Source organism: Monodelphis domestica, chromosome 1, assembly GCF_027887165.1.
Source record: "Monodelphis domestica isolate mMonDom1 chromosome 1, mMonDom1.pri, whole genome shotgun sequence".
Lineage (NCBI taxonomy): Eukaryota > Metazoa > Chordata > Mammalia > Didelphimorphia > Didelphidae > Monodelphis > Monodelphis domestica.
In genome coordinates, this window is record NC_077227.1 from 98,067,402 (window position 1) to 98,211,580 (window position 144,179).

At 35.4% G+C, this 144,179-nt stretch overlaps 2 protein-coding genes across 7 annotated transcripts in view; one reads left to right on the forward strand and one right to left on the reverse strand.

Moving 5' to 3' along the window:
* Positions 1–12,701: 12,701 nt before the first annotated feature.
* CCDC172 (coiled-coil domain containing 172) lies at positions 12,702–72,971 on the reverse strand. The gene is made up of 9 exons (XM_007478939.2): positions 72,791–72,971; positions 71,995–72,158; positions 71,671–71,756; positions 43,735–43,851; positions 37,424–37,589; positions 30,756–30,857; positions 30,002–30,104; positions 21,234–21,321; positions 12,702–13,673 (listed from the first exon to the last, which is right to left on the reverse strand). The coding sequence occupies exons 2-9, from the start codon at positions 72,071–72,073 to the stop codon at positions 13,641–13,643; spliced, it is 774 nt and encodes a 257-aa protein (XP_007479001.1). The 5' UTR covers positions 72,074–72,158; positions 72,791–72,971; the 3' UTR covers positions 12,702–13,640.
* Positions 72,972–131,514: 58,543 nt separating this feature from the next.
* Positions 131,515–144,179, forward strand: part of GFRA1 (GDNF family receptor alpha 1) — a 301,901-nt gene continuing 289,236 nt past the window's right edge. The window contains exons 1-5 of one of the 6 annotated variants that reach the window (XM_056803691.1): positions 131,515–131,575; positions 133,192–133,351; positions 133,534–133,829; positions 135,080–135,373; positions 136,801–136,884. In XM_056803691.1, coding sequence (XP_056659669.1) covers positions 133,790–133,829; positions 135,080–135,373; positions 136,801–136,884 — 418 coding nt within the window. In that variant the 5' untranslated portion in view covers positions 131,515–131,575; positions 133,192–133,351; positions 133,534–133,789. Of the gene's footprint in view, positions 131,576–132,303; positions 132,324–132,682; positions 132,753–133,191; positions 133,352–133,533; positions 133,830–135,079; positions 135,374–135,523; positions 135,663–136,800; positions 136,885–144,179 lie in introns of those variants that run through there. The other 5 variants (XM_056803694.1, XM_056803693.1, XM_001377468.4 and 2 more) reach the window with 5 other exon arrangements.

The window sequence follows — 144,179 nt, forward strand, 5'->3', positions numbered from 1 at the left end:
CTTTCTGGCTTTATACAATATTTTTTCCATGATCTGAGAGCTCTAGAATTTGCATATTTTGAATTTAACAGAGAATTTGGGAGAGTTCAAGTGAATTCCTGTTACTCTTCCATGTTGACTACACCTTCTCCACCAAAGAAATTTTCTTAAAATGTAGGTCCCAATGTGTCACCTCCACCCCCACTCAGCAAATTCCAGCAGCTTCCTTTACCCCTATGATCAAATAAAAACTCCTGTTTGATATTCAAAACTTTTTAATAATCTACTTTTCCCCAACCTTTCCAATCTTCTTACATTTTTATTCCTTTGTATGCTCTTCTATCCAAAGACACTGGTTTCCTTGCTGTCCTTTGAATAAGGTATTCTACCTCTCAACTGTAAACATTTTATTTTTCTTTTAAACCCTTACTTTCTGTTTTATAATTGATAGTAAGTATTGATTCAAACAGAAAAGTGGTAAGGGATAAACAATTGGAGTTAAGTGACTAACGCAAGATCAAACAGCTAAGAAATATCTGAGGGAAGATTTTAATCCAAGACTTCCCATCTCCAGGCTTGACTCTCTATCCACTGAGCCACCCAGGTGTCCCAACTGTAGACACTTTCCCTGACTTCCCCCTAGCTTGAAATTCTCTCTTTCCTTGTCCCTGCCTACTGACTTCCCTCTTTTCCTACAAGTCCCCAGCTGAAAGCCCACTTCTCCTCAATCCCTCTTAATTCTAGTGCCTTCCCCCCATTATTCACTATTTATCCTATATGTAAATTGTACATATTTGTTTATATGTTATCTCCCCCATTAGATTGTGGACTTCTCAAGAGAAGGGATAGTCTTTTGTCTTTCTCTGTATCAACAATGCCTGACACAAAGTAGGTTCTTAATAAATAATTATTTACTGACTGACAATAAGGCATTATCCCTGCCCTCAAATAGTTAAAGGAACTGGACCTGTTTTGCCTAGAGACAAGAGAAGAAAAATGGTAACAATCTTTAATTATCACATTTATGTGGTAGTAGTAGACTAGCTCAGCTGACAGTAGGAGGTAAGGGTAACAGACAATGATAAAAGTTGCTCTCAGAACCCCCAAATAATCTATTAGGGGAAAATGTCTCCATAATTGTTATTTAGTTATTTTTTATTACACTTGACCCTTCATGGTCTCATTTGGGGTTTTCTTGGCCAAGAAACTGGAGTGTATGTATTTCCTTATCCAACTCTTTTGATCAGAAAGGAAACTGAGGCATAAAGGGTTAAGTAATTTGTTCATAGTTACACAATAAGTAAGTTTCTACAACAAGATATGAACTCAGTTCTTCCTGACTCCAAGCACTGTACTCTGTCCACTACAACACCTAACTGTTCCATATCAATAATTAAGACTATCTAAAAGAGGATTGAACAGCTTTCAGAAGTAAGAGAATCCTTCCCAAATTCCCTCACTGGACATTTTTAAGGAAAAGCTGGATGACCACTTGTTAATTATGTTATAGAAGAGGTTGTTGTTTAAATATGACAACCAGGGTAGTATTGTGGATTAAGTCCTAGACTCTGAATGAAGACTTGAATTCAAATTTTACCATAGTCACTAGTTGTATAACCACTTATTTCCTCATGTGTAAAATGGGGCTGATAATAATAGCATGTACTTTATAGGATATGAACATTAAATGATATACTATAAATGAAGTATTGGGTAAAATTTAAATTTACTACATTAATGTCCTCTATTATTATTATTTTTGTGGGTTAAAACCAAAGATTTTGAAGGGTCTAAATCTTCTGAAATTTTGTAATTAGCATGTTTTAATGAAAAACATTATTTCTATATTTTTCCTGATTACAAAAACATTGATTTATTTTTCCTATGATTCATTTTTAATACAAACTATTACACAAACTGTTGTTATGGCCAGAGTTATAGACAAGTTTTCAAACCTAAACCTTCTAGGCAGAAAAACATCATCAGAAAGAAATTCTTAGGGGACATGATTTTTGATGAGAAAGGCTTAATCGAATTTCTCTGCAAGGAGCAAACAAGAAGAGACAGTTTACTCTGGCAACTCTGTCCAAATAATTCTGAAATTGTGAAGTTAGTTTTGATTTATATTTGATGAGTTCTTGGTCCTCTACAACACTAGATCACTGGATTTCGACAAATCAAATAAACTTGTTTTGTTGGTTGATTGGGGAGCAAGGAGAGAACATCATTTTTTAAAGTTCTGTTATTCTGGAGTTTATTCCAAGTTCACTTCTAAGTCTGTGAATCCCTTTTTTCCTGTTTCTTGACCATCATTAGGAAGAAAAGAATTAGCCTTTGGCTGCCTACTTTTTCTTTGCCACTAAATAAAAAAGTATGGATCATTAAGGTGAATCTGGGAGCTATCTGGTACAGTTGCCATTTAGAACTTGGAGAAGAGATAAGTTCTGAGCTGTCATCCTTCCGTAACTCAATTTTCTTACTTGTGAAAGAAAATACTGATTAAACTCAATAAGAGCTTTTAAGTTAAACACAGATTGTAAAATCCTTGTATTCTACTGGGAATTTGATGAAACCTATTAGTATTTCAGTATATCATAATAAAAGCAAAACATCACAACAGTGTTCCTTGGGCTTTCTGTTTTCTCAGTACAGAATGTTAATATTCACTTCAAAAGTTCCAGATGCAACTTTATAAAGACCAGCACCTAGTAGTTTCCATTATATAACCATATCCCAAGTTTGCTTCCTCAGGTACATCCCATCATAGCTTCCTTTAGCCATCTTGTTTAATTTTGCATAAGAGGAGTCCAGCAGATGGCACTCAAGCATTTTTTATAAATCCTTTGCTGAAGGAAAACAGAAGTGCTTACATTTTTTTTTATTTTGAAAAGGAAGAATAAATAAGCCAGATTCAGAAACAAACTCTCTTCATTATTTATTTCTATTATGGGGTGGGGATACTTTTGAGTTATTCTGATACATATACATACATTCTGATACATAAGCTCGCTAGCTTATCATTCTTCCCATTCAAACAACAGGTTGAAAGTAACCATTCAAACTATTACCTGTCAATCAGGGATATGAAAAAAAGAAAATTGTAAATTTGTTCATTAAGTAGCCCCAAACTGCTTACATGCTTCTTATATCTGCTGATGGGATGATTTTTGCTTCAAACTTCTTTTTAATGTTTTGATTAAACAATATGCAGAAGTAGATTCTGAAATAAGTTTTATTACTACTTACTAGGCTGCTAGGTGGTTTGGTGCATAGGGCGATGGATTTGGAGTCAGAAGTCCTGAGTTTGAATTCTGCCCAAGACACTTATTAGTTAGATTGACTCAGTGTAAGTCATCTAACTACTGTCTGCCTTAGGTTCCTCAAAAGTTAAAAAGGGGATAATTGCCCCTTCCTCCCAAGACTGTTGGGAGGATCAAATGAGATAACAAATGCAAAGAGCTTTGCAAGCCTTAAAGAGCTATATAAATATTAGTTATCATTATTATTATTATTACTAATATTGCTACCATTTTTATTTTGTAAGGAAGGTAACATAGCAAAGGATAAGAGTCAGTCATATTATCCCCATTGCTTGACATTCACAATGAATATGGTATGCTAAAATTTAATTAATTAACAAAAACTCCTTTTTCTTTTTTTTAAACTAGTTGAAAATTATCCTATGGTTTTTATTCCAGTCTGAATACAGTGTAATGAACACAATTAAATCTTTATTTCATGACTGAGGTTTTTGAAATGCCTTTATGATGCTGAATATCACTAACCATTTGAAAGTACCACAGAAAGTCATAAAAGGCAATTAGCCTGAATGAATACTAACAAAAACAAAACAAAAGATAAAATAAAAAACAATGTATGCTAGAAATTGCTTTGTTTTACTTCTTTACATGAATTTTTTGTGAAATTTCCTTTGTTCTCCTAAACAAAAGTGAAGCAATATTACCAGTTAATTAAGAGTTTTATTCAGTTGGTTTGTGGTTAATCAATGTTTTATTATACTTCAAATTACTGAGAAAGGCAACTCGTACATTATTTTTTCTTCTATATTTCAATTATTTTTCTAAAGTATAAAGATTTGTTGCAAAGAAAGTACCCAGGAACTTTTTTAGTGCTTGACATACACTAGGGCATTTAACAAATGCCTAATAATTGTTCATTGATTTTTCTCTTACAGGTAGGATGGATATGATGAATAAAGAACAAGAATGGGAAGCAGGAATCTGATTGCTCACCCTGGGATCTTGAGCAAGTTATTTTTAGAGGTCATCTGTTTCACCCATTTAAAAACTAAGATATTAACTGTTTCATCCTTACCAAAGATCTAGGAACCTCAGTGAGAAAAAAAAGTTACTTTTATTTAATAGAAGGGGGTGTTCTAAAGATATACATTAGGCTTTCAAGTATTTTATGAATATTTAAATATGGGGCTAGTACTTTGCACATAGTAGGAACTTAATAAATGTTGACTTCCATTCTCAGATTGGATGTTCCATTTTTATACTGGACCTCTCATTTCATTAAGCTCCTGGGGAAGAATTTTCTTTACCAATGTAAATGGATACATTTTCTGCAACTTATAGAATTTCCTAAAGATTGAAGGGTTAAGGGTCTTGCCAGAATCACAACAGTCAGTAAATATCATCAGAAGGACACAGATCTCCCTGACTTGCAGGCTAATTCAACTCTTTATCTACTACACCCTGCTGTCTTTCATTCTAAAGTACAAGATAAATTCTATAATTTCATCACCTAAATATATGCCTTAGTAGTAATCCATTTAACCATGATTTGATTAACTTTATTCATGGTGAGTAGGAAAGCATATCTGCTTTTTCTATATGTCTCCAAGCTATAGTACCAAGCCAGATCTGTAAAAAGCATGTACACTGATTCTTGCTTGGCTCCAGTCATTTCCTCTGACCTAATATTTGGAACACTCTACTCTATCTCTGCCTAGTGACCCTCCCCAGCTCCTTTTTAGTACCAAATAAAATCTCATCTTTTACTGGAAGCCTTCTGCAGCTTCTCTTAATTCTAATGCCTTCCCTTTGTTAATTATTTGCTATTTATCCTGTATCCAGTTTGCTTTGTATATATTTATTTACATGTTGGGTCCTCCATTAGATAGTAAACTTCTTGAGATCAGAGACTATCATTTGCCTCTTTTTATATTCCCACAGTTCAGCACATAAGGAACAATCAAAAAATATTTGTTAATTGATTCAAATGATTGTCTTCTAGTTTAGTTCCTTCAGTTAATATCAACTAAGATGAAATATAAGGTTAAAATGGAAATGATGGATGGGGAAGGGACTAGAGTTCAAATCATATGACTATAAGTAAAGAAACTAGGGATTTTTAGTCTAGAGAAAATAAGATTAATAGAAGGCATGCATGAGTTATTTTCAAGGATCCAAAGGGGTTGGATTCTGTGGAAAAGATACTAGACTTATTCTTCTTTGTCCCAGAAGGCAGAGATAGGATTAACAACTGGAAATTTCACTTAAAGATCACCCTAGTACAAATATCAATAAAATGGAAATAGGTCTTGATCAATGACACATGTGAAACCCAGAGGAATTGCGTGTCGGCTACCAGAGGGGAATAGGGGGAAGGGGAGGGAAAGAACATGAATCTTGTAACCATGGAAAAATATTCTAAATTAATTAATTAATTAAAATTTTCCAAATTAAAAAAAATTAATGGAAGTTTTAGGAGGTTAGATTTTAACTCAATATAAGGAAAAATTTCTTAACAATTAGATTTGTCAAATATGATCTATAAAATGGATATAGCAATACATCACAAGGTTATTATGAGGATTTAATGAGAAATCTATCTCTATATAAAGTGCTTTACAAACCTTAAACTTTTATAGGAATGCTAGATAACAAAAATAATGGGATATAATGAGTTCTTTACTGGAAGTATTCAAGCAGAAAGTAGATGATCATATTCATAGAGGATTTTATTGCAGTTCAGTCATATCGTCCCTGTCTGACTCTTTGTGACCCCATTTGGAGTTTTCTTGACAAAGATTCTAGAGTTCTTTTGTCCTTTCTTTCCTAAGCTAATCTTATAGGGGAAGAACTGGGGCAAATAGGTTTAATTAAGTGACTTGCCCAGGGTCACTAAGTGTAGGAGGCCAGATTTGAACTCAGGAAGATGAGTCTTTCTGATGTAAGGGCTAGCACTCTACCCACTGTGTGTGTGTGTGTATGTGTGTGTGTGCCACCTAGCAGCCCAGAGGACACTGCGGAGGTGCTCTATTCATTAGATAAGGATCCAAACTGATGACTTCTGAGATCCATCCTACTCTGAAAGGCTATGATTTCCTTAATCTGTCTTTACTGCTGATCTAGTCCATAAATTCATGAATGGATGGGGATGCTCCCACTTGTATACTTCCTCTTATCTCATCCAGATCCAATAATCTATTTCTTTTTCCCAAGGCTATGAGAACTGTCACCAAAAATAAAAAGCCATACCATTGAAGAAGTACTTGAATTGGCAAACATTTCCCCCCAGCAGCTACAAAGCAATATGCAGAGATGTTCATTAATAATGGTGGTTGTAACTATTAAACATGGGTTAAGGGAACTTTTAACAAGATGTTATTTGTCAACTAAGCAAAACACAAATTTATTCTAATTGTAAAAATAACAATTAACTTTGAATACACAATAGAGAATGTTTTTTCTCAATTATAAAAATAATTGTAATTTTTCTCTTCCTCTGTGTAGATGGTTTGGTACTACTTATGCCCCTTACTCATATTAATTTAGTAGTTTTACTTACTCTTCATTTGGGTAGACATCTGAATTCTTGGGTCGTCTCCTCCATAAAGGTCTTTCAGAGATAAATTAGCTATGTATCAAAAGCAGTTGTTTAAGTAAGCATTCGATTCTGACAGCCTGGCTCTTCATACTCTACACAGCAGCAGCTGGGGGAAGCTCCTTACCATCAGGCATGGGTTTCCTTTGCCATGATTTCCTTTCATTCTTCAATCAAATAAGCCTGCCTTGCTACCAACCAGGATTTGCCCTGGAAAATCTACCCACTGTATAATTATAGTTGTGATTCTGATAACAAAGACTGAGAAAAAATTCCTAATCCACTCTTATGAGAAGGGAGAAAGTAATAAAATAATTATGTTGTTAGTATAGAGGTCAATATAGCCTTCTCAGTGCTATATGGTCGGTACAATAAGTCCTGGAGGTTTCTTAGCTGGTACAAAATGTCAAACAGGAAATCTCATTAGGGGACTAAATCAAAACCCGTCTAACTTGAAAATATCAATGTTAAGAAGGCAGAGCTGCTACTAACTTTATTTTCCTCCCCCAAACACTTTCAGAGATAAAACCATCTTTGTGGATCCTCTTCTTCACTGTGTATTTACAAGAAGGAAAAAGAATTCCACTGATGACTCAAGATAAAAGGGGCACAAAACTTTAAGTCTTAATCCCTGCTTTCAGGCTAATAGCAAAAATATTTTCTTCATATCTAGTACACTTCTATTGCAAGGTTCCCTTGGAAAAAAAAACCTCTTTAGAACCATATTTTACAGATGAGAAAAGTCCTTGCTTCCATTTTTTGTTCATGTGTGTTTTTAGGATACAGATTCAAAAAAAGGAGACCTGGGTATAAATTGAACCTAAAATATAGATGTCTCAAGAGTGGTGATATTTTTATATACTGGAACAATTCAGTTTAGATTTGTACTTTATACCAATACAGGAATCATATGGAATATTATAGGGATTAATTCAATATAAGAATATCTTTAGATTCATTTTTAATCACAGTACTGAAGAGCTACTGTCGTTTGGACTTGAAATAAGTGATTTATTCATACAAATGGCATATTTCTATTTCAGAATGATTTAAAGATCATTGTCGTAGGCTGAAAATTTAATAACAGCTAACATATGGGCAGCTAGGTGGTACACTGGGTGCAGTAAAGGGCTTGAAGTCAGGAAGACTCATCTTCCTGAGTTCAAATCTGGCCTCAGACATTTATTAGCTGTGTGCCCCTAGGCAAGTCACTTAACCCTGTTTGCTTCAGTTTTTCATCTGTAAAATGAACTGGAAAAGGAAATGGAAAACTGTTTAAATATATTAAGAAGAAAACCCCAAATGCAGTCACAAAGAATTGGACACAACTGAAACAAGTGAACAACAAAACATTTATATGGTACTTTGAGATGTACAGTTATATATACATACATATTTATGAATATTTCATCATCATCCTCATGGAGTGCCTTGACTTCTCCATTACTGGAAGTGTCCAAATAAGGGGTGGATGACTAACATACAGAGAGGACTTTGTAGAAGTGATCTGTTAATTAGATAGGGATGGAGGCAGATAACTCCTGAGATACCTTCTATTCTGAAAGGCAACTATTTTATTAATTTGATATTACTTCTGATCTAGTCCATAAGTTGATATATATATTTGGTTGCTTATTATTAAGGTATTTCCTCCTCTTTCATTCAGCTTCAATAAACTATATCTTTTCCCCACGGTTATGAGAACTGTTTGCAAAAATAAAAGCCATATCATTTAAGACGTATTTGAATTTGCAAACATTTCTCTGCAGAAATTACAAAGCAATATGCATAAACATTGATTAATAGTGGTGGTCTGAATAATAATAATAATAACATATACATATATATTCTAGCATTCAGTTTGGACTTCACAACAACTTTGTGAGTTAGGTGTTATTATCTCCTTTTTTGCAGAAGAAAAAACTGATATTAAGAGGGTTTAAGTGACTTGCCCAGAATCATTCAGTTAGTGTCTGAAACAGAATTCAAATTCAGATCTTCCTGATTCCATTTCTGCCACATGATCCATAATGCTTGTTCTGATCACAATCTATCTCTTCTGATGAACTAAGAAAGAAGTAGAACTATGCCCAAGAAAAAAGGGTAATCCAAAAGTTTTCTAAATCTCCACTTTCCATCAAGATTTATTTTCTTTTTGTTTTTGTTTCTGATCTGACTATAAAACTAAAGAAGAAAAATTTTTTTTAGTTCAGCAGTCATTGCCCTTCAAATTTCTTCTTTTCTGTTTTTTTTCCTACCATCTTATCTTTTAGAAATGAGCCCTATTTGTGGTTCTTCTTAGTTTCCATTCATGTAAATCTTTCTGTAATGCTTCATCATTAGTAGAAGTGAAGCTGGGTTCTCAAAGACTATGCCAGAATATAAACTGATGTATCCTGGAAGAATTTAAATAGAATTCTAATGAATAACTTAGGTTTATTATCTAAGGATCATCCTAGCTGTGTTCAGAAAAGCTCACCACCAGAGCACTGGACACAAAAAAGAGGAATAGATGGTGGTAGAGATCAGGAGAGGCAGAAAACTCATAAAACTATCTAGCACATTATTCTTCTGAAGAAGAAGCTACTGGATGGCACAATGGATACTCTGGTCTAGGAGTCAGTAGGAAGTGAGTTCAACTCCTGCATTAGTCACCTACTAGCTATGACTATAGGCAAATCTCTTATCTTCACTTCAGCCTCAGTTTCTTTGCCTCAAAAATTAAGTCCATAATAACCTCAGGAATGTTAGCATTGCTAGGTGGAATGGTGGATAGAGAGCCAGACTGAACTCAGAGAGACTCCTCTTCCTAAGTTCAAATCTGGCTTCAGGCACTTAGAATATGTGTGACTTTGGGAAAGTCACTTAACCTTGTCTGCCACAATTTTTTCACCTGTAAAATGAGCTCTAGAAGAAAATGGAAGTCCACTTCAGTCATCTTTGCCAAGAAAACCCCAAATGAGTTATGAAGAATTGGACACAACTGAAAAATAGCTGAACAACAATAGAATTGCTATGAGGATCAAATGAGTTATGATAGGTAAAGTGCTTTGCAAAACTTAAAGTGTTCTATAAACATTATTACTATTATTATTATTATCCAAATTCCATTCATCAGCTGGGAAAACATCCAATAAGCTACATATCTATTCAACATTATACAATTCGTTACCAGGGACTTGGAAACTGTAAAGTGCTTCTGAGTAAGAATTTTGTTAGCTTATGATAAAACTTAAACTCTAATAGAAGGTCAATATTGGAATCATCTTTGGGTTAAAATATAGCATTTTACAATAGCATAGTAGTATAAAGATATTTTATTCAAATTAGTTCAAGGATTGGTTGTTACTAATTTAATCCTTTTCTATCATTTAAGACTCATTTTTACTGAAAATAAAGTAAGTGCTGAGATGAGTTTTATAGGTAATTTCAGTGACTATTTTCTATTTCAAGTGGGCATTATAAATTCATAAATCTGACAACTGATTTAATCTGCTACTGGTACTTTATATTGAGGCTGCTATATGATTTCAGTATAATATAATTTATATTGATTGTTGTGTTTCCATTTGCTTTGGTGAACTTTTTGCTCATTTGATTACATTGATCCTAACAGCCCAAGCCATTCTGATTGGCATGGCTAGTGGTGCTTTATATTCTACCATGAAACTGGTAAAATAATCATTCATTTGATGAGTTGTTAGAAAATTAATCTAAATCTCAAGATGTGTAATCAGTCTTGAGCATTTTGAAATACTGATTTTAAATAATGGTAATGAAAATACTGACCCTCAGGTCTTTTCTTAGGTTTAATTAGCATGGCTCATCAGAACCCTCCAATTCAATTACTGAATATTTAGTCTAGATACGAAAGATATGACATGCACATGTTTCATTAAAAAGCACCTAGACTGGTATGTTTTATTTATGTGGCCACAGGGTGGTGAGGTGGATAGGGTGCTGGGCTTGGAGTCAGGAAGACTTGCTTTTGGGTCCTGCCCCAGATATTCCCAACTGTGTGACACTGAGCGAGTCACAGCAACCTGGTATATCTGGAAAGACCTCAAAAACAGGTCTAGGAAAGGACTTAAGCCTATCATATATGGACCAGTCTAACTGAGCTCTAAGGGACTCGTCACTACAGCACCAAGCACCAAGGGATGATTTGGGGATAAGGCGAATAGTGGCAAAAAACTTACAAAATTATCCACTGAATTACCACTCTTCTCCCAGACTCAGTTTCCTCATGGTTAATGGGAATAATAATAGCACCAACCTTACAGGTTGTTGTAAAGATAAAAAGCCCTTTGCAAACATTTAAATGCTATAAATTTTGTTGTTGCTATTGTTGTTATCATAATATATTTATATCTGTTATAGATATCCATTTCGTAGAAATATTTTAGATCTAGAACTATCAGAAATATAAAAAGGAATATGGCTGGGGGAAAACAGGCTTTACATACATATGAATAGATGGAAAATAAATAATGACCTGAAACATGATGAACCATATGGATGAGTTGCCTCGTATTGTGTGGCATAATAGAAAGGAGACCAGCGTTATGATCAGGAATATCTGATTTACTACTTTTGACACATGTTTATTGCAGTCATGAGCAAGAAACTTCACCCATTAGTGTTCCATTAAAGTACAAGTGAGGTCCATATATTTATTGATGGCATTTCTACACTAGGAACTTCCTACATTAATAAAAGACATATAAATATAAATAATATATAGGTAAATAAAAATAAGATAATTTTTAAAAAGATGTCATACTAGAAGAAAAAAGTAGAAATAGATGAATATAATATGGTGGAATAGGAATCATTGTTATTTCCATTTTTTTTTCTCAAAGAGGACCCCTGATATCACAAGAGCAATATTTTGACTTGCCTGTGAGTCGGATTTAAGTGAGACATAGTTGTGCAAAGTCTTACACATCCCTCTCTCTTCCAGCATCAATGAAGTCCAATGGCAGGACAAAAGATGACTGGCGATGGCTCAGGATGCAATGGATGGCCTTGGCATCTTTGATATGTGATCAAGCTCTAAGCTCTCCACAGCATCTGCTTTGTTGGAACAAATTGTTCTCATCTTCCCATTCTTGCAGGGAAAGTCTACCCATGTTTCAAGCAGACACTCCTCTAACTCACCAGCAGAGTTAAGGCTTATCAGTTATCCTCAATTTGCTTTAGCCCATCAATTGAGACAATTTTACTGACGTGTGGTCACTGAACATGCCACAGTTTTTTAGAGCCACAAATGAAAATTGGATGAGAAGTGGGCACCAAAGGTGAATGAGCAGCCCCGAAAAGGGCTCAGCCAGCCCTCACACCAAAGATACTAGTCCTCCCTGTGAACCCTATACACGCCAGAACTGGAATTATGACTAATCCCAAAAACCATTCACTAACACATATTTAAATATCTGACATTTTATTTTTGCCTCCTGACACTGTTTATTTTTGCCTCAAATCCACTAATATATTATTAATTTAAACATAAAGATTTATAAGGATTACCATAAAATAAGAATGTCAATCACTTAGACTATAAATATGCATGTATGTGTATACATATATATATATATATATTTCATACTACAAAACATATTATTTATTTCTGGTTCATATATATCCAACAGTATACTATCTTGATCAGTCTTATTCTTCCCTCCATATGGATAAGGAAAAAACATTCCAAAAAAGTTTTTTTCAAACTAAAGTTTATAATTAAACTATTTATTTCACATTAATATGACAACTTAGATTTGTAAATAATTTTGTATTTTTGTAAGTCTGTAAATTTTGTAGTTTTATAAATAAAAAATAAAATCTAATGACAATCAAGAAATTCCCCCTTTGACGAGAAAGCAAAACATGACTTGAAAATAGAATCCTGAATGCAATCATTTCCAAAAGTAAATTATGTGTTCATCCAAATTGGTTTTCTGGCAGGATATTTGATACTTCTGTCCATTTTCAGAAATCAATGAATAATCTTCCTTTATAGAAATGTATTACCTAACCAAATATAATATTGGTAAAAACAGAAACCAAAATTTCACTCACAGCTAAAGTGAATTGATGGACAATGCTGACTCTGCCAAATGAAAATTCATTGTGTAAACGGCTCGCTTTTGAAATGTATTAAGTCATCATAGTATATGAATCCTTGAGTTTACACATCTTCCCCAAGTAAACAATTTCCCTTTCTAGTCCATAGGATTAGAAATAAGTAAAAAAATATATGCCAGTCAAAAAATATTAGATGGAACACTGCTTTAGGCATGAAGCCTTCACTCATTGTTATAGGAAGGGGAAGAAAATTGGCTTTTGAAGTTCAGCGGCCTCAGAGGCACTCTCTCAATAGACATCTTTATTAGAGAAAGATTGAAATGAAAGTGAGCAACTTGTATGAAAATGGCAGCGGAAAAATTAGGTCAATAATCAAAGTGTTTCTTCCTATATATGTTTCTGAAAAACTCCAAGATCAGTTGTGGTAAAGAATGGAAAGTGCTCATCTACATATGCTATAGAGAGTGTAGAAAGGACAGACCAACAGTTGGCTGAGAAGGGCCTATGGGTGCCATGTCTACCTCAAATAAACCTCGCTAATAAATTCGTCATAAATAACTACAAATAAATGCCTTTTATTTTAAATTGTCAAGAAAACAGCTCTTAGTATCACCAGTAATAGAGATCAATATTTTTCAAGAAGAATCAGCTCTGACAGGTATCATCTATATTGGCATTAAAAGTATTTAATTTAGGAATGTTTATCACTTGATCATAAACTATTATTTTGCTTGAAGACTTTTCTGTGACAGCGTCTAAAGAATAAAAGTAATAGTAATTAGAAACAAAGATTTTAAAATTGATAAGACATTAGCTGATTACTTCTGGATTTTGTATTAGTAGATTTTTATGTACAAACACAAACCATATCTTATGTGACCATTAAAATAGTTTTAAAAAGAAAAAATACAGAAAATCCACTTACAGAAGGAATGTTATGAATCAAATTAAATTTGTTCAAAGGAATCAAAGGTAAATGGCATAAAAAATTCTAGGATGGCAAAAACTTCATTTCACGTATGGCGAAAGTCAGAGATTAAAAGTCATCCAAATACATCCCCACCAGAAGCTAAGGATTTTTATTTAAAAAAAAAAGGATATGCAACTTTCTGTTATAACAAAAAGAAATTTTGCATAAAGTTTCAAGTTCAGATATCATAAAAGTATAATTTATGCCTATCAGAAACAAAAAGCTTTTAAGCATTATGATAGTTAAATGGTTTCAGCACATTAATCTCCTAATAACAGATTTTCAGTCAAAAATGTTGTGAGGTGAAATTTGAAATTCAAAAAAAATAGTTTTTAAGTGGGCTCTCTTCTCTTGTAATGGTGCCTTGATTTACACAGCACCTACATTCCGCAGAGCTCAAAACATTTCATAGATTTACTTTGCCTATAAATTATTTTTTTTCTGTTAGAAATAGATCCAGATGTTTTAGTTAAATTTTCAACTGACATAATTCCTGTTCTTTTGGTGAGGTTTAAAAAAATCTAGCATATCAAGACCCCAATTCATTTATCTATTTATATCACCCCAAAAGACTTATTTTCATCTCTAATGTAAATCCATTTGAGAAGGAACATTCTAAAGCAGTGGGGTACATTAGGTAGAATTCTGACCTCTCAAATTGCTTTTACCTCCTAAAAACATCATTAGTTACTCAAAGGGAAGGCCTCTGAGAATTTATAATGGGGGGTTGAGAATAAAGTCCTCTACTACCCTCTATGACAGGAGTAACCAATAAAGACTACTTTCTTTCCCACTGCAGCTTTTCAGAATATTTTTATACTCCCTTGAATGTTTGAAATTTTATAGAGAAAATGTCCATATTCTTTCATTTTGATCTTGAATATATTTCATATACCTTGTAAAGAAATTCTGTAGTAGCCCTAAATAGTCTGGTTTAGTTTAAAAGAAAGGATGTATTAAAAATAAATGATGCTGACCTAAAAACTCATGCCAAAAATTCCTATATAATAGCAGGCATTTACAAAGATTTTAAGGTGTACATAGCTTTTAGTAAACATTCTCTTATTCAATCCCCATAACAGCCCTTTCAGGCATGGACTACAAGGGTTATTGTTTCCTTTTTAAATAATAATAACTAGTATTATATAGCATGTACTCTGTGCTAGGGGTCATGTTAAGCACTTTACAATTATTATCTCATTTATTCTCAAAACAATCCTGGGGCATAGGTAATATTATATCATCCCCATTTTACAGAGGAGGAAACTGAAGCAGGTGTTCAGTGATACAATTCAGAATGCTTTAGAGATATTATTCAAACCCAAGTATTTCTAAGTTTCATATTCTTTCAACTATACAATAAGCCTCCATTGTTTTGCTATTAATTATATTATATATATACATATATAAAAGTGAAAGTTACATGAAGCAGCAAAGTTTGTTAAATTACATATAGAAAGGGACTCATTACATGGGGATCCCAGGTCATGGATACTAAAGACAGTATTTATTATTGTTGCTCAGTCATTTCAGTGGTATCCAATTCTGTGAATCCATCTGGAGTTTTCTTTTTTTTTTTAACATTTTATTTGGTCATTTTCATACATTGTTCATTGGAAACAGATCATTTTCTTTTCCTCCCCCCCAAGTCCCTCCCCCCTTCCCTAGCTGACGCGTGGTCCGTCTGGGTATCACATGTGTCCTTGCTCTGAACCCATTTCCTTGTTGTTGGTATTTGCATTAGGGTGCTCATTTAGTCTCTCCTCAGTCATATCCCCTCAACTCTGTAGTCAAGCAGTTGCTTTTCCTCGGTGTTTTTACTCCCTCAGTTTGTCCTCTGCTTGAGGATAGTTTTTTTTGTTTGTTTGTTTGTTTTTTCTCGTAGATCGCTGCAGGTTGTTCAGGGACATTGTAAAGCCATTACTGGAGACGTCCATTACGTTCTCTTGTACCACAATGTGTCAGTCTCTGTGTACAATGTTTTCCTGGTTCTGCTCCTCTCGCTCTGCATCACTTCCTGGAGGTTGTTCCAGTCTCCATGGAATTCCTCCACTTTATTATTCCTTTTTGCACAATAGTATTCCATTACCAACATATACCACAATTTGTTCAGCCATTCCCCAATTGAAGGGCATCCCCTCATTTTCCAATTTTTGGCCACCACAAAGAGTGCAGCTATGAATATTCTTGTACAAGTCTTTTTCCTTATTATCTCTTTGGGATACAAACCCAGCAGTGCTATAGCTGGATCAAAGGGCAGATAGTCTTTTATCGCCCTTTGAGCATAGTTCCAAATTGCCCTCATCTGGAGTTTTCTTGCCAAAGATACTGAAGTGGTTTGCCATTTCTTTTTAGATCTCATTTTATACATGAGGAAACTGAGGTCAACAGGATTAAGTGACTCGCCCAGGGTCCCATAGCTAGTATTTTAGACCATATTTGAACTCAAGACGAGGAATCTTCCCGACTCCATGCCTAGAGTTTTATCTATCTACTAAAATACCCAGCTGCCCTCAAATTAAATATTTCTTCTTGCCTCAATGCACTCTCACAAGTCAAACCTGTTCTAAAAATCCACTCCTTCCTCATTTCTGCTTTTCAAAATCTTTGTCTTCTTTCGAGGTTTATTTTAGTTTCCACTTCATGAAACTTTCCCTTTTTCTCCTCCTGTTACTAGTCATTGCACCTTTCTTATATTATTTAATATTGCATTTATCTCTTTACATTTTATATTTGCCCTATAGGAGAATGTAAACTCCTTGTAACTTGGACCCATGTCATTTTTAATCTTTATATCTTCAGAGTCTGACAAAATGCATATTAAATGTGTAATCAAAGTCTATTAAATTTAAGTGAATTGAAAGAAACTAATGTGGTTCAAAATGAGTTCTCTTTCTGAGTATAACCCTTGCGATCATAGGAGTTGGATGTAGAAGAGAATTTATTTTTTTTCAGACCTTGCCCCTTTATTTGATTTTTCCCCCACAATTACATATAAAAACAATTTCCAACATTTTTCAAAGAGTATCAAGTCTCACATTTTCTCCCTCTTTCCCTCCTCTCTAACTCCCCAATTTCATGAGATGGTAAGCAATCTCATGTAGATTTTACATGTGCAATCAGGTAAAACTTATTTTCCATATTAATACTTTTGTGGAAGGAAACAAATAGAAAAAACTAAGAAAGTGAAAAAAGTTTACTTTGGACTGGATTTCAGTTCTTTTTCTCTGGAAAGTGGATGACACTTTTTATCATGAGTCCTTTGGGATAGTTTTGGATCATTATATGGCTGAAAATAGCTGTTATTGTTCATTGTAAAGTATTCCTGTCACTGTACAATGTTTTCCTGCTTCTGCTTATTTGACTGCTTCATTTCATGTAAGTCTTCCCAGGTTTTTCTGAGCTTCTCCTGCTTGTCATTTCTTAAAACACAATAATGTTCCATTATAATCATTCACTATAACTTACTCAGCCATTCCCCAATTGGTAAGTATCCCCTCACTTTCCAAATGCCTCCCTAAAAAGAGCTGCTTTAAATATTTTTGTACATATAGGTCCTTCCTCTCTTTTTTTGTTAATCTCCTTGGGATACAAACCTAGTAATGATATTGCTGAGTCAAAGAGCATGTATTGTTTTCTAACCCTTTGGACATAGATCTAAATTGCTCTTCTGAATTAATGAATCAGTTCACAATTTCCCCAAATTGCATTCATGTCCCAGCTTTATCATATCCCCTCAAGGTTTTGTCATCTTCCCTTTCTGTCATAATAACCAATCTGATTAGTGTAGGGTAGCACCTCAGAGTTGTTTTAATTTGCATTTCTCTAAATAACAATGACATAGCATTTTTTGCATGGCTTGAGAGAGCTTTAATTGCTTTTACTGAGAACTTCCTATTCATATACTTTGACTAATAACAATTGGTGAATTACTTGTATTCTTATATATTCAAGTCACTTCTCTATAGATTCTCTCTCTATTAACTGCTGTGTATTACTTTCCATCCTACATGTTTTTGTTGGTGAGTTTTTTTCACCACTATTGAGTTTCTGACCTCCAGCTCCTCTAATTTGTCCTCTTTTCTCTAGAATCCACTCCCCTTATCTTATCTCCTCCTCCCATTTTCTTTTAGGGGAATACAGTTCTCCACAGTCAATTGATAGTGTATCTTCTTCCCTTCTTCCCTCATTGAGCTAATTCTGAATAGAGGAAGGTTCACAAGCTTTCCTCCCCACTTCTTCTATCATCCCCTCCACTGGAAATGTTCTTCCATGCCTCTTTTATCTGTAATAACTTACCCCATTCTATTTTTCCCTTTTCCCTCCTTCGACTGCATTCCTTTTTCTCATGCCTTAATTTAATTAAAAATTTTATATCATCCTATCATAACTCACACCCTCATCCTCTGTCTATGTACTTCTTCTAAATGCCCTCATAATGATATAGTTCTCTGAATCATCTCCCCATGGTGGGATGTATATAGTTTAATTTTTTTTAATGTCCTTTGATTTCTCTTCTCTGTTTACCTATTTATGATTCTCTTGAACCTTGCATTTGAGGGTCAAATTTTCCATTCAGATCTGTTCTTTTCATCAGGAATTTTGAAAGTCCTCTATTTCATTGAAAACCCACTTTTACCCCTAAAGGATTATGCTTGACTTTTCTGGATAAATTATTGATTCCTGCTTGAAATCCTAGTGCCTTTGCCCTCAAGGAATATCATATTCCAGGCACTCAGATCCTTTAATGTAGAAGCTGCTATGTCTTATGTTATCCTGATTGTAGCTGCACAATATTTGAACTGTTTCTTTTTGTCTGTTTGTAATATTTTCTCCTTGACCTGTGAGTTTCAGTATTTGGCTATAACATTGCTGGGGGTTATCCTTTTGGGATGTATTTTAGGAGGTGATGGGTAGATTCTTTCCATTTCTATTTTGTCATCTGGTTCTAGAGCATAAGCTCAGTATTCCTTAATGATTTCTTAAAATATGATGTCTGAGCTCAATTTTTGATGATAGTTTTCATCTAGTCCAACAATTCTTAAATTATCTTTCAGATTCATATTCCAGGTCAATTGTTTTCCCCATTAGATATGTCGTGTTTTCTTCTTTTTTTTTTCTTCTTTTGACTTTGTTTGATTGTTTCTTGATGTCTCATGGAATCATTCACTTCTACTTGTCCAATTCTAATTTTTAAGAAATGATTTTCTTAAATGAGCTTTTGTACCTCCTTTTCCATTTGGTTAATCCTATTTGGTAAAGAATTCTTTCCCTCAGGGTATTTTCCTAATTTTTTTTCCCAAATGGTCAATTCTGTCGTTCAAGAAGTTTTCCTTTTTGGTATATTTTTGTATGTCCTTTTCCATTTGGCCAATTCTGGTTTTTAAGACCTTATTCTCTTCATTGGAATTTGCACCTCTTTTGACAATTGACCTATTCTGTTTTTTAAGATATTGTTTCAGTATTTTTTGTGCCTCTCTTACCAAGCTATTGACTCCTTTTTTCCTATATTACTCTCATTTCTTTTCTCAATTTTTCTTCTACCTGTCTTATTTGATTTTTAAAATCCTTTTTGACCTCCTCTATTAATTATTTTTGAACTCAGAAGCAATTCCTTTTTCTTGGTGGTTTTTTTCTAAAGTAGTATTGATTTTAAACTTCTTCTGAGTTTAAATCTACCCTGTCACCAAAATAAATTTCTTTGTTGGGTTTCTTTTTTGTTGTTATTTGTTCATTTTCCTGATTTTTCTCTTTAAGTTGAAAAAAATAATTACTATATTATATGTTATATATTACATATTATACCTACATAATTAATATAAAAATTAAAGAAACTATTAAAGTTGGGCTCCATGCCTGTACCAACCTCTTTCTAAGTAGTTTGGTTTAAAATATGCCAATGTCTATATATTAACAAGAATTAAAAAAAAATAAAATTGAACAAACAAAGAAAAAATGGAAGACTATTCCTAGCATCAGGTTATTTGTGTAGCTGCCTTCAGAGCTGGCACTGGGAATCTATCTGCTTTCAGTTCTTTCAAGGTGGTATGATGTAAGGTGAAACATGTTTAGAGTATTCTCTGAAATATGTTAGAGTATTCTCTCCCAGCCTGTGCTTTGGTCTGTGAGAAACCCCAAGCACTCCTTTACCCCTTGGAACTCTGACCAAGGTCCCCTACACTTCTCTGGCTGCAAGGGCTGGTATATGTTGGTGTTCCTCTTGCCATTGGGCTGTGACCTGATTCCCCATATGGGCAATGTGACAAGAGTCTTGCACTCAGAACCAGGAAAGGGACCCCTTATAATCTCCTTCTGAGCAGTTGTTCAAACCCCACCACCACTACCACCACTTACCATTTTTGGCTGAGAGTTACAGAAGTCTGGGCTACTGCTTCAGATGCCCCCAAAATCTGAAGCCTCTGTGAAGCCTGCCCTAGCCCAATGGGCTACTCCACTCTGGTGCACTAGATCCCTATGCCAGCCTTTTAAATTGTTTTGGAATGAAATATTACTTCACCTTGTCTTTATGTGGGTTATGCCGTTCCAGAATTAATTTTAAGGTGTTATTTTGATGCTTTTTGGAGGGTAATTTGTTAGAAATGAGATAGAGCTCTGTACCTTCTCCACCATCTTGGCTCTGTCTCCCTCCTAGAAGGGACTTTAGAGATCATCTAGTCCAACTGCCTAATTTTATATTACTCACTTGGTAATTAACTATATGTTACCTTGTGACAATTTTCATATTATTATTTAACTCTTGTGCTGATGTTGTAACTTGCTGGACACTTCTGTTGATTCTATTCTTTTTCTGAACCAATTAGAACATAAGCTCTCAGAAGCCAGCAATCATGTCTTTATACTCTGCTCATTTTCTTTCTCCCTACTACATATAATATAAATAATGACTGAGAGATCATAGATAATGAGAGTATTCATGATCAATGGCTTTCAGGATTTACCTTTCAGGCTGCTCAAAGCTTAAAAATAAGGAGAAAGTCTAAGAAATACCATATTTTAAAATATCACAGTAGCATATGGAAAGTAGCATGTACAATATGATATGCAGAGCTTATAAGAAAAAAGTTAGATTTCCATAAATTTATATAAAAATGTTTCTTAAATTAAGAAAAAAACTTTTTGTTCTACCTCCTCTAATATCTAACTTTTTCACTGATGCTCAGCTCCTGTCTCCTGTCCATAATTTCTTTTGCATCATGATAATAAACCAGGTTATCCCAAAATCTTTTTAGCTTGGAACAGATGTTATAGATAGATTACATATGCAGTCATATGATTAGGTCAAATAACATTGAAAACATATTAACACATTAGTAAAATGGTTTACCAATTTCAAAAATTCTATTTCTGATCGGAGAGCTTCATACACACTTTCTATGTCTTCTTCCTTATAAAGTTCTAATTCTTTTTTAAGTCTGTTATAAAAGAAAAAAGAAATCATATCAGTATGGCATTCTACATTCTGTTTTATATAACTATTTCCTAAATTGAGATGGATAGACTTGTAGTTCCTATAATCAGAACTGAGAAGCCAAGACTAGATGATTTGGGAAGAATATTAAGTGTTCAAAGCTCTGGAAGAAATAGATGATATTTCAATAACATTTCTGTCTTAAGGAAAAAAGAGTGGTTAAATAATGTATGCTTAATAATCTAGAGTTATAAAGGGTAAGCATGATTCAGTGTATTACATCTCTGAGATGAGATCTGCATAGTGTTGCTACTAACACCTCAGGTTTATATATAATGATTTCAGATTCACAATAAGCCTACAAAGGTGAAGATATATATCCCCATTTTAAGGATAAGAATACTGAGGCTAAGAGATGAAATGAACTCTGTTACTGTCACAATGGTGATGTCAACTGATATTTATATAATGTTGTAAAAGTCACACAAATCTCTTTCAGCCTCAATGTCTTCCTCTGTAAGGAAAATAGGACATATAAGGCAACCTCTCCATCTCTCAATTTTTTTTGAAGTTGCCCATCAGTTTTCAATTTCTACAACTCAACTTAATTTCTGAGACAGTATTGCATAACTGGAAACATACTAGACAATAATGACAGATTCATTTCAATGAGATCAATTCATCTTTATCACATCTCTTGACCCTGATTAAACCTCTCTTCTTTGATTTCAGCATTATTTTCTTATTTTCTCTATTAAAAAGTATGTTTTGTGTAATTTTAGCCCTGAAAAATAATGACAAGAAACATCAGATTTACAGTGGGAAAGGGTTTAGAAAATTACCCTCATATATTTGAAATGTATTGTGGTCTGATCCTGAAGAACTCTTAAAAAATAAATAGGAATCCTGAAGTACAGCTCATAAGGAAAAGAAATAAGAAGTTATTAATTTCATACAATGGAAAGTTGTAAGCAATCAGGACTATGGGATATATTTTTAATAAGTAAATGGGAAAACAAAATCAAAGGCAACCAAGCTTTACAAGTATGTTGGCAGATTCAGAAGGGAATAGAAAGTAAATATAGTTTTTATAATTTTGTCAAAATGTAAGTTGTAATATTTTTCTATTAAATGAAAATGCAAATACTTCAAATTTTAATGTTTTGGTGAGAGGTTTATCCCAAATTAGGTCTAATTATTTGTTTATTAGTATTTTGTATGAATGTTAAGCTTAAAATGATAAAATTAAAAAATAAAAACTTTTTTTCAAGTGCCCAAGAAGGTCAATTAAATAAGGCTACATAAAGTAGGCCTCAATTTCATGCTGCTGTACTTAGATACTTTAATTGTGCTTTATTTTTATTTTTTTGAATAAAATGAAACCAATCCTCCATTTATTGTACCATTCAACACAAATAGGTTTTCCTGTGATTTTTCTTCTCCCTCATAACAGCAATGTTGATGGACTCTCTTCCCTTTCCCCCACCCAACTCCTTTTTTAAAGTTGGCTAATAATAACAAAACAAGAGGGCACCAAAATTAAGGAGGAGGACATTTAGAGACAATTAAAGGAATTTTTTAAACAGCATACAATCAAGCTATAGAATTCATTCATTCCCTGGAAGGTCTCTTGTTAGATTTAAAAGAGGAAGCAATGATAATGTAATGAATATTAATAACATTTTCAGCTAGGGAAAGCAGTATAATGGTAAGCAAACCTCATGCTTCAATGCATGGACTGATTGCCTGCAATAGTCACCTCCTCCTTTCATTTCACAAATAACTAAATGTAGTTACCTACTGTGTGTAAGGCACCACGGTGGACGCTGAGCACAGAGATTAAAAACAAAAACAAAAAACAACAATTTAAGAAAAGACAGTTCTAATAGAACAGGTTACTAGAAAGAAGGGAATAGCCCCATTGGAGCAACAGGGTGGTACAGTGGCCAGAGTGCCAAGCCTGGAGTCAGCCAAATTTGGCCTCAGATATTTACTAGATTTGTGACTCTGGGCAAATCATTTCACCCTGTTTGCCTCAGTTTCCTCATCAATAAAATGGACTGGAGAAGGAAAATGACAAACCACTCCAGTGTCTTTGCCAAGAAAATCCCAAATGGGGCCATGAAGAGTCAGACAAAAGTAAAAATAACTGAATAACAGTAAAATACATTGGCTAGTCTAACCTTTTGAATAATCAGCTAGTGATCAGTGCCCTATTTTACCTGGTCAATATTCATAATTAATCTAGTAATTCCATGTGTTTTTTTTTCCTTGTGACTTTCTTAATGATCATTCAAAAATAGTATCAGAGACCTTTCTATGTCATAAGAAAGTTTCACTAAAAAGAGATCTTCTCTTGAAATAAAGTTGAGCAAAATGAATATTCTTAAAAGTTTTATACTATCCAACATGCACAATTTTTTTAGAAAATTCTTTGAAATACCAAATATAGTTTTCATAGTTTTCTAAAAGCTGGGCAAATTAATTTCTGAGTTCAGGGGACGGTCTGTCAAAATCCCTTATTTTCATTATATTTGTTACAGGCAGAACTTTTTCAGTAATCAATTGATTCTACTATCAAATTTTCCCTTTGTACTTATTTAGAAGCTCAGTAATTACAGTATGTGCCAAGAATATTACACTCACAAAACAGGGGATGTCTGTTAGCTTAGAGGCTACACAATCAATGCTGTAAAGACGCCTCTGTTAGTGAATAAATGATGAACTTTTACCAGAAAGGATGCAGAGTCAACAGAAACATTCAACAAAATTCTGTAGCAAAGAAGGGAACTGGAGTTAGAGAAGGAACTTTGTATCTTATATATTTCAAAACAGGAAGAACTATCTACTTTGTATAAAATCATATGACCAAAGATGTTGGAAACACTATTTTGCAGAAAAACTGAAATACTTTCTCGTTAGATGAGTGTACCTTTGATTTTACTTCCCATAATCTCTTAACATAAAAAATGTAGATAGACTTTCCTAAAAGTAATTTGCTTTAACAATATCCATTCTTTTTTTGGATAATGACAAAAGTCCATATTAAGATGTGGATTCCAAAATAATTAAATATTCAAACATAAAAAATAGAAACATATTTAAAGAGATCCTAGAGAGTTTGAAAGAATTTTGGTGTTATACTATATTATGTTATATCATATTATATTGTATAATATTATATCATATCATTTTGCATCATTTCATATAGCATTTCTTTCATGTATATTTAATGGTTGCCAATATGACCTCTACAACTACTTTAGATATATTTTTCACCAAAAATATGAAAGCCATAATTTACCACATTGTATAAATCCATTAACAGTCTGTCACTAGAAAGCAGAGGATGTGCTGATCTAAAATAGTAAAGTTCCCTCATCTTAGAGCTCTCTGAACTAGTGAAACTACAGGTCCTGTCTTTATACTCCACTAAATTTAAAACTTTGTTCATTGAAAATATGCTATTCATTAAAACCCACTGTTTTCAAATGAGATCTTCTTCCTTTTAAAGCTTTTGCAGAATCTTGTCTAGGCTTTTCCTCTGTCTTTATAAGTCTACCTTATTTTTTCTCTTTCTCTCATATCTCTAGCTGTGTCTCTCTCCCCTCTTTTCTTCTCTCATCTCTTCTTTCTCTCTCCTCTCTCCTCTTCCTCTTCTTCTTTATTTACCTCCTCTCTTTCTTCCCTCCCTTTCCTCCTCCTCCCCCTGCTCTCTCATAAAATCTAATCTCCCCCATTCCCATCTCATTAAATTAAATTAAAAATATCATCATCATCATCATCATTAGAATATTTTTGTCTTGGCCCTAATTGTTACTGTGTTACTTGATCATAGGCAAGTAAGTATCTTTGGCCCTCTAAACCTCACTTTTCTCAGCTATGTAATGGAAATAATATTATTTATATTGCCTACCACACAGGTTTGTTATGGGGGGGGGGGAAGCTCTCTAAGTCTTAAAGGGAACCTATGTGAATTATTATTAAATGCTGTCCAAAGACAAAGATTGTGTTGTTTTCTGTCCTTTTTTGATTCTTATTACCTATCAAAGACTGCATTGTGAGCTAAAATCTGAAGCCTTGCAGCTAGAATGAGCTCCTTCTCACATTGGAAAAAAGTACACCAAGATTATATTCAGAAATTGAAAATAATTATATCAAGAAAGCTTGGTTGGTGGGAAAAAGAACAGAATTATTAAAGTTGTCTGCTATGCTGAATACCTATTACTTTATTGTTTGCCACAACTAATTTTTTTTCTAAAAGACCATAACCCAGAACACTTAAAATAAAGGGACTACCACAGTGAAAGATAAGTAGAATATGGTTTTTCAAAGAGTTCAGATGTTTTAAAAATCTATTTTTTCATGGAAGACTCAAATAGGTACATCATTTACTTTCATGCAATTATCTGAAGAGGCATGAAGTCCACAAGAACAAGATAAACAAAAATAAAGAAATAATTGGGATGGGAGAATACAAATTAATATATCACCCTCTCATAGAGATTAAAGATCTACAAAATGCTTACTTTCCAATGAGTAGTTGTTTTCACTATTTTCACTCTTTTAGTCAAAAAACACAACTCAACTGCTGCTCTCATAGAAAATAATGGCTCAATCCTGGCTCAGCCTAAGGGACTGGAAATTGACCCAAATCCCTTTTGGGACAAGAAAAAACTCATTTATCTATTGGACCTTATCTATGGGTTAGGCAACATTTTAGAGGCCTTACTTCTCTAGCATAGAGGATATAGTGCTGGAACTGGAGTCAGAATGACTCATCTTCCTGAGTTTCAAGCCAACCTCCGACACTAACGGTGTCACTGCAGGCAAGTCACTTAACCCTTTTGCCTCATTTTCCTTATCTTTCAAATGAGCTGCCCAAGGAAATGGCGAGACACTCCAGTATCTTTGTCAAGAAAACCCCAAATGGCATCACAAAGAGTCTGATATGACTAAAATGACCAAAGACAACAGCGGCAACAATAAATTGACTCACCAAATGATAAATAGCTACTACTCCGGGGTGGAGACTAATGGTTGTCTTGGTTCTCTCCCTGATAAATCTACTATTTCATTGGGTTTAATATAAAAATATTTTAGAAACAAAAAGTTTTAAAATACCTTTGTGAGTTTTCTAAAAACAGGGAGGGATAAAGAAAACTGTTAAAGAGGTCTCCATCGTGTCTTTTTTTTCTCCCCACACTTGTGATTTCCTCAAGAACCCCTGGTACCATCCTTGCAGATAAATGCCATAGAGAAAGTCCTGGGACATTGAGAAAGTTCAAGTGATTTGCCCAGGGTCACTTAACCCAATTAAATACAGAGTTCTAATTTGAAGTCAAGCCTTCTAGACTCAATAGCCAATAATACCAATTACTGGCTATATAAATGCACAGATGACATAAAGATAAGTTTCAATAACAAACTTGAATCACAATGAAAAACACAGAAAAGCTACTAACTATATAAGAGAATTTCAGTGTCAGAAATAGAGCAATTATAAATCAGTGTGCTCTGATTATTACACACATCAGCTCAAAAAGAGAAATACTATTGCAAATGTTCTTTTACAATAGATATTTAAGTTCTTCTGGTCAAGATTTAATAAGAATAATGATATCAGTAATCATAAAAAGAATACATTATAATTTTATTTTTTATAATTCTCACTACCAAAATTGAATGAACACAACAAAATCCTTAGAGAACACACTCTGATATTTTAACACATCATAAGAAGACATTCCTTCTAAAATGCTTAAATTAAATTAAATGTTTAAGTTAAATTTATTCTGGCCTTCATGGTTTCAGTTTATTAAATACAGTGACATATGCTAGTCTGCCATCAGCCTCTAGTTACTGCACGAGCTATAAGATTGATGGTCCTTTCCCCTATATCTTCACACTCAGTAAGTTAGCTCTTCACACTTGGGACATTTTTTTGGTGAAACTGACAAGGGAACTAAGTAAAGTTACACATATCAGAGAATTTAAAGTGGCAATAGATAAGTTCAGAGCATTCGATTTGTAGCTTCCAAAATGCAATGAATGGAGCAGGGTGCATGGACCAATGATCCTTTCCATCCAAATTTCCTATGCTGCCATTTGTTAGAAAACAAGTGCTCCCTAACAGACTATGTATGTTTAATTTTCGCCTAGAGCATATTTTTATAACTGAGTTATAAACCTTTGAAACTGGGGTTCATAATGGAAATCCTTACAATACTGACTGTAATGATGCTAGTGGGCACTGCCATAAAAAAAGTCTAAAACAATCAATGAGCAGATTGTCATTACAGAAACTCATTTTGCATCACACAGATCACTCAAGAGATTGATATTTTCTGCTTATAAAACTTAACATAAAATTAAATTGCAAATATTTTCTCAAAACCACTAGAATGATGGCCTAAGGCAATACACTGTTAATATGAAGCATTTGTTCAGCTCTAGTGGACATATTTCCTGTATGATTTATGTGAAAGAAGGCTTCATTTGCTTCTTCATGGTTTTGGTAATGAGGTTTCTCTTTCTCATAATATGAAACCTAAGAAGCAAAGCTGTTTTTTAAAATTAATCCAGCAAATAAAAACTGAATTATTAAATAATGTAAGTCAAATTAATACATTTGGGATTTTTCCTAGAGCATATGACCATAAGAAATTTCAAACACATGCTATTCTTGTGTTATAGGATTGGGCAAAAACACATAAAAACCCTAAGCAGCAGAAACATTTTCATTCTTCATGCACATAACAAAAATAATCAATTTTTGATAAAGTGGTGGATTTGGGGTTTTTTCTGATTTTCTTCTAAAGTGCAAGCATGAATGAAAAATCTTAGATTTCTGGATAATTTTTTTAAACCAGAGGTTAAAAATAGCAGAATATAGAATGATTAACAATGCAAATTTTATCATCTCTCATTGTATATTAGGTGAGAACATAGAGATCATTTAGTCTGACATGACACCTTTTTGTTTTAGATAAATAACTTATAGTAGAACTCAGTTCTGATTCTTAGATCTCTTACCACTATTCAACTGCTTCTCAAATGAACAGCACTGAGTACACAATGATTTTTAAAGAGGAAAACATTGCATATAAACTCAAAAGGGTTTTAAATATTAATAACATATTTAGGCAGCTGAAGAACTATGCTTTCAATGCTGTAAGGAACTCTAGGTGTGGAAATTCCTCCCACCAATGCAATTTATCTTTTAAAAATTTTAGTATTAAAAAGTGGCCTGGGAAATGAGTTTAAGTAATTTTCCCATTATCAGAAATGATGAGTGTTCAAAGAACTGAATAGCAGGTCTTTCTGTCTCAAAGGTTAGCTGTATCTAATAATTCACACTACCTCTCAACAACATAATACCCTATCAAATTTACAAGTAATAATTTTCAATTGGTTAAATATTAGAATAATATTCTACTTCATAATTATCTTCTGAAGTTTAACTCAGAACTACACTGAACTATATTAGACAAAATAAATATTTTATTTAAAAGTGATGATAACATTCCACTTATAAGCTGCACAAAGGTGAAGAGGAGATGATCCAAATGATGCTATGCTAAGAATCCAAACAGTGGGAGCCATTTTGGATCTGGGACTCCTGGGAGTATTTTTGAGAAGATTTCTGGGAGTAAAACACTGGGGAAAAAAGGTGTTTAAATCTGGAGTTTGGAGTTCATTCTCTGACTTGAAGCCATATGGACATTCTGGATTAAGTATTGTCGGTTTGTGCTCTCCTGCCATTTTCCTTACCTAGAAAGACTGAGATGGGAGCATCCCTGTGCCAGTGGGGATAATGGTTGGTGAGATAAGACATCTAACACCTCAAAGACAATTCCCTTCTCTCTAAGTTGGGAAAGAAAACAACTCCTATAAACTGAGCAACTCTCTTGAATTTTGGTCTCCTCCTCCTCCTCCCCAAGAGTGGAAAGAGACTCAAGAAATAAAAGCTTACTCTTTCTGAACTTAACAGTGAATTCTAGAACTGAATGCTGTTAGATCCCTGAGAGTCCCTACCCTTAATTTTCCCCTTACTCTATTTTTTTAAAACCCTTACATTCTGTCTTAAAATCAATATTGCATATTGGTTCCAAGGCAAAAGAATGGTAAGGGCTAGGCAACGGGAATAGGTTTCTTGCCCAAGGTCACCGCAAGGAAGTATCTGAAGTCAGATTTGAACCTGTCTCTCTAGGCTGGCCTCTGTTCTTTACTGAAGGCTTATTTTCATGGTTTATGTGAGTAGCTATGATGGAGATTTGGGGAAATGTTTGAATCTGTGTTGGAAGCAAAGGATGTCTCCAACTTCAGCCTCTGCAAAAGGTAGCAGTTTCCTATCAAGGAAATAAAAACACATATTTTGGAGATACTTTTTGAAATCTGGGCCACATGCCTTGCTGGAGGAGGAAAGCAGGAAAACAAAAATCTGGTCTAGTGCTTTACCCTAGAATATTCAAATGGCCCCACTGATGCAGGATGAAATTGTGACTCCAACTTTTAACTGCTCTCTTTCCAGCATCTTTCCCCAAAAAAATTGTCACAAAGAATTTCTTAGCAGTCCCGGTTCTGAAACATGGACTGTCCAACTGATGGACTCTAGAGATGATGACTGCCATGGTACCACATTGCTATGGCAGTGCAGAATATATAATTAGAATAGGGCTTACCTTTTACATTCAGGATCATTCTGGGGTTTTTCGCTGATTCTGACTTTTTCTTCCTCTAAAAGTTTAGTGGTATGCCTGGCTTCGTTTATATTATTTTCAATAACTAAAAGATAAAAATGAAATGGTCATTCCTAAGACTGGCTTCTTGCTTTGACTGTCAGCTATGTGACCTTGGAAGTTGTTTTTCTACTTTCTGGACTAGGAGATGAATGGATTGATGTATTTTCCCTTACAAATCTAAGATTTTATGATTCTGTTAACTATCCCCTGTATTCTCCTCCACATAGACTATTTCAGTACCTTTTCAGTTCTGTTGTACAAAATCAAAATTATACAGTTGATTTAAGCTCTATGTCAAGGTATTAACACAAGATTTAATATAATAAAATAATTTAACACCTTCCAACTTCCAACATAGCAAAACACACACACACACACACACACACACACACACACACACACACACACACAACCCCCCAACAACCAACAACAACATCAAACACCATATTATAAAACAGTCTCTAGGTATTACAAAAAGCCACTATGTCCCAGGTGGTCAGTATAGTGTTTTGTTGTTGTTTTCAAAGAGTCCACAGATTCCCTTTCAATGTGACATTGCCAAAAAACCTCTAATGGAAAGGCACTGCAATAAAATTGGTTTATATGCTTTTATCATTCCTTTGTAAACATATAGATATGCAACTATTCCCATTAGTATTTTGAGACCTAAAATTATTAAATTATAAAGTAATACCTTTAAGTTTTTCCTGAAGAGTAAATAATTCCTGTATCAATTCATTCTTTTGATGCTGAAGTTCATTTAACTGAACATCCTTATGTTCCATTGTCTTCATTTCTGAGAAAACATTTATTTAATATAGTATATTAGCATTACAGAACTCTGTTATAGTCAATATTGGATTATCAGTGTGCTAAAATTTTAGGCTTAAGCTGATTTTCTCCAGTCATCCAATGCATTCCTAGTCCACTTTAATCAATTTGTCACATGCAAATACTACCAGGTGTTTCACAATTTCTAAAGTGGGAATTTACATTTTTATTGATCCTTTAAGATTTGCAAAATGCTTTACATATATTATCTCATTAGATTTTCACAAAAATGCTGTAAAATAGTTATTTATTATAATAGTTATATTCATATTAATGATATATTTTACATTATTAAATATAAATATTATTATCTATTTATTAATTTATTATTCTCCCCATTTTACAGATGTGAAACAATTTTAGAGAAAGTTATTTGCTAATAGTATAATGTGCAAATAACCAGAGGAATTTTTGTCTCTGCTTTCCCAGACCTACCCCCTATCATGTGATGATGGTTCTCTCTCTCTCTTTCTCTTTTTTAGTTATGATATCCAGTGCTTTTATTTTTTTAATATTTTTTAAATTTTTTTTAAATTTTTATTTAACTAATTAATTTAGAACATTTTTCCATGATTACATGATTCATGTTATTCCCTTCCCCTCCTCCCACCCCCCTTCTGTAGCCAGTGCTCAATTCCATTGGGTTTTACATGTGTAATTGATCCATACCTATTTCCATATTATTGATAATTGCACTACGGTGATTGTTTAGAGTCTACATCCCCAATCTTGTCCCCATCGACTCGTGATCAAGCAGTTGTTTTTCTTCTCAGTTTCTACTCCCTCAGTTCTTTCTCTGGGTGTGGATAGCGTTCTTTCTCATAAGTCCCTCAGAATTGTCCTGGGGACATGATGGTTCTCTTAACACATAACTGTTCCTAGTTCTAAGAAGAAATGGACGCTGAAACACTTTTACCAGTTTGCTGATGTTGCACAATTATAATTTCAATTTTCCCACATTCTGAGGTCTTCTGAGTTCCATGCCCACTCTCCTGCAGTTAGAATAGTCTTTCAAGGTTAATATTTAGAGAATTCTTTTGCTATTGGTCCATGTCCTTTTATCTGATTATTCCAATGGCAGCAAGGCAAGTCCTTTGTCTAAAAACCCAAGTAAATGTTAATCCCCAGACATCGAACATACATGTGGCTGCCCTTCCAGCTCCCAACCCTATGGACTGCCCCATGGCTGATGGGGATGATGGATGTTTCCCACAATTCTATCTCTAACTAAATCATTGTCCATGTGGCAATATCTCCAAATGGGTCAACCATTTTGACCCATCCTCTTCTTGATGCATGCTTTTCATCCAAATTCCACTCCAAATTTTATCACACTATCTTAGTTTTCCGATTAGTTTATGCATGGAAGAATTACAAATAATTTTAAATGAAAACCACAGGGAAATACACCATAATGATTAATCGCATAATGGATTTTAAAAGATTTCTGGATTAGCTATTCTCTGATTTCTACCAACGTTGGAGATACCTTAAATCTTAACTGTAAAATATAAGTATAATTAAATATTAATTTCCAAAGGATGGGGGCAGCTAGGTGGCATGTGGATAGAATGCCAGGCCTGAAACCAGGAAGACTCATTATCTTGAATTCAAAACTGGCCTTAGATATGTGTGACCCTGGGAAAGTCACTTAACTCTTTTGATCTCAGTTCCTCATCTGTAAAATGAGCTGGAAAAGGAAATAGCAAAACACTCTTTGCCAAGAAAAACCCAAATGGAGTCATAAAGAATCAGACACAACTGAAACAATTGAAAAATAACAACAGTTAACAATCACAGAAAGTTTAGACCCAGGATAACCTTATAAACTTATAAAGGAAAAAAAAAAGATAACAGAACAACGTCAACAGGGTTCTTTGATTCAGGATATGTATAGACAAATGATCTATAGAAATTAAACATGACAGTGATAGAAAGGCATTTGGATTTCCGAGGCATGGTTTCATTCTCTAGATTAAAGTCAAACATCATCAGAAATCCACGTTAGATTCTTAAACACTCCCAGAACAAAAATATACATTTCATCACTTCATTTTCTTGTTCCTACTTATAAAAGATTTAAGGGGAAAATTCTATCCCTAAAATGGAACGTATGAAAATGGGAGCAAGAGAGAGAGAGACAGAGAGACAGAGAGAGACAGAGAGAGACAGAGACAGAGACAGAGAGAAAGAGAGAGAGAGAGACAGAGAGAAAGAGAAAGAGACAGAGACAGAGAGAGAGAGAAAGAAAGAGAGAGAGAGACAGAGACAGAGACAGAGAGAAAGAAAGAGAGAGAGAGACAGAGAGAGAAAGAGAGAGACAGAGAGAGACAGAGAGAGACAGAGAGAGACAGAGACAGAGAGAAAGAGAGAGAGAGAGACAGAGAGAAAGAGACAGAGACAGAGACAGAGTCAGAGAGACAGACAAACAGACAGAGGCAGACAGACACAGACAGAGGGAGAGACAGAGACAAAGAAACAGGGAGAAAGAGAAAAACAGAAACAGAGAATGACAGACAGACAGACAGAGATAGAGAGACAAAGGCAGAGGGAAAGAGAGAGACATAGAGACAGAGGGAGATAGAAAGGCATACAGAGACAGAGACAAAGAGACAGAGAAAGCAAAATTGAGAGATCAAAAGATGTATGAGACTTTGTCCTCCATGAACTTAGAATCTAGCCATGAATATAAGTATATAAAAACAAAAGTAGTATACGATAAGCACACAATAGCAATAGAGTACTTAGTAGGGAATAATAGAAGATTATTGATTTCAACTCTCTTACATTAGAGTTGAGGAGAGTAGGGGGTTGAGGCATCAACTCCAAGGGATTAAAAGGGGATTAAGGTTAATGTCTAAGAAGGAATAAACATTTATGTAGCACTTACTGTGTGCCAGGCACTGTGCTACACATATTACAAATATTATCTTCTCTGATTATCACAGCAGACATGGGGAAGGGGGGGGGTAGCTGCTGTAATTATCCCCATTTTACAGTTGAGGAAACTGAGGCAAATTATGGATAAGTAACTTGCCCAGGGAAACAGCTAAAAGTTTCTGAGGTCAGATTTGAACTCAGGCCTTCTAGATTCCAGGTCCTGAGCTCTAGTTGCCCCCAGGATTGCCCAGACATTAAATAGTCCCACTAGGATTTGGCCTCGACTCTTTCCATTGTGCCCTATTTCTCCCCTCTCTAGATTATGATCTTTACTGCTGGAAGGAAGGGGTACCCACATTGATGAGATTACATTCTTTTTACTTGTTATATTTCATTTTCTCCAGATGGCCTTGCACTCCTTGAAAAGTGTTTACTCTGAGCTGGATTTCCTTTGGCAGTGTGAAATAAATTTTTTCCTTCTGGTTGTAATGTTGGACTTAAACTACAATTTGTCTTTTTCAATTGTGTCCAACTCTTTCGTGTGACCCCATCTGAAGTTTTCTTGGCAAAGATACTGGAGCGATTTATCATTTTATTCTCCAGTTTATTTTACAGATGAGGAATCTGAGACAAACAAAGTTAAGTGACTTGCATAGGGTCACACAGCTAGTAAGTGTCTGATGCCAGATTTGAGCTCAGGTCCTCCTGACTACTGGATGGGTATTCTAACCACTGTGCAACCTACCTGTCCCATAATTAATATAGGCATATTGAAATTTGAAGTCTTGTTTATTGAAGTCATACAATTTTTTTTCTATTTTTTGCAGTTTATTTTTTCTAATCTTGGGAGCTTTTCTTTGATGATTTCCTAAAATATATTTTTGAAACTTCCACTGCAAAGTTTTTTCTAGCATGTCAGAAATTCTTTTTTTTTTAAACCCTTAGCTTCTGTATTAAAATCAATATTGTGTATTGGTTCTAAGGCAGAAGAGTAGTAAGGGCTAGGCAATGGGGGTAAGTGACTTTCCCAGGGTCACACAGCCGGGAAGTGTCTGAGGTCAGATTTGAATCTAGGACGTCCCATCCCTAGGTCTGGCTCTCAATCCACTGAGCAACCCAGCTGCCCCTACATGTCAGAAATTCTGAGTAAAGTTGCTGCATCATGATGTATCCTCTAAGTTTGTCATTTCAATCTACATAGTTTTTCAGTATTTAGATAATTATTGTTTTTTATTCTGTGATTTTATAATTTCATATTTGTAGCAGTTTTGCACTATGTTATTCAATTTTCTGTTAAATGTCCAATTAATTAAACATGTATATAGCATTTTACTGAAATCATACTGATTCAAGTTTGGAGTGAAAATATCAAAAATTTCAGAACTAGAATAGATCAGAGAGATTATATATTTTTTCTTATATCTATAGATGTTAATTTTTTCTAGAGTTTCAATATTAGTCATTTTCTTCATCATTTCATTCCAAAGATTCCCAGCATCTTTTAATTCTAGCTTGAGTTCTCATGATTTCTTACTTTCTTTAAAAGGTTTTCTTTTATTTGGTCTTGTAATTGTCTTTCCAATGTTAATTCTCGCTTAATTTCATTATCCATATGAGGATGTCTCTCAGGAGATCTTGCATGGTTTTTCTTTCCACTTGCATTGCTTCTGGTAATTTAGCTGATTCAGTTTCTCTATAGCATTTTTTTAATTATATCAACCCTTTTTTCATTTTGCTCATTTTCACTTGTAATTGATTTAAAATTTTTTCCTGAGTGATTCTCCAGCCTGTTTTCTTCTCTCTAGTGTTTCCATTTATTGTTTTAGCTCCCTTAAATCCTCTCATGCTACCATCTTGACTAGAATATTAATAATTTTAGAAAAAATATTGGCAGAAGATAAAAGCATAAATCTTTGAATATACAATGAGGAATCCTAAAGATGTACAAAATGTCCCCAAAGTCTTTCTACAGTTTTAAATTATTATAACTTAAAACTACATTAAGCATTTTAGGATATCTGTGTGCAAATTCCCAGAATCATTTAAAAATTCATGTATAAGGACCAATCTAGCTGAGTGTCCTTGCCTGTCAAGTCCTAGGTGTTGGAGGAATGGGAGTGATAGGATACTACAGAAGAGGCATTCACCAACTTTCAGGTTTTTCTCATGATGCTATCAACCAGTCAGCCAACTAGCTCACCAGTTTCTCAGGAAAGGTTCAAATGGATCTTATCTTTCTCTGTATAGACTTATGCATATATTTATTTCCCCAGTTATTCAAAGAGAGGAAAGAAAAGGAAAACGTCTTCAATACTCAGTAACCACAATCCTTTGGGCTGTTTTGGTGCAGAAAAAAAAAAACAGACTTAGATTTGGAATGGATTTTAGAGGTTATATAATCATAGGATCCGAAAAAACCTAGTTTTAGGGCTTGAAAAGGTCCCAGAAGACAGTTTCTCTCTCATTTTTGAATGAGAAAACTGAGGACTAGATAGTTTGTTTCCTACCCAATTTTAAATAGGTAACACTGCAGAGGTAGTAGCAGAGCTTAGATTCAAAACCTAGATCCTCCAACACCAAATGCATCATTCTTTTAGATGCTTTGAGTGGAGCTAACATCCTCAAAGGAGGATGAGAAGGGAGGGAGAGGAGGAGGAGATGGAAAAGGAGGAGGAGAAGAAAAAGGAAGAGGAGGAAGAAAAGGAGAAGATTGAGGAGGAGAAGGAGGAAGAGGAGAAAAGGAGGATGAGAAGGAGAAAATGGAGAAGGAGGAGAAGGAGAAAAAGGAGGAGGAGGAAAAAAAGTAGAAGATGGAGGAGGAGAAGGAGGAAGAGGAGAAAAGGAGGATGAGAAGGAGAAGATGGAGAAGGAGGAGAAGGAGGAGAAGGAGGAGGACGAGGATGAGGACGAGTAGAAATAACTAGAATAGTGCTTTCAAGTTTTAGCTCAACAACAATCCCAGGGAGTAGATGCTATTTTTATTTTCATTTACAGGTGAAGAAACTGAGCCATATGAAGGTTATATGATCTGTCTAGGGGAACACAACTAATATCTGAGGCCACAATGGAACAGAGGCCTTCCTGACTTCTACCAGCAAGCTATATCCACTGCCCCACCTCATTATCTTCTCTAATAACAGTGAAGAGGATTTGACAGCAATTCACCTGAGACAGGGATGTCTTAGCCTTTGATTCAATAACAAATTTTTTAGGGAAAAAAACATATTACAATGTCCTGGAGAGCTGTGCATTCTTTATGAGAAAGAAAGAAATACCTCCAAAGGAACTTCATATGATGGATTTTTTTCTCCAAGAAATTAAGTTCAGGGTCAGCACCCATTCGTGAGATCACATTCATATTATAGTCCTGAGTCTTTAAGATAAGTAAAACAAAAACTATCCAAAAGTCCTGCTCTCTCTTGCCATTCATTTTCTTGTCATTGTTTCTTAGGTGCTTCTAGCTCAAATCATTCCTGAAACAGTTGGCTTATTAAAGTAAAGGAATACAGAATACTTTTTTAAAGACTACATTAAAAACAAATTACAATAAAGGTTGTGGCATGTAAAAGGTTAAATCTGAGCCCTCTAGACATTTTATTGATCGGAAACATCTAATTTCCTAATGATGCCCAGAAGTCAAGATATACCTACCACTTTTCAAAATATTTTCCTGTTTCTCTAAATCAGATATTTCAAGCTTGACTTTTTCTTTGATCAAAAGTTCTCTTTTATTTATTAATCCATATTCATTATTGAAGTCTGTAATCTCCTTAGTAAATCTTTCTTCCTCTTCTTTTATTTTTTTCTTCATGGTCTCCTAAAATGTAGAAATGAAAGCTCAGACATAGGAGCCAGTAGCAATTGGTTTTTTCCTTTAAAAATATTAAGTGCTGTAAGAATTACAATGAGAATTTTAAAAGCATGTTCTCTGCCTTAAATAATTTTTAAAAGCTTTGTATCTAAATTTATATAATTCCCTATTAATGAAAAGATGATGTCAAGATGCTCTTGACTGATCATTTTAAATGATATTTTTATGCTTAAAATTCTAGAAAATTTCTTGTTTGCCATCATTCTGCTACTAAAGGATGACATTTATTTGTGGTTTAAAAACCACAAATAGTGGATAGAGGAGTCTAATGTTCTAAATTCTAGCGCTGTCTCTGCTACTATCTGGCTGCATAAGCCTGGGAAAGATCCTTAACTTCTATGGGAATAGAAAAAATTAGAAAGTTCTATTTTTTGTTGAGTTGTTTCAGTCATGCCTGACACTTCATGACCCCACTGAGTTTCTTGACAAAGATATTGGAGTAGTTCGCTCATTTTACAGAGGAGAAAACTGAGGCAAATAGAGTTTAAAGTGATTTTCTCAGGGTCCCACAGCTAGCGTCTGATGCCATAACTGAACTCAGGAAGATGAGACTTCCTGACTTTAAACATAGCACTCTATCCACTATGCCACCTAGCTATATCCTGACCAAAACCCCGAATTTCTCTGGGAATTAAAAAAAATTGGTAAGTTCTATGACATGATCTCTAAGGTATCTTCTGATTCTAAAATTCTGATATGCCATTTTGTCACTATTCTAAAAATCGTACTAAAATAATTGAAAATTATCAACAAGAGGCATTTCTATCATATTAGTCCAACTATAGCCTGCTTGTGAATAGGTCACCCCATTATAATAAGCTCTTTTTATGAGGAAAAACATATATATATGTATAAAAAGAAAATATAGTTAACTACCATATTCAAAATATGTGTATATGAAAGTTTTCCATATTTCTTTTTTTTAAGCCACTTTCTGTCCTAGTAACAATTCTAGGATAGTAGGAAAAGCACTAGGCAAACAGTGTTCAGTGATTTGCCCAGGGTCAAGCAGCTAGGAACTCTCCTGAAGCCAGATTTGAACCTAGGCCCTCCTGACTCCAGGTCTGGCTCTCTAATCATCTAGCTGTTCCATGTTATTTTCAAATCTAATAAAGATTTAAAATTATTTTTTATCACCAGTATCCCCTTCATTTTCATCATTTTCCTTTTTGTTCTTTAAGAATTTAGTTGCTATGACCTACAGAGTACCTCCTGGTGTTTCCAGGAAATTTTTAATTTTAATTTTCCAGGAAATTTAAAAAGTTTTATTTTTAAAAAGGAAAATAAAAAGACTCCTAAACAACTAAATAAAACCACGATAATTTAGGCTTTTTTTTTTCATTTGTAGAAGAGGAGGTTTGGTTGAGTGGATCTCTAATGACCATATATCATGGAGAGGGATTTGGAGTTTGAAGACAAGTCCAGATCCTATTTGCGTCCCTTATTATCTATTTGATCTTGGGCAAGTCCCTAACACTCATAACTTCAATTTTCTTATCTGTGGGTTTTAGATTAGGTGATCTCTGTGGTCATTTCTAGTTCTAAATCCTTTGAAACTAAAATCATCTTGATGTAATTGAACAAACTCATCCCATGCCTATTCTTGCAGAGCACTGTGTTGGGTGCTGAGAATGAAGACAACATCAATTTTTAAAAAGTTCCTTCCTTTAAGAGTTTTTAAGTCTTTCATTTCAAACTCAGTTTCAAAGAACAGAGTTTAAATTCTATGAAATATCAATACCTGATTTGGAGTGGAAATTTGAATTTTAATAAAATATTAATCATGCTGGAACCTAAACATTAATGTATTTTTTAATGTATTTTAAAAGTAATAAAATATGGCCCACTTGCAGAAACTTGCACATTTCTCTTATTGATTTAAAATAAATAAGGCTATTGTTAAACCTTGTTAACAAGAGGTAATTCAATTCAACCAACTATTCCTGAAGAATGTGCAAGGCACATTTCAAAAAAGGGAAATACTAGAATGGGAAACAATGTTGTTCTTGCCCTCAAAAAGGTTACAATCTAGTAAGAGTGCTACACAAATGCTTAAATAAGCATAATATGAAGAAGAATATAGCAAATGTAAGAAGAGATAAAGGAAAGTTTCCTGTCTCTGATGTATTCAAGTCAATTAAACAACTGAATTTTCTACTGAGTGCAAGGCATAAAGCTGATTTTAAGAGAAACAAAAAGATGAATAATAACCTTAATTTTTCTACTTGCTTATTACTTCCAGGAGGAGAAATCTGTGGGGTTTTTTTGGCATGACTCTCCCTGCTACCAATTCAGATGAAAAACATTCTAAAAATTAAAAGTTGCTGTGCCTGTGAAATGTAGCAATGTGAGGCCATCCAGCTGATGAACATCTCCAAACTTAGCTGGATTAGTGCTGAGAAAATGCAGTTTTTCACAAAGTCCATAATTTCAGCAGTCAAACCGAACTTTCAAAAATGAAAGTCTGGCTATATCATTTCTTATCTTTAGTAACCTCCAGTGGCTTTCTTTTACCTTCAGGATCAAATATAAAATCTATGATTTGGTTTTCAAGCCCTTTAGAACCTGGTCCCTTCCTAGCTTTCCAGTCTTTTCACGATTCACTTTCTTTCATATCCTCTGATCTAGTGACAAGGGGCTCCTTGCTTTTCCTCACATGACTCTCCATCTCCCAACTCTGATCATTTTCACTGCCTGAAACTCTTGCCTGGAATTCTCTCCATCCTTCTCTCCACATCCTGACTTCCTTGACTTCCTTCAAGTCTTGGCTAAAGTGTTGCTTTCGGTAAGGTCTGTCCCAGTATTGATTAATCTTAATGCCTTTCCTCTGAGACAACTCTCCATTTATCCTGTATATATCTTATTTCTACATAGTTGTTTTCAAGTTGTTTCCTGGATTAGACCATGAATTCCTTGAAAGTCAAGAATGGTTGGGGGTTTTTTTGCCTCACTTTGTATCCACAATATTTTGCACATAATAGGTATTTAATAAATGCTAATTGATTGATTGACTAGTTGTTCCTGCCAGATCTTATATTCTAATATCATAAATATCAAGACTCTAGGGTTATCTCCATGTCACAATGTGGCAACAAGAAGTACTTAAAAGTCTCTATTTTAGAGTGAAAGGAGGATGAAAGAAAAAATGAGGCACATATTTAAGCGTTGTTTGATTGATGATGATGGACCACAAAAAGAATAAAGTTCTATCTACTCAATTCTAATTTTGATTTTGCTTTCACTGCCAGGAAGAATAGTTTTTGGTTTAGAAAAGACTGAACGAAAATGGTTAATAGGATATTCATAGCCGAGATAAGTAAGGACTATGAGAGCACATAACTCTATATCATAAATTCAAGTCACCACATTCAGATGAACAGAAGAATTGTAAACTCTGTAATATTTAGGGACTAAATACAATCATTAAAATGTCATCTACAAACTGTCCACCATTTCTGAAATACTCTCCCCTTTTTGTCACTACCTGGCTTTCCTGGATTCCTTCAAATCTCACCTCTCGGTTTTCTCCTTTAATAAAGTACTAAGAACTTAAAGGTATAGGGTTTCTCTACAATCTAAAAGGCATTGTTCTCTTTCATTTATTATATCCGAACCTACTTTCCAACATGTTTATATTATATGCTTCTGTATTCAAGTCAGTAAGTATTAAAAGATGGTGTTATTTTATTTGGGGGTCTTATCAAGTTCTTTGTAGAATTAATTTTTCTACCTCCTTCTTTGTAACAGATGTTGATGCATAAACTGAATTAACTTTATGATCTTCTTGCAAATGCTTATCATCAGCCCTGTAATATAAAATCACCAAGTGTGCCACAGAATTATTATTTTTTTGTTGTTGCCTTTGGATGCACTATAAAACAATTCCACCAACTCTTCTATTTGCTTCACCAAGAAGAAATTGTGAGCCATCCTTTTATTTAGATATACTAATTTTTGTCTTCTACTTTCATTGATAATGAGAATGTCAAAGATTTATATTATTGATTATATATATATATATCTATCCACTCACTAGATGAGATTCTTGAATTTAGATCACCAAGAGCTAAGTTAATATTTATTTAAATTTATTAAACATTATGTGTGCATATATGTGTATATATACATATATATACAGATACATACACACACATTCACTATTTACCGAACTGTCTTTAAAAGAATAGAAATCCATGAAATCCATAGGAGTCATATTTTTTTTCTATAGGTGGCCACCACCAATTAGGCAGCCTGCTAGTTATGAGTCTTCATGCTTAACCAGGCTGGTCCTTATGAAGGAGATACATTTTTAATCCATTCTTTAAACCTCTCCAGCATGATAGAAAATGAAAGGGATTATGTTTCATAAAAATTCTTAGACTGAATTGTTAAAAATATAGTTTCTGCATATCTAAAAAGGGAAGTAGTGATGACTACAATTAGTATGGTTTTAATCTCATTTCGTTTCTTTCTTTTGTTTTCTTTTTTAATTATTTGATTTCTAGGTTGTTAAATGAGAGAAAATACTTTTAGACATGGGCTGCCTAGATTTCAACAAAACATTTCATGAAATCTCTCACATCATCTTTGTAGAGAAAATAGAGTGGTTTAAACTAGATGAAAATACAAAGAGGTTGACATAGAACTGGTTAAAAGACCAGTATCAAAAAGTAGTCAATAATTGGTCCATGCCCACTTGGAGGAATATTTCTAGGGTAGTGTAGTGCCATAAGGATCTTTCCTTATACTATTTTATACTTTTTTCCAATAATTTGAATGAATGCATAAATAGCAGGTTCACTAAATTTGGAAATAACATACAGAAGAGTAATAGGTAGATCTCAAAACAAAAAGATCTCAACAGGTTAAAATAAAGGAGTGGATCTTATAAAATAAAATTACATAGAGTTTATCTTAAAATTGGACATGTTAAAAAACTTAAGTATCACATAAAAATGACATAGCTCAAAATGCTTCACATGGAAAAATGGGAATTTTCCAGTACAAATGGATATAACAAAAAGCTGAGGTTATCTTAGGCTACATCAGGAAGAGCAGCCTGTCTAGAATGAAGGAAATGATATCTCTCTGCACCCTGTCCTTTTCAACTTCAAATGGATTATTATATTAAATTCATGATATATTTTATAAAGGATATCAAAAAACTATAATAGCTTCCAAGGGAGGGGAATAGGGCCTCAAGATGCAGTATGAGGATCACTTGAAGGAACTGAAGACAAGATTGAACATGATAATTGTTTTCAAGGATAAAAGTCTATCCTTTTCAAAGAAAATATACTTAGTCTGTTTGGTCCCAGAGGACAGTAATCAAAGGAAGTTGCAGAGGAACAGATTTAAGAAACTTCATAGTTTTAACCACTGAAAACTAGAATGACTTGCTTTGGTGGATTAGATTTCTTCTTTTATTTCTTCTATCAAGTAGTGGATTAGCTCTTAGGGATATTGAACAAGGAACTCATATTCAGGTAATTTTGCTGGACTTTGATGTAGTACCCAGTTCTAAGTATATGAGTCAATACATTTATCAAACATTTTAAAGGAAGAGACAAAGATAATGACGTTACCCCTTTCCCTAAATTGCTTATAATCTAGAAGGCAGGAGAATAAGACTAGTTTACGAAAGAGCATGATACAAAAGATGAAGAAGTATGTGAGAAGTACAAACCAAACAATATGAAAGTCCATTGGGAGAAGTAAACCTCTCTGAATTTAGTTAGGTTTGACATAGTCTGTGACATTGTTATCTGGTAGTAACCCAGGTCTTTCTCACTTGGTATGACCTACATTTTTTTACCTTTGAAAAATGAAAGTCCCCTCCAATCCATGAGAAAAAAATCAGTTTGATTTTAACAGAGGTGTTTAGCATGACTGAAATAATTTCATATTTGCATCTATTAAATTCTTTCAAAATACATTGACATCTCAGTTGTTTTTTTTAATGATCCCTACTTGTATTTTCTTATATTTCAGGGGGAAATCTATCTGTAAATGGACAACTTTCTGAAAATTTACCCATGTATATATTTTACAAAGTGGTAAAATAGGTCTCTTGAAGTAGCTAGATACTTACAAAGGTTTGAAGAAGTCTGGTCCTTTCATTTTTAATTTCTGCATGCTGTTTTTCTAAGCCATTTTCATGTGTCTTCAAAAGCTCAAGGAGGAAGGCTTTTTCAGAAAACTGATGAGACTTCAAAGTGAGAAAAAATGGAATGAATTAATAAGTACATTTTCAGAATGTCTTAGATGATATTGTAAAGTGATGAATAGTGTCTTTATTTTTTCTTTAAAATGCAAATTCTAAAGAACTCTTAAGGCACTTAAAGTATAAAACACATTTAAAGATTTTATTATATGTGAGCTATTTTGTTCTCTAATTGTTTCACATGTTCAAGTCTTTTCTCCCCAACAAGGCCAGAAGCTCCCCAAAACACCTAGCATAGTGCTGGGCATCATTTTATACTGAATTATTCCTTCTCAATATGATATAGATAGATAGATAGATAGATAGATAGATAGATAGATAGATAGATAGATAGATAGATAGATAAACAGACAGACAGATAGATAGACAGATGTTAGTAACTGTTAGCTGCTTGCTTTTAAAGAAAGAGACTTTTGTGAGAATCAATGTTTTTCAGAGGAGACCATAAAGTAATGAGGCTACTTCCACAAATCTAGACATTAAAATCGGTTTCATTACTTTAATGCAATTGCCCATTGGTTTGTTAGCATTCCCCAAATACATTTTGAGCACACTTTTGGTACTCTAGTACTGAACATGGTGCTCTGTGGTAAAAGGCAATATAGGCATTCATATTAGATATAATATTATTATTTCCCTTTTGGTCTTAAAAAATCAGTCTTTATACAGTGTTAACTTCGAGAGTAAACATTTTAAAGCTTTATAAATAAATAGATTTTCTACAGAAATATTTCAAATATCTATCATTTTGTCCTTCTGGGTATTTTCCTCCACTGATGCTTACATCAAGCTCTCTATGCTTTCATACAAAGCCTCTCTTAATTACTCCATTTGAGGAAAAACACTTTACACTGCTAGGTGACTCAGTTGTTGGGAGCCAGGCTAGGAGACAGGAAATCCTGGGTTCAAATATGGCCACAGATACTTCCTAGCTATGTGACCTTTATCAAGTCACTTAAACCCAATTGCCTAGTGCTTACCACTCTTCTGCCTTGGAACCCAAACAAAAGTAAGGATTTAAAAAATATATATCTTTATGCCTAATGCACAAGTTGCTGGCGCTAAATATTTTCAAATATTAGCCTTACTACAGACTGATAATCTGACACTGACATAAAGGTAACTTCTAGACACATTTTTAAATATTTTCCATCTTGCCAGGACCTATCATGAAATTAAGCTTTTGGCTTATTCCTAAACGCTTGGCCACCTACATGCCATAATGAAAAAATGAAATAGAATTAGAGTGGAAAAGAAATGATGGACCTTTTTGTGATACTAAATTGGAAGTTATTTTTCAATTGTGTCATTGTTAATATATAGACATCATATAACATACAATGTCTTATTACACAGACTATGGATAATTTGGAATTGTTCCCAAACCTCTCAGAGAAATCAATTTTAAAATGTTTTTATAAATTATAGATTTATTTTAATTTCCAAGCTTCTTAATTTTAAGAGAAATTATTATATTACATAATTATATATTTATATACATGTCATATAAATATAATTATTATGTAACAGAATATAACAAAGTGTTATAAAATCCTTTTTAAGGAAATGTTAAAGGAAAATCATAAGTAGAGAATGATTTGCTAAATGCTTAATCCTAAAAATCATGCCCAAAGTTTAGGAGCTAAATTAATATTCTTTCAGTTTGCAAAGGAAGAAAAAAAACAAAAGACATCTTATCACTAGGAACTAGTTTTCAATGTTTGATTGTAATCAATGCAACTGCCACCAATTATCTACAAAAAAAATTCTCAATTACCTTCTATAAGGGAAACTCCAAATCTAGCATTGTATCCATTAATAATTAAGAATGCATTACAAAAAATAAAACATCATTTTATCCTATAATAGTACCAAAATAAGATGCATTCTATTTTGCCTAAATTGCTTCATCTTGTTTTGGTCCCTATACATCAATAAAAATGTAACAAACATCTAGAGGGAAATATCTTAAATTGCCAAAGGAATGAAGAAAATAAATTCTAGATGAAAAAAGGTTTTAAAAATTAGGACCCTTTAGGAAAAAAATAAGTTCCTAAGTAGATGCAAACAAAGTCTACAAAATTCCAAAGAGTATAGATGCAATGAATTTGGTTTTGGTGATTTTATTTTGTTTTTATTTCCTTGAAAGCTTGAAAATTTACCTGGATCTGACTTCCATTCTGGCACTTGCCCAAATCTGAATTAGAAGGCTTTCTCTCAAAAATCTGTTCCTCTTAGCTTCCTATATCTATCAATAGCACATCACCATTCATTCCATCACTAAATCAACAAATAATTTATTTAGCATTTTTATATGATACAATGCTAACTGTTGGAGATAAAAAGACAATATTCCCTGCACTCATAGAGTTTGCATTCTATTGATAGAAATAGTATGTATACATATCAGTAAATGCAATACTTATATACCAGAAAGAGAAGATGGCCTGGTCATGAGCCAAGAGTGAGAAGTGATAGAGGGAAGACCAAAGCCTTCCATGAATACCTTTGGGCTATCACAGAAACTGAGGAATATTTCCAGCATATTTGGTGAACTCTCTAAAGTGAGTCATATGGGATGGGCAGTCATAGGTCACCTGTAATATGCATCACTGGAGGGAATTTCTGAATTGAAAAGCTCACAGATCCACTTGAATGTGTTTATTACATGGCTCTTATCAAGTAGAAAATAATTATTTTAGGAGGTAATAATTATCTTCAAGAAGAACTATGTAGGAGATGGGTTTGAGCTGAACTCCGAATGAACCTAGAAATTGAAGTGGAGATGAGGAAGGAGTGTATTCTAAACCTGGGGTATAGCCAGTTTAAAAAGGCACAGAGATAGGAGATAGAGTAAGAAACATGAATTAGGCTGGCTTCACTGAAATATTGAAAGGGAAAAATGTTCAATAAGCCTGGAAAAGCAGGCTGGAGTCAAATTATAAAAAGATTTAAAAGCCAAAAAGAGTTTATATTTTATCCTTAGAGACAAAAGAGGACTTCTTAAATAGTGGAGTAACATAATCAGATCTTTGCTTTAGGAAAGAAAAAATATCTCACTTTCTGAAAAAAAGTCATTCTCTTTTGCCCCTGCAAACTAAGAGAATGGAGGTGGTTGGAGGGCTTCCTTTCACCTTTTAAGAGAAAGATGGAGGAAGCAAAAAAAAAAATGAATGATAATATACAAGCTCACCCATGAGCCTCTGACAGATCTCCCAGATAATGTGAGTTCTCAGCTTATAAACTAATGCCCATTTCTTTTTTCTCCTTTTTTTGATGATGGGTCAACATTGAGAGCAGACTTTCTTGGTACAAGAGACAGGAGAGGTAGTCTATTCAGAGTTCCTGGGAAGATGTATGGTAAAGGAAGACGTTCTTCTCAATCTTCATGTGGGTTGGGAAGAAAATTTCTGAATCATATGACTTTTTGAAGGTTTCCCTTCTAACCACCAACAGTTTGAGAGACCTGGAATCCAGCCTTTTGACCAAGACAAAGGGAAATTTCCCAGAAAGCATCAGCCTTTGGGGGTTGCCTCACAAATAACAAGCATGTAGACTTTTAATGAGGAAAAGTTTTCTGAGCAGCATGATTTGGGAAGAGAAGGTTGGCTTGGCCATAGGAGAAGTAGAATCCAAGGACAAAAGGCAGGATATAAAGAAACAAAGGACTTGGAATTTAGCTTCCCTGTTACAGTGAATTTTTTTTTTTTTGGAATCCCACAAATAGGTGAGTTACCTATCCAACCTACACTTGTGTATTTCTCTTCTAGGGAGTAAGAGAGTCTATACCCTTAGAATACTTCTATAAGGATAACTTTCTAAATGCATCCCTCCAAGGTTAAATGGAGATCCCCCTCCCAGAATATGGGACTGCTATCTATCTAGCAGCTTCACATTCAGTCTTGCCCAATGGAAATCCAAACCATAGGATCCAAACCAAAAGCTAACCCAGTGAAAAATGAGAATTATATCATCATCTAGCATTAGTCCTTTATATGTTTTCTGCATTTGTTTGTAAGCTCCCACAGGTACTCTACATTCCTTGCACTTTTCATACACTTTTCATAAGCTAAAATAAAAGTTGTACTTATATGCATAAACACAAACATATAGACATAAGCACACACTTGATAGGAGGAAGCCAAGACATAAGCTATGTTTGGAAATTCTCCCAGAATAAATTCTGGATGGGGACAATATTAGTAAAAAACATAGTGATTTGGGAGTTAGTCTCCAAGATTAGACTCAGCTCAAGAGTCACTCTAGCTACCATGACCCTCTCACAAAATGTTTTTCTTTTATTTATTTTGTATATATATGTATATATATATATACATATATATGTGTGTGTGTGTACATATACATACATATTCATGTACATGTTGTATTCCTAGATAAAACTAAAGCTTCTTGAAGGTAGGATTTATTTTATTTTAGTTTTTGCATATTCAGGACCCAGTAAAGTGATTAGTTTCTAGAGATGATTAAAACTGGATTGGTGTTTAATTGATTGATTTCATGCTTCTTAAAGAAGTACTATCACTATTTTATGTAACTAATTTTTTTTTGAGGAAAATGAAAGAAATCCTTTATCTGGGGCATATCAAAGGCTGAAATTTTAAGCAGGTTCAAAAAGTTACATATGAATTTGTGAATAATTAGTTTATCTTGGATTAAGAAGAAAAACTAGGGATCAGGGATGAACATCTTTAGAGACTGATGTCAGATGAGAAACATATCTTTCTGCAAAAATCTCATGAATGGAATACTAGGTTAGGTAAGCCAACTTTGACCTAGTTGGGTATTTTTTATATTATTATACTTTTCAGCTACATCACTACAGTGTTCAGAAGCTGATTCTGTCCTTGGCTCACTGCATGAGCTTTAGTACAAAATCATATTAAGAAAACAGTACTCACTAACCTGAGGAATGTCTAATCAGCAGCTTCCCAATTTACAGAATTTTTCAAATTCATGAAGCCATTAGTATTCAAAGATTCATGACTTGAAGTATCAAAATTTTATTAAGGATCTGGCATAGACAGATTTACTTCTTTCTTTCTGTTCTTTAGTGTTATTCTAGAACACTGACCCCAAACTCTGGCTTCTGTTGCCTACAGAAGGGCCCTGAAATTGGGAGAGTCCCAGGGGTATGCTGGTAAATGCTCTCTAATGTACTGGATCTCTGAAACTAAGAGACACACTTTACAGTTTAATCTAAATTATTAACATTTTCTCTATCACTTTTTTAAGTCTAGACAATCAACAAAACAATAAATCAAACTCAGATTTGTAGTGTTCTCTGATTTCTGATGTATGAATGCTCCCATTGAAAATTTATCTATTGGCCCTCTTTGGCTGGTATGAGCTGGCTCCTACTATAAATCTTCTATTTTAAAAAGGATATTACAGGGTCTTGGAAAGGATTACATTAACCCCTGATTGGAACTTTTTCCCCCCAAGATATGACAAATGATTGAAAAGAGCATTAAGAATGTTAGAATTTAGAAGGGAAGTAGATATATAAATAATTCAAGTATTTTGTAGAGAATCAAACACTTAAATTTGTCCATTTTTATGGCTCTCTAGACTCCAGGTCAAAGCACTGGAAAAGTGTTTGGTACTCTTTTCCCCTTCGTAAAATCCTAGTATTTTTAGCCTTTAGGGATTTATCTGTTTTGTTGTTTTTTTTTTTATCATTTTCCATCTTCCCTTCTACTCCCATTTCCTGCCTTTTCATTCATGATTATCTTTTACTTTCATATTTTGAAAGAGAATTAATAAAGTACTTAGTGACAGGAAAAACTGTACTGTTCAGATTTTTTTTTTAAATCACCAAGGATATGGTTCTGATGAGGACAGCAAGACTCTTCGGGAAATTCATAGCATTTTCAGAAGTTGGGGTCTAAAGATCTGTGAGAGCAGAGGAATTCCTGAGTAGCTGTATCAAAGCTGAAGCAAGGGGCAGAAAACTCATTTCAAGTAGAATGACTTATGTTGTTAAGTATCTGCTGTTTCTTCCTTTTCCTTGTCTTCCCTCTTCCAAGAAATGAGGGTATGAAGACAAAGTACTTGCAATGCAAGGGACCATTTATGTATACAACCTAGAATCAAATGCTCATATTTTGAAGTTAAAGAAAGAGGTATTGCCCAGCACTTAATTTACAGCCGCCCCAATCCCATGGTTAATTCTGTTCCTTTCATCAATTAAAAGCTTTTCGCCCTTGGCTTTGTTCCCCTTGGGTTGTGTGATTTTTAAAACAAGCTTATGGTTTCCACAATAAGCTGACTTATCTGGTCAACTAGGTCAGCTTACAATGCAGTCACCATTTGTGACTTTTGCTGCCTGGAAGGCTTCAAGTATTTTATATCAGAAAGAAACTAGAAATTGAACATGACTGAGGGTTTTAAAAAATTCATATTTTAGTGCATGTAAACACAGTATAAAGTTACTCTTTTCTTGACTAAAATTAATCTCCTTTTTAAGGGACCGAAGTTTTGCTTATTAAACCCTCTGCCCAACAGCATAATAATCAACTTTATATAAGAAAACATAAAATGACTTTATAGAGGATTATGCCTTCCTACGTCACATAACAATCAAGAGGAAGAAAAATACATTTCTTTATAACGGTAATAAAGAGAAATTTCAAGTAGTATAGCTGATTGATTAATACTGTTCATCTGAAGTAGAAATTGGTGCTTGAGGAGAAAAATCAGTTTTTTTATTTAGAAAATGTTGACACTGTTTGCTGGGAGAAACTTCTAGAAGTAGAAAAATGTTTTGCATAACTTCAAAGTGAGTTTCAAAGGTTTTCCAAAGAAGTTTCTTTAACAAATGTCTAAGACCTAATTTCATTTGTTCAACTAATTTTACCATCAATATTTTAGGAGAATCATATAATTTTCATGGATAATTTATTTGCATAGAACTTTTAGGTTTACAAAGTTTCTGTCTTTACCCTTTTTATAGTTGAAGAAACTGAGATTGAAAGGGATGGGATGTATTACCAGACTCAAAGGCAGGTATTCTTTGAGCCAAATTCAACATTCTTCCCAAAAGACTGCTTTGAGTGGGAAAACTGGTCAAGCTATATGATAAAGATGAAATGAGAAAAGACAAAAAAAAAAACAAAGGGAGAGGGTCAAAGAGAAGAGTGACCCGGTTTCCCCACAACTCAAGATGCTTCATTTTCCCCCTTTCTCTTTTCATATTTTCCTCCTAGGAAGGATGGACACTAGACCTATAGAAAGGGTTAAGATTGGGAGAAGATGACATGTCAGACCTTCCAAACTAATTATGATGTCTCAACTCACGTGCTAGAAAATTATAAAAGCACATGAATTCCAAAGGCAACAAGATGATTTTTAATGCCAAAAGGCCCCTAAGCAAAACGCAAAATCAGAAAAACTTATCTTAGATCCCTTCTAACTGCTAATAAATATCGCTTTTACCTCCCGTCTTCTTCATTCTTTCTGCTTTTCTGACCCACAGGTAGCTCCATCAATTCAATGTAAATATAAGTTTAATATACATGTAAGATATATACAAATATGAGCATAATCCTTTTCCTTAAAGAGTCTACAGCCAAATAAGACATGTGTGCAAATAACTATTAGACCAAGAAAAAGAATATTGGAAAATTTAAACATTATTGAGACATTTTAAAATTTCTTAAAGGAATTTTACTTAAAAACTTTGTAGGGATGGCAGCTGAGAAGATAGATAAGAAGGAAAGCCAAGCTTTCTCACAAACAGCCTGGCAAAGCCTAGCACCAGATGGATCAATGATTAAGAAGACCAAAGAGAAATAAGAGTGAGCTTTTCCATCAAATCCAGGACTCCACAAGAAGACAGCCAGAAAGCTTATGAGTGCTCAGAGAGGAGAAATGCCAGAAGAAGCAGAAACAGAGTAAGCTCTGGGAACAGAGTGATGGAAGACAGGGATATATCAAGGCTGTAGCAGAGGGCTGAGCCATTTCCTAGTTGGGGACTAGGGGAAGAACACAAAGGTTGTTAGGAGATAGTGATAAATCAAGGATTGTGGCAGAGGATGAGACTCAGTCACTGACCCCCCAAATAGAATTGCATTATGGAAGCACAGGAACAACCAAACTGCAGAGCTCAAAGGACCAATTTGAGCCTATCTTTCCCCATCCAAAAGTGTAGAAGGAGGAAGATCCTGGTACAAAGACCCAATCCAAGGACTGCAATGAAATGAATGAAAAAAATAAAAGAAAACTCCAAATGATTTTTTAACAAAAAAAAAATATTACAGGTTGAAGATCCCAAGAAATAAACCTAAAAGAAGAGAGAATACCTGCAGCAAATAAAAAAAGAGAAAATAATGGCTTGGCTACAAGGATTCCAAGAGTGGCTAGAAGAAATGAAGCAAGAGATTTTTTTAAAAAAGGAAATTAAGGATTTTATGGGAAGATTTTAAAATAAATAAATAGCTTAGTATAGAATGTTTAAACCTTAATCAAGTAGTGAACTTGCTTCGAAAAAGAATAGGACAAACAGGATGCAATGATTCCATAAGGAAACATAAAATAGTAGAACAAAATAAGATAGCTGAAAGATTAGTAGATTATATAAAAGGCACTTACTCAGCTGTGTGACCCTGGGCAAGTCACATGACCCCCATTGCCTAGCCCTTACCACTCTTCTGCCTTGTAACAAATACACAGTATTTATTCCAAGACAGAAGGTAAGAGTTTATTTAAAAAAAAAAAAAGGTACTTACTACCAAAAACAATTGACCTGGAAAACAGATGGGGATAATTTTTAAATCATCATTCTTTCTGAAAACTATGATCAAGCAAAAAAGCCAGGCAATATATTTTAAGAAATCATAAAAGAAAATTGCCAAGATCTATTTGAACTTTCAGACAAAGAAAAAATAGGAATGATATACACATTATCTCCTCAAAGAAATCCCAAATTTAAAAAAAAATCTAGTAATTTCACAGCAAAAATCCAAAGCTTCCAGATAAAGAAAAAAATAATTCAAACAATCAGAGAAGTTCAAATCCAAATCCAAATCAAATCCAAAGTGATGACCACCCAAGTTTAGGTTGAAACTAATATAATGGAGAGGAAATTTTAGAATGTCATATTCTAGAAAAACAAACAAAAAAGACAATTAAGAATAACTACCCCTCTATATATTTCCAACACATTTCAGCAGCAAGAATTAGAAAGAGAAATTCCATTTAAAATCACCCTAGACAATATAAAATACTTAGGAATCTAACTGCCAAAACAAACACAGGAATTATATAAATACAACTACTCCACATAATTAAAACTAGATCTAAACAATTGGAAAAAGATCAATTGCTCATGGGTAAGATGAACTAACATAATAAAAATGACAATCCTACCCAAATTAACTTACATATTTAGTGCCATACTCATTGAACTACCAAAAAACTTTTTTACTGAATTAGAAAAAACCATAACAAAGTTCATTTGGAAGAACAAAAGATCAAGAATATCCAGGGAAATCATGAAAAAAATGCAAAGGAAGATGGCCTTGCAGTCCCAGATCTCAAACTATACTATAAAGCAGTGTTCATTAAAACAATTTGGTACTGGCTAAGAGACAGAGAACCAGTGGAATCGATTTGGGATGTGACCTCAGCACGACAGTCTATGATAAGCCCAAAGATCTCAGCTTTGGGGACCACAATCCACGTTTTGATTAAAAAAAAAACTGCTGGGAAAATTGGAAGACAGTATGGGAAAGATTAGGTTTCGGTCAACATCTCACATCCTACACCAAGATAAATTCAAAATGGGTGAATGACTTGAACATAAAGAAGGAAACTATAAGTAAATTAGGTGAACACAGAATAGTATACATGTCAGATCTGTGGGAAAGGAAAGACTTTAAGATCAAGCAAGAGTTAGAAAAAATCATGAAATGTAAAATAAATAATTTTGATTACATCAAATTAAAAAGGTTTTGTACAAACAAAACCAATGCAACCAAAATTAGAAGGGAAGCAACAAATTGGGAAACAATCTTCATAACAAAAACCTCTGGCAAAGGTCTAATTACTCAAATTTATATAGAGTTAAATCAATTGTACAAAAAAATCAAGCCATTCTCCAATTGATAAATGGGCAAGGGACATGAATAGGCAATTTTCAGTTAAGGAAATCAAAACTATTAATAATCACATAAACAAGTGTTTTAAATCTCTTATAATCAGAGAGATGCAAATTGAAACAGCTCTGAGGTATCACCTCACACCTAGCAGATTGGCTAACGTGACAGCAACAGAAAGTAATGAATGCTGGAGGGGATGTGGCAAAGTAGGGACATTAATGCACTGCTGGTGGAGTTGTGAATTGATCCAACCATTCTGGAGGGCAATTTGGAACCATGCCCAAAGGGCGCTAAAAAACTGTCTGCCCTTTGACTGAGCCATAGCACTGCTGGTTTTGTACCCCAAAGAGATAATAAGGAGAAAGACCATGTTCAAGAATATTCATAGCTACGCTCTTTGTGGTGACAAACAATTGGAAAATGAGGGGATGCCCTTTAATTGGGGAATGGCTGAACAAATTGTGGTATATGTTGGTGATGGAATACTATTGTGCTAAAAGGAATAATAAAGTGGAGGAATTCCATGGAGACTGGAACGACCTCCAGGAAGTGATGCAGAGTGAAAGGAGCAAAACCAGGAAAACATTGTACACAGACACTGATACACTGAGGTATAATTGAACATAATGGACTTCTCCATTAGTGGCAATGCAGTGATCCTGAACATCCCAGCAGGATCTACGAGAAAAACCACTATCCACATTCAGAGGAAACACTGTGGGAGTAGAAACACCAAAGAAAAACAACTACTTGATTACATGGGTCAAAGGGGATATGATTGAGGATGTAAACTCTAAATGAACATCCTAGTGCAAACATCAACAACATGGACATGGGTTCAGATCAAGGACACATGTAAGACCCAGTGGAATTGCATGTCAGCTACGGGAAGGGTGGGGGAGGGGATGGAGGGAAAGCATATAATTCTTGTAACCAAGGAATAATGTTCTAATTGACTAAATAAAAAAATAAAGAAAAAAGCAAAAACAAAAAAAGAATAATTATCCCTATAAAACAATACAATGGAAATGGGGACCACTAAGCTAAGGAACCCCAAGGATCCCTGTGAGCATATGTTGACTTAGAAAACTATATTATCAATGTTTGTATTTATCAGCATTTCTGAAAAAAAAACCACTGCAGTTGTACAGAATGTTTGTAACACAAACACTGAAGATAAGAAAAATATAAAGAAGTAAATATTATACATTTGGAGAAGGGCAAAAACGATGATGAAGAAAAGACAAACATTCATTTAGAATCAACCTGTTCTCAAGGTTCATGGAAAGAATAGAAAAAGACAGATGTGAGGCCTGAGGCTGCTTCTATTCCATTTTCTTCATTTTAATAAAGGATAAAAGGAAGAAGATAAAGAAATATAATGGGGCAGAAATGAGAAAGAAAGAGTAGAAATATATTACTTCTTGGCATTGAAGTACACCAGAAGAGTCTTCTAAATATTTGGAAGAGGAGATAAGGGCAACAAGCATCTAATGAACTTCATTCCTGAACCAGCATAGGTGTGCAGAACACACACACACACACACACACACACACACACACACACACACACACACACACACGCACACACACACGCACATGCACATGCACACGCACAGAATTTGGTGTAGAATTATATCAAATTTCATAAGAAAACAGTCAAGACAGAGAGTTGAAAGTGGTCTTTAAGTGGTAAGGTGGAGTTTGGAAAGGAAGAGTAACAAGAAAAACAAACCAGCTTTGGAGAGTGGATCATAGAAGGAAAATTTAAAAAGGAAAAATGAACTGCCAGAACCTGTGATTGTCATCTAGGTTGAGTAATAGAAGATGTACAGAGAAGTATGGTAAGACCACTTCATTTATGGATCACTAGTGTTAATCACATTCCTTTTTTCTATCCAAAGCAGAATGGATTAAAAGATATCCAATAATATACTCTTTTAAGGAAACACACAAAAAAATAAAGGCTTAGAAAGGGTTGAAATGAGGGGACGGAGGAGAATTATGTCTGAAGTGAATTTTAAAAAGCAAGGGTGACAGTCAAAATCTCAGACAAAACAAGAGTAAAACTCACATGGTTAAAAGAGGTAAACAGGAAAACTATAGTATGCTTAAAGATGCCAGAGAAAATAGAATGAAATATTATCAAAACTTAATATATCATATATGTATTACATAATACAAACATAATAAGTATATATTAATATGATATATGAAATATATATTATATATAAACATATATACCAGAAAGTGTAGAACTTGTAAAAGGCCAGTTCTTATTCCTCCCAAAGTTCTCCATAAAAACACTTTCTCTAGTCATGGAGATTAGGCTAGTTCCTTTCTAAAAAAATAAGGAAGCTTTCCCCAAGTCTTGAGTGGCCTAGAGTACAAAGGTTAAAACTGTCAAATTGTATAGCTATTGATGTAGGGCATTCCACTATGGCCTAAGACACTTACAATCTATATGACCCTGAGCAAGTCACTTATTCTTGTTTTCCTTTGTTTGCTCTATATACAAATGTTTACACCTGTAAAATGAGTTGGAGAAAGAAGTGGTGAACCACTCCAACGTAGGACTGAAAAATGACTAAACAACAAAAACTGCTGACATAAATTCCTAGTAGTCTAAAGCCAAAGTGGCTTCCTGTTTATCTAAGAGCATTTTAAAAAAAGAAGAAAGGAAACACCTATATTGTGGAATCTGAATACTTCATACTTGACAGATGTCCCAAAGTTGTACAAGTCAACGCACCTTGTTAGCTGAAAAGATTAATTTCAATATGGATGAAAGGGAATCCATTTCAATGGAAAATGAGTACTATATTCCTGTTTAATATATTTTGTAAATTTCATTTTGTTTATCAATAAGGGCCTCATCTTTTCAAATATCAGGTCTAAACTACCAGGCTACCAGCTTATGTCAAGACCAGACCATAATTGCATCTAAGTAGATAAAAATAAAATTATGAAATGATACAGAAAAATAGATAAAACTGTAATACTTGGAGACCTATTCTCTGACCTAGATATCTAACAAAAAGATGGAGTAGGAAGATCAAGATAAGAATAGGATTTTAGAAAATGAAATATAATGGAACTTTCATGGTTACTAAATAGAAATACAAAGGAGAATATATATTTTTCAGGTATCTATGGCATCTTCATGAAATTTTGACTTTGTAGGATCATAAAAATCTCATAAAAAATAAAGAAAATAAGAAATATTAAATCCATATCATATTGACCATAAAATAAAAAATGTAATCAATAAAAGGTATTTTGAAAAGGATTTCAACCTAACTGAAGATTAAGTAATATAGTCCTAAAGAAAAATCAAAGAACAAATCATAAAAACAAGAAGTGATTTCATAGAGAAAATGGCAATTAAGACCAGAATTTTGAGAATGGCAGTGAGTACCAGAATTTTTTAGATACTCACAAAGGAATCCATGGGGGAAATTTTGTATTCCTAAACACTTTCATTAACAAAAGAAGACTAAGACAGATCAAGAAATTTGGCATACAAATAAGAGAATATTAAAGCAATAAACAAACAATAAAATCTAAAAATAGAAGAAGAGATTAACATAATTGATGGAAAAATAAAATCCCACTAAACTAACAAATAGAACCAGGAGCTATTAAAAAGCTAAAAGAGAAAAATGGTTATCTAATCCAAAATTTTTTTAAACCCTTACCTTCCGTCTTGGAGTCAATACTGTGTATTGGCTCCAAGGCAGAAGAGTGGTAAGGGCTAGGCAATGGGGGTTAAGTGACTTGCCCAGGGCCACACAGCTGGGAAGTGTCTGAGGTCAGATTTGAACCTAGGACCTCCCATTTCTAGGCCTGGCTCTCAATCCACTGGCTACCCAGCTGCCCCCTAATCCAAATTTTTTTAAGACTGTTAAACCAAAATGCCAATACAAAGAAAGGAAAAAGCATTCTCAGCAATGAAGAAGAAACAAAAGAAATAATTACAAATTATTTTGCTTAATTATATGCTAAAAAATCTGACAACTTCAATGAAATTGAATTTACCAAATATATAAAATACCCAGATGAAAAAAACAACAGGAAAAAGAATGTAAATAAATAACCCAGTCTCATAAAAGGCATCATGGCGTACTAAATACAAAGCAGATATTGAGGGCAGGAACACTTATGGTCAGATTTTTTTTCTCTTAATACATATTAGCTGTGATCCTGGATAAGTCACTTAAGTATTAGGCAACTCAAATGATAAGTTGAAGAAGAGGTTCATTTGCAGAGGATGTTTTCTCACCCAAGAGTTTCCAATACTAATGAAATCAAAGGTCTGGCACCTCTGCTAGTTTAATCTTAGAAAATAAATTAAGAAGTCACAAGTAAACTCCCAAAGGGGAAAAAAGATCTAGGACCAGATATATGTACAAATGAATCCTATCTGACACCCAAAGAACAATTAGATACAACATTATATAAACTGTTTACAAAAATGGAGAAAGAAGGTATCTTGCCAAATTCTTTCTATTAGATTTATATGATGCCGATATATATACAAAGGACAGATAAAGCACAAGAAAATAAAAACCCCCAAAAAGACTGATTAATGACTATTAATTTCTCAAATGTAACTGAGAGTAGTTTGCCTTTGGATAAAGACCATGAAATGGCTAAGATCCAAAAATGCAATAAAAAACCTTTCTATGACTGGTATCTGCATGAATACAGAAAGCAATATATCAAAACAGAAGTGTCAAATGCCTGAGACATTTGTAGGAATGGATGGTGGAAATTCAGGACCAGGTTGTTGTCACCAATAATTACAAAAATGTTATCCTTAATAAGGGGCTGAATTTAGTAATCAATGTAGATTGTACAAAGAAAAAGGAGAAACTGGACAACACATCACTTTGGGCAGCACCTTCTTAATACCTAGAAAAACATGATTTGCCCCTCTAGAATTCTAAATCAAAAACTATCTTTTGGAGATTGACAGACAATAAATCTCCATTATACAAATATTGACTTTAAAATATCCTGGAGATCTCAACCATTAAACTGTTGCATAGATCATCATCATGGACCAAACTATTATCGACAATCACACAGACATAACACTGATAGATGTATAAAAATTTAAAAACAACATTTTAAGGTATGTAAAATAAGTATTTATAATCTCTAAACTCCATAGAATAAAATGCATTCAAAACAGAGAAATCTATCATAGATTAAAATTGTGTGGGGACAGGATAACATGCATATCATCCCTATTGTCCCATCTGCTAATGATTAAAGATGTTTTCAGTGAATCTACAGGAGAAGAGCTTACTTATGTTCAATACTTTCCTACTATAAAAAATAGTTTTCTCCACTGGTTTAATAGAACATAGAACAATAAAAATAATAATAGCAGGATAGGAATAAAAACAACCAGGAGTGTTTTTATATGGAACCCTTTACAAAAGACACAAGAACAAGATAATAATAATAATTGACATTTATAAAGAGCTGTAAAACTTGCAAAGCATTTTACATATATTATCTCGTTTGTGGTTGGTTTTGTATGAAGTGTTTTGGGAGGGTACAGGTAAAGTGGGAAATGGAGCCTTCATACAAGAAGGTTATTGTCTGGTTGCAAAGAAAGAATATATGCTGTAAAGACACAAGAGAATTGTTAAAAAAAAAAAGCTCCTATGGAGAACTGCCCTTACTGTTCAGTAAAGTTATATCTGACTGTTCCAAAAGGAATCTTTAAGATTATTGTTGTTGTTGTTGTTTCTTAAAATATTCATCAGATGATTGATTAGCATTCCTTGCTTAATCTTTCACATTTGGCAAATTATAAATAAGAGTTTTCTTTAAATAAATTCTCTTTGGAGGGAGGAGGTAAATTAAGCTTGACTTTTGTACTAAGTAATTAGGCACCTTTTAAATAAAGAAGAGCATTTCAGAGAATCAAAAAAACATTCAATAAGGTTAAATTGTACACATCCCTACAAGGGGAGATAATTCTTGTAACACCAAAGAAATTTGTAATTATGAAGGCAGTTAGAAGGAGTATACATAGACAAAGGACAAGGGTGTGAGTTGAATATAATGAGATGATGTAAAAATTAAATTAAATTTAGGAATTAAAATCAAATTGAGGAATTCAAAAGAGGAATGCATTAGGAGGAGGAGGAAGAGAAAAATAGAATTGGGTAAAGTATTACATTTTTATCAAAAGAGTCATGGAAGAGTTTTCACAATGGAAGGGAAGATTGGGGAGGTAAGGAAAAGAGCATGTGAATCTTACTCTCATCAGAATTGGCCCAATGGAGGAAGAATATATACAATAAATTGGGTACAGAAAGCTATCCTTCCCTGTAGGAAAATAGGAGGGCAAGGGAATATGAGGAGGGGAGGACTGATAGGAAAAAGGGCAAATTGGGGAAAGGAGAGGTCAGAAATTAAACAGGGGTCAACAGGATGGAAAGAAATATACAGTAATCATAGTTGTGCCAAAAATTTTATAAGTATCTCTAATGAAGGACTCATTTCTCAACTATATAGAGAAATTAGTTGAATATATATATATAAACATAACTGATAAATTTCTAAGACTATAATGTAAAAAAGAAAACATTTCAATCCAATTCAACAAGTATGTGGTAGGCATTGAGACTGAATATGAAAAAGAACTTTCCCTGGCCCCAAGTACCTTATTTCTACTAGGACAAAACCACATGCACCCAAATCAGATCAATATAAAATACACAGAGTTAATAAAACAGATTTAAACTCTTACCTTCTGTCTTGGAATCAATACTAAGTATTGGTTCCAAGGCAGAAGGGGGGTAAGAACTGGACAATGAGGAATAAGTGACTTGTCCAGAGTCACACACCTAAGAAGTGTCTTTGAGGTCAGATTTGAACTTGGGACCTACTTTCTTCCAGCCTCCTACCTGACTCAAAACAAAGAATTTTTCACATTATTTTACTTATTTAATGCAAAGTATTTTTGAAGTAGATCACTAACAACTCAAAATACTTCTCTTTTTCCTTCAAGACTCAGCTCAAAAGTTGTTTCCTCTATGTAGCATTACCTGACCCTTTCCAAACACCATATGTGTTTTTACCATTCTTATACTTGCTTAGAGCACTTTATTATATGTCCCTTTTGCCCTATCAATCTATCCATTAACCATTACATTTTCTTTATATTTATCTCTGTGTCTATTTTATCCCTCCCCAAGGGAATGTAAGCTCATTGAAGAAAGCTTTTTTAAATTTATTTTTAGTCTATAATTTTATTTATTTTCATTTTTTTTATTTTTTATCTTCATTGCCTAGCACAGGAATTACTTAAATATAGTATTAAAATTTATTAAAATTATTAAAATATTAAAATTTCTTAAATACTATATGGTCTAGGAATGTCAAATGATGCAAAAATATGCTCAGTACATCAAGGTATTTTTATATTCCAATCTTCCTATTAACTAATTAATGTTTGTTAAAGTGAATGAATCTCTTCTTGGTGGAATTTGTCAGGAATGTATTTTTCTTCAGGTGTTTTGTAGCACTATTTGCCTCCTCTAATTGACTGTCCCCTCCTCTCTCATCTGTCTTGTCCTCCAAAGAGTAGTCTTCTTTCTGTCAATCTTGTTCTTTTAAAGTTATTCTCTTAATTGCCAAATCTAATGACTTTTTTCTCAGTCCTCATCCTCCCTGACTGCTTTGCAGCCTTTGACACAGGGAGTCACCTTTTCCTCCTTAATATTCTTTTTCTGTCTACATTTTTATGACATTGATCTCTCCTTTTTTTTTCTTTTTCTCCTTATTTCACCATTACTTTTCTGTCTCCTTTGCTATCTCTTGGGGAGTCTCCCAAGACTCTCTCCTGGGTCCTCTTTTCTTTTCCTTCTATATTATTTTAGTTGGTGCTCTTATCAGCTCCTGTGGTTTTAATTATCGTCTCTATGTCTGTTTAGTCTCAGATCTGTTTAGTCCTAACTTCTCCCTCAACCTCTACCTGCCTATTGGGCATCTAGAACTGGAGATTTTGTAGATCTATTAAATTCAACATGTCCAAAACTGAATTCATTGTCTTTTACCCCAGACTCTCTCCTCTTCTTAACTTCTGTATTGCTGTTAAGAGTTCCCTCAACTTTCCAGTCACCTTGGCTCACATATAGGTCTATATTTCTGTCTCCATATATAGATAGAAAGAGGTAGAGTGGAGATACTGGAGATAATCTCAAAGGGAAAGCACTCAAAATAAAGAGAACTGAAAAGGCTTCTTGCAGAAGTTGGAACTTTAGCTGAAACTTGAAGAAAGTCAGGGAAACCAAGAGTTGGGGATGAGGAGCAAGAGAGTTCCAGGAATGGGAGATAACCAGCAATAAAGTACAAATTAGGTATGGAGAGCATTTTGCAAAATTTAAAGCCCTATATTGATGTCATTTATTTTTATTCATGTTGTTCTCATAAGATTTAGAGCTTAAAGTAACCTCAGAGGATATCTAGTATGAGAGAGGTTAAAAGTGTCTTGCCCTAGATCATAAAAGGTCATAAATCACAAAATTTGTTGTTCTTCCTGACTCCAACCAGCATTCTATTTACTATGCTACCTAGAGTCCTGAGATAAGTTCTTTCACTCTTATTCTTCAAGCATTTTTAATGTTCAAAGGACTATTAAAGAGATGGGTTAAAATTTCTGCTTTTTCTTATTAAAAAAAAAGCTTTTGATTATAATCTCATTCTCTGTGGACACACTGAAAATGCTCTCAAGTTCAACTCCAGGAGCAGACAGGGCACTAAGGATAATGTGCACCACATCTTCTTTCTATACAATTTTGACTTCCTCTACATGATCTCTATATTTTAAAAGCTTTTCTTTCCAAGAAGTTTGTAAATTATGAGTATTTGTATATATCTCTTTCTGGTTGTTGGCTACCATTTTAGCCTGTGATGATCATTTGGTTCTAGTACCAACCAGTTGAGTTTTCCAGGATATTTTAATGGTTCTCCAGATATTTGTGGTGTAGGGATTTACCATCTGTTGGTCTGAAAGACAGAAAGCTTCTGATGTATAATTCTAACTTTCAGGTCATATCACATTCAGATTCAGTAGGTATTAAATTTTTACAGCCTGCAGTGATTTGCTGTACAGTTCCTCTCATTTCTTAGAATGATAAGAAAATCTGTGGTCCTTAAGGAAAGCCTTTCTACAATTTCTGGTAGCAGTGACTTAGTCCTGAATTGCCATCATAAACTCCTTCATTTCCACAAAGAAATCCATATGAATCAATCATTTCTTTGACACTTTTTCAATGATATTTTTGCTGGCTGAGTTTATGTGGATATTGCCCAGGAAAGCTTTTTTTTTTTTTTTAATTCCATTCTTGGATCTTTCATAGGCTGTACCCAGAGGTAAACCATTCAAAGTTCATTTGACAAATCCAAGAGAATAGGCCTGTTGTCAACTTTTTCTGTTGCATGGTGAAATGATATAAAGTCTTCTTGTTTCAAAGGTATTTTTACAAGATTTTCATCATTATTATTGTTACTCAAAATATTTGCTGACTAGATGAAGTAGAATTCTCAGCTTAACCTCTTAAATTTCAAGAGTTATAAACATATCCAATTTAAATGAATTCTCTTCGGGGTAAAGAGTTAAACTCTCTAACAAAAGTTAGAACTTTTGGTCTAAGTAGCTAATATTTTTAATAAATAAAAGTACATAGTGATTTTGATATTCAGATTCCTTAGGCCATGACTAAATTATTCTTTTATAACAAATGAAAAACCAAATATAGTGTGAAAACTGTATTTCAAAGTGTCTCTATCAGAATCTGAGAGTTTGTTCCTTTCTAAGGATGATTCTTCCACAGCTTTGGGCATGATCCTAATTTGGTTTTTTTCCATTCAAAAGAGAAATATGTGGATCCCAAAAGATAAGAGAAAAAAGTAAAAATAACCCATTTCAATTATTCTTTAATTTTAAATATGATTTAAAAATTCATAAACAGCATTACACTTTCCTTCACTTACTCCCTCTTGAGAAAGAAAGTTATTTTCCATGGTTTATAGAGATCAAAGTTCTATCAGGCTAACTACTAGGTACATGTTTCAGACACAGAAAAGATATTGAGTAAATTTGATCTGTGATTTCTCATTTTTTGTTTTCTACCTTATAAATACTATAAAATCCTTCTACCATTTTCAGGATTTTTAGGATCATATTTTGAGAAGTACTGGGGCAAATCAAGTTGTGTTCTTGTGTTTCTGTTTTCACATTACTAAACCCATGCAGTCAGAGTGTATCTTTTCAATTCACAAAGTACCAATGCTATATAATCTGTGGTTTTTGCAACCACATATTTTAAAGTAGTCATTGAGCCCTGAAAGGCAAATGTTATCATTCACGTTCTAATTACATGCTACCTAGGTTTTACAGGACAAAAAAAAATGATTACTGTATCTCTAAAATGTATTTTGACCGTAAGGAATCTCTAGAAAGGATGTCCAAAATATTTTTCAGACTGTATCCCTAGAACAATTACTTTTATAATTTATGTACTACTCTATTCAAATTATATTTTAGTTTTTCTTAGGTTGTTTTCTTTTGATATATTGGTCAATAAATACCAAATCAAGCAGTCAAGTAAATACATTTTCATTGATATTGGCAGGCATATAATTAACTCTGAGGATAAAAGAAAGAAAAATCAATTTGTGATTACTTCTTCAGTTCTTACCATTAGTCATTTATAATTAGAGTTGTTCTACTATGGGAATATGTGTGTATGTGTATGTATGCACAATAAAAGGTATACATATATACATGCATGTATATATATATATATATATACATACACAAACACTTTTGAATGGAGATACAAAAATCAAAACCAAACTCTTCCAGGAGCTAACCAATAATTTTCCTTGCCATTTGGAGTCCTCCACAAATCAGTTGGCACTTGCCTTGGTTTAAAATCTATTTGTTATTCCTCATTTAGGCTAACGTGGACTTTTCTGTCCCCAAATTTTCCTTGTATTCTCCATCTCTTCTGTAATTATGCTTTTACTCATATTGTTTCTTCCCCCTGGAATGACCTCCCACTCCCTCTTTCCCAATGAATTTCTGCCCATCCTTTAAAGCACATATAAAATACTACTCCCTTCAGAAAACCTTTCTTTATTCCTCTCCAGTTATAAACAACAAATATGCCCTTCAGTCTAACACAATATTTTATTTCACATCTTTCTAATGTATGTTTTCTGTATTAGCGTTCTCTAGAGGCAGGCAGATGGCACAAAGGGTAGAGAAATAGAGCTGGAATCAAGAAGTAATCTGACCTATGACATGTACTAGCTATGTAACCCTGGACAAGTGACTTCACCTGTACACCTCAGTTTCATCAACTGTAAAATAGATCTAATGATACTATTTCTCCTCAGAGTAGGGGTGAAGATAAAATGAGATAATATTTGTAAAGTATTTAGCATAGTGCTTGGTACAGAGTGGGCACTCAATAAATGCATGGTTCCTTCTTTCTTTCCTGTGTTGTATGCCTTTATTCTCAGAGGATAGAGATATTCTCTTATCTGAATTTTGCATACATGCACACAATAATGTTAAAGCCAAAAGAAAACTTGGAGATGATCTGGTCCAATGTTTTTCTTATATAGAGAAGGAAATTGAGTCCCAGGAATTCTAAGTGCTTGCCTAAAGTCATTCAGGTAGGGGCAGCTAAGTGGCAAGTAGACAGATGGTTAAGCTTGGAATCGAGAGGACTTGGGTTCAAATCTGAGACTCTTCCTAGCTGTGTGCCTGGACAAGTCACTTACCCCCATTTGCCTAGTCCTTGACTTTTTGTCTTAGAATTATTTCTAGGACAGAAGATAAGGATTTTTAAATCATCCATGTTGTGTATTTCTGGGAAGGCTCTCTAATCTAGAACTCTCCATTTTAAATTCTTAAAAATGTTTGCAATTTAGAATTACTGTCAGATCTTCTGGAGATGTATATTCATTTAAACCATATAAAAGTGTTTTTTAGAATAAGCTATTTCAATAGAAATTTGTAAATATCTAAATATGACTTGAGATTTGTAAATTAATTTTGCAAGCAGGATTGTATTTGCCTAATAAATAATATTACATGCAATTAATATGTGTTAAAATATACATTTATAATTAATCATATAAAATATATATTATTGTAATATATAATTATAATATAATTAATATTAGTAATATCCATAAATATTTCTAAATACTATTACATGTATACTCTTTGATCTCTATCATTTGAGAATTTGGTTCAGAAATATTGTGTGCATATGTATATGGAATCAGCATTTACACTTATATTTTCAATTAATCATCTCAGTTTTATAGAGCTGTAGCCAAAAAAGTGGTAGAATTCAATCAATCAATAATCAATTATTGAATGCTTATTATGTATCAGATATTGTGCTAGATTCTAAGATTACAACGACAAAAATTAATATTCCATGTTCTCAAAGAGCTCACAATTCATTAGAGGAAACTACATATATTCATAAAAATATTTGTGTAGATTATATATGCTGTCATATATGTCATATTTTAATATAATATCTACCTATTTTCTTAACTATGTAGCATCTCTCCTCTACCAGGATTCATTTCTTCAACTAACATTTTCATGACTAGGTTGAGTCCTCAGAGATGTTACTATTACTGCCTTGAAGGTTCTAAGATTAACCTTGTACCTAGCTCTCTTCCCAAATACTAGCTCACAAGCCCCCACCAGTGTGTTTCCTCTTAACAATCTGATGCATGTATTTAGTTAAAGCATTTACTCAATGGCAGAGCAAGGAAAATAGTTCCAGAGCATTTTTGTCAAAACTGGAGGCACAGCATCCCACAAATACACTCATACTAAAAGACAAGAGGATAGGTAAAGAGTAGGCATGGGCTTAAGGAATATATGTAAGTCATACAAATGGCCAAGGTAGCTCATAACTAAAACAATAAGACCTCAATGTCCAAGACTTTCCGTATCTGGACAATTCTCATGATATTTATTCATCATGCATCAATTCATCATTCTTCAGGGAGGGCTAGCACAATATCTCCACTAGACCAACAGCTCAGCTCCTAGATTGCAAAGACTCAGATAAGCTGACCAAACTGCTATTAGGCTAGGTAGAAGAGATCATCTGGTTGCTATGTTGGCTCCTTACCAGGAACCATTGCTGCTCTCTGCATGGCAACCTGATAGAAGGCTGAGCCAGGTGGATTAATTGGTCTTTGGTCTCTTCTCAAGACAACGTGTCTTTGGTAGATGGATCTATCTGCTGGTCTTCTGGGATTGCTCTTCAATGGGCAGCTATCTTCTTTTTCTACTTTTAAATATTATCTTGGCTGGGGGCTACCATGCTATCTTCAACTGGTTTTTTACCATGCTCTCTTTTAGTCAGAGCCACAACCCTTGGTTTAGGGATCAAGTTGGGCTAAAGCTTTCCTCCTGGGGTTATTTGACACCTCCACATAAAAAATAGGAAAAGGCTTACCTCTCAGAAAATTCTGACACAACCTCCAGGTTGTATTACAATGATTAGTTTCAATTAAGTGATTTTTTTTACCTTCCATACCCCTTTTAGAATCTTATAATATTGAGTGGCTAGGGACAAAGAAATGAATATAATCTGGGACTTGTAGCAAATTTGTTGTATTGTTGGCTTCATAGATAACTGAGGTATTCAAGCCTCCTAGGGTGGACAATGTCTATTTTATGTCTGACCTGTAGCCTCTTCAACCTCTGATAGTGTTTATATAGGGAACCTCATTTATATTGTATGATTATAAAAATATGTACCAGGTAATTAGATAGAGAGGCATGCTCACTGGGTGAGGGAAAGTTTGGAAAAGCCCACAGTTAGGGGGGTAGAGATGTTGGAGTTCAAGGAATGATCAAGAATGGCCTCTTAGACAAAATGGTTCTTTAGCAGAACCTTGAGGGAGACTAGCAATTCTAACTGACGAATGTAAGGAGAGAGTCAATTCCAGGCATGGGAAATAACTAATGTACAGGAATAGACGGGAAATAGAGTGTCATAGGAATAGCAAAATGGCTAGTTTGGCTGGAGGATATGAAAGAAAGTAAACTGGAGCCCCATTTTGAAGGGCTTTAAATGTTAAACAAATGAATTTATATTTGATTATATAGGTAGAAAACAACTGATGTTTATTGAATAAGTAACTTGGTCAAGACTATACTTTAGAAAAATCTCTTTGGCAATTCTGTGGAAAACCCAAGTGGGTTGGGGAGAACTGTTTAGAGGGTATTACAATTAGCCAGGTGAGAGCTGACAAAGGTTTAAATTAAGTTGGCATTTATATGAATAGAATGAAGGGGATAATGTGAGAATACAGTAGAGATATAATCAACAAAACTTGTAGCTGACTGGATGTGTGGGATGAGATGGAAGAGTGTAGAGGATAATTGTGATGGCAAACCTAGAAGGCTAAAAATATGGTGGTGTCCTTGACAGAACTAGGGAAGTTCAGATATAAGATAGGTTTCTGGGGAAATATGGTGAGTTCTATTCTGCACATGCTGAGTTTGGAATGCCTAGAGTGCATGCAATCTGAAATGCCTCAAATGCAATTGGTGTTGTAGGACTGGAGCTCAGGAGAGAGAGAGAGAGAGAGAGAGAGAGAGAGAGAGAGAGAGAGAGAGAGAGAGAGAGAGAGAGAGAAGAGAGAGAGAGAGAGAGAGAGAGAGAGAGAGAGAGAGAGAGAGAGAGAGAGAGAGAGAGAGAGAGAGAGAGAGAGAGAGAGAGAAGGCAGGGTTGACCTGTTCAATAAGGTTCAGTAGTTAGAAATTATATAGATGATGATTCAGCAAAGAAACCTGAGCTTTCTAGAATTATCATCTTAAAATATTATCCTAAATATATTCAAATCCTTAAAACTTAGAATTACATATGAGATATATATATACACATATACCTACATACAAATGTATGTAAAGAAAAAAGTTTATCAGTAAAGAGACTCATTTTAGCTATTTCCTGCTTCCATTTCATAAATAAGTTGTTTTTAATTATTGTGACCTAATTATATAATGTATGTTCTAAAAGTTTCTTCTCGTTATCAATCTCACAAAAGGTTCTACTCAAATGACAGAAAAAGATTGTCCTTTCCATCCTGACCGGCAATTTTACCAATACAATCAGCTACTCCTCTGTAGCATCCAGTCTTAAGAGATGTTGGGGGCTCTGACAAGGTTTATTAATTGTGCATTGTCACTCAATATGTCAGAGGCAGGGTTTGTTTCTACATCTTCCTAACTCCGGGGTCAGTTCTATATTCACTATTCTTTCCTACCACTCACATATAATTAACATTTACATCTAAATGGTCATATTAAATAACTTCATAATTCCAATTTAAGGAGTTTATAGTTGTGTATCTATAATAAATATATAAACTAAACTTAGATATAAATCTATCTTAATGTGACTTTAATTCACAAAGAGATCTTAAAATTCTTTAGTGATGGTATCTTACTATACCTAGGTGTTTTGGGCAAGTGAATTTTCATTTCCATTTCCACTGTCCCAATCCTATTTCAGGTCCCAGGTAGTTCAAGGAGTAAAGCATGAGGCTTAGAGGCAGGAAAGCCTGGACTTGGCCTTGGACATTTAGTAGCTGTGTGATCCTGGCCAAGTCATGTAACTCATTTTGCCTCAGTTTCCTCATTTGCAAAATGATCTAGAGAAAAATATGGCAAATCATACCAACATCTTTGCCAAGAAAACCCTAAATGGAGTCATGAAGAATTAGGCAAGACTTGAGTATAGCTCTAGTCTATCTGCCCTTCCTAAATTCAATATACTTTCTCCTTTTTAATCTATCTATCATATCACTGTCAGAATAATCTTCCCAAAATCCTTTTCTCGTACCAATAATCCTTGCTTTAAAAATGCGATTGGTTTCCCATTATTTAATATTCCCCCTGACTGCGAATGCCTTTCTCAAACCTTTAAGGCCTTGGCCAAGTCACTGTTTCTCCATGAAGATGTCCCTGACCACTCAGGTCTATAGAAATCTCTTTCCTCACTTCCAATTAAGAAAGCTTTACAAAATAAAAGCAAAATAGATATTCTTTGGCTTTTTGTCAGTGCCAACAATTTGGCACTTTTAAGTTTCATTCAACAACGCTAGAATCTTTTAATGTTAAGAATGATGCATCCAGGTAGAAACGAGTAAAATATATTAGTTTTAAAAGGAGTACATATTAAGGAAAGAATATGAATCATGTAACCATGGAAAAATATTCTAGATCATCTAATTAAATAATTTTTTCAAAAAAGAAGTAAATATTAAAAGGAATGTCTAAATATTGAAGTTTTATAAAAATCAAAAACCTCTTAAATTGTCATGAATCAAGAATTACATATTATGTCAACTACTTTAAAAATGTTTTACTGGTAGTTTTTTATATCATAGTTTCACATGTGGTTCTCATTTTTTTGTGAATTTAAAGATTTTTTCAATCAACAAACACTTCCTCCTCATCTCTAGCCTCCTGAAAATACAAACTTATTATTTATTATTATAATCATCATGAGCATAAATATAATTATTATAATAAATAATGATTATATAATATAATAATTCTAATAATAAACACTTCTTTACATTTTAAACATCAGCAAAAAATAGCATTTGTATTTATTTCCTTCTAAGTTACATCTCTTTTCAGTATCTCACTTTCTTATCTATAAAGTGTGCAGGTTGAGCTATGTAATTTTAAAAGTTCCCTCTGGCCCTAGAAATTCTATGACTTCTACTTATGTGAACTTCCTTTTCTACAAGGTAATAATATATAGTATAACATTCTAGATTGAGACAGAAATTGGGTTCAAGTCCTAACAATCTTACTTATTAGGCAGATGAACATGGATGAGTCCTTTAATCTATGTAGGCCTCAATTGAGGATAATAATACTGATGATATCTACCTTACTAGTTTGCCCTGAAAGTCACAGGGATGCTGAGTGCTTTGCAAAATTGAATGCCTTCTCAGTGGATTAAGAGTCAGGCCTAGGGAACAGGAGGTCTGAGGTTCAAATTTGACCTCAGACACTTCTAGTTGAATTCTTCTGCCTTGGAACCAATATACAGTATTGACTCTAAGATGGAAGGTAAGGTTTTTTGGGGGGGGGTGTTTTTTAAGCCTTAATTCCTTTATTTTCAGGTATGTCTGCTTCTTTGTGACAACACAAGAGTCTTTTTGGCAAAAATACTAGAGTAGTTTGCCATTTCCTTCTTCAGTTCATTTTACAGATGAGGAAACCAAGAGATTTTAGATGACTTAGTCAGGGTCATATAGCTAGTAAGTGTCTGAGGCTAGATTTGAACTCACAAAGATGAGTCTTCCTAATTCCAAGCCCAGTATTCTATCCACTGTGCCACCTAACTTCCCCCAATGCCTTTATACATTTTAGCTCTCCTTATACAAACTGACTTCTCTTAATCTTACTAATCCCCTATACTTGGGACCCAAGATTTTTCTGGAAATGTATCACTAAATGACCAAGCAAAATGACACTAAGTTATTTGTCCTACCTGAATAATATTAGGCCAATATTTTTAAAAACCACAGATGACACAATCATTATAAATCAGCTTTTTAAAAAGGAAAATGAGAAGACTACCTTGCATTCTGACTTCATTTTCTCTCCTTTCAGTTCTTCTGTTATTTTCTGAATTTTTTCACGACACCTGCTTATTTCTACCCGCACTGGAATAGAGAGTAAATCTTTAAATGCACCAATTCTGTATGAAAACATACGTTTCTGAGGCACTGAGTGAAAAACCTCAGATGTTATACCTTTCCCCACATAATTTGGAGTAAATGAGCTTCCTGAATCAGCCTGACCAGGCCCTCCAAAATTTAATTCTGGTTTAAGTCAAACATGTGGGGGGATATAAAAGAAAATATATAAAGTCACATGGAAAATGGTAAAAATGTACTTGACCTTCATGGCTCAAACGACGACTTTCTTCTGCCTGATGTTCAGTAAAGATGATGTGCTGGAATAAGGAGTCTAAACTCATTTTAGATGCAATCTCTGATGAATCCTGGTTTGTTTGTTTTTTTCTTCCCTCTCCCTCCTAAATCCTTTCTGACAGTCTGAAGATCCTGGATTTCACAAAAAAAAAAAATTTTTTTTAAGTTTTTTTTAGCATTTTTAAAGTTTTTTTAAGTTTTTAAGCATTTTTAAGTTTGAGATTGCTTCCTAATCTGCTCCCTTCTCCTCCCCTCCCTTTATTGTCCCTACAGCCTAGATGGGAGGGTAACTCTGGGCCTGATTCCTCAACTGGACAATGTGAGGAACTTTAGACTCAGTTCCCTTCCAGCTCTAAATGTATAAAAATTGATACTTGTGGGAATAGGTAAGGATTAAGCTCAAAAGATATTCATTCACAAAAGAATTGGGGGAAGGCCATTGCTGGAGCCATCCTCCACCCTCTGAGGGAAAATATGAGATTTTAGAAACATAAAGATTTCCAGGATATTCGACCATTCTTTTCCAAAAGGAATAGGTTTCTGTCTTCCCCTCCCCATAGATTCTGAACTATGGCCTCATTTCCCCGCTCCCGGCTACAGCTGGATTGAGGAACCCTGAAATTTTTAGTTTTGTATTTTTATTTCTTCCCCCAAGCCTTCCTTCCTAGGAAGAATTCTTTCAAACCCATCCCTTTTCCCTAAAAAGAAAAAAATTAATTTGCCTCAAAACTGGCAAGACCCTGTGGTCCAGAAGGCCGACTCACCAAGCTATCACCTGGGGACCTCAGTGCTGGTCTGTCTTTCTGCCCCAGGTGCAAGGTGGGAGTCTCCCCCCCACTCCACCAGCTTTTCCCCCACCTCTGTGTCTGGTTGCTCCTCCAAAACTAGGAGTTCTAGAATACCCTGTGAGCACTTCCTGGTTAGAAAACAAAACTCCGGAAGGCCTCATCCACAAAAGCTCCTGGGCTTAACAGGCCCTACTTCCGGGATTCTGCCCAGACACATAGCATTGCAGGAGAAACTCCAGGGTCCTCCTCAAAGGGTTCATAGAAAAAAAAAAACAAGGCCCTGTTTCTTTTTACTCGTTTTCATTTCTATTCCACCTGGCAAATATTTACCGGATGTACAGTAATTGTACATATGGGCTAAATGCTGGAATAGGAGGAAAATATAAAGCCCAAACCCTGCTTTCTTTGGTGGAACTTAAAATCTTCTCGGGAGGGTGAAAGAATGGAGGAGAAATACTTTTTATTACATTTTAATTAGGCCTTTTGTTTCTCTTCAGTATTACCAAGGGGTTAGAGATGACCTTTGACCTCCAAGGCTGCTTAAAGTTATCTGGTGCCTTGTGTATAGGGTCAGGTTCTTTTAACTTAGAAAGAAAATTCTAAGGCAGAAATATCCAGGAACTCCTTAAAATAACTGAAGGGCAAAAGGCCAGAGATTCTAAATATAACCTTTGGCAAAGACTAAATTGTGTACTTTGAATATGGCAAAGGCTGCTGCTATTAATTCACAGGGCCTGACATAGCCTGCCTTAATCATTTCTTTGTAATCAGGCCATACCATTTTTTTGTGTGCTTTAAAATTAATAATTGCCTTTTGTAATCAAGCTTCGGTGATATTCACACTTAAATGTCCGCGCAGTATATATCAGAGACCAAATTGGTTAGCTAATTACAGCTTATACATGAAAGGTACCTTTGGCACAGATGTGCTTTTTTTTCCCACCCTTAATTAAAAAATATTTCTCTGCTTTTGTTGCCAGGGAAAAGAAAAAGGTCTATCTTAAATGTTTGGCTTCATCTGCAGCTGTTAAAATGGCAAAAGATATGCTTTTCAGAAAACAGAAAATCTCACTACCAAAAAATAAATTAAATGAACAAATAAAAACCTGTATTAATAAGCTTTTAGCTGTCTGAAAGTAAAGAGGAAAAGGAAGACATAATACCCAATTCACAGTGGGTATATTAACATTATGACTAGTAAAATATAATTAGTTATCAGTGTTAACCTATTGCCAACTAACTTTTACCTATTTAAATATTTCACCTCTTTGAGATATTTAAGTTTGCATGTGGACATATAAATGTAGAGTATATATTTATATTCTATACTATATGATTACACAAAGATATGTTTATATGGATCATATAATAAAAATATACATATATTATATAGATTCACACAAATATACAGGCTTATAATTTAGTCCTTCTGAAAAGGCTATTAATAAAACAAAAGCTAGAAGTATAGGATATGGGATAAAGGATGCCCTTATGGCAAAGGTTTTATCTAAAAATGCTTAACAGGTTGTAGAGACAAAAGTCAAGTAGCATTCAAAGAGACATGTCCAGCTACCTCTAGAGAAAGAACCGTTGGAATAGAAATACAGATGAAAACATGATTTATCACTTGTTTATTTGGGTATAAGTTTGGGGTTTTGGTTTTGTAAGACTATTCACTAATAAAAATGAATACTATGGAAATATGTTTTGCATGAGAATACATATATAACCCAGACTGAATTGATTGTACACTCTGGGAAGGGGGAGGGAGACAAAATCAGTCATATAACTTTGTAAAACTTATGTGTAAACTGTTATTAAAATAAAATAAAGCTAAAACTAAAACAAAAAACAAAAAAACAAAGAGACGCATCTAGTAGAGTGGTGTCCTGTGGACCAGAGAACAATGGAAAAAGTGGGGCCAGACAGCTGAGACTAGCAGACCAGAGTCAGTAGGAGCCAAATAATGAAATCACTAGAAAATATGAGTACTCTGACAGCATCAGAAGTGTGAATTGTTTCTTCCAGTGTGTCACATGTTTTCTCTAGGTAACAAAAGGAAGAACCTGGGAGAGCTTGAGTCATTTTCTTTAAGCACTTAGCTTGGAGAATTTAATATCTATCACTGCTAACATCGTAAGTTTAAGATCTTCTCTAGATTAAAAAAAATTATTCAATTTTGGTGCTATTTTCCATGGTCTTGCAAGTGTTGTATTAAATGGCAGGGGATAGCGAATTGGGTCTGGAGTCAGGAAATCCTGAGTTCAACTCCAGCTTCAGATCCTTAATAACTGGCAAATCCCATAACCTCTTATCTTCTTTATTTACTTGATATGTAAAATTTATTATTTTATATAACCTATAAATCTATCTCTATATGTAATATATAAAATTATTTATTTTATTTATAAAATGGATATATAAAAATAGTACCTATCTCCAAGAATTTTCAGAGATATTTGTAAAGCAAATCCCTATGGACATCCTGGCTGTTTTGTTTGTCTTCTCTTGAGGAGGCAAGTGTTCAGAAGTGTGTTACTATTTAAAATGATTGCTTTATTGATCAGACCAAAAACTGTAGTTGTTAATTGCATGTATGCTTGTTTCTTTGTTGGAACATGGCAGAAAAAAATTCTGGAACCCTTTGGGAGTCCCAGACTTCACACAACCATGCATTAGGAGGCAGATTGTGGTAGGAGGGAATGCTACTGGAGATGTAGATAGAAAGATGGAACAGAAAAATTTTTCTTCATTTCCCTTCATTCTTTACTTCTTCAGGATCCTCTAGACAACTCTAGTGTCCTTTTATTTCAAATTAGAATGCTACATCTTAGTGACACCCACCACCACAGAAACTATGAAATGTGTGATTACTTTTTTCTCCAGGAACAGAAAAAAATATTTGCACCCACATCAAAGGTTTGTGAATTTCATATTAAATACCTAAAAAATAATAGTAAAAGAAATCTGGAAATGGAGGTGTTTTAATTTGCAGAATTCGAGTGTTTCCAAACAATTTAGGCTAACATTTTCTGTGAGCTTTTGCTATTTAAAGTGATTCAAGATCACTATAAAGGTGCTGGATATATCACTATGTGAAAAATAAGAATTGGGAATAAAGTGATCAGGGTATAGAAGGGTTTGGGGAGGAGAAGAAGGGGGAAAAGGAGGGAGAGAGAGGAAGGAAGAGAGATTAAAGAATAAGGAGAAAGAAACAGAGGAGAGAGAGACAGAAATAGACAGCAGAGAAAGAGAGTGAATCAGGGAAGAACACCCCACAATATTAGGGAACAAATCCAAGAGAAAAACTTAGTGACATCGTCAAAGATACTAAGAGTCTTGCAGTATCCTTCTATGTGTGCATGGCTACACGGATTCCCTATGTATGCAACTCCATGCATTTTCTCTGACCAGAGTGAGTTTCAAAATTTAGCCAGAGGAACTGCATCCCACAGCGTGCCTCAAGGGTCCCTCCCTCCTACTTCCTAGTGTGGGATTGGTCTTGAATGGACCAATCAATCCCATGCTGGGAGAATTATTTCCTAGAGTGGAATTGATCTTGAATTGGACCAATCCAGTGTGAGGGATGGGCCACGCCCCCACTTCCAGGCACCAGATTGGTCTATTTAAGGACCTACTCCAGCAACAAAAGGGGTGCTCTCTTTTATGAATGAGGGTGGCAAATGGGAATAGGAGGGTGGAAGTGAAAGTGGTGAGTGAATTTCAGCCTAGGGGAAATCAGGTTGCCTTTTCTTTAATAAAGCTTTAAAAAAAAGGATCAACGGATAGGATTTTTCTTTTAGCATCTTTTCCCAAGATACCAGGTAGGTTCCCTACATTTGCCCACCCTTCCCATTGATGGTTGTTTTTTATATATTTATATTATAGCATACCATATTATAGTATATCATATCATATCATAGTATAGTATAGTGTGTTGTATTATTATATTATATGTTATATTTGTAGGAAAGGTATTAGTGGGAATGTTATGTGGCTACTTTTCTCATTATGACATTTCATCAAATGCCCTTACATTCTGTCCTCTGACTGACTAGTAAAAGTGAACTCTCAAAAATACCAAATTATTAACTTTTATTGGAGGGGGGGTGGCAGAACACTTACACATATAGAAGACTCAAATTCTGTATAGTCATTTCATGAGGATCTGTTCTTGACTTTTTCCTATTTCTACATTTTTTGTCTAATACATTTCATAGCTTCCACTATCATCTCCATGTGGATGACTCCAAATCTATATGTAGTACCTGAGGCCACCTTTACACATATGCCTCAGAAGACTGGTCCTCCAGTCCTCCAGTAGTTGGCTAGCCTTGATAAATTTAAAGAGTCTCCATTGATGAATTTCCCTTTAATAGTCACCCAAAGGAGACCATTGGTTCAAAGCAAAATCATTTAATGAAATAGCATAGGAGGAAAAGTAGCAGCAAAATATTTCAGAGCAGGAAAACATTTCTCCCATAAATAGGATATTGTCCCCCACAAATACATTCAGACTAAATGAAAAGAACAGGCCCTCCTTTGAAGCACATCTAGAGAAGCATTCATATGGCCATATGGGGAATGTCATTGGCCAAGGAATTCACATATAGAAGATACATGTGTATGGGGAATATATACCTAGAGAACACATGGGACCAGGGCACACATTGGGAGAAATAATTCACACTTCTTTTGCTGCAAGATTACTCATATCTTCTGGTGATTTCATTATTTGATTCCTACTGATATAGGTCTTCCCACCTCTGCTAACTGGACCTGCTTTCCATTGTTTTTTAATCCACAGGAGACCACTCTATAGGACACATCTCTTTAAAATCTACTTGACTCTTGTCTTTACCACCTGTGAAGTTTTTTTAGCTAAATTCTTTGCCCTGAGAAAAGCAGAAACCTCAATTTTATTTCCTTAGCGTCTAGGCTACTCCCTCTGTCTTTAATCCTCCTAAAAGGAGTTTCCCAACTCTGAATCATCCAAGCTAGCTCATGGACCTAGGCTGTCTTCTTTTGATTCTTTTTCACGAGAGGCTCTTCATCTTTGGAAGACTAACGTATAAGCTCAATAATAACTATTTTCTAATAACTACCGAGACAACCTGGGAATTTATTATATAGTTCCTTGATTTTTAAACTCTCAAGTTTCTTCAGTTTGCCCATACTTCATACTCATCACCATTTCTGGACTCTTCATATGCAAATAAGGACACCCAAAGTTTGAAATTGGCTTTACCCCACACACTTAAGATATATCTTCCATCCCAACCCCATTTCTTTGCTCCAAATTCCAGACCTATGATTCAAATTAACTCCTGAGATACTTCATCCTTCATCTTCCGACAGCATCTCAAACTCATTATGTCCAAAAATGAATCTATCATCTTTCTCTAAAACCCTCTCTTACCCACTTGATTATTTCTAATAATAGTACAACCATCTTTTCATCCAAATTTGAAAGTTTATGGTAAATTTTTCACTTCTTCTCAAAGAAACAAAAGATTCAAAGATTCTTTTAAAAATAATAAACACAATGTCCTACCCCTTCCTGAACCAATTAGCAAAATTGCTCATTTTACTCATGTTTCATTTATATTTCTCAATAATCGAAGTACACAATGCCTAAATGTTTGTAGCAAAAGATAAATTAAAATTAGTTCAAAATTTAAGTCTAAGAACTATATAATTGCCATTGGTTTTTATTAGAAAAAAACATTTCAGGAAAAATTTTAAACAGCCTTAAAGTTACACTCAATAACTTTGCCAAGACACCTAAATTATTTGTGTTCATGCCCTCAAAAAGAACATAGGTACTAAAATAAATGAATTTCTTTTCTTCCCCCCATTGTAACACATTTGCCCTGGGCTAGTGGTTATTTGCAGGCCTAGTGTAGAATTTAGGGAAGTCATCCATCTCAGGAAGGAAAGGAAATGCATTTTAAATCATAAGAGCAATAAAGATTTATGCAGATTTGTGTAAACCCTTCTAGCAAAGCAATTATCGATTGCTCAATAACACAGGTGCTAGTGTGATTATGAACCAGAAATCCTGAAGTCTGGGGTTTAGAGACAATGAGTGATCTTAACTTTTGCTTTCTTTAGGTATATAATTCAATGAAACCTGTACAGATGGAAATCTTAGATTTGAGAATCAAATGTGGATATCACAATGCAAATAATTGGCTATCTTTCCAAAGAACATCTGTTGGAACATATGAAAACAGTTGTTTATGCCTTTACCAAGATCCAAAAAGATGTAATAATCCTCTGCTGGGGTTAGTATTGACTAGTGGAAGAAAGATGCCTTGAAATTGTTTTCTTTTCATCATATTAGCCATTGTTCATATTTTCTATTCTATGCAGAAAATGAGATTATATGCTTTCCTATACTAGGTGTTCAAAAAAATTTGTTGAATGAATGGTTTGGGATTTTTTAGACCCAGGAGATTAACACATTTTTAAAATATAATGTATGTACTCTATTAATGCTTTTATACCTTAAAACACCATATAAGTATGTTATTATTATGGCTATCCCATTATACTTATAATAATAATGCCTTACATTGGTATAGATCTTTGCCATTTATAAAGTACTACCACTTGATTCTCATAACAGCCCTTGAAGTTGAGAAGGCAATTATTATTATCCCCATGTTAAAGACACAGGGATTTAAATTAAGTAATCTTCACAATACTGAAAAGTGCTGGAGACAGGCAAAGGAAAGAGGGAGAATGAGGGATTACAACTAGGTGGAAAAGAGAATGATTTGGAGTGTGGGGAGGATGTAGGGGAAAGTAGAAGGAAAGGTTATCAAAGGGAAAAATGAGAGAGAAAGGATAGAAAAATGCTGCTTTTGTGGAGAGGGAACATTGATGCCTACTTTAACCTCCAATACATATTCTACCCATCTCAGCTTTCCACAGAGATGTGCTTCATCGCTCTGGAAAACCCAGGGGAATTGAGCCAAGCTCTGAGCACCACAGTCAAGTTGAGAGCTCATTTTTATCCCTGGGTTCCCATTCGCCTGTGATTTCCAAAAGGGAGCTCTTTCCTTGGAGCTTAGACCAGGAATTTGTACCTTCCTTATGTTCAAATTCAATTTGTACTACAGTTGTGTTTGGAAGTCGTGTGGGATTATGCTGGCCGGCTGTTTGGGGGTAAATGGGTGAGTTTGGGGTGGGGGAGAGTGCATGCAAAAGGATAGGACATAAACAATAAAGTGAGTGTGAGGTCTACTCTATGTATATTTACTGTGTGACAATTTTATATGATTTTATATAATCTTAGTTTTATACAATCTAATTTTATATAATCTTAAAATATATGCATATATGACTGACAATTTACAAGAGACTGCAAATTATTTGACTTGAGGAAAAAGGAGAGGATCATTGCCCACCTTGATACTCCGCTTTCCCTTCCCTGTCCCTTACCATTTTCCTACTGGAATCAGGAATGGGCTTTTAAAGAGTTAAGAGACCATATTATTTGCCATCAGCAACTGGGAGGAAAAAAAACTGGGAAAGTGGTGATTGGACATGCTTCTAATTAGCAAAAAGTCATCAGGACCATAGGGCAAGGGAGAAATCCAGGGGAGAGTCCTTTGTTTGGTGTGAGAGTCAGATACATGGATAAAAAAAGTCCTCCTTAACTCTGGAGAACTACCATTCCACAGATGGCAGGTCAGAGAAGTAAAGTGACTTATCCAAAGTGATTCTAATTTTAAGTGGCAGAGCCAAGATTTGAATCCAAATCTTCTGATGCTATATCCAAAGTGATTTCCATTGAACCATGATGCATCTCTTGTTTACCTTTTGCCCTATACTTCCTCCAGCTTAGCAAAATATTCTACATACAGTAGGCAATAAATATATATTAACTGAACTGAAATTCTTATGATAGACTCCTTTTTATCCCTCTGAACATCTATAAAAGGGACACAGTAATCAATGGAAATAAAGCCCATGCTCACCTCAAATCTATCACTCATTCCCCATGGTATATGAATTTTGGTAGTGTTCATTTTCATTTGAGAACACTAATTTCTATATGTAGTCATTTAGGTGGGCTCCGACTGTAAGGAATAAATTTAGGGGGTTTTGACTAATATATTATACTAATGGTCCCAGGGATTTAATTCAATCTCAATAAAAATACTCAAGCCAGTTTGGGAATTTTATAGAGGTTTAATTAATATAGAGGGAAGGAATTAAGAAGAAGAGAGAGGGAAAGGGGTATAAAATTTCTCAGGCCTAGCCTAAGCCAAGAGGAGTTCAGAGAATTCAGGCACGAGGCCTCCTCAGAAGATAAAAACTAGCTCAGCTTCCTAAGAGGATAGTGTTTGGAAAGGTAAAGGAAAAAAATAAGAATCAGCCTTAACTCACTCACCTAGCACACTCATGCCAAGCTGCCAAGACACCAAGACCCAAGGTGCCAAACGCCTCCCAGCACAAAGAACCAGAGCCACTGCCTCTGCTGCCAAAAAGAGAGAGACACAGAGCTCAACACCTCCACCGCCAAAGAGAGCAGAGAGCAAGAGCCACAAAATATATAGACCATTCTTTACATCACTTCCTGCATCTCACATGTACCAATGGTAGCTTAAGTTTGTCTTAGGACAGCCCAGGGGGGTCTGTCAGTTGTTTCTTATTTGTCATTTGCTAGCACATGTCTGTCATAGGCCATCCTCCTCAACACTTAATCCTTAAGTAGGGGTGTAGACATTCCTATTTGTTAGGATTTTAAAAACTAACCAGGGCATATAAAATCTAAAATTCACACAACCCTGGGAGAAATTGCCACATTTGTATGGGATTATATGAATTTAAAATAAAAGGCGCAAGGTCTTGGGCTCTAGCCTCATAGAACCTCCACCTAGCCTTTCTGTTGTTGTCTTGCCCTGACCTAGTCATTTGCTTCTGGGACTCAAACAATCTTTAAAACTGAGGGAAGCCATGAGAAGCCTCATCCCCAGAGGGACACGAAGTTTCCCATAATGGTTAGAATGGGGATACAATTGGAATTTTAACCCTAGACCCAAAGTCCTTTGGTATAGAACTGCCTCCTTATTGATGGAGATCAATTTGTGAGGGATGGAATGGTGTTGCTATATAGCAATGAGGGAAGTCAGATTGCAAAATAAAAGTAGGATGTTATATTACTTTTTTCCAGTTTTTTCAGCAATGAAGGGATTATATAAGAATAAGACTAGATATAAAAGTTGCTTTCTAAGTGATAGAGAGTATTTTTCCTGATAGTATATATTTTTTAAAAAATTAGATTAAGATTGACTATTTGTGAACAAGGCTATCAGGAAAATTATACCATAATTAGGAATTCTATTTGGACCCTGGAGAAGACATGCTCCATGATTCTGGCAAATAAATGAAGTTTCTCTCAGCTATTTATGCCCAATGTGATATCAAAACTGAGGGGATTGTGAACAAAATTATTTCCATGGCTTCATCTAGCTACACATGATCCATAATTTAAACTTGAATATGGAGGAAATTTTGTTAGAGGACAGTTTTTAAGGCTGTCTTTTGCTTTACTGAGGAAAATATGTTCTTAAAATCACGAAGCATGGATAAAATAGGATTCTATGCACACCATGACCATGAAGATGTGGAATCTGTTGCATTAATGTGTTTGTAAAAGCCTACCTATCCCTTTCTCTTGTGTTCATAAAAGATTCCCTTATTGCATGCCCAGACCATTCTCACATATTTTTATAGAGGTGATCTGTCATCTATTTGGGATTATTTGGTAAAAGGACCTTTTTTGGGGGGGCCATATTTTCTGGAATCTTTTCTGAGATGTTTGAAAATCAGATCCTGAGATGTGATACAATGAAGAGATACTATTAGTGTATGAAAGGATAAAGGGTGGTGGGTTAGTGCATAATGTTAGGTAGGTCCCCAAATATTAAAAAATTAAATGCTCAGAAAACAAAAGCAGGTATAGAAGGGGACACAAACAGAGCAGTTTTATTATTTATTTATTTGTTGAAATTCAGATATATGTATTTATTTTTTTAATACTCTGTAGTTATTTTAAGTCAGTCATAGAGTTGTTATGAGGGTCAGATGAGATAGCAATAAAGTGCTTAGAATAGCTCCTGTAAAATTAGTTATTATTGCTATATAGGGTGTCCCAAAAGTCTTAGTGCCATTTTAAGCTATTAAAACTTAATATTACCAGAATGAAAACACTGAGACTTTTGGGACACTTTGTATAGATATTGGAATATTGTGTCCATTTAAAATTAAATTCAAAATGAATATATATTTTAAAATTAATACCTTTTTAAAATTAATACCTAAATACCTTTAAAATTGTGTTGCAACAAGTATGTACGTATTTCATTAAGTATTGATCTCCACTTCGCTTTCTGACATGTCATTGCTCCTCTTCCACTTGGTACTCAAACTCTTGGGGTGGAAGAGTCCAGATATATTAGTTCCACTATCATTGTTGCTGGAAATCAGTGTCTAAAGAAAGAGCATAAATTCTTTTCCTTTCCTTTCTACTTATTGTCTTTCTTCCATTTTTACCAATATAAAAATTCATGGGCATTTGAAAGCAATTAAACTAGTCATTGACAATGAAAAAAGAGAAATGGAATGACTTTGCCACTATTATGACTTGCAGATAAAAGGGTAACCAATTAAATGAATTGGGCCATTTGTATTGCTGTCTTGTCCAACAGTCTAAATCTCCATTTGGGGTTTTCTTGGCAAAGATACTGGGGTGGTTTGCCATTTCCTTCTCCAGTTATTTTATAAATGAGGAACTGAGGCAAACAAAGCAAAGTGACTTGACCAGGGTCACCCAGCTAGTAAGTGTCTGCAGTCAGATTTGAATTCATGAAGCATTTCCAGTCTTTTGGATTCTTTTCTTTGAGATGTCTTGAAAATCCGCTCCAGAAAATTCTTCACAATTCCAAGTCCAGTACTGTATGTACTGCATCACCTCATTGCCTATCAGTCTGTATGTCAATCTTAAATAGTGTAGAGAAATATTCTTTAATTAATTAAGAGTTCATTAGGAAATAGGGTTAATTAGCAAAATTTATTGATGCATACATAAGAGAGATAACTAACTTGTTGGAGTTTCTTTAAATCTGAATGGAATCTCTGAGATGATTGATGGGAGAGAAAATTCTAACTCATCAACTAACTCATCTCTTATCTCTCTTATGTATGTATCAATAAATTTGCTAATTAACCCTATTTCCTAATGAACTCAAATAATTAAAGAACATTTCTCTACAATAGGCAGTGCTGACAATGAGCTGGACCCCTAACTGAATAGGAGGACTGGACTTTATGATGAATGGGAAACTAGGGACTTGTGAACCCAGGCTAATTGCTTCCACTCGTCTTCAGGTGATTCTATAAGGCTACATACAGATGGCACCCACCCTCCACAATCTTCAGAAGGATCATCATTGCAAATGCCTTAAAAGGCAGTGGAAAAATAAATCTTGGGTATAAAGCGGCTGCAGCAAACTCCAGTGGTAATTTGAACAGAGGTGGAAGGATCCAGGAAATGTATAAATTGGAAGTAGCAGGACAGAGAGAGGGTTAACAGACAGACTGGATGCTACACTATTATTTACAAAAAAAAAATCTTGAAAAAAGCAGAGAAAGACCTCCAAAGAGTTGTATTGATCATTTATGGAAAAGGATTTATCAAAAAACATAAACAAGACTTGCACAGGGTAAGAATTGGAAGTAATGTAGTATGTTCCAGGGCTGTGTGCCTATATTAATGAAATTATACTCCACTAAAGTAAGATTTACATTAAGTATATTGAATAAAAAATTTCTACTGTAAATTTTTATTGTTTTAAATCATTAATGTACTGTCTTTTCACTAATAAAGTTGCAGCTGATGCCTTTTAAAATTATTTTAAATAAAATTTTATTAATATCTTATGTTTTCCCATTGCTTAGCCATCCTCCATCATTTTCTCCTCCTTTCCAGAGAACCATCCCTTATAATAAATAATTTTTTTAAAGAGAAAGTCTTCTTTGGAACCACACTAGATCTTTATAATTATAATTTTGAAATATTTGGCTTTGATTATTTTGTGGTGGTTGGGTTTTTTTTCAAAAATACATCTTAATTGATATATTTAGTCTCAGAATTGCCTAAACTTCCCCACTGTATCTATCTCCTTATCCCATTATCTATCTCCCTCCCAGAGAGCCATCTTTTATAACAAACATTTTTTTTTCCCAAAGGAAAAAAAAAGAACAGGGGGGAAAAGACTATCAACATGAATCAATACACTGAGAAAATCTTTTTGTTTATATAATGTTTCAAAGCTATGCAGCCCAACATTCCCTACAGTGAAGGGAGCACTCACATTAATGAAATCAGCTGTTCACTGAAGTTGCAAAATAAGATTTATATTGAAAGTGTTAAATATAAATTTTCTGAAATTGATTTTTGAAAATTGCTTGTTTTAAGTTATAAATGTGTTGTGTTTTTCTCTTTAGAATAAAGCCATGTTTGAAGCCCTTCCAAATGACTTTTAACCTAAGACCAGGTGCACAGTTCATTAAAAATTCATTAAACAATTAATTCCTTTAACCAACAATCTGTGTCTGGGTTCTTGTGTAGTCCTGAACCTTACTGGTCCTGACAATTAACATCATCTATCTAGTCTTATTGCAACAATTATATCGAAAGAAAGAAAGAAAGAAAGAAAGAAAGAAAGAAAGAAAGAAAGAAAGAAAGAAAGAAAGAAAGAAAGAAAGAAAGAAAGAAAGAAAGAAAGAAAGAAAGAAAGAAAGAAAGAAAGAAAGAAAGAAAGAAAAGAAAGAAAGAAAGAAAGAAAGAAAGAAAGAAAGAAAGAAAGAAAGAAAGAAAGAAAGAAAGAAAGATAGATAGATAGATAGATAGAAAACACAAATCCCTGTTTTTCTCTTTTGAAATATGTTTGCTAGATTGCTAATTCATCAAATGAAAATTACTTTAAGCTTTCAATATTTAAAATTACTTGAGTGGGCTTAGAATACTATTACATTATGAAATCTGGTAGCTGACATTATTTTTACCTCTAAAATGCCTCAGACAGTTTTGAAATTTTTTATCATAGTTTACATGGTTCATAAACCTTAACTTTTATTTGACATTGAGGGTATTTTGACAATAGAATGTAGTAAACTCTACTCAATTATGAAAGGGATTAAATAAAATATTTAATTTTCAGTTTAGCAAAGATCTTATGTTTAGAGTCATATTTTGGTCACTCAAAAATGTTTACATACTTTCCATTTAAGCAAAGAATGAAATGCTTAATTTATGGGATAACAGTGAGCAGCTGTTCTTCTACATTGGACAAATAAAAGGAAATTAATTTAAAGGAGACCTAGAGGGGCATTAAGAAAAAACTTCCTGCCACCAAGAAATGTCAGCCATTCATTTGAGTGTAATACTGAAGGAAGTTATGGAATCAACTTATTAAAAAATTCTATAGAATAAGGTCGTTTTCTACTTACTTGGGTGCAGTATAACTTTATAATTCACTGCTTGATACACTACTTTGTCTTGTTAGGGACTGGGGCTGCGCCTGTGATTTCATTAATGTCAGGAAGTAATTCAAGGAAACTAGCAATGAAGGTCAATTGACACTTTATGGACTTGGAAAGTAACCTAGAGCAGTGAAAGATTAATTATGTGTCAGAGGCAGGACTTGAACACGGGTCTTCTTGGCTCCAAGGCCAGCTCTCTTTCCAATATGTTTTACTGCCTGTCTATTATTACCTATGAAATATGATAATTCTATATGAACATATATTGCCTAAATAATAAAGCCAAATTACATTCAAAGAACTAAGTGATCATCTATCTCCCTTCACTATACAAGTAGCTCGAATGTTAAACATAGAAAAAATGAATGGCTAAAAAGAGCACGCAGTGTATACCTTATCTACATTTGAAACTAATATAAATATTATAGATATACGATCAGAATTTTTCTAAGAAGGATGGATGGTGTTTCTTGCAGGATAAATTAATAAACCCTAAGAGAACCTGTCAGAAGAATGTCCTAAAGATAATTTTATTTTAGTAATTGTTTGATTTTGAATGCTTTCATTTTCTCTTGTGATGTTTATATCTTCCTTATAGATGATATTACTTATGAAATATGATGTTTCAGATCAGAAGACTGTAACTATAAATGAGACATAATATTCTCATCCAGAGGTAGATAAGGGGAGTCACATCTCATGCTTCACAGTACTAAGGTGATTACTCCAAGGGTCAGAAAGCTATTTCCCTCTTCGCTTCTCATTGCCAGCTTTGTGTTTTGCATAGCTGGCTGGAGGCTATTTTTTCCAGTAATAATATCAGATTGGCAGCATGTCTCAATGGGTTAAAAAATGAATGGAATTATTGTGCCTTGAGGTGGTACAGCTCGAGCTTTATGTGGAGGTCACGGGGAATGATATGACTATAACATATGACTGTCGTTGCACCAGTAACTGCTGAAGAATCCTGATGTCATGGAGAGAGCCTTGGGCTGGGAAGGGATAGACCAGAGCTCTTTTTCCAACTGTGTCCTCACTAGCTCTATCACCTTTGGAAGATGATTGAATTCCTCTGCATCTGCATTTCGTTTTCTGTAAAAAGGAGATAATAAGATCTACTCTCAGTAACTCAAAGGATCGTTTTAAGTATTATGAGGAATGGCATGTGCTTGGCTGGATGCCCTACAAAGGATCCATCTCCTTGCTATTCCTTGAACAATTTATTTCACAACCCTGTCCTGAGAATTGATATTGGCTGTGCCTCAAGTCCAGGATGCTTTCCCTCCTCATCTCCACTTTCTAATTTCTCTGACTTCCTTCAAGTTCCAAAAGAAAATCCCACCTTCTACAGAAAGCCTTTCCCAAACCCTCTAATGCCTCCCCAGGTGAATTATTTCTTATTTATCCTGCCTTTGCTTGCTTATACATCATTTCTTACATGTGGGCTTCCCCTGTTCCATTTTTTTTAGAACACTGACTGTCTTTGGTTATTCTTTTGTTCCCAGTAATTATAGCATTAGTGCCTGGCACATAGTAGGTGCTTCATAAATATTTATTGACAGGTAGTCAGGAGAGGAGTGGATTGCTTGACTTGCCTCCACAACTCTTATAAGCAGTTGAGGATGTGCAGATGAAAATGGAGAGCATGTGGGGCTGCTGTAACGTGGGCAAACATTGACAAAGGACAATAATGATGCAAAAAAATGAATGGGAAACTTGGAAGTAAAGGCATCACAGAAAAAGGTGGAAAGAAGATGACATGGAGATGGAGGAACTGAGAGGGGGGGGGAGAAAAAATGGGCTTTTTTTTGGTGAATATTTTTTTCTCACCAACAGGAGCAAAGTAGGACTGAAAAGTGAAGAAAAATAATCTATGGAGCCTCTATAAGCGGAGGACAGTGAGAATAACTTTATAGGGAAAAGTTTGAGGAGTTGTTTTCCTAATCCTAGAGTGAAAACATCTGCCCCAAAAGAACACATGTTCTGGGGATCCAGATCATCCATTCAACCAATCTGGTGTGCTGGAGCTCACTCTCTCCAGAGAGCAACTTGCTGAATTTTCAGTGGGAACTATTCTACCTAGAAAATCAGCAAGTTCAACAACTGATTGGATGTTTTTCATTGTTTGGACTTAAGAAAGTGATGGTGAAAATGTTAATAATGTAGATTAAATTTAAAAGCCTGTTATGTCTTTCCCCCTCATACACACACTTTCCCTGGAGATCTGGTTGTTAAACATTTCCTAGAGCTCCTGTGGCTAAAACAAAGAAAAATGTAAACTCCTTGAAGACAGAGATTATTCTGTTTTTGTGTTTGTATCTCCAGTGGATAGTTCAGTACCTTAACTTCAGTAGCATTTAATAAATGTTTAATGAATTAAATTAAACAGAAAGAAGATATTTGCCATAATTCAAACTTCTAGAAGAAAGAAGTTTTATGTGAACTTTAGATCAGAGAAACTGGACTGATTCTGGAAAATTATCTAAGAAAGAAAAGGAGCAAGAATACTGTAAGAAGTTTGTGTTGATATCAATAAGCAGGCCAAAAGTCAAGACACAATTCATTCTTTTCTATAATGAAACAGTGGATGTAAAAAACATCGTGATTTAGTCAGCACAGATAAGAATAAAGCATCTATGAACAAAAAAATGTGGGGTTCAGATTGGGGGATATAATAAAAATGATTAACATTTAGCTACCTCCTTTTATCATCCCCTCAAAGGGGATGGTACTAACAATAATCCTGCAAGGGAGGTACTATTACTATCCTCATTTTACAATTAAGGAAACTGAGGCAGAAGTTCAGTGGCTCACGCAGGGTCATACAGCTAGTAAGTGTCTGTGGCTGAATTTAAATTCAGGTCTTTCTGATTCCAGACCAGCAATCTCTATTCATTGGGTCAACTAGTTGCATACATGTCAAATAGAGCTGTGGCAAGGGATGTTGAAGTTCATGATTTGTCAAATTCTTTTTATATGGAAAAAGAGAGCACAAGATGTACACCTGAACCCAGAAACCACCTCTGTGCAATATGTAGTCAGGAACATGGGCAAATCTAAGTGGCGCCTTCTGGAAGAGGTAAGTCCATTCATAGACACTGCCTAAAATTTGAAATTCTGATAAAAAATGAGTCAGTAAGAAATAGGGGAAAAAACTGAGGTGGTAGCATCTGCCTGCAGGAATCCAAGCTATCTGAGGTCTTCAGGCAAGGCCTGGGTAGACTGTTTGTTGAGTATGACATAGAAGGGGTTATTTTTGGGGTAAGGAGTAGGTGAGACGGAAGTCACAGTGCCTTCCAACACTAAAATTCTGTAATTCTGTGAAGCCACCTGGGGCTTTAAGAAAGATGAAGTCAGTAAAAGTGGGCTTCAGGAGAAGTAGGGGAGAAATAAAAAAGATGGATTTCAAGTAGTTGTAAGGGGGGAAGTGGCAGGGAAGAGGTGCAAAGAAAGTTTAAGTATGAACAAATAAAAGGTGAAGCAAGAAACATCAGGGAAAAGATAGCCTCTGATAAGGAAAGGAAAGACTATAAAGGTGGTTCTCCCAGGAAAGTCTCTCCAGAGATACACAAACTTCAATTCAAGAAATATTTTTTCAACAACAATCGAGTACTAAGCTGGAGAGTAGGAAAAATAAAAAAGTTGAGAAAAAACAGAGTCCCTGTCCTCACAGAGACTATAGTTAGCTTTAATTCAATTCCACAACAATAAATGGTAAGGGAATGTGACACAAACACAGGTAATAATAATTAAAAAACCATTATGAGTGCATTAAAATACAATGGTAAGCGAGGGTCAAGGCTTGGAAAGGTCACTGAAAACAAATGTTCTTGGAGCTGGGCTAAAATTAGTTGGGTATTGGGAAATGGAGAGCAAAGTCCACCCCAGTCCAGTCAGGCAGGGAATGTGGGTTTATTAAGCTCCTACTATGTTCCAGACAGTGCCATTTTGTGTTTCTCCTAGAGAGTCACAATGAGAGCCCCAATTCCCTATAACACGATTGATAACTTCTAAGCCCAGGCAGAAAACAAGCAAGGGAGGAATAGGTAGGTGAATGGAGGGAAGCTGGTTCTGTGAGAAGGGTAGATCCCTCATGGTTAATGCCATTTGGTACCCAGTCAGCAGAGGACTTTAAGACCTAAAGGTGTTGGGCTCTTTCACAAGGAAGAACCATACTCCCAGGGGCAGTGCCTTAGGGAAAGCTCCAGTTGTCCAGCCTTAGCTATAGCTTTAAGTAGAGAAGAAGGAGAGATTGGGGTAAAGAAGGGAAAGAACAAAGGGTGAAAAGAAGGGCTATGAGTCTAGTAGAGAAGACTATTAAGAAGATACCCAATATGGTTTGGGGTTTTGGTTTTATATATTCTCTAACAAAAATGAATAATATGGAAATAGATTTTGAGGGATAATACATGTAAAGCGTAGTGGAATTGCTTGTCAATTCTAGGGGGCAGAGGAAAGAGGGGAGGGAGACAACCTTGGAAAACTTAGGTGTAAATTTTTTACTAGAATAAAATAAAGAAGAAAAATTATTTTTTTGAAAAGATACCCAAAGAGTGCAAATAGAGATGGCATATGGTGTTAAAAGGAAAGGAAAGATTTTTTCCTGAGGATTTCCCAATCGAATCTGATGCCCACATTGACTGTGAATTGATCCTGTTTCTCTGCCATCTCAAGACCTTTATGGACTGACTGGACAATCAGCTGCCTGAGATGGTTTAACATTCCAGCTGCCCTGTCTGTCACTCTTGCTTCTCCATCATTCCATTTCCACTCTGTAAAATCTTCTCTATCAACAGTAAGCATGGATAGAAGGAATAGAAAGAAAGGAGTTCAAAGGAGAGTCACAAAGAATGAATTAAATACATTTAAATTGCATTTTAAGGTTTATAAAGTATATTCATCACAATAATCTTATAAGACAAGTAATACAAATGCTATTATATAGATGATCAAACCAAGGCTCAGGGAATTTATAAGACTTGCCCACAGTCATAGGGTCAGTCCATGTCAGACAGAACATAAACCAAGGCTATCTGATTCCTAGCCTATAAATTCTTCTACTATGATGGGTATGGAAATATGAAAGACTAGAAATAAAATACCAGATTTCACTAAAGTAAATTACACCTTATTAGCTTAATTTTAACCAATAGAAAATCACTTAAATACATATTTATCTAACTTAATCTTTCCAAACTTAATTCCTATGACTACCCTTCATTCATTTTATATTCTAATCAAACCAGACTACTAATGGTTACCCAACCTTGATATTTTGTCTCCTACTTCTGTCTACATCTAGACCTAGACAACTCATCTAAATGCCTGGAATTCACTTTCTCCTCCCCTTTTTCTCCTAGAATTCTTATCTTGAAGGCTTAGCTCCTATGCTGCCTCTTCCTGACCATAACCTCCACCTTCACCCTAAGTCATTAGTGGTTTTTCCTTCCTTGAATTTCCTTATCTTTGTGCCTCGCCCAGTACCTGGCACATAGTAGGAACTTAATGAATTCTTGCTTGACGGATCAATCTATCACCCAGAAGAACATTCTGTCCCCTTGAGGGCAGAGACCACTTGTGATTCTCATACATAATAACCAACTGTAATGAGGCATATTGACCCTTATTATTGATTGGTTATTTGTTACACATATCAATCACTTAATAAATGTTTGTTAATTGGAATTAAACTTTTTAATGACCTTCAACTCCCTGAAATCCATAACATTTTGGCAGTTCCTCCCTCCCCCATATCTGTTTAATACCTAACTTTAAAGGCTGACTGAAACAGCTGGCAACAGATAAGTGATTAAAAGAATTAGTCAGACTTATAAAGTTAGCTAGAAAAATGATTTGTAATTCAGATTTAATTTGAATTTGTAAAAGATGTGGCCTTTGCTAATAGTTAATCACTAATGGAAAGAAAGAATAAAATGTTTTCATTAGAGTCTATTCAAAAGCATCGTACAGGAAAGTCCAGAGGAGCTACAGTATGGCCGAGTATTCTATGTTTTAAGACTTATTTCTCTGTGTTCAGGTCCTATGAAGGAAGACTGAAATTTAGCTTCTCATAAATCCTGCTGAGCTACCAGGGAACAGTAATCACCAAGGATAAAATCTGGAGGGAAGGTCAGTGAGGCAGGCAAGAGCCGCCGCTACCACATTACCTAAAGCACACTCAATTCTGTGAAGCAGCAAAGAGAGAGCTAATCATCACATGCAGCCCTTTTTAGATAACCTTTAAGCAAAAGCTCCTATTTCCGCCTAACCACTACTTTCATTTTGTGTACATGTTGTGCCTGTTTGATTTATAAAATAGACTCCGACACACACTATGTTCCAAGTTCGTTTTCATAATGTTCTGTCAGCTACTGACGTAATTCCCTATTTGTCTTAGGAAGGGGACAATATTGCTGTTTTCATTTTATGTCCCCATTTGAAAGCTCAGGGTATGAATACTTCTCTCCCTTCCCCCTTCCCTATTAGGCATTTAGATGCTACCTGGCTGTTGGGCCTGAAAATACCAGATGGAGGAGAGGAGCAGAAACACTGACAGGATTGCCATGGTGACAAGATGCTATCCAAGCTCAATGTAGCGCCATCTTTACTTCACTCTAAGGAGTTCTGATTGGAATGCTTATCCTCAGATTCTAGAGATTTTTCTTCTTGGATAGAGAGCTATATTTTCAAATGTTGCATGGATATTTAGTTATAATAGTCCTTAAGTTACTGACAATTTGATTCTGCAGAGTTTCAGTTCTCTGAATCAAATGCTAATCTCATGTGTTGACATCATCCTTGACTATAAAATGAGAACATGATGATTTTTAAAAATCTTTTTCCAAGCTCTGTCCTATGACTAGGACAATGACTAGGACGATCTCCTTCCCCTAAATTGTGATGATGGATTTGGCCAATCCCCAAATGAAACAGTCCCCTGTGAAGTCAGAAAAATTACTCTATATTGTATCAGCTCTGGTCTTCCTGGAATGAGCTACCAGAGTGGTAAGATTGACTAGGCATGAAGATAGGCAAGGGCATATTTTCTCCATCTTTGTACCATCCACTATGCATGGCACTCAATAAGTATTTGTTGAATGACTGATGTCAAAACTAAAGGGAGACAGAAGACAAACATTGCCTTCCATCCCTCCCTAACTATTGATTTTAAGTAGCTTTACTGCATCCCTTCAAATAATGAAGATTAAGAAAAACTATTCCTTTATAAGCAACTTCTAAATAACTAATAGATGCTAAATAATACTTAACAATTAACTTCTGAGAAACTATAAGTAACTTTCTAAATAGCTAATATATAAGAAATAATAATTACTAGCTGAGTAACTTTTGAGAAACTATTCTTTTATAAGTAACTTCTAAATAACGAATAGATGCTAAATAATACTTAACAAGTAACTTCTGAGAAACTATTCTTTTAAAAGAAACTTCTAAATAGCTAATATATACTAATTAATAATTAATAGCTGTGTAATTAGAATCTGCTTCCCAGGACTCTCTCTCTCCCAACATTCCATGTTCCTTCTCATGTGATGTGCTAACGTATGGAGGATATAAGTTTTGTGTAGACCCACCTCTCTCTCTTTCCCTTGATCACAGCAGCAAAAGTGAGCTGGAGAACTTATTCATATAGGTTTACTTTTTGTTAGATAATTAGGTTTAAACTTCTATTTCTTTTAGTTTATTTTCTTTCTACTTTAAGTGATTATTAATAAACATTATAAAATATAATGCTTGGAGTTACTGATATTAATTTAAATCTTACATAGCTAAGTAACTTTTGAGAAACTATTCCTTTATAAGTAACTTCTAAATAACTAATAGATGCCAAATAATACTTAATAGTTAAGTAACTTTTGAGAAACTAGTCTTCTATAAGTAACTTCTAAATAATTAATATATACTAAATAATACTTAATAACTCAGTAATTTCTAAATTTTTCTTTAAGCAAAACACAGAATCTAAGATGCCAAGGGACTGTCAAGCTTAAAGACAAGTGTAGCCAGAAATAATGCTTGCAATGGCCACATGCCTTGTCAGATCCTCTCTGAATATCACTGGATTATATTTAGGGAAATTTAATAGGATTCCAGGGAATAGGCTCAGGGTCACTGAGTATAATTATTTTTTGGAATCTGATTAGGTAGAAGATGTGAAAAAAACCTAAACCTTATTAAGACTCAGAACATAAAATAATAGACTTAAACATTTCCTATGATGTACAAAATATGTCTAATACCATGCATTTGGCATTAACTAAAATTGGAGAGTTTTAATATTAAGCCTACCCAATGTACTTGCCAATTTATTTGGGGGATATGGATCTCTGTGAAATATGTATTTTAATTTTGGACTCAGGTGTGATTTCTTTTCCTGATCTGAACTTTTTCATTAACCTTTGGAATATAACCTCCTTCACAGATGCTTCCTCATTTTGGTGGGAAGGCCTCAGATTGTCCGTTTTCAGCTGCTTCAAGACAACTGCTGTGAAGGGGAAACAATATACAATGTCTTTAGAAAAAAACAGTAAATATTTTATAGTTTCTTACTAAACATACATTATTTACTGTGCCATGTAAATATTTTATGGACTGCAACTGGCAATTTTGGAATTATATCTGTATGTTTGAAGAAAGGCAGTTTAGCTCCTCACAATCCTATCGTATTGCATAGACCATGCGTAGCTAAGTGCAGAAATCTTTGAAAAGCCTTTGACACTAAGAATCAACAGAGGGTTGAGGAATATGTACCTTAGTTGGGCTCCACAGACCAAACTCAGATCCTATGACAATAACACAATTGAGCTAAAGGGGAATTTCTGTTAGTTGTAACGGTTCAGAGCTCTCATCCTCAGAGGGATGTTGGAGTGATATAGTTACACATACTTGGGTAGGTTTGATTCTGTCCATCGGAAGGATGAGGCAGACATGCCTAGGAGGTTCTTCATTATAATGTTTTTAATCTGGTAGGAAACTGACTGAGAGGAAGCAGTTTCACTGGACACATCAAAGTGGAAAATCACTGCCTAGGTTCGGGTGAAGGTACTTGATGCTGTAAATTATGAAAAAAAAATCCCTTCATTAAATTAAATAGTTACACTTCAGAGCATTTAAGCAAAGGTTTAAAAAAAAAGATTAAGCTATTTGGAGAAGTTTCTTTAATTCCAGTGACTCTGATATACGGAGGTCAGAAAAACTGACTTCATTCTAAAGTACAGCATATTTTAGAGGTTGGCTATAATCCAGGAGGTTGCATTATTCCAAATTGCCTGTCAAAAACTGTCAAAACACTGCCATTACCAAAAAAACAGTCATTTTAAATCATTTTCTAACTCTTTCTCTGAAACTTCACTGGCATTAAGCCTTAATAACAGAGCTTATAGGCACAGTAACTGAAAACCTCTCAAACGAGAAGTGGTAAATAAACTAAGCCAGAACTAGCAATATACAAACATCTAGGCATAAAATTGAAGCAACATTGCCAGGGATGTGCCCTCTAGAGCAATTTCTCTTATTAGTCATGTGGAAGGAGGCTTTTCTTTAATCAACAAATCTAGAAATTGTAAGGAAAACTTTATTGCCATGCCCCTAAGTAACCTGATTTCTAGAGAGTACAGATTGTATTTCTTCCTTTCCCTTCCTTGCCAACCTCCCTAGGAATTCTATGTGTTCCTTTTTTCCCCTAAAACCCTTAGTTCTTTCATTGTAATTAGTTAACAGCTCCACTTTCCCAAAAATCTCCTACTTTTTATTTTCCAAGAAACTTGAGATTCACAGCATCAGATGTACCTCAGTTTAGGAGGGAGGAAAAATCAGTCACAACCCAGATTAAGATGACTGATTTTTACAAATGACAAAACATCCTGGGGAACTGTTTTTTATTTTTAAAGTCCTGCTACAATGCAAGCAACTAACCAGGAAATCATAAGAGTATTTCTGTCTCACAATTGTGTGACAGTCATATTTGTCAATGACGACTTTCCCAAAGAGATGGAACCAAAGGAAAGGTAAGGCCCAGGATATGTAGTTTCCACAATTAGAGAGATAGATACATAGACACGTTTTCTAAATCTATCAGTAGTATATTATGGAGAAAAATAATGTGTAAGTGAATTTTCTTCACAGAAAAATAATTCTTTGAGACAAATGTAGCAGAAAGACATTTCAAAATAGATCTGCGACTCCTGAAGATGCCAGTAATATAGGTAATGATGCTTGATCTCATTACCAAGCAACTTAAATTTTTCAGCCACTACTAAATCCAAGTTGCAGTAGTCATATTATCTAGGAAGCAGTATTTCCACCTGACCTGCAACTTCTCTCATATCAACAACCAAGGCCATTGGAAAGAAAAAAGGTACTCCAATTTTAAATTCTATTGAGTTTTCCAATGGAGTCTTAAACTTAAAAGGGATCATGTTGCAAAACAGTTTGTCCCAGGCTCAAGGATTCAGTGAATTTCTGTCACCAAAAAGTCTTAATTATCTCTCATTATCAGCAAAGAAGATCATAGGCCTCCTCCCCATGGACTGAAGATGTTTCCCACCTCAGAAAATGAACATGTTTTATTATGCCTCTCATTTTCTTCATCTCTCTATTATTAAACATAAATGCCTGCCTAAATTTCAATTTAAAAAATCTGCCAAAATGTGTATATGGGTCTGTGGCTATTGATGAGAACGTTTAACTGAGGAAGATAACCTCAGGAGTGGGGAAGAGAGCAGTAATGAGGCATTAGAGGAGACTGAACTTGGGCACAGTTAAACTACTCTATCTTGTAAAATCCCTGTCCTGAAATCAATACAACACGCAACTATAGGCATTCAAAAGGAACAAAATACCAAAGAACTCAAGAAAAATCCCAAATGAATGCTGAACTAAGGCCCTGCCCAAGCATACATGCACAGCAGCTATGGTCACTATTTCAGTCCTGGATCAGTCTATTTATTTCCCCTGGTTCAGTGGCCATAGAACAAGAACTCAGCCATATAGAAAATGTGAATCATAAGAGAGTGTGTGGATGCAATAATCTGAATCCATCACCATTCCTTGTCAATCATTTTGATTTAGAGTACAGGCCCTACAGATGGTGGCCAGCTAACATAATTTCACATATTCATTCTTTCACTAATCATTTATTATGAATTAATAATGCTCTACTGTGAATGGAAAATATGTATCCATAGACATTTAATTTGTTTAATATGTATGTATTTTTATTTTATATTTTTATTAAATAAATATATGTGCATATGTGTTTATAGTGCCATGGGATCATAGGATCATACATGGAGATTGGAAGGGACCTCAGCAACCCTTTAGTGAACTTTTTCATTTTACAGATAAAGAAACTGAGATGTTTTTGCTCAGGATAATTCATATGTCTACATCTAAGAGGGAAATGATAGGAAAGAGAACAGGCATTTTTATATAGTGCCTACTATATGCTTTTCAAATATCTTATTATATTAGGATGGCACAGAGATAAGCAACTAGATAACATAGCAGATAGAATGCCATACTTATGAGTTAGGAAGATTTGAGTTTGAATCCTGCTTTAGTCCTTTACCAATTGTGTAATTTCTGAAAATTTCATTTAAAATGTCACTCTATTTGTAATTCATTCAATATGTAACAAAAAGATCATTACTTAGCCCTGGAAGGAGAAGGCTATTCAGCAAGGATAAAGATTGAGAACACAATGGGTTGTTTCATCTAGATAAAGTTCCCTTGCCTGAGTTGCCCATCCTGACCCCACAGCCAAGCATCAGAGTACTCTTCTACTGACTCTTTTGTACTCAGGAGAACAGGAAGTGATGTCAACATCTTAAGCTTTTATCCCCTGAACCAATCAAGAATCAAGGATGATCTTGATACCTTTTAAGGAAAACTAGCCTGACTCACATGAGGGGAGGGGTAAAGGATATTGCTCCTATCATACCCATTCTGTGCTCTGAAGCTGATCTTGGGAAACTATGATTTCTCCCCCTAATATTTGTGTCTTCCTTTGTTGATTACCTCCAATTTATCCTGTTGGTAGTTTGTTTGTACATAGTTGTTTACATGTTGTCTCCCCTATTAGACTGTGAGCTCCTTGGGGGCAAGGATTCTCTTTTGCCTCTCTTTGTATCTGCAGCACTTAACATAATGCCTAGTGTATGGTAAGTGCTTAATAAATGCTAGTTTACTGAATGACTTATCTCTATTAACTTTTATCGTGGATAAGAGCATATACTCATGGCTAAAACATGCTGAATCTTTAGAAATCAGGAACATCTCAGTTTGAATCCCACTTCAGTATCCTAGGCAGAAGAACAGTAAGAGCTAGGCAAGTGGGGCCAAGTGACTTGCCCAGGGTCATGAGCTAGGAAGTGTCTGAGGCCATATTTATGCCCATTACTTGTCATCTCTAGGCCTGACTTTTAATCCACTGAGCCACCTACTTTCCCAGGATCTACTTTTAATACACTCATAAAGAGGGTTATGTAAATGTTTAAGTACTGGTGGTGTGGGTGAAAAAATGTACCCACAACACACTTTTAAGTTTGATCTGCATAATTAACATTTTCTACATAATTTTCTTAAGTACAGACAATCAACAAAAAAATAAATCAAGTCTAATTCATAGCATATGTTTATTTCTGAGGTGTGAATGCTCACACTAAACACAAAAGTTGACCCAGAGCCCGTATGGGTTGACTCCAACACACCTCTTAATGAACTTAGAATAATAGTAATAATTCGTATGTATATGATTCCTAAAGTTTGCAAAGTACTCCATGAATGCCATTTCATTTGATCTTCATAACAACACTAAGGAGTGGTATTATCTCCATTCTACACCTGGAGAAATTGAGGCTGAGAGTGGTTAAATGATTTGTCCAGGGTACAAACCTAGGAAGTATCTGAGGCAGAATTTGAATTCAGATCTACATGATTACAACTTTAGTATGCTACCCACTAGCCTCTTAGTTGCTTCCCAAGAGATCTTCTAATCCTTCTTAATGTGGAATCAATAAACTTGGTTTGTTTTTTAAAAAAATATTTTGATACTTATTTCAATTTAGTTGTTTTCCTTTAGAATTTTATTTATTTTCGTTTGTGAATTAAAAACCATTATTGTGAAATGAGGTCCAGAAGTTTTTACCAGACTGCCAATGGGGCCCATAATATAAAAATATTCAGGAACTCCTAACTTAAACCATTCCAGATAGACAACTGTTTCTTTTTACATTTGTTGTCTTTACATTTGGGGCCTTTGTTTTGAAGTGGTATATTGCACACAGACTCCATTTAATGCATACAGATGACATGCTCAAATTTCCAAACTCCATGGAAATGCTTCGCTTTTCAAATTACCCGAGGTCAGTGTAGACATGTGTCAAAGGTCATTATGCCACTTGAAAAATTGGCTTAACAGTGAAGTAGTGAGAATGAAGGAGAACTTCAAATCCATCTGGTTATACTTAGAGTCATGTTTATTTAATTTTGCAGGATCAAACAAAACCTGATAAGATTTTCCTGCTAGAAATTTTTCCCCACATTTCATCATGAATAGAAATCATGATGACCCAATTCTTGCTATGTTGACTTAAAATTGCAATTTTTCCTAGTGATAGATACCTTCTTTCTTTAAAAATCACCACATCGAATGACAGATTTTCATAAAGATTTAAGTTTTGCAACTTTTTGTATTTTATTTCAAATCACATATTTATGGCACATTTGTTTGGTGGCACAGATCTAGATTAATGTAAATGACAGTAATATGGAGAACTCCTTGAAGTATAGACTATCCAGCTTCCCATTTCTAAAATTTAGTTTCATTTTTATTTCTGAACTTTGTTCTTTGTATCTCAAAATAAGATAAATTTAAAACATTTAAAAATGGTAATCTATAAAATTGAGATAAAGAGGGGCCTTTAAAAAAACCATCATGAAGATTAAAATCATTTCCCTAAATCCTGGCACAATTTTTGTTTTCACATAAGCTCATATTCTAACTCCTTGAAAGAAATCAATTTAATGCCAAGAGCCCAATAGGCAAATATATTCTTAAGATATGCAGTGTTGAATGATGTGTATACTGTTTATATGTGACATAAAGGGAATTTTCATAGTTATTTTTGAATCATTGACAACTATACTGTTACCCAGTACACACTCAAGTAAAAGGTTATGCTTCATTCTGTCTCTTAATGAGAAAATACAGCCCAAACAAAGAATGAAAAATCACCAGGTTCTACCACTTAATGCTCATAAAGTGACATATGCTGTTTTTTTATAGTGAATTGTCAGATAACTTGTGCATGATCCATCAAATGGGTACAGAAAAAATCAATGTGTGAAGCTCTACAAGCCCTGGTCTTATTAGGCCAAAGAATAGGAATATGGCAGAACAGTGATACAAGGTCAACATCAGGGTCTGCATCAGAGTTGCTCTATTTCTCTGACCAAGTCAGAATATTCACATACTTTTGAATGACTCTTCATGTCTCTTGTAGCAATTAGCCTGACAGCAAACATTTTAGGAGCCTACATGATGTATGTAGCATGGCTGGTGCATTTGGTACACAGAAAAAAATGAGGAAAAAAAATTTCAAGGAGTATACATTTTTTTGGAAGTTCATTTACTTCCAAAGTTATAGAAAGTCTAAGAAACTCCAGAGCCTAAACATTCGTGAGTAGGGTTGTACTAGCAAATATTTAACAGCCAGTGAAAGATATAGTAGGTAGCTGTGGAGGTAAGTTTACACTGTTATGTTTAATTATTTATTATTAATGTATATTATAATAATATATGCATATATTTAAATTATACATAAATATAATCATATAAAATTTAATTATATAATTCATGATTATTGTGGATTAATACTGTTAAATTTAATTATTAACATTATTGATATGTTTTTTATCACTTTCTAACATCTAGGCAAGCAAGACAACCATAAATCAAGTCTTGATTTTTAGCCTTTGAGGCAAAAATGCTCACTCTGAAATTTAACAATCAGATCTACAAGCTGTTACAAGTTGACTCCAACACATCCTTGTAGGCAATCTAACCCTTGTTTAAGTGCAGTTTTAAGGGCTGTTTCCAGTGCCTACAGTGCTTTCCATCCTCCACTTTGATTAATGACCTCCCTGTCTTCCTTTAAGTTCCAATTAAAATCCCACCTGCTAAAAGCCTTCCCTAAAAGCCTTCTTCATTCCAGTGATTTCCCTCTTTTAACTATTTTCCTATTTATTCTATTTGCAGTTTATTTTATATATAGTTGTTTGAATGTTGTCTCTCCCCCCACTAGCTTGCAAGCTCCTTTTAAGCTCTGTCTTTTGCCTTTTTTTGTATATCCTGTTCTTAGAGCAGTGCCCGGCACACTGAAGGTACTTAATAAATATTGATCAATTAGTTGATGCCAGATTGTAATGGAAAGAACACTGCAATAAGCAAGAGATGATGTAGGTGTGAATTCTATCACTCAGTGAGGTTTTTCAGTCTTGTCTGATTCTTCTTGTCCCCATTTAGGATTTTCTTGATGAAGATACTGTGGTGGTTTGCCATTTCCTTCTCCAGCTGATTTTACTATTTTTCCCCAGCTTATTTTACTAATGAAGAAATCGAGGCCAACAGGGTTAAGTGAATTGTGCACAGAAACACAGATATGAAGTGTCTGAGACTGGATTTGAACTAATGATGATGAGTCTTCCTGACTCTAGCCCCTGCACTCTATCCACTGTGCCAACTAACTGGCCATTTAGCTGTGTAACTGAGGACAATTCACTTTACTTCCATGAACTTCCAATTACTCATTTGTAAAATGGAGTTTCAATTGTATTTCAACTAAATGTCCTCCAGGATTGTTCTATAGAAAATTCTTTGTAGGCTGTAAAGTGTCATGGAAATGTGAGATAGAATGATGGTGGCAAAACCCAAAATCATGTCATCACGATATTTTGGCTAATCAGATGAAAGTAACAGCATCATGTCAGAAACAATATTGATAATATTCATTGGACATTAGATAAACCTTTTATGTACTCGTAATGTATTATTTTACTCGACTGTGATTTTTATACTTACAAGATTGCCTCTGTAAACTTCATAAGACTAAGGCCTGTTTCTTCTCTAAAACTGAACTCTGCACCCATTGTTTACTTACTAAATATATATTCCCATTCCTTTTGGACCCCAGACAAAATAATTGACCTCTCTTATACTGACTCACTGTGGTTAAGTGAAAAGAATATTGGCTCTAGAGTGAGAGGTCCTCCATTCAAATCCCACTGACATCTTGTGTGACTTTAGGCAAATTAGAATCTTCCTTAGTCTCAGTTTTCTTATCTGTAAAGTAGGGAATTGGAACAGAGGTCTATTGTGTCCATTGTAGCTCTAAATATATGATTCTGTGATTTTAGATCTCATTCTGTGGTTATTAAACCTCATTCTAAATTCTCATCAGACTTTCACATATCTTTCCATCTGAATTTTGTTTTCACATAAGTTTATATTCTTCCTTGTTATAAGTTAATGTAATAATATTCAATATTCATAGGAAGCTCTAAAAATTGGCAAATTGACAATAACATAATTGGCAGAGAAGAGATGAATTAGAAAGATCCAGTTATATTTTTGTTATAATTTAATGTTTTGGAAACAGGTTTAAAAGCTATTTGAATTCACTAGTAGTAACCCTATTTGCTACTGAATATTTATTCAGCTTCTACAGTATACTAGCCATTGTATGAAACATTTATTTGCATATCGTTGTAGCTTATCAGACTTGCCATCTAGTAATAACTAACCCAAAAAGGGATGACTGACTGAAGGGGAAAAGCAAGGAAAAGCTTTTGTTTTTCTTTCTCATATCATCTAATATCTTCCACTTCAATCAAGATGCTGTACTTGTTCATCCTTCTGTCTAAAATATAATTTCCCTATCATTTTATATTCTCCGGTCCCCAAATCACAATTGTTCTGATAAAAATGTAGAAACAAATCGAGTTTCTGCAGTCAAGAGAAATAGGAAGATGAAGTTCAATTAAGTATTTGCTTTGATTCTATACATTCTGTTGGTTATTGAAAACAAGCCAATGATACTAAGGGAAAAAAGAGTGCAACTGATTCATCTCTTTATTTTTACATTGTCTAAATCAGTTAAGTTTCACCTAGAAGGACTAGGCCATTAGCTATAGATCATCATTAGCATGAAAGACATGTACTTAGAAGACTAGCCTTGGAATCAGAAAGATCTATAGGCAAGTCCTGCTCCCAACACATATCAGTAATGCATACGTTTCTTACCTTCTCTGAACCCTAGACAACTGTCAAAGAAATTGAATTCTAGTTGAGATACCAGTCTGCATTGGTGGAGGGAGTCTCCACACTGAGATTTTCACCCTTCTTGTTTCCAACCCTCCCCAAAACCCAACAAATATTGCTACATGCCAAGGAAAGACACATCAATACACAATTAAGATGACCAACTCCTTATACTATTTATGTCTTCTCGAAGATGGCAATGATCTTTTCTTTCCCAGACTGCCTAGAACTCTTTATGACTCTCTTAAATCCTTTTGTTCTAATTTGTCTTTTAGTTATTTGTGTATGAGTCTTATTTTCCATACTAGATTGTCAGATCTCTGAGGGCAGAAGGGGGGACTTCTCAACTTTCAGTCACTCTAGAACCATGCCCTGCATTTTAAAATCCAATTTAATATTGGATTGTTGAAGCATAGTTTGAGTATATGGAAAAAAGCCAAGCTATCCCCCCAAACTGCAGGGGTTCTGGCTTCCTTGGCACCACCAATTTCCTCTTCGTTGTCTTAAGCTGAGTGTACATTTTATAAGTAGGGATCCCCTTGTGCAAAGATGGACAACATGAAAGTGGACAGTAAATGCTTAACTTCCATTCCCTTGCATGGGATCCTATGAGCCTAGATTTTAAGCCAGATGCAATCTCAGTGGTCATTGAGTTCAATCCTTTTAGTTTGGAGGAAACTGAGGCTAAGAAAATTTAAGTGACTTGCTCAAGGTCACACAGATAGTAGACAGCATAGAGGGATTATTGATCCTAGATCCAAATATAGGTGTTTGGGTTTTTTTGTTGTTGTTGTTGTTGTTATTGTTGTTTTTCCCATCATCTCCTGTTGCCTCTCAGGAATGATTATGTATTAGTTGCTTTAGAGACTAGCTTACTTTCAGATGCAGCTTTCAGGCGAAATAAAAATAGCTCCAAATACATCTTGCTTTTATGCATTATATTTCACTTGTCTGATGAACAAATCACTCATCCACTTCCAGAATAAAGGGAAAATACATGTGGTCCAGGGATGCAAATCCAGTGACTCCTTAATCCAGAATTTATACCTGGCCATCATGGAAAGACATCCCCAGGTGAAAAATTTCAAGAGTAAAATGGGTTGAGAGTATTTTCTACTTCTGACAGAAACTCAGACTTTATTAGAGAACATTTTTCACAGTATGCATAAGTTAGATGCCAAAACAAGGGTGCCCCCTCCCTACCCCGTATAAAAGCACTCAAAGTTATCTACGAGATGGCTTAAGCACTCTAGGATTTCCAATAAGAGATGTCACTGACTATGGATTCTGACCAAATGGGCACTTCTTCTCATATAAGGTGTCTGCAAGAATATGTCTGATCCTCTTGGTGGTTTTCTAACCATAAATTTGATACGGCTCTAAAAACGTCAAAGTTCACCAAATTCCTTCTCATTTGCCTTAGTTTTTCCTTAAACTAAAGAAAACCTTCATAATTTTAAATGGTCATTGACCAGTCAAATAGTCACCACATTTTCAATTTTCCTGTAATACATCATGTCTCCACTGAAGTGAGCTATTACGGCTGCCTGAAAAAGTATTGTTTGATGTCTGTAAGCACAGTCAGCAATCAATAATTTGAAATTTGTACCATTTGTACCTTTAAAGTTCTGGCACATCATTTTTTATTTCATTCAATCTGCTTACTGTTGGAGAAAAAAGGATTTTGAACCACTGCCATGAAGCGCATTTATGTGTGAAACAGGGTTCATTTATATAGTGCAAAGTATATCATTTTGACGTTTATTTGCAATATTAATTGTACCTATTGATTCATTTTTCAGAAATTGTAAATTTATTATAAATATCATCACTGATGACCTTATTTTGGTAATGTTATTCAATATGCTTGGCTTAGAGAAAGGCGTTTTGGGTCAAGTCATAGTTTTTTAAAAATTCAGAAATGTAACATATGCTGTAATATTACATTAGAATACCATCACTGGGTGTTACTTCAAGGGCAGAGACAGGGGGGAAAAACCCTTCTAAGCGGTGTCTTGGTCTGTCAATTAATTAATAAGCAATTATTAAATACCAGCTATGTGGGGAGCATTGTAGTAGGATCTGGGGAAACAAAGAATCTCTGCTCCCCAGGATTTGGGGAAACAAAGTCTCTGCCCTAGAGGAGCTTATGATGTAGAAATTCTCTATAAATTCAGCTAATGATGTTTTAGCCCTGGTTAACTTAAATCCTTCCTACTAAACTTCAGGGAGCAATGTGTGATTCTGGCTAACTTCAAACATGTTGGATTTTTTAAACAGAGAGCAAAAAAAAAACAAAAAACCAGCCACTGAGCTTGTCATGGCCAGAATAAAGAAGGTTGGCCAGAGCTTTACCTCTAAAGAATTTAAAGTGGATTCCTCTGGGAAACGGCAGACTTTTAACAAGAGGTTAGAGTCTCTCATGCCTTCAAAGGGGATTTAGGGTTTAGGCTGGTCAGACAAGCTTAACGCTGAAGGATTGTTGGCAGCTAGAGAGGAGGGCTGTTTAGAGAAGATAACTAGCCATTGCCCAGGTACCCAGGAACCTCAGGGACAATGACATTATAATCCTAGCTCTGTATTTTAACCTGCTTTGATGAATGGGCAGTTTATTTTGTCTCTTTGCTTCCATTTTCCTAGGTCTCTGTGAAAATGGACATTTTGTCCCTTGGAAATTTTGGAAATTTTCCCCTTCGTCTTCCTCATTTGTTCCCTCCTTTGTCCTTCATGTCCCTCCCCTCCTCTCTATTCCCAGTATCGGCACCTCAGTTCAGACCCTTATTACTTGAGCTATTCTAATAGCTTCTTTAATGGATCTGTTTATCTTCGCTTTCTTCCCACTCCTATCTGTCTGTTATATTCTTAACATAATCATCATGTCTTCCATAGATCCAGTGAGTATTCCTCTGCTCAGCAATCTTCAGTGGCTTCCTAATGCCTACTAAATAAAGTTTAGACCCTTTTGACAAAAATTCATTATTTCCTACCATATGAGCCTAGAGCAGCTGGTGGTATAGTGTATAGAGTACCAGACCTGAAGTCAGGAAGATTTGAATTCAAACATGGCCTCTGACACTTATTAACTGTGTGCCTCTGAGTAAGTCAGACTGTTTGCCTCAGTTTCCCCATCTATAAAACGAGCTGGAGAAGGAAATGACCAACCACTCCCATGTCTTTGTCAAGAAAACCCCAAATGTAATTAATCAATTAAATAAAATTTAAAAAAAGAAAACTCCAAATGGGGTTGTGATACATTCCCACTACTGAAATGACTGAACAACAGTCACAAAATGCTGTTACATAGCCTAAGAAAAAGTATTTAAATAATCCTTCAGATATTTAAGAGCGATCTTACTCTGGAAAAAATTCTTACAAAAAGTCAGCTACATTTGTAACTGTTTTTTACTTAGCTTCACAGTTGGGAAAGAAAGTCTCAGTTTCCCCCATTTTTAAAATGAGGAGGGTGGATTTGATGAGTTCTGTCTTTTGCACAGCTCTGTATAAATAGAGATATTGAACCTTTGACTTCATTCCCTATAATCTCTCCTGCATCTCCACGTTGGCAAGCTCACATTATGGGTATTTATTTAACTGGCTGTAACTCCGTCCTCTTGCTTTTTTGGACCTGCGACTGCTCTGAGTTCAGGCAGTTCTTTTGCTTTAGTTATTATAAATAAGACTTGTAAAAATATAATACTCTAGTTATTATATTATTTTATTATTATATTATATTATATTATATTATATTATATTATATTATATTATATTATATTATATTACATTATATTACATTATATTACATTATATTACATTATATTACATTATATTATATTATATTAATTTTAACCTTTATAGTTCCTAAATCTATGATCTTACAATCCTACCTTTCCAGCCTATATCTCATATTACTCTCGCCTCCACATATGAGACTATTATTCTCTGGGTCCTAGACATAGCCTGGAGCTGTCTTGCTTCTTTGTCCTCTTTTGCTAAATTCTTCCTCATCCTTAAGTCCACCTCCTTGGTGAATCCTTATAGGATAATCCATCCTTAATAGTCTTCCCAGTTTGGACTTCATATCACACACTTTGTTCTGAACCTCTCTAGAACACTATAAAATAGTGGTTATTTATGAGAGCTGTGCGTGTTTACTTATCACCCTACCAGGCTATATAAACTCTGCAAGGCAGGGACAATCTTAAGCAAACTTTCTCTTGCCTCCAAAGCCTACTCAAAGTGCTCTTCACAGAGAGATATTTAATAATGCTTGTTGAATTAGATAATTTGCAAAAACAAATATTCTTTATAAGATTATGGTGAATATAACCCTTTTGGAAAATGAATAGAATGTCACTTTCTAATAGTCCATCTTTAGTCTGTTCAAGGTGGAAGGGCTATGGGACATCCTTCAGACCTGGAGTTCTTAACTGGATCCATATATAGACTTCCTGGAATCTGTGAACTTGAGTGGGGGGGAAATGTATCTTTATTTCTTTAACTGCTAGCTGAAATTTAGGATTTCCTCCAATTGCAAATTTAAATATATATATATATATATATATACATATATGTTAAATGTATTAAAAAATGCCTATTCTGAAAAGAAATCCATAGGCTATGTCTCAGAGGGGTTCACAACACAAAAAAGGTTAAGAATCCCTGATCTAATCTAACCCTTTTATTTTGCAAATGAGGAAAATGAGATGAAAGAGGTTGTGATTTTCTCAGTGTGATAGCTAGCCAGTGCTGATATTTCAAAATGGATATGAGCAAAACTGTCAGTCCAAATAGGTCTTCCCTGTCCTTTCAGATTCCTAATTGAGCATCCCCATATGTCCTTCCTGAAACTCTATTGAGGTGTTCCTCCCTACTCACATATTCCCAACACTTTCAGGAAGCCTTCTTTCTTACTATTCAGGGGTTACTCCTATTGTGATCTCACATCTAGAATGACAAGTATTGGGACAAGTCTGAGTCCAGTGAGGTCATCCCTTGAAAATCCACAAAGAAAAAGACAATCCAGGAGATTTTTCAAAAGGCAATGGTTCCTTTAGGGCACAACTGCTCACTCTTTGAGTGTTTCTGTGGTCTGGATAGCCATCCAGGTCTCTCTCCTTTGTTCCACTCTACTTGGGTCATTGTCTTGCTTTGCAAGGAATCTGTTTGCTCTGGCTATCCTTTGCCATCCTCTATATCCTTTGTCACTGTATAAGAGCCTGGAATAAATTGGTGGATTCAGGTCTGTGTGGAGGTGGGCTTACTTTTCCCCTTTGGATGGCTTTAGAGAGTGTTTAGAGCATTTGGAGCATCTGGGAAATTCCTCTTCCTTTTTCTGAATATACCACAGTGTTGATTCTTTTAACACTGAACTCAAGGCCAACAGCACTGTAACTCATAGCTAAAGGAAGCTTATCTAACACAGTATTTTCTCTATGAAGCATATCACAGCCTTCTTGTTCTTAGGAACACTAGACAGCATTTCAGCATTATGCTTGGGGGCTGTTTAAAACTGACATCACCAAAAAAGAAAACACAAAAATGCTGGCTCCAAATAGACCAAAATAATGACACTTGTTTCACAAATACAGAATCTGTGAATAATGAGACTCAACTGTGGTGCTTTTTCCTTTTTTTTTGTTTGTTATTAAATGTTTTTAGTTGAAATAGTTTTTTCATTTTTATTATTTTTACATGTCAATATAATTTTTAATAATTGATTTTTTACATTTTGTGATCCATGGTCTCTCCCTCCCTCCACAGCAGTTAATATAGCATACATTCTTATTATTATACAATACATATTTTCATGTTCATCATGTTATAGAAGAAGACACATATTGCTTACACTAGCAAAAAGGGCATGGAAGAAATAAAGTGAAGTTGTTATTGTACGCAATGTTCTCCTGGTTCTGCTTACTTCACTTTGCATCACTTCATATAAGTCTTTCCAGGATTTTTGGTTTTGATTTTTTGTGATTGTCTTGCTTGTCATGTCTTATAGTCAACTGTGATGCTTTCAGATTTGTAAAGAGTTTTCTTCACACAAACTCCCAGATGTTAGAAATGTGGTATCACGCTCATCTTTCCTATGAGAAAAACAAGACTTCTGACAGTGATCTATCCATAATTCCAACAAGAAATGAAGGAGCCAAGATTAGCCTCCCAACCCCACCCCATCTCCTGATTCCAGGTCCAACATTCATTGCACCAAGCCATGGTTCCTCTCAAGGAGCTCATCCTCACCCAGAAGGAGGGGACACAGGCACAGTCATGATTAAGTAAATTTGAGTCAGAAAACAAATGTTGGGATCTGAGAGGGAAGGCCATTTCTAACTAGAGGGGTCAGTATTGCTTCCAGGAGGAGGGGATATTGAAGCTGGGCTTTACAGGAGGAGCAGGAATTCTATCCTTTAAGGGAGGCAGGATTAGCACTGTAGGCATTGCCTGAGCAGGGAGGTGTGAAAATATGGCCCATGTTCATGGACAGAGAATTGTCCAATTGGACTGGGCCATGAGGAGTAGGGAGGAGTAATATTAGATAAGTGGAAAGACAGTATAATGCTCTTGGGTTATGGGTGTTGCTGAATTCAGACAGAGGAGTTTGAGCTTTTATTGATAAGCAATGGGAAGCCAGGATATGAGTAAATGTATGGATGGATAAGAAAGATCATTCTTGGCAACAGTATGAAAAATGGATTGCTAGGGGAAGAGAGTGGAGGTGGGAAGATCAATAGAAGGCTATTGTAATAATTCCTGGCAGGAGATAAGGAAGATTAGTTCTAAAGCAGTGGTTTGCATACCTATCCACAGGATAACCTAATCCACAATATGTGGTTGATTACTTATATTGCCACAGGGCATTAGACCACCAGGAATATTTGCATTTTTAAAGGATCTTCTTGTGGAAGTCATAAATTAATCTAAAGAAATGCATCTCAAAAGGTTTAATTGTGGTTCATTTTTGTTCAGCTGGCAGGGGAAATTTGGGGAGGGAGGGGAAGGGGTGAATTACCTGTGGATTATTCTTATTTCCCTCTGTAAATACCACCCACTCTGTCTCCTAATAGACTGAATCCTGGCTAATTTCATCTGAATATAGGTATTTTGGCCCAGGATATTAGTGGATCTAGGTCAACCTGATCCCACCAACCAAGACTATTATTAGCCATGAGGCTATTGAATTGACATGGAGCAGTTTGAGTTAACTTTGCCCCAGGTGGATTGTCCTGCTATCCCACTGTGGGTCACTTGAGCAAGAAGTCTGTATGGCTTGAGCAGGGAAGCTTCTAAGACTTCAGGATCCCTCCTTGTGGGCTGTTTTTATCTGAGGATTGTTGGATATCTTGTTATTAAATTAATTGCTTCCTCTCAATTCTCAGGCTGTAAGTGGTCCCTTGTATCTGATAGGGAAACTGCTAAAGAGACAGTAGGATTATAGATTTAGAACTGGAAGGGACCTTTGAGGTCAGCTCCTCTAATCCCATCAATTTACAGATGAGAAAACTCAAAGCCAGAGAGGTTGTCTTTCCCAAGGTAGCCAAAAGCAGAGCCAGGATTTGAACTAAAACCAATGTTCTTCCCACTTCACTACGGTGCCTCTGCGGAGATACATAATTAATCAAAAGAGTCTATTTCATGCAGTTCAAAAGAACTGCAATCTGTGTGTAATATCCCGGGTCAGAAGGTTTGATAATGGTTTTTGTCCTTTTAAAAATTATTTCTATTTTAAGAATGATAGAATGTAGATGATATTGAGACAGCGCAGCGTCAAAGTAATAGAGCCCTGGGCCAGGTATTGGAAATAAGTGAATTCTGACACTTTCTAGCTATCTGACCCAGGGTAAGCCACTTAACTTCTATCTGCCTCATTTTCCTCCTCTGTAAAATGGGCATAATAAACCACCCACCTCTCATAGTTGTTTTAAGGATCAAATGAGATCACATTTGTGAAACACTTTGCAAACCTTAAAATATTTACTCTTGTTGCTTTTGTTATTGCTACTCTTGTTATTTAGTTCTCATTTGAACAAGGAGGAAATGATTTCAGTGGCCTTCCTAAAAATTTGGCAGAAATGGAATTACACCTGAATTCTTATTAGCCCTAGTGCAGAGCACTTTTTACTAAACTGCTCTTCCTTAGGAAACGCCCTTTTGCAAACTTTAAAAAATGTAATGCAAATGGTTTACTCTATGTGCACAATATTCCCTGCTTGGTAACTTCTCAGTGCAAACAAACACATACGTGCACAAATAAGCCAACTCCAAATCACCCATTTACCTATTATATAAAGCCAATAAAGCAACCAGAAATGATATTGAAGACCTCATCCAAGAGCAAAGTTAAAGTTTCCTAAGGACACTGCCAGTGCCAACAAAGCTGAAATTAAGCCTATAAACTTGGTTTTGATTTGTAGGCATGTGTACTGTGAACTTCCCTTTTGCCCTGGCTCTCTGAGCCATTCCTGTGAGAAGGCACAATTTAAAAATTTATAAGACTTATACTCTCAGGAAACAATATGGTTTAAGTTTACAGTATGTCAGCCAATGTGACCTTTTCATTTTTGCATTTGGAGAGGAGAGCTTGCAAATGCCTCTTCCCATCTTCTCTCCTTTTGTGCTCTTTGGATGCCTTCCTTCCCCCATATGCTACTGCAGATGCTGTTCCCTACTTTACAAAGGAAGTTGGCCCAGTGGAAGTTTACCAGAAAGTAGGTATTTTGGTTAAATGCTGTTCAAATTATGGAGACATTCTCAGGTTACCTAAAAGTCCATGTCAGCTCCAGGTGCCTCCAAACCACCATGAGCAAGTACAGATAGAACTTCATTTTAAGCACCCATTAAATCCAGTGAAAAATAACTGGGATACAAGCAAACTCAGGGAGGTATAAAATGAGTGTGTGTGTGTGTGTGTGTGTGTAACAGGTGCTTCAACACAAATTGTTTTTGTGCAAAGAATTTCTATTGTTTTTGTTGTCTCAGGAAGAGAAACTCTTACAAAGTTGTTTTTTTAATGTTCCTTCCAGAAGAGAAGAGAGAGCATTTTCAGATGTTTAAAAAACTTTTGAGGTTGAGAGGAAAATTGGAATAATGGCTAACGTCTGTCCTACAGCCCGGAAGACCCGAGTTCTAGGCATTCCTCTTCCATATTAGTTGTGTGACCCTGGGCAAAGTTTTCAGTGATTATGGCAACTTGACCATTTTTGCATCATGAACCCCTTTGCAGATTGGCTAAAACTATGAACACCTCAGAATAATATTTTATATGCATAAATAAAACGCATAGAAATATAAAGGAAACAAAAGGTTTTTTCTAAATATTCTCTAAAAATAGTTGATGGGCCCTATGTAAGCAATCTCTGCATAAAACTACAGCAGACTAGCTCTCATCTACGCTGATGGATTTACAGGTTTAGACTGCCTGTCACTTCTTCCACCAAAAACTTTAAATTAAAATTGAATGTTTCTTTCCCATTTAATTTCATTCTCTCTTCTTTCTCCCTTTCTCATGCACTAAGAGGACTGGCAACCATTCTTTCAAATAGGTTATATCTTTTTATCCTTCTTACCTTTCCCCTCCTCAAATTACTACCCCCTAATTATTTGTCAGTGAATTGGGCCAGTTTGACTACAGGCCTATGTCATATAAACTGTAAAATATTTTACTTTGGGGTGTGTTCATGAAACTGAGTTTTAATTTCTCCTTAAGAAGCTTTGGGCACTTATCACCTAATGGCATTTCTTCTACTTCAGTGGTTAACTTATAATACATAATTTTGTTATTTATTATTATATATCTATTATATATTATTTACATGTGTACAAATAACAACAATAAAATAAAATATTATTCTCCTTTGGGAAAGAAGTTAACTTCTCATGACAATCAGTTACAAATTACTACCTTTTCATAGCTCATCCCCCTCAAAGAATCAGTGTTTACTGCAGCATTTTTTTTTTAGATTATTATGCTTAGTGTCAGGAAGGCCTGGGTTCAAATTTTGCCTTAAATTTACTTGCTAGTCCTATCACAGAATCCTGGTCCAGACACAGAAATTATTTGTCCCTCCGGCAGCTCCTTACAGACTTAGTTGCTAAATCTTTACCAGGTTGTTGATCTGCTTGGGTGAAGGAAGTTTTCAAATAGGGAGTAACCCAAAACTAACCTTTGCCTGTCGATAGTCTTTTCAAGAATCCTTCTAAAATTTAAAGTCTATGTATTCTAAGAGGAATGGGTCCAAGGAATATGGGGTTACTTTTTCTCCCTTAATCCAGTCCTTGTCCTCTGGTATCCTAGCTTCTAGTAGGAAATATGACATGGGCACAGGTCATTCAAATACAAGGGCAGGTGCATTTTTTTCCTATGAGAATGACATGCAGAGCTTTGGGAGTTTAGCAGTTAGTGAGAGCTCTTCTGGAAGCCATTGACCCCTAAAGAACTTTGAAATCTAAAGGTCAATCTAAAATCTGTGAAGATTCATTGGTTTCTTTGTCTATCATAGTAAGATTTTCCACATTCTTGCATCTATTAAGTACTTAAATCACAAAAGAATTTCCACCTCCCTCATTTTCTCTTCCTTTCTTTATCTTTCCCTCTCTGACTTCCTTTCTTCTTCCCTTTCTTCATTCCTTCTTCCCTTCCTCCTTTCTTCCCCATTCCCTCCCTCCCTGTCTCCTTTCTTATTTTTTTTCTTCCTTCTTTCCTTCCCTTCTTCCTTCCTTTCTTCCTTCTTTCCTCCCTTCTTTCCTTCCTCCCTTTCTCCCTTCCTCCTTCCCATCCTTCCTTCCTCCTTCCCTTTCTTCCTTTCTTCCTTCCTTTCTCCCTTCCTCCTTTTCTTTCCTTTTCTCCTTCCTTCCCTTCTTCTTTCCTTTTTCCTCCCTTCCTCCTTTCCTTCCTGCCTTCCCCTATAGCATAACCTGAATTGCATTAGCCACTAGGTATAAAGGACCAGACTGGAAGAAATGATACAAACTAATTGATAAAAGGAGAGAGTTTTTCATTTTTTGTCTCCCCAGAGCCTTACACAGCAACTTTGCACATGGTAGGAGTTTAATAAATGCTTGCCAAATCGAATTTAATTTACTTGGTATTGAAGATTTTGCAAAGTGCATTACAGGCATTATCTTACTTGGTCATCACAACAATCTGTGCAAAAGCTATCATCTCTTGCTTCTTAGCTCCTTTGGGTGAAATCAAGCCCATTGTAATATCTCCTTTAACAGACAAGATGGCATCAGGCATAGAAGATAGGCTGGTCCCATTGTACAAGTGATGGATGACAGGTGCTCCACTGGTAGAAAGTCTCCAGCATAAGTTGATGGATTCTTGGGCAGACTTAGAGAGAGATATGCAGGATGGACTGGTTTGGACCAGTTGTAATCTACATCATTACAAGGAATTTTGACATTGATGAGAGGATACATTCATTTGAAAATCCAAATATTTAACAGACAAGGAAACTGACACTGATAGAATCTAATGGACTTACTCATGATCATACAACTCACAAGTGTCAGAATCTGAAAGCTGGCCTTTCTTCATTTCACTTACGACACTCTTTCTTACTATTCTAGAAAGGATGAATGGAAATTTACTATACTGTGCTATACTAGAAAGGGTAAATGGAAATTTAAAAAGCAAATTGTTGCTTTGAAGCTGAGAAAAGATCGTTTGAAAACATGTTTTCTGTAATTGCTCTAATTTTGCTTCTAACAAGTCTGAGGTGCTTATTCTTACCACTCATTATTATCAGTAAAATTATAGGTTCATATTTGTAGGGTTTTGGCAAACAAAGCACCATATCCCCAATGAGATAAGTCCAGACTTTCTTATTTTTTTAAATTTTATATTCTAAGAAATGAATACATGCAAAGAGCATACAGACATCTATATAGAAACATTAACATAATTACAATAAGACAGAGCTGTAAAGTACTGTGTACAAATCCATATCAGGGTGAAGATTGACTAGAAGTGAGATAGAATAAGAAAAGATGCATTCTGAGATCAATATAATATAATAATATCTGGTGATATTACTGATTTTGAAAGTTATTGTTGTTGGGTCTTTTCGTATATATTTTCATTGGATTGTTTTCTAGCACATTTCTTAAAACATTAACTTCAAATACATAGCTCGGAGACTAAAATTCCATGTAGCAGCTAGGGGGCTCTAGCAGTCCACTTTTTAGATTTAACTGAATGTGACCTCAACCAAAAAAAAAAAAGGTAAGGAAATAAATAAACCTTTTCATTTTAACCTCAGGAGATAAATGCATTGATATTCTACAACTAGTAAGTATTTTTTAAAATCAAATATTGTTTTGGGGCTTATTTTATTCTTTAGAAATATTAGAAATGTTTATTTGTAATATATGTTTTAATATAATTTTAGTATGTATTCTTCAGAAATCGGTTGAGGAAAAAAATCTGCTACTATATGGAATTTCAGAAATATCTTCTAATGTTTGAGATTTGAGTTTATATTTCTTAACCCAATTTAGATCTGGCAGCTCTAGGAAAAAAAGTATCAGTTTATATAGATACAGCATGACAAATTCTTTTTAACTGATGAAATAAATATAATTTGGTAATTTTCGTAGGAAAGTAGCTCTTGACTCTGAATCATCTCTTTTGAAATGCTTGACAGAAGAGCATTTAAGTACCTGTCTGAGGCTTTATCTGTTTGCTGTTCCTGTTATTTTCTATGACATTTCTACCAGCAAGATACTTAAAAGTAATCATTTATCTTTAACTCAGGTTCTTTTTCTTTCTCTCTCCTTTCTGCTCTATGACACCTTTTAAAAAGCACTCAGAGGCATTTAATGGACAGATTTAGCAAAATAGTAATTTGGTCTCCATGGCCTAAAACCCTATAAAAGAAAGCTGAATAAACTCTTTTCCTTTTCTCCACCTTTGGGCCCTAAATATATTGATTGTGGTTGGGAGGAGAAGAGAAGAGAAAGTCAGGAAAGATTTCTCTAGTGTGAAAGCTGTGTGTAAGTTTTCCCTTTGATTGATTTATTTCAGATGCTAAATGCCTACTTCCTCTTTCTTATCAGGCCCTTTGGAGGAAATAACAGGACCTAAAGATGTTTACACACATATTTTCCATTTCCTGTACATCTCAAACATCACTATTTTCCAAATATATTGGCTCCACAAAGTAGAAAATGTATTTTATTCCAAGCCCTCCTTTCCATATGCAAACCCCTGGGAGTTTAAGGGAAATATAATCCACATGTTTCTGAGCCACTTCTGCTTAAAGTCTTCTTAAGGGTTTTCTTTATTTATTGAAAGCCGTTTGATTTCCATGGTGCTTAAAAAAAATAAACGGTTAAGCCCTTTTTCTTAGAAAGAGGAAGTTTCATTTGGCCAGGACAAAACTTGGGTAAACCCCGATAGTTTGACTTTGGCTCAGAATTCAGAAAGCATTAAGTTGAAGGTGAAATCTAAACTTGCTTCTAAAGGTACATACCAAGCTCTTCTCATTTCATATCTCTTCATACTGCATAGATCTTTTGAGGAATTCTTTTGTGGAGTAGCCCTAACCCTAACTCTCCTCTCCCTTTCTCTCAGTATTCCAGTCTGTCAGTCATGATCATGATCATGCATTTTGTAACACAGATTAAATAAACTATAACTTCTCTCATTCACACATCTGCAAGACTACAATTTAGTCAATACTTTTATTTTATTTTTTCAATCCTTTTATTTTAATGTGCTGAGTTAAAAAATGTCCAGCGATGTCACTGGTAAGTTTAGGGCTCAAGTGGAATAGTAAAAGATAGAGGAATTAAAAATGGTCCTTGTAGGTCAGACTCTCTAGACCTTAGTTTTCTCCTCTCTATAGAAGTAGTTTGGACCAGATGATCTATAAAGTCCTTTTTAATTTTAAGATTCTATGATTAATGGAGGGGTACTGTGGTAGAATTTTTAATTGACCCAAAGGACACATTTATAAATTCCCTATCAAAAATCCTAACACTATGGAAGTATCTTCCCATAATGTTCTATTGTGCTAGTGATATGTGACAATAGATGAGGGTCCTACTTAAATAAATTTTATGATCCTGTTATCAATTCTATCCAACAAGTTCTTAGTAAATGCTTACTATGAGCTAGACCTTGTGAGAGGTTTGAGGTCTACAAAAGCAAAAACAAAACAATAATCTGTATTCTAGGTAGGGAAAGATAAAAATAGATGATAGATAGATAGATAGATAGATAGATAGATAGATAGATAGATAGATAGATAGATAGATAGGACACAGAGAAAGAAAGATAAGATAGAGAGGCAGAAAGAGAGAGACAGACAGACAGGCAGATAAATATATATATAGATGGACAGATAGATAGATAGATAGACAGACAGACAGGCAGACAGATAGATAGATAGACAGAGAGAGAGAGAGAGATAGACAGATGGATGGATTGATGGACAGATAGATAGATAGATAGATAGATAGATAGATAGATAGATAGATAGGACACAGAGAAAGAAAGATAAGATAGAGAGGCAGAAAGAGAGAGACAGACAGACAGGCAGATAAATATATATATATAGATGGACAGATAGATAGATAGATAGATAGATAGATAGACAGACAGACAGGCAGACAGATAGATAGATAGACAGAGAGAGAGAGAGATAGACAGATGGATGGATTGATGGATAGATAGATAGATAGATAGATAGATAGATAGATAGACAGATGGATGAATGGATAGATAGATAGATAGATAGACAGACAGATAGATAGATAGATAGATAGACAGACAGATAGATAGATAGACAGACAGACAGATAGATAGATAGACAGACAGACAGATGGATGAATGGATAGATAGATAGATAGATAGATAGATAGATAGATAGATAGATAGATATAGAGATAGACAGATGGATGGATTGATGGACAGATAGATAGATAGATTGACTGATTGTTTGACAGATGGACAGACAGATAGCCAAATAGATAGATAGAAACAGAGATAGACAGACAGGCAGATAGATAGAAATCTATATCTATTTAAAGAAATATCTATAGATATCTTTATCTAAAGATATATCTATAGGTAAATATATACATAAAGATAGATATCTATATATGAGTTGTTATTTTCATTTCAATCAGGTCCAATGACCTCATGGGGTAATATCTTAACCTTTGTGTGAATTGGATTTAAGTGAGGCAGAATTGCACAAAGTCATCAACCTCACTCTATCTTCCAGAGTCATCAAAGTTAAATGGCAAAGACAAAAAAATCTAGACCCTGGAAATGGCTCCTGGGACATAGCAAATGTCCGTACCATCTTCAATGACTGACCAAACTTTAAGCCCTCCACAGCACCTGCTTCAGCATCCTTCATGGCCACTGGAACAAATTGTGTCTTATCTGCCCATTCTTCTGGGAAAATTCTTCATATGCTCCCTCACTGACTGATTTGAGACCTGTCAGTTACCTGGTTTATCTGGGGTATTCCAAGAGGACTGGCACCTCTGGTGTGATGATTTGCTGAGCCCTTTTCAGGGCTGTTCATTTATCCATCTCTGGTGTCTCCCTTTCTCCCAACTCTTATCTGTGGCTCCAACAAGCTGCTGCATGTCAAAAGGCCATACCTACATGTGTATGTACATGTTACAGTAAAATAAAGAAGTAAAAAAATGTAAAATAGAGTAAAATTTTTTAAATGACAGTTACATCCAGGTTATTTATTAGGTAATGCATGCCAGTTGCATAACAAACTAGGACGATGGCTCTCAGTAGCTGAGGACCTTAATCATCAATTTCTATCTAATTGATATTAATCTAATTAATAATTTGGTGAGAATGAAAAAAACAGGAAAAATAGGATGAAGCAAGTATGACACAAGTCTCTTACTGATGGTGGATATCAAGAGATAATCAGGTATGAGGGAGAGAGGTATTCTTGTGGTTGAGTGATGAGGAGGAGGAGTAAACATGTGACTTAAAATCAGGTGACTTACAAGCAGCTGAAAAAACTTTACTAAATGGTTAGAAAACTAAAATGGAGTCACATAATATTTATATATATATATATACACACACATGTATACACATGCATGTATTATTTCTGGGTCTAGGTTATGTTTAGATTCGACAAGTAGATAGAAAATTTATAGAAAGTAATTTCATGTTTGGGGGACACTAATAATTTGAGGACTCACGGAAGACTTCTTGAAGGAAGTGACACTAGAACAGAGGTTTGAAGGGATTCAAAGAAGTAGAAATGAGAAGAAGTATTCCAGACATGGGGATGGTCTATTCAGAAGCATGAAAGAAGAAAATGAAATGTCATAAACTGAGGGACATCAAATAGGTCAATCTGACTGGAATATAGAGTACTTGAAGGTGAATTTATTAGTAGTTATGAGAACTTCTTCCAACTCCACATTTCTTCCCCCCCGCTCCTTAAAAAAAAACTCATATAGTATTCTCTTCCTACTTGTATGAAATTTCATTTAAGTGTTTGGGTGGTAGGGAATAGAAGGTATAGAAGACAGTCGGCTACATTTCAGTAAGATAAATATTCCAGAGTATTTGCATTTTAAAGGATTAAAATAAAACCCTAATCAATCTGATTTCAACTGTGAGAAAGTAAAATGAGTTTTAGTTGCTGGGAGGGAATTTTGTGCTTTCCTGTATGCTTCTGAAACAATGTTTTGTATAAATGGATAGAATTCTAGACCTGGATTTAGGAAATCATGGGCTCAGATACTGCCAGTTTACTAGCTGTGTAACCCTGAGTCAATCACTTTATTGATCAGATTCTCAGTATTAAAGGAGGAAGAATAATACCTATTATATCTACCTCACAAAGTTATGAAAATCAAATGAGATAATGAATATAAAATACTTTGCAAATAATGTATTAATTATAGCATTTATCAGCCATTATTTTATAAGATTAATATTGATTAGACCAGTTTCATTTTCTATATATTCCTTATTTCATTGGCTTTATTTAGAATATTTTAAAAAATTGTTGCATTCAAATTTGGCCTCAGACACAATCTACCTGTGTGACCCTAAAACAAGGCACTTAACCTCCATTCCTAGCTCTTACCACTCTTCTGATTTGGATCCAATACACAGCCCTGAATCTAAGATGTAAGATAAAGTTTTTTTTAATTGATCTTAATTTTGAGAAAATTACAGACACAGCTAAATGGTACATTTTTAGAGGTATAACTTGGACCCAAGCTAGTGTCTCAATTAGTTTAAGGTACGTAACCCCAAATAAATTATCTTCTCTAAGGGATTTCATTTACAGATGTCCAATGTATATATAATCTTACAAGGATTTAGATTTTTTCTGCTCAGAATGTCTGCATGTTTTGCTCTTTTAAATGATTCCTCTTGGTAGTCCCTTAAAGATTTCAAATCAATTTCATAAAGCTTCAGAAGTTTAAGGAGGAAAATTTCTCTCTGATATCAGGTAAAGGAGATATTTTAAAAGAACTTTTTCCAACGATGAATCAGCTGAATTTTGAGGGTATAGATTTTTTGTTCCTTAAAAGTTATATTCATGCAAGTAAGTGGGATAAGTTATGGCACTGACACAAACTAGGGAAAGCGTGCTAAGAGACCCCCCCAATAGATAATTTTGATTTTGTCTTGTCTTTGCATCGCCACAACCATCACAGTGCCCAGAAAGGTGTTGGCCCTTATGAAATTGCTTTTTGAATTAAGTGGAATTTAAACACATCTACTTTGTACCAGGCTTTGAGCAATCCAGGTAGGTGAAATTGTACTACACAAGTAAAATAGATATTATTGAAGTAGTTCAAACACTTCACCTATCATAATACTGGTGATTTAATGCTTATTAGACTGATGGTGTCCTGGATGTTGTAGAATATGCACTGACCCATTTTTTGCCCAAGAGAAGCATCAATCCTAGAGAAAAAGGACAGCATTTACACAAACAAAACAAAACTCAACTACCTGCTTAGAAGAATGATGCCAATAGTCCATTGCCATTATAGGTAGCTGTTAATGTCATCATCAACATCACTGATGGCACAGTTAAGTTAATTAACACATAGCTTTATGGTGAGTCTGCTGAAGTAGACTCCTTGAGATGTACCCTGTGCCATGCCAGCACATCATTTTAAATTCATGGACCTTCCAAGCAGGAAGGCTTGAATGTTTAATGTGTTTGAGTTAGCAGATGCAAAACAGAAATTTAGAAAATCCACCTTACTGTTAGCAAATATTGCAAAGTATAGGAGACACTACAGATTCTTCCTGTGCTCTAATAATTATGCTATAGTCCAATAAGCACATACCTTATTGTATTATACTATAAAGGGTCATGACTCTTGAGCAGCTGTGATCCCAAAATATGGGCATGAAGTCAGAGAGGAGGACTTATAAAGGTAATGACCCTTTCCTTGAGGTTCTGAGGAGGAAATGTCTTTCATTCTAGTTCCATTATGGAGGCATTTAATTTTATTCAAAATCTTCTGAATGATGGCAAAATGTTTCAGATTGCTATTTGGAAATCTTTTCTTTTGCCACATTTATTCAATATTTTATTTATTTATATATGTGGTATATACTGCTCAGCAATATAGTATAATGAATAGAAAGCCTGTCCTAGAGCCAGAAAACACTTGGGCTTAAAATTTGATCTCTGACATGTCACTTCACCTGCTTTAGGCAACCCTCTAAGGCTTTAGGTTTCTGGGTAGGTGCTAACCTGCATTTGTAGGGGGGAGTTTCCTCACCAGGGAATTCCCTATACCAATTAAATCACAAATCTAGCCCCTATCTCTAATACATATTTAGTGAATACTTATTGAATTCTATTCTCTCTTTATCTTTTTTCTAAGCAACTCAAATTCTACCATCTCCATAAGTCTTTCCTTAATATACTAGCCCACTGCTTTTTGAATAAATTGCACTACTGGAAAAAATAATTTCTATTTAATTTATTTTGTTAATTTTTAATTTTTTTTACCAATTACATGTAATAACAAATTTCTACATAAGTTTTCCAAAGTTATAGCATTCAAATTGTTTCCCTCCTTCCTTCCCTCCTCCCTTTTGGAGCTGGCAAGTAATTGAGTTTGGCATTTCACTTATTTTTGACATTTAATAAAATATGTCCTTCTATAATCCTTTAACATGTTCTAAGTTTGTATGGAAGCCACATAGTATAGTGGAAAGAATTCTAGACCTGGTATCAAGAAAGCCTGGCTTTAAATTTTACCTTTGACATTTATTATTTCTGTAGGCAAGATCTTGGTAGGGTTTATTATCTTTTGATGTGGTTGCTGAAATGGCCCAAATCCCAAAATTAAAAGTACTGCCACCAATTTAATTATACTATATACACAATATGATAGTATATGTTAAGAACTCCTTTCATTTGAGTTTGTTTCATCATAATCTCTATATTGGGGCTTTTGGTCTTTCTATTTTCCTGAGTTCCAGAGTGCTCCTTTACACCTCATTTTCCTCATCTGCAAAATACGAAAAATACCTGTAGAACCTATCTTGCAGATTTGTGACATTGCTAAAATGAGACAAAAGTAGGTAAAATTCTTGACAAACCTTAAAGACTTCAGTGAATTTCAGCTCTGTATGACTCCACAAAGACAATGTAAATCCTGTGAAGGTTTAGATTATTTAAAGTTCAATAGTTTTCCCAGTAATCTAGCACAACAAAACAGACTCAATAAATACTTATTGAATTTAATTTTCTTCTTTTCTCCACTAATGACAAAATCATCATTGTTCAGATCTCTCTTTAAGTGGTTTTCTGTCATTTTCTGAAAATGTCATAGAAATTCACTATTTGTTAGAATTTATACATATAGAAAATGGCATTATTTTCACCTTAAAGAAATTAAAATGTTGTTAATGACAGTGATTCCCACCAAAGCTGATTCAGTCAGAAGCTATAGAGGGAAGCACCACTTCTAGGTCTTCTCCTTAAGCATTTCTTGTAGCCTTATGTTAAAACAACTGATAACAAATATATTTTAAAACTTCTGAGAACTGTAGCATTAATGTTTTCCTTCTTTTGAAAATCTTACCAAAGTCCACTGATCCGTAATTTGACAAAGAAAACAAGTCACAGGTCGACAGGATCACCCTAAAAACCTATAGGCACCATAAAAAAACCAGAAGCTCTAAAACAGAAATTATGATTGTACAAACTCAAATGAAAAAGAGTTCTCAAAGTAAACCATCATGATACCTATGTGTTGCACTTAAACTGACTGTGATATAGTTAAATTGGGGATTTGGGCCATTTCAGCAATCATGCCAATTTTGTAGTGTTTTCATTTGCGAGAATGAGTTACTTTCAGGTTATTGTGAAGATTAAATTTAACTCTCCCCTGTTTGTGAAAATGAAATTAACTCCCCTGCCAATTTTTTAGATTTAATCACCAAAAGTTTAAACACCCTACTTAAAAAGTAGAATGGGGAGATCTGCCCATTTTTAGATTTAATCACCAAAGGTGGGGAAGGTCTGTGACCCATGTGTGTGCAATAGTGGGTGATGAATCAGAATTGACTGACTGCCTCCTAGGCAGTCCTAAGCTAGGTTTTAAACTATGATTTGTCCACGTAAAAATCAGGGGAAGGCACAGGAAGTAATGCAAAAGAAAGTGTCTTTAAAAGGGAGTGACAACTTCCTGAGTTGAGTTCTACTGACAGTTCTTTCTTTCTTTGGAGTGGAGGCTGGTGGAGGATCTGTGGACTGCACCTGAGATGTGGTGAGTGAAACACTGACTCATTTCATATTGGATTTTCTGAAGAGACTAGTCTCAGGAGAGACTTCCCCAGGTCCTCTACCCAAGTTGAGCCAGGGGCCAGGAGTAAATTACTTAATACTTAGGCTAGATATCTTACTTTATCCTCCCTGATTTTCTTACTTCACTCTTTCTATATTTTGTAAATGAACTGTAATAAGTTTCTTTGGAATTAATATAAATTCCTGGTGATCCTATTCTTAAATAATCCAGTCCAATCCTTTTTATATAATAACCCCTTTCCCCCCCTTTCATTATGAAGAATAAACTATATTATTAAGTAGCCCAAAATGGCATATCAAATATGCCACCAATAGAGTTGTTTGGGTCACCTATACAGATACAATATTAAGATTATTTTAATATATAATATAATGTAATAAAATATAACAATGTAATATAACATAATAATATAATATAATATAACATGATATGATATGATATAAGATATGATATATAACAACATAATATAGCATGATATAACATAAGATAATATAATGTAACTTTATAATATAGTATAACACAATAACATGATGCAATATATGATATAATATGATATAACATAATATAACATAACATAATATAATATAACATAACATAACATAACATAACATAACATAACATAACATAACATAACATAACAACATAACATAACATAATATATCTTAAGGTATAAAGCCCATTGATGCTAAATGACATTTAGTAAATAATGCATTTTTTAAGGCATTTCCAAAAGGGTGTCTGAAAAAACCATTTTCAGAAAGAACTGAATGATGATGATCTGGCACTAACTCTGGACTTTTCCTTTTTAAGGACTAGATCCTACAGTCTATACTCACATCCAAATCCCTAGTGGCCCAAGGAGCTTTGCCTACTTTACAACAGCTGGATTAGGCTCTAATGCTCTCCCCTCCATTCTAGTGTACTTCAATAGAAATAAAAATGTGCTGCCATCCCAAGGCTGCTAAAAGGTTTCTATAGAAATGAATCAGTGTTTTCAATCTTGTTTTCATTCCGAAAGCTCATCCAGATTGGAATCTGTGTTTTTAGGCTCTGAAGCAAAAGAGGCTAATTACTGGACAAGACTGGAGATTAAGAGTTCTTCTCACCCTTAGATATGGTCCCTCCAGGATAAGGTTTAGGCTTATTAGGAGAGTGGTATAAGGGAAATGGGTGCTTCCCTTAAGGCAGCTCTCCTCATTCTTCCCGAATAAAGAGAACTTCAATTTAGAATGCTTTTAATATGGTACCTTTCACAAGCACTAAAAAAAAAAAAAGAACAAGAAAAAGAAAAAAAGAACAAGAAAGCCTTATGAAGATGGGATTTCTTTTACCATATATTTAAACAATAAGACATGACAGGCACTTCATTTCAGTAGAAATGCACACCTTGAATGCATTCCATGGCTTAAGGCCAAAGTACAAATGACTTCAACTCTTCAAGAAATGCAATAATCTTCCATAAATGCATTATAGCACTTGTACTGTCTTATTGGTAATAAGAAATGAAGATTGCTTTAAATCTAAGGAAGAAAAGAGAATAGCTAAGAAAGGTTCTTCAATGGCCAGCAACCCTGACAAGTCAATGAGAAACTTCCATTTTTAAACAATGTTCAAAAATACTTATCTTAATATAGTTATTCTGGAAAAGGGTTCTGTAACCTGAGAGTAACACACTTTTCTATATTTGCCAAAGGATGAATGTGAGAGCGTAGCACTATAACATGAAATTTGCTGTTTCTAAGCATAGAAACTTTTAAACTAAGCTTCATGGAAGGGGTTGGGGATGAGGCTAATGTAGAGATAGATACACATTTCTCCCAAGTCTCTGAAAAAGATCTGAATGTTTACTGAGCTCTTTGGAAACGTGTAGACCCATTGTCAACTCTCGATATGCCTTTAGTGGTGATATTCCCACAGTGTGCATGATCAGCCCCTACCTCTGAATTACAGGCAATTTGCCTTTCATGGCAACAAAGGAAGGTCCATTTCTAGATGCTTAGAGAATGTCAGGTGGCTCATGTTACTCTATTTATTGGCACTGTGCCTTAAAGCATGACCTAAGGCAAGCGATCCTTTCCCAGAAAGGAACTACATCATATGTTATGATCAAGGTATACCAAAAAAGGACTTTCTATTCTAATAATAAATTTTGAAAAATATAATGTTGCATATCTGATGAAATATTGTCTATCTGAAGCTGTTCCTGCTTCATCAGAAATAATAATTATATGATATGTCTCAATTTAGGATGGGTCTAGGACAGGAATCTTGCAATAAACCTTTTACCAAAACTGGTGTCACAGAGGACAATGACTTTCAGAAGCATCATCACTGGGCAGACAAGGCTTAATTGTTCTGTTATTTTAATGAATTATATTTGAAAAATTCGAAAGATTAAACAAAGATGACTGATCTGGGGGATACTGTTACAAAATGAGGAGGGGGTGCATCTAGGTGGCAGAGTGGTTTGAGCCAGGAGGTCTTGGATTCAGGCAATTTCTAGTTCTGCAACCCTGGGCAAGTCACTTAACCCTCATTGCCTATCCCTTATTGCTTTTCTGCCTTGGTACCAGAATTCATTGATTCTAAGACTTTAGGCAAAGATTTAAAAAGAAAAAAAAAGGTAAAGACTTTGGATTTAGATTTAGAGGAAGTGAGTTTGATTTCTGTGTGTATATGAAATATTTACATATATATGTGTAGGCATATCATGAAATTTCCTAATTATATCAAATTTTTAACAATTTAAAAATGTTGAGTTCTAAATTCTTCTCTTCCTGCTATTTTCTCTTCCTTGAGAAGGCAAGCAATTCAATATTGATTAAATATGTGAAGTCATGGAAACCATATTCCACATTAGCCATGTTGCAAATGAAAACTGAAAAACAAGGAAAATTCAGAAATTTTTAAAAAGTAGTTCTCTCTGGAGGTGAAGAACAGTTTTCATTATGGATCCTTTAGAATCATCTGGAATCATTATCTTGATCAGAATGAATATCTTTCATAGTGTGTCATCCTAATAATATTGCAGTTGTTGTGCATACTGTTTTTGTAGGAATTGAGTTTGAATTGAAACTCCCACCCATTACCTGGGTGTCCCTGGGAAAACCACTTTGTTTCTTCCCTTGTAAAAGGACGGTTTGGGATCAGATTTTTCTCTTAAAGTCCTTTTCTGTTTCTAATTTCATAAATAAATATTTCAAGAATACTGAAACTGCATATATACAGATCATGTAACTGGTATCAGAGCTGTTAACATGGCAATAGACAAAAATGCCACATATTGAATAAGAAGATTATTTCTACTACTATTTACACCTGCTAACTTATGAATAAACACACATACATATATCTAAAAATATAAGAAAATTGCTTGACTCATGGAAATACATAATACATGCACCATGTGAATTAAACCTAATTTTGAAACATTAAAACCTATTTCCTGTAGAGAAAACAGAGATGCTGCTGAGGATGGTACTAACATTTATAATGACTAATAATATTTGGTATTTATGTCACCTTTCATCCTTAGTTCAGCTGAATAAACATTAGGGCAGATAAGCACCAAGGAAACCAAGATAATATTAATAATACCTTTCATTTTTATCCCTCAGATTCCAAGTGTTTTATAGCTGTTATGCTCACTTCATTCCTAGAAGGTGGTGGTTATGCTTCTGACAAAATGATTGTGTTAAGCTTATTCTACAAGGCTCAGCTAAGATGAGAATTCAAATGTTTCAGTTCACAAATGTCTTCAAATCAGCTTTGATCAGTGATTTGTGCAAAGGATCCCCAAACGATGAGACTTGAGAGATTATTTAGCTTCATTTGTAAAATAAAGAAATGAAGCTAAATAATTTGTAAAACTTGAAATAATGGCCATTCGTCTCTGTATTTTGTTTGATTTTATTTTTATAGCTAGGTGGCACAGTGAATAGAGTGCTGGGCCTGGAGTGAGACTCATCTTTGTGAGTTCAAAGCTGGCCTCAGAGACTTGCTAGCTGGATGACCCTAGGAAAGTTGCTTAATTTTGTTTGCCTCAGTTTCCTCATCTGTAAAATGAGCCAAAGAAGGAAGTGGTAAACCATTCTAGTATCTTTGCAAAGAAAACCCCATGGAGTCGTGAAGAGTTTCAGCTAAAACAACTGAACAATCACTAAGAAGTACAAACACTGTGTAGGCTGATTTTTTTTAATGCTATTTACAAAGTTTTGAGTTCATGCTCCAGTATTTTTGTAATGCCTGTATTGGTTTCTCCTGCCTCCCAGGGAACAACTGAGATTTTAAGAGAAGGAGAAGTTGTAGTCCCTACATTTAAGGAACTTTCATGCCCTATGAGTAGATAAGGGAAAGGAAAAAAATATATTAATTTGTTTTTTTAAGTATATACATGAGAGTGTACTTAGTATGGAAATGCTCTTCTCCAGAGTATTTTAGCAACTTGGCTATAATAGTTTTAGGACCCTGGAAGCACTAAGATTTTAAGTGACTTACCCACAGTTATGTAGTGACAGTATTAAAGGCAAGACTTACCTCCCTGACTCAAACTTCTTTCTGATTTGAAAGCCAGCCAGCCCTTTTATCAGTGCACTAGAATACTGATTCTCAGTGGATTGAGATTAAATTCATTCTAAATAAAGGGCTTCATGCTGATGTCTTTAAATAGGACTTTCAGGATGTAATTCCAAATAGAAATCTCTATTTTTTAAAATAATCTAGATCTTGGTTATGAAATCACAAGATCAGAGTTAGACTTTGAATTGATTTTAAAAGCCATAAAGTATATCAATCTCATTTGAAAAATGTGGAAAAAAATAAATTAAAAAGCAAATTGACTTTGTCCAGAATCACACAGGTAGAAAACGTCTGCTTAAGGGTTTGAACCAAGGTTTTCTTGGCTCCAGCTTCAGTATTTCAGCCTTTCTGACATAAATTGAAGATAAAGAAGGGCAGAATTTATGGTTTTGGAATTTCTCTGTTAGATTGTAAGTTCCTTGAGGCTAGGGATTGTCATTTTTCTCTTTTTTTATCCCCATGTATGTTTACTGACTGATTTAATGATTGCTGTCCATGTAGACACAAGTTTTTGGTTTCTAGATCAAGAAATTAGTTCTCCATAATAGATCTATATAAAGGACATTCCTTTGTCCTCTCTAGCCCTTGGCAATTCTTTGAATTTCTATTATTCCCTCTCCCTTGCCCCCAACAAACATAGAAAATTTGAAGCTATTTGCTATCTTGCAATCATTATTGTGAAAGTTGAAGGAACTGAATGTTTAGCCATTTTTGCACCTAATTACATTTCTCCTTACTCTACAGGGGAACCCAGACTCAGTAACAACCATAGAGAAAAAGGATTTAAGTCGCCCTTAGTTTGGACCATCTGTCATGAATATGTGACATATGTTTGCTTTGTTTATTCAAGAGCCAAGAGTAAACTGATATACTGAGCTAGAAATCTGTCACTGAGTAGAGGAGGGCCAAATCTCTTGCTACCTGCTTGGTAATGAACAGGTCCACATACAAATGAGTTGATTGGGTTGCCGTCCAGATGACTGAAGCTTCTCCTGATTACAGTTGATTTGTGTGGTGGAATAGAAAGATTTCTACCCATCCTGCCCCCTACTCCAGTTGTCCTCCTCTCCTAACCATATTTATTCTGCCTTCCTTTGAACCCTCATTTCAAAATTTATTCACAGCTTTCACTCCTTTTTCCAATTAAAAATTTTCCAATCCCTCCAACTCCTGATCAAAATGACTAGTTTTAAATGGCCAAAGGATATGAATAGGCAGTTTTCAGATGAAATCAAAGCTATCAATAATAATAGGAAAAAATATTCTAAAGCCCTCTTGATTAGAGAAATACAAATTAAAACAATGCTCAGGTAACACCTCACACCTAGCAGATTGGATAATATATGACAGCAAAGGAAAGTAATAAATGTTGAAGGAGATGAGGCAAAATTAGAACCCACATACATTGTTGGTGGAGTTGTGAACTGATCCAACCATTCTGGAGGACAATTTGGAACGATACCCAAAGGGCTCTAAAACTATAAAACTGGGTCTGTATCCCAAAGAGATGGAAAAAAAGGGGAGGGGAAAGGACCTACTTGTACAAAAATATTTATAGCAGCTCTTTTTGTGGTGGCAAAGAATTGGAAACTAGGGGATGTCCTGTTGGGGAATGGCTGAACAAATTGTGGTATATTTTGGTGATGGATATTGGGCTATGTAAGAAATAATAAGCAGGATGATTTCAGAAAAAGCTGCAAAGATCTGCATGAACTGATGCAGAAGCAGAACTGGAAGCACACTGGAAACAGTAACAGCAATATTGTAAGATGACCAACTATGAAAATCCCACCCTTGCAAGACTTAGAAGGGGGATTGCAGAGGAAGAACTGTTGGGAGGGGGGTGGCATGCGGATCAAAGCATACTCTCTTTCACATCAGTCTATTTCTTTCCATGTCTATTTCATACGAGTGTGCTTTTACAACAACGACCAATATGGAGGCGTGTTTTGCAGGATAACAAAAATAAAATTTTAATTTTAAAAATAACTATTTTCCCCCTCCTTCTCAGTGGCTCCTTGTCTGCTGTGATGGTTTTGCAGGTCGAAAGTGCTGTGGACCACTGTGCCTGGATTCATCTCGTTTACAATGGGAGAGAATGGAGGACATGAAATGGGAATGCCCTAAGACAGATGCAGTCCATTTCTCCAACCCTGTCATTGAGCACATTTTTTTGACTTTCTCTTGAGGCTTACCCCGGCATGGGGGGTGGGGCAGGGAGTGGATTTCAGAAGAGTTTCTGAGGACTAGCGGTCCCCGGGGTGTGCTTGCGTTGAAAGGGAGGAAGAGAGGAGGTGTGTGTGGCCACACACTGGTTTAAGAAGAAGGGGGAAAAAGAAAAAAAAAAACTCTTAGGGCTCAGTATGGGCGTGGTGTATGTTTGTGAGGTCATCACCGCATGGGCTAGGCATATTTGAAAGTCAGAAGGTTCAGTCTCTAGTTTACTGCCAGTCTGCAAAACCCTCGGGAGGGAGAAGGAAGGAGAAACTGTGCGTGTCTGAGTCAATGTGTGAACGTGATGACTGGTTGCACGGGGACGTGGATGAATGTGTGTCTTTAATGAAAGAAAAAAAAAATCTTGATTCAGAGCCCCAAGTGACGTAGGGGAAAAGCACAATAACAACCAACTTTGTGTTCCAAAGGAAAAAAAATGCTATGGTGTGATTTACACAATTCGCCGTCGTCCACTCTTTGTGATTGTGCACTGGGGAAGGGGCGAGTGGGGGCAGGGAGGGAGTAAGGAGTGGGGGTGGGGTGGGGGTGGCGGACGCGGGTGTGTAGCCGGCGCGGGGCTTGCGGTTTGCCTGGATTGGAGTTCTTAGAAGGGTGTGCTCCTGAATGTCTGTGTATGTGCGTGTCCGCTCTAGTGTGTGTTCTGTCCCTCTTTTTTTAGTGTGTGGGGAAGGACGCGGGGAAATCAGGGGGAGGAGGACGTTGTCAGTTTTGTTTGAACCAAAGAGCAATCCCGCACTAACAAACCACATTGCTTCCAATAATCCATTAACATCTGTTCACATGGGGGGGGGGGTGTTGATCGGAAATTGTTCTGGGGGGAAAAAAACAAACAAAACCAGTCCGCGGACATTTCAGAGGGTTACTGTATCTTCTTCTGCGGCGAAGAGCCAAAGCCAGGAGAGGAACAGAAAGGGCGGGAGGGAGGACTCCCCCACCCCCAAAAAGGAGCACATCTGGTCCCTTGCTCCTTAGCTGCAGCTGTATGTAGTCTGTTGATTTCAGGTTGGTGAAAATTTAGAGCAAGTTCTCGGTGGTCTGTTGATCCAAGACCTCTTTTTCGCCTTCTCCCGGTTGCCACTTCTCCAGAACCCAAACGGGATGGTTTTAAGAGCAGTATGAGTGTGTGTTTGTGAGTGTGCAGCTAGGAGGAGGGGCTAGATCTGTAAACTGCTGTCCCAGGGCACTAGTAGGATTTCCTAAAGCAAAGAATATGAGCCCTGCAGGGTTTGCACCTGCTTCTTGCTTAGCAAATCCTTTTTTTCTGCTTGGAGCATTGCACTATGTTGGTGCTGATCAATAGGTCCTCTGGGCTCTTGTTCCCTTTTCCCTGGGCGGCGGCGTTGATGCAATAGAGAGCTCCGGGATTGGGGTGCGTGGAGACGGTTTGAGGGGTATGTGGTATGTTGAACGTCAAGGCGGAAGGACATCGCGGTAATGTTAGAGGCTTTTCAGTGGAGTTTTAAATGAGGCAACTAGTTCCACCTATAGAATAAACTCAGGGGTAGGGAGTAGGGGGTGCAAAGAGGCAGCTAGAGTAGAGCAGGAGCAGACCGGGAAAGAAAAGGGGGGGGAGGGGAGGAGAGAGAGAGAGAGAGAGAGAGAGAGAGAGAGAGAGAGAGAGAGAGAGAGAGAGAGAGAGAGAGAGAGAGAGAGAGAGAGAGAGAGGTGTGTCAGGCGAAGTTCTCAGGAAAAGGGGGCTCCTTCCACATCAGGGCTGGGAATTGTCGCTGCTGCCGCTCCTGCCGCTGCCGCCGCCGCTGCTGCTACTGCTGCTGCTTGCGGCAGATACTATGACTTGGAAGCTGCTTGGAGCTCCGCTCCCAGCCAGCAGAAAGTAACATTATTTATTTAATTCTGTGCATGCATTCAGTCGGCAGCGCTCCTCCGTGGCAGCCGGAACAAGACACCCCTTCGGACTTTTGGGGAAACCTCCTTGGAGATCTATCTCCCTCGGGCTGCCCTCGTGCAGCCTGGGCGCGTTTGCTGCCTTTTCATCTCAAGAAGATCACCCTCCCAGCGAGAAAACAGAGGTGGGGACGGGAATAGAACCCCAGCCAAAGAAAGCTTCCTGAGGCGGGGGAGAGGAGGTTGGGGGTGGGGGAGGTGGGGAGAGAGACAGACAGACAGAAGGAGGAGGAGGAAGAGGAGGAGGAGGAGGTGGGAGGCTCCAGACTCTCTCGCCTCCCATTTCAAAGCTAGCTCTCCCTTTCAGGTTGGGTCGGACCTGAAACCCTAAAAGCGCAGAAATCCCTTCAGCCCCTCGATTGCTTTCGGATCCCTACAGCTAGAGGTGGCGGCTGTGCCTGCGGACGGAGTTTGCTTTTGAACTCGATGGATCTGAACTTTGGGCTGCAGAATCATCAGTGCGGCTGTTGGGGGATCGCTACGTGCTGATCTCCGGCAAGGGACCGCTGCTAATTATTGTTATTTTTTTGTGGGGGGTGACCAGTAGCCGGGCGCTCGGCACGATGTTTCTTGCCACCTTGTACTTCGTGCTGCCGCTCGTGGGTAAGTTGTCTCTTTTCGAATGTGACAAATCTCAGTGTCCCCTCCCCCGCCCCACTCCCAACACAGGGTGGGAATAGCGTGTGTTTGTGTGTAGGGGGTGGGGTTGAAGTTATCGGAGGGGTACTGGATTGCATTATTTATCCTTTAATAGGAACTCCACAGGTTTAGGAAGGGTCCTGTTCTTTCCACCTTTTCCCAGTCAGGGGTTGGGGGGTGGTGTGATTTTGCTTTGATTTTCTGCATTCTTTGACCTTGCCTCAACTGCTCCTGCAGTTTCGTACCCTGTGGTGGGCATCACTGGGTTTTTACTCCGGAGCACTCCCGGGTAATTATGGAAGTGATCGGATTCGGGTTAAAGAGAGGGTGAAAGATATGTTGGAACAACTAACTTACCGGGGAAAACTTTTCCCAATTCGCTTTCCCGCTCAGTGTTCACTACTGGAATAACTGGCTACTTGCGTGCCTCAGTTTACCTAATCTCATCTCTAAAGACCCCCCTCCCCTTCCCCTCCTCCCCCTGACTTTCCATCTGCTTTATAAATCCAAATCATCTCTCACCGCGCCTGCTTCAACCCCAGCGTTCCAGCGCCTTGGCGTGGGCAGTGGGTGTTTTTAACTGGAAGCTTTGAGTAGTGGGTGGGAGGTTTGGGAAAATTTTTTGACTTTTATGCCTAACCCCAAAGGCCTTGAGCCTGAAGCCAAGTTAGTAACCTGGCCTTGCATTCACCCCAGAAAACAGGGGTGGGATTCTACGTTTTGGGGTCCAAAGCGTCGCGCTCCCACAAGTTGAAGGGGGGCAGGCTGGGCTGATCGCTGCCTCACCTTCCCTGGCAGCCTCTCCTCACCAGGGAAGCAAACCCGAATCCCCTACTGGCCCACCGGGCAAACCTGACTCCCCTAGCCATCTCCGTGGGGGAGGACATTGATTTAGGGCCAGGAGGAGAGAAATGGTCCCTAAATGGCCAGCAGGTGGAACGCCCCCGCCCCCACCCCCCCCTACCGCACACATACATTTAAAAGTAATTCCCTGCCCGGGCTGGGATATTTCACTCGAGCCAGAAAGTGGGTGGAAGGCTCTTAAGCCACTCATGAATATACTTAAAACTAGGTTTCCGTTCATAAGAGCAAAGTATGGAGGGGAGGTGGGGGGAGCAGAGTCCATTGGCTGCCACCCAGATCCTGAGCCCTTTCCCCAAAGGGAGCCTCGTGTCTCCTTCTCACCCACCCTTCCCCGTCTTTCCCCTGCGCAGATATTCTTTTGACAGCTGAAGTCAGTGGCGGGGACCACTTGGACTGCGTGAAAGCCAGCGACCAGTGCCTCAAGGAGCAGAGCTGTAGCACCAAGTACAGGACCCTGAGGCAGTGCGTGGCAGGCAAAGAGACCAACTTCAGCCTGACGTCTGGGCTCGAAGCGAAGGATGAGTGCAGGAACGCGATGGAGGCGCTGAAGCAAAAGGCTCTTTACAATTGTCGGTGTAAGAGGGGCATGAAGAAGGAGAAGAACTGTCTGCGTATTTACTGGAGCATGTACCAAAGCTTGCAGGGTAGGGCTCCCCCCACCCCCCTGCACCCGGACTCCTTCAATGAAGCGCCCCGCCCCCACCCCTGCTCTCCCTCACCCATTGCCCCCCCAGAGCCCCTCAGTCACGGATAGGCTGGCCACACTGCATGCAGCAAGCCCAGTCAAAGGGAGCTGACCTCATCCCTCCACTTGGTTGCTGTTCAGCTTGAGAATGAGGACCTTTCATCAGACCCAGGCGACATCAGCAGCTGGTGTTTCCTGCTGCCGAGGCAGTCGTGGTTCTCTTGTTCTTGGGCAATCCATTTGGGATGGTGAGGTTAGGGGGCGTCCTCCCGGGAGACCTAGCCGACCTTTCTAAAGAGATTAGGGTAGGAACAGATGCTGAGGGCCATCCCAAGAAGGGTGAATTTCGCCTTTAGGAGGGCTGGCTTCCACCAAGATCAGTGGACGCCCTTAAGTAAAGAGAATGTGCCTGGAGGGTATTCCTTTTTCCTTCTTGTTCCCATCACTCACAAAATCAGTGGTTCTCCATTCTGAGAAAAGATGCAAATGTTAACTCTAAAAAGACCAGGGATTTTTCCCCCTCTTTTCATTTACTTCCCCCTAAACTGATCCAAGGCAGATTGTAAAAAAGCCATTTGTCATCTTACATGAACATAAGAAAAGTGTCTTGAACCAGCTGGTGTGGTTAAACGTTGGATAACAGAAATAGCTCATTGGAGAAGAAATCCAAGTCACCAGGGCCTATTTCAAGGGGAATTTTCTGTTCTTGAGCCCTATAGAGGCCCTTTGCTTTTGTTGATCTAGCACAGACATCCTGTTCATTCAATCACCCACAGAAACTGTCACCGAACACCCTGCAATATATGAATTTGACCTTGGTTGGCTACCACTTCCATGAAAACTTGGGAACTTTCTTGGAATCTAGAGTTTAATTTCTTCACATCCATGATTAAAGCCGCCCATCACTAATTGTCCCATTTTAAACTTCGGTACCTATTTTTTGGTGACCAGTATAGATTTTTTTTTTTAACTAGTAAATAGAAATGTCTCTTTCCAACCTCATTTCCATTGGCTCCAGGAGGCAGGCAGGACTTGTGATGTCACTAGCTTGTTCCTCTGTGATTTCATTCCATTCCTAGAGTGGGGGAGTTTCTGGCAAGACACACTGGATTGCTCTCCAATGTTTTCATGGCACTCTGGGGAGAGAAAAGAACAACAAAAGAGGAAAGAATTAAAAGAAATAAACAACCCTCAAAGATGAATTTTAAATCTTTGGAAGTCTCAGCATCATTTTTTTTCTGTGCTATAGTTAATAGAATAGCAAGCGCAAATAATGTGTACACAATTATTTTTTAATAGCTCAAGTAGAATTCACTTAAAGACTATAATTTTGAGAACCCCAGATAATCTGCTTTTAAAATAGTCCAATCTTTCTGTTGCTTTTAGGAAATGACTTGCTTGAAGATTCCCCATATGAACCAGTTAACAGCAGATTATCAGATATATTACGACTAGTCCCACACATGCCAGGTAAGCAGATTTATAGTTCTTCATTTACAATGCCAGCTGCCTGTTTCCAATGAACTGGTTTGAATTCTGTTTAATTCTGTGTGAATATAGGCAACAAAAGTAGGATGACATTGTGTATCTGGGAAATTAGAGCTAAGCTGGACAAAGTGTTCTAAGAGGATTTTGTGGTTTTAAAAGTCTAAATAGTAATTGTTTAGTAGTAAGTGGTTGTTCTTAGTGGTCTTTAGTGGGTTTAAAAAATATGATTGGTCAACTCTTGGGAAGGAAATGCCAGTTCTACCTGTAGGTGGCAATCAAATTCCCTTCTTTATCATACAGTAGTAACTGTCTAACACATCATGTATTACTTACATTACAGAAAATTTGAAGATAATCTTTATGGGGGGTTGTTTTTTCCCTCCCTTCACTTTAAAAGGTTAAAAAAATAATCTTTTGCAAAAAAAAAAATCTCTTCAGATTTAAAAAAATCAAGTTTGTACTGTTTTAGAGAACATACTCATGTGCTATCATCTCTAAAAAATATTACCTCAAATTGTATATTTGATATGCAGAGCAGTTTCTGTTTTGGTTTGAATGAAAGTGATATTATTTAAGATTTTCCCAAGTATAATGGAGAGAGAAGTACTTTCTCTGAATGATAGGCATGTTTTAGACAGATGTTGTATTTACTTACTCATTGTTGATATTTCCCATAAGGAGGTCTGGCCATCAAAATGATATGTTACTTCTAACGTAGAGATTGATGTTGAATTTGATGCCATATCATGATAGAACGTGTTGCTGGTGTAGATGCTATATATTCTAAATGCCTAATTTATCTTGTACTGTATGGAAATGGGGGGGGGGGGGAGTGCAGAGAGCCATAGCAATAGCATGCCAGAAAGGAAGGTTCCAAAGCTTAGAGGAAAGGGGTCTCTGTACAATGGGAAGGGGTACAAACATATTTTTGAAAGAAATAGAAATAATTTATATTTTGATTCCTCTTGAAATTCACCTGATTCCAGCAATAGTCATAGAGGAAGAGTTAGAAATACTAGAATTTTCTTGATGGGAGCTCCAGTTTACTGGGAGTTAGATTATGAAAGATCTATTAGAAGATCATCTAAAATCCAAGTCCTTCCTTTTGAAGATGCTGAGGCCCAAAGGGATGAAGTGATTTTATTTTTTGGCCATGATTCTGAGGAAGTAGTAGTCCAGGATTATGAATAAGAGTCTTTTGAATGTCCCCACTAAACCTTGTTGATATTTGGGTCTCTTGTAAAGTTTTGTAGGACCAGCCCTGCCATTGATAGGCTATGGGTATCAAGAAGCTGGAATCTGGAATAAAGAAGAAAGAGGGAGGTTTAGAAAGACTCGGGGGGCTGAGATTTCATTCAGTTTCTGCCACTTACTCTTTGACCTTGAGTCAATAATGTCTGGGACTTGGTTTTCAGATCTTTAAAATGAGAGAAGTATAGACTTGGTGGTCTCTAAGAGTCCTAGCTCTGATGTGTAAGAATTCTAGGATTCTAGGTCAATGGGGAATTGGGGGGTACCTTTCCATCATTTATCTATTCCCTTGTTGTCTTGCGCCTTTTTTTTTGGACTTGTAATTTCACCAGGGTAAGGAGTTTCTTGTGAGAAACTCAGTCTATCAAAGCAGATTTCTCCAGTTTGCTAATTTGTGAATTTTGAGAGGTGCCTGGGGCCCTGAGAGATTTAAAGGGATTGCATAAAGTTATATATCACCAGTATAGGTCAGAAGCAGGAACTGAGCCCCAGTTTTGAGGTCTGTTATCTATATTACTGCTCAGAAAGATGCTGATGCCTTATATTTATTTATGCATTTAAACAAAGTAGTCCTGATTGGCCTTGGAAGATAATAAACTGGTTTTGTGTGAGTATTAACACCAGAAATTCCCCTTACCTGCTAGTTTTTAACCATTCTTTTTTAAAAATGCATCATTTAATCAAGGATGACTTCATGATGAATCCGATGCTAGAGTTTATGGAAAATGTGCCTTTGAAATGCAGTAGTCATGATTGATTGACTAGGTCTGTTAGGAGACAGTGTGTATAATATATATATATTATACACACATATGTGTCAAATATATATTAGTAATAAACTATATATAGTATATATGAGAATAAACTATATAAATAAGATATATATTAGTATATATTTAGTACATATATTTGTAAATATATATATTAGCAAAATATATAGTAATAAAAACAATATATTAGTAAATTATATATAAGTAAAAAAATGATTATATTTGGATATAGAGGCCTAGGATTTGTATCTTGACTGAGTCAATCTGTGTGACTTTTGGAAAAGTCTGTGTGACTTTGGGAAAGTCACTTAACTTCTCTGGGAGACAGATTGTTTTAAAGGCAGAATAATTCATTTCTCTACTGCTGTACCAAATCACAGTGCAACTTCTCTGCTCTTTCTTGGCATGGGTCTTGTAACTTCTCTGGGAGACAGATTCTTTTATCTGCTAATTGAGGAGTTTGGTGTACTAGATAGATGATCAATCACTAAGGTCACTTTTGACCATAGATTCTATGATTTTAAGGCTTCATACCATGATCTACTTTAAGAGGTGATGAGTCTTAGACCCACTGATTTCCTAAACTCCAATGAGCTTGGGGTTTTGTTTAATTAGCTAGTATTTATGTAGCTTTTAGAATTTGTAAAGGACCTTCCATATGGTATCTTGTTTGATCCTCCTGAGCACTGTGTAAAATAGATGCCCTTATTTTGGTGACAGTGTTGCTTTCCTGAAAAAAAAAAATCAAAAGATGCTTTGTTTGATTTTGTTTCTTTGAATAATGTATAGGAGCTGAGCTTGGTATTTTACAGGATGTGTAAAGACAGTAGAGGGGTTGACAAATGTGGCTTTTTTGTTGTTGTTGTTGTTGTTGTTGTTTTTAAGCCCAAATTCTGGTTTTTAGAAGAAATAATCTGTCTTTCAATCCCTCTGCCTGGAGTCTGGGCAGCAGCTTGCTCCTATTGCAGATGTGGAGGCAATCAGAGTTGAAATCCTGCCAAATGTGGCTAAAATGTTTATCTCTCTAACCTTGTATGTGTGCACGTAGACATGTGCTGGCTCTCCCTCCTAAAACACAATCTAGCTGAGTGGCTTTTGTGTCTCCTCCTCTCTTTGTTTGGATCCAACCCCTCAAGTCCACAGCTGACTTTTGTAGTCATTTATTAATTGGCCAAGATCATAGGCCGCTTACCACAGTTGTCAGTGTTGTTAATAAAATACCATGGCAGTGACAGAGGGAAAATGGAAGATTAAACTGATTTCAGAAAATGTGGAGTCTCTGCCCTGAAGGATGTGCAGTATGCCAGAAATCAGATGGTCCAGGCAGAAAAGAATGGGATGATGGTGGGGCCCTGGCAACTTTTTATCTGAAATTTTTAGAGTAATAAGAAATTTGCCTGAGATAAGAGAGATGAGAGCTTTCCAAAGGATAATGCTGATGGTATTTTAGGGGGCTTGATTTTGAGGAAGGGGGTCTTCTGTGGGAATATATAGAGGAGGAGGAGACTGAAGAGGAGGGGGATGGAGGGGTGGATCAGAGGAGTTTCTGAAGACTAGAAAAATTATATTAGTGTTTAAAATCCATGTCACTTTGAATTGCAGCTTTCTGCTCCTTTAACTTCTCCTGGCTTCCCCTTCCTTCCTTTAAAGTAAAAGTATGAGGAGGAGAGAAGTGATCAGTGACTTGGAAGGAAGAGGAACCTGCTGGTAGAATTTTGGAAACCTTGGAAGGGGTGAAAGAAAAACAATGAGAAATTGTGAAAGTACAGGGTTTGCCTGCCTAGGGGATCCTGAGGAAGTCTGATCAGGAAGGAAGAGGATATAAATGTCTTTATTTTGTAGAAAAGAGGAAAGAAGAAATAGAGATTTTAGACAATTAATGTGGAGATTGGAAGTTTCTATTCTGTCTTAAATTTCTATACATGAAATTTCTTATTTGGAAAATAGCAGCCTGGCAGGTAAAGGAGAAAAAAAATGGTTAAGAGAAAGGGATGCTCAAGTTGGAAAATACTGAATTGAATGGATGCAAGTCCAGGATTCTGATAGGTGTCCTGATGAAGTTACTTTAGCAAGTTCAAATATGGGTCTAGATCCGTATTTCTGCATAGCCTTGAATCTACAGCTGAATTTCCTTTTAAAAGTTTCCCATATTAAGTTATTTTTGTTATGATATACATATGTACATATTGATGGGAATAACAGTGAATATATGCTTATATATGTGATATAGTAGTGAATGCATGCTATATGTGATATAGTAGTGAATAAATAAAATAACTTTGTTTCTGCTTTAATCTACTAGCCTGTTTATTATATTCCTACTCCCTTTTGATTATTTTTTTCTTGAAAAAAATTAAAGGCAGAATAATTCATTTCTCTACTGCTGTACCAAATCACAGTGCAATTTCTCTGCTCTTTCTTGGCATGGGAGAGGGTCTTGTAAAATAGAGGGATGTTTAGGTAAATCTTTTTATCTTAAAAAGTACCTTTAATCTTATACACTGTATGAGAAGATGGGATTGTTAAGGTGAACCTTTTCATTACCCTAAAAAGTACTTTTAAACTTGTACAGAGACTCCTTCTATGTACACTGTATGGGAAGGATATAGCAAGGAAGACTTTTTCTCTCATCCATGGAATTGAGAATATACATATTTTCCACATCCTTCCTATTCATAGACTTAGTGGGATGGAAAGATGAGAGGCTCTTGACATCTGTTCCCCTCACCCCCAAATGCTTTGTACCAAGGAATTTCAAGAGCCACCCATTCATTCATCAAAATTTTCTTGAGCACCCACTATAAGTTAAGCATCATAAGGATTATAAAGATAAATCTGAAATGTTTCAGTCAACCAAAGGCTTGCAGTCTAGCAAAGAAGCTAGGGGAAGAATGTGCTTCTTTGATTGGGGAATTTTTTCCCCAACCCCAAAGGAGAAAGTCTTACAGATTACTTGAGTCACCTGTTATGGACTTTGTGAATTTCTTAGATTTTAGCTGTGTCAATGAAATACTTCTAATTTTGTAGCAATTTTTTAAAGCCTTTAGAACTTGAATGTGTGAATATATTGGATTTTAGCTGTGTGTATGAAATACATCTGAATTTGTATTAAGTTTTTAGAGCCTTTAGGACAAGAAAATGTGAATTTCTTGGATTTTAGCTGTGTGTATGAAGTACTTCTGAATTTGTAGTAAGTTTTTAGAGCCTTTAGGACTTGAAGGTGCCAAGGTAACTCTGGAGTCAGGAGGGCATGCTGATCTAACTCAATAGAAGAGAACATTGAACCATAATGAACCAGGAGACCAGGTTTCAGTCACAACTCTGATACTTTCAGGCTGTCGGACTTGAGGGCAAACCACTTAACCTTTTGAGCCTCTGTTTTCTTATCTGTAAAATGGAAAGGGCATTACTCTCATTATCTCCCTCCAGAGGACCATTCTAAGGAAAGTGGTTTGCAAACCATGAATTGATTGATAAATGTGATAAATGTGAATTATTATTAATCTTGTATTGTAATTCAGTAAAAGGATATAGGGAAATATTCAGTGAAGTGTACAGGTAAACTCTCTGTCTCTCTGTCTCTGTCTCTGTCTCTCTCTCTATATATGTATATATATATGTGTGTGTGTGTGTATGTGTATATATATGTATATATGTATATATGTATATATATATATATATATATATGTGGTTGCCTTTCCCCAAAATCAGACCTGCAGTTTTATCTTTAAAGGAGAATTCTTTGTGAGTATAATCCTATGTGTAGCTCAGCAATTGTTCTGAAACTTTGCAGCCTTGCAGTTTGGGGTGAGGGCTAGGAGTGGCATCCATGAACTTGTGTCTTAAAAAAAGATTTTGATGACCATATTTCAGTATGATTGGATTCTTTTATAAATTCTTTGTATTTTATTTTATGCATGACTCTGAAATGGAACTCATAGATTTTTACCAGATCTCTGTCTTAGAAAGTTGTTAAAAGATAAAAAATGATTTATTGCTGATTGGGTCTGTTGTTTAGAGACAGTGTGGGTAGAGGGTCGGCCAGAAGCCCTTTGTTCTGGTTCTTAGTTCTTTGAATTGGATTGGACAAGTCATTAAGTTCTCTGATCTTCAGGCAACTTTTTTTTTTAGCAATGATCTAGAAGAAGAAGGGAATTCTTCACACCAAGAAATCCTAAATCCCCATCTCTCAGGATTAAAGGGTTTATTCTTGTTCTTAATCCAAATTGTCATTGTTAAGAGTCTCTGTGTTTTATATGTGTGTATGTGTATAATACAATATATATGTAAATAACAATATATAATATGCACATATAAATATATACATACATATTTGTGTGCATGAAAAAGGCATTATGCCAGGTGTTAGGAATACAGGGACAAAAAATTAAATATTTCCTGTCCTCAAAATGCTTCTCACCTTTCTGGGTAAGTGATCTATGCCCAGGTACTCTTCTAGCTATCTAAAGAATACTTTGAGAAAAACACTAATAACCGGGGGATCGGAAAAGGCTTCTAATAGAATATGGCCCTTGTGCTCCCAACTTCCAGTTTTCTTACTCTCCATACTTGACTTTCATAAAACCAGAAACCTGTCCAAAGATGCTTTTTTGTTTGTTGGTTAGTTGGTGTTTCTCCCTCATCTGCCACATTGGAACAACTCCACAGGGAAAGGGGTTGAATAAACTTTGTTGTAGTTGGAAAACTGCTGCACCAGGAGTCATGGTTTGGGTTTCACCTAATTTGCTGTGTATGTGACCTGAGCTGAAGCAACTCTTTCTGGGGCTTAATTTCTTTATCTGGAAAATGAGAGGTTGGACTATGTAATCTTTAAGGCGTCTTTCTGCTTCAAGATTATTGTATCTAGTAAGGATTTTATGCTTTTTCCTTTGCTGTATTTTCTTCAAAGAAAAAATTTTAAAAATTGCATTTTTAGAAGTAATATTTTAATACATTAAATTATTTGAAATGATGTTTGGGTGTGTATTTAAAGAGGCATAAGTAGTGGCTCCACAGTCTTATATTTGTCTTTGTTATTGAATTGTCTAACTTTTTTCAGGGTTAATGCAGAGAAATCTTTTAAGGCACCACAGTCCCTTGTCTAGTCATTAAGTTGCAAATGTTGGGGTTTTTTATTTAGTTAAAGAGATATTTAGCTATTGGTTCAAAATTAGTTTAGGTAATAGACAGGTTCATTAATAAAAATTACCTTTAGTTTCAGAGATTTGAACAGTGGCTGGCTACATTGGCCCCTTT

Bases quoted from the DNA above. Each gene is read 5' to 3' on its own strand.
- CCDC172 (XM_007478939.2), bottom strand. From the start codon at position 72,073: ATGAGTTTAGACTCCTTATTCCAGCACATCATCTTTACTGAACATCAG. The intron at 37,590-43,734 runs GTAAGTATCTAG...TCTACATTTTAG, and splicing joins CCAGACTTCTTCAAACCTTT to GAGACCATGAAGAAAAAAAT. The intron at 21,322-30,001 runs GTAAGCCCTATT...CTTTTATAACAG, and splicing joins AATGATCCTGAATGTAAAAG to ACTTAAAAAAGAATTAGAAC.